The sequence below is a fragment of the Schistocerca nitens genome, chromosome 1 (assembly GCF_023898315.1).
Source record: "Schistocerca nitens isolate TAMUIC-IGC-003100 chromosome 1, iqSchNite1.1, whole genome shotgun sequence".
Classification (NCBI taxonomy): Eukaryota; Metazoa; Arthropoda; class Insecta; order Orthoptera; family Acrididae; genus Schistocerca; species Schistocerca nitens.
This window is the reverse complement of record NC_064614.1, coordinates 233,088,052-233,209,947: the sequence shown is the minus strand read 5'-3', so window position 1 is coordinate 233,209,947 and position 121,896 is coordinate 233,088,052. Positions and strand designations below refer to the sequence as shown.

The following is a 121,896-nucleotide window of genomic DNA, read 5'->3' as shown; positions in this document are numbered from 1 at the left end:
TGTCCCACCTGTGTGTAGCCATAGGGTTCACTGTACATGGCACCCTGATACACGGTTGTATCCATACTATAACACAGTTACTGTCCATTGTTTTGTTCACATATTGGTCCACCATTAGCGCTATGTCTCATGAAATTTATAGTCACTGCCTCATTTCCTCTATGATTTTGTCTTCTTGTGTTAATTAAATAGTAATGATGTGAAGTTCACTGTTTGATTCTTCCTTCTGAAGAAGGAACCCACCCTCTTACTGATTATGTAAATGTGCCATTATGAGCAAATGTTTCAAGTTGAACCAAAAGTTACAGCTCGAAGTTATGAAGAATCCACAAAGTTGAGGTCACCACTGAAGTTAACTGGCATAGGTGGTTGGAACCAAGTGCAATGAACACCATTTAAACACACAATAACTACTTTATTATTCATAAATCCAAACAAGCACATTAACACAAGTTCCACACATCAGCCCATTTATGTGGGGAAGTCTTGAATGTCCAAAAATCGATCCTGCTCAACTTCGTTATTTCCAAAATTCAATGGTACTGCTGTTGCAGGTGCCACAATGTTTTTGGATGTGTGTTTGTTGTTTAGGAGTGGTAGTACAAGGGCACTTGTACTGTTATTGTTAAATTTTATGTGACCTTTAAAACATGTCATGATGTTCCTACCAGTTTGCCCAATGTATACTTTATCATAATCATCACATCCAATTACGTAGATCCCTGACTTATTAAGTGGTCTGTTGCACTGTTGGTATGTCTTATAATATTACTAACATTGTTTTCAATATGGAATCCAGTTTTGATATTTTTATTTTTTTAAAGTTTTCGCCCTTTTATTAGAAATGATTTCATAATGTTCAGAGCCATAAATTTAGTTCTTTCTACATCTACATCTACATCTACATGATTACTCTGTTACTCACAATAAAGTGCCTGGCAGAGGGTTCAATGAACCACCTTCAAGCTGTCTCACTACCGTTCGACTCTCGAATTGCATGCAGGAAAAACATGCACTTAAATTTTTCTGTGAGTGTTCTGATTTCTCTTATGTTATCATGATGATCATTTCTCCCTATGTAGGTGGGTGCCAACAGAATGTTTTCACGATCGGAGGAGAAAACTGGTGATTGAAATTTCATGAGAAGATCCCATCGCAATTAAAAACACCTTTGTTGTAATGATTGCCACTCCAATTCACATATCATGTCTGTAACACTATCTCCCCTATTTCGTGATAATACAAAATGAGCTGCCCTTCTTTGTACTTTCTCAATATCATCTGTCAGTCCCACCTGATGTGGATCCCACACCGCACAGCAATATTCCAGAATAGGGAGGACAAGTGTGGTTAAGCAGTCTCTTTAGTACACCTGTTGCACCTCGTAAGTGTTCTGCCAATGAATCATAGTCTTTGGTTTGCTCTACCCGCAACATTATCTATGTGATCATTCCAATTTAGGTTATTTGTAATTGTAATCCCTAAGTATTTAGTTGAAATTTACAGCCTTCAGATTTGTGCAACTTATCGCATAATCGAAATTTAGCATATTTCTTTTAGTACACATGTGAATAACTTCACACGTTTCTTTATTCAGAGTCAATTGCCACTTTTCGCACCATCCAGATATCTTATCTAAATCATTTTGCAATTCGTTTTGGTCGTCTGATGACTTTACAAGATGATAAATGACAGCATCATCTGCAAACAATCTAAGACAGCTATTCAGATTGTCTCCTATGTCATTGATATAGACCAGGAACAATAGAGGGCCTATAACACTTCCTTGGGGAATGCCGGATATTACTTCTGTTTTACTCGATGACTATTACTATGAACTATGTCCTTTCTGACAGGAAATCATGAATCCAGTCGCATGACTGAGACGATATTCCATAGGCATGCAGTTTGGTTAGAAGACGCTTGTGAGGAATGGTGTCGAAAGCCTTCTGGAAATCTAAAAATATGGAATCAATTTGACATCCCCTGTCAATAGCACTCAATTCTTTATGAGTATAGAGGGCTAGTTGTGTTTCACAGGAACGATATTTTCTGAATCCGTGCTGATATATGTGTCAATAAATTGTTTTCTTTGAGGTACTTCATAATGTTCGAAAACAGTAAATGTTCCAAAACCCTACTGCAAATTGACATTAGTGATATGGGCCTGTAATTCAGTGGATTACTCCCTATTTCCCTTTCTGGGTATTGGCGTGTCTTGAGCAGTTTTCCAGCCTTCAGGTACGGATCTTTCTGAGAGCAAGCGTTGTATATAATTGCTAAATATGGAGCTATTGTATCAGCATACTCTGAGAGGAACCTGACTGGTATACAATCTGGACTGGAAGCCTTGTCTGAATTATTCAGCACAACCTTTTGCTTCATTCTGTTTGTGAAGTGTGATTCAAACAAGTTTTGTGTAAATCCATCAATTCCATAAAACTGAAGTTTTTCTTCGGGTGTAACATGATCTAGATCTTGGAAAGATCACAAAAAATGCCAACTGGTGATATTTTATTGTTTAATTCTTGCATTATTTGGTGGGGTGGCTTCTCTGGTGCAAAAGTAGTTATTGTGGCAGAAGAAGGCAGCTGGTGCAGCAGGTGTTTTACAAAACAATGTACCTTGTAGGAAACTTCTCAAGAAACTGAATGTAATGATAGATCCATCATTATATATACGCAGTTGGTACTGTAGACAAAAGAAAACCACAATAGCTACAAAGTAAGGCTGTCATTTCATTACCATATTGCATGTCACTAAGAAATTATTGGAAAGCCATTTACCAGACACAGTAAGACTCACAATAGCTATAAATACCTGTGAGTGAAACGATTCAGTAAACTGCCATCAGAAGCACACACTACCTTATTACAAACCTTAAGGAATGTTAAGCAAAACTGTATTTAAAAAAAGGCTTTGTGTACCGTAGAGGAATACACTGATTATCCAAGAGATGATATTTAATTTTACTGATACTGTTATCTGTATTACTGTATTATATTATTACAACATGTATCATACTGTGTTATTTACATTGTGCTATAACAGCTTCAATAGCATGTTGAGTGCTCAAGGAAGGAAAAATAAATTTCAAATTAATTTTACAATAAAATGTATTTTTTAAAAGAGTAAGAAATTAAGATGATGAAACCTGAGTAAATTGAAAGAGCCATGGTTGTTTAGAGTTGAGGGAGTATCAGACAATGATTGACTGAAACTGGGGAAAGAAATACTATAGAAGATGAAGAGGTGAAATAGTGAAGGCAGCAGAGGATCAAATAAATAAAATGACAGGATGTATTGGAAGTCATTTGATGATGCAGAAGGTAATGAATTTGATTGATATAATGAGAAAATATAAAAATGCAGCAAATGACGCAGGCAGGAGAGCATACAGACTTCTAAAAATTGAGATTGACAGGAAGTGTAAAATGCCTAAGCAGAAATTGCTAGAGGACAAATCCAAGGCTGTAGATGCGTACATAATTAGGGGAAAGGTAGATGCTACCTATAGACAAATCAGAGAGACATATTAAGAGTGCAGGTGGCAAGCTCACATTAAGGAAAGAAGGCCAGGCCGAAAGCTGGAAGGAATATACAGAGTTATATAAGGGAAATGAAAGGCAGTTTTATAGATAGTTGGGAAATAAAATGATCTATTTTCCAGAAGTCTTTTCACACCACACCTCACAAGATAATTCTAATCAAATTGCATGCCTATGGAGTATTGCTTCAGTTGTGTGACTTGATTTGTGATTTACTATAAGAAGGGTCACAGTATATAGTAATCAATGGAAAATTGTTGAGTGAAACAGAAGTGATATCCCGCATTTCCAAAGGAGACAATCTGATCAGCCCTCTTAGATTGTTTCCATACGAGCTGTCACTTACCCTCTAGTAAAGTCATCAGAAAGTCAAAATCATTTGCAAAATAACTTAGAAACGATATCTAAATGGTGTGAAAAGTGGAAATTGTCTCTGAATAAGAGAAGTATGAGATCATCCACGGGAGTATGAAAAGAAATCTATTAAATTTCAGTTACATAATAAATCACACAAATTTGAAGATGTCAGTTCAGTTAAATACCTAGGAATTACAATTATGAACAACTTAATTGGAACAATCACATTATTGCCAGAACATTGAGAAGATGCAATAGATCTATTGGAGAGACCATCTACTCTACAGCTGTAAGTCCTCTGAGTATTTCTTTGCAGTAAGGGATCCTTATCAGATAAGACTGATGGAGGACACCAAAAAAGTCCAAAGAAGAGCAGCAGTTTTTGTATTATTATGAAATAGGCAAGAGAGTGTCACAGATGTGAAAAGTGAGTTGGAGTGCTAATAATTAAAGCAAAGGCATTTTTTGCTGTGGCAAGATCTTTAGCAAATCTTCAGACAACTTAGGTGTGATGCAGCTGCACCAGCCACTGCAGAAGTCACCCAACAATTACTCTCTGCTCACATACATGTGTGTCTGGGAGTATCCAATGTGATATACATCTTTGGTGTATGATAATACGAATATCTGTGACATGATCAAAGATGATACTGTATTCTTATCCTCAAGAGCCAAAGAAACTGGTGCACCTGCCCAATATTGTGTAGAGCCCCCATGAACAAGTATAAGTGCTGCAGCATGATGTGGGCATGGACTCGATTGATGTCTGAAGCAGTGCTGGAGGGAACTGACACCATGAATCCTGCAGGGCTGTACATAAATCCGTAAGAGTACAAGGGGGGGAACATCTCTTCTGAACAGCACGTTGCAAGGCATCTCAGACATGCTCAATAACATTCATGTCTGGGGAGTTTGGTGGCCAGCAGAAGTGTTTAAACTCAGAAGAGTGTGCCTGGAGCCACTCTGTAGCAGTTCTGGATGTTGGGGTGCCACATTGTCCTGCTGTAATTGCCCAAGTCCGTCGGAATGCACAATGGACACGAATGGTTGCAGACTATCAGACAGTATACTTATGTACGTGTCACCTTTCAGAGTCATATCTAGACATATCAGGGGTCCCATATCACTCCAACTGCACATGCCCCACACCATTACAGAGCTTCCACCAGCTTGAACAGTCCCCTGTTGACATGCAGAGTCCATGGATCCATGAGTTTGTCTCCATACCTGTACATGACCACCTGGTCGATACAATTTGAAACAAGACTTGTCCGACCAGTCAACATCTTTCCAGTCATCAGCAGTCCAATGTCGGTGTTGACAGGCCCAGGTGAGGCATAAATCTTCGTGTCATGCAGCCATCAAGGGTACATGTGTGGCCTTCGGCTCCAAAAGCCCACATCGATGATGTTTCGTTGAACGGTTCACACGTTGACACTTGTTGATGGCCCAGCAATGAAATCTGCAGCAATTTGTGGAAGCATCGCACTTCTATCATGTTGAATGCTTCTCCTCAGTCGTTGTTAGTACCATTCTTGCAGGATTCTTTTTCTGGCCACAGTGATGTTGGAAATTTGATGTTTTACCGGATTCCTGATATTGACAGTACACTCATGAAATGGTCATACGGGAAAATCCCCATTTCATCGCTAGGTCAGAGATGCTGTGTCCCATTGTTCGTGTGCCAACTATAACACCACATTCAAACTCACTTAAATCTTGATAACCTACCACTGTAGCAGCAGTAACTGAACTTATATAGGCATTGCTGACTGTAGCATCGTATTCTGCCTGTTTGCATATCTCTGTATTTTATGCATGCCTATACTAGTTTCTTTGGCACTTCAGTATAGCTTCTAAGCAGAACAGACATGCATATTTTACTGTGTATGTAATTGTATGATAAAGCATCATTATCAATTTGTACCATGTCGTACATCAGTTATATCATACCCACACCATACATCTTCCACAGTGGTGGACCCAACAATTCGTGACAGCCACATACGAGGTAATTTTGCACTGATACTGTTACTAAACTATGACAATGCGATCCGCATGTAACTGTCATGTGCTGACATGAGCATGCCACGCCGAGCCAATGCTTTCCATTCTCGACAGTGCTGTGCTGATCAACTGGCTTTTTGATTGCCAGTAGTGGTCAGCTGTACAAGTGATGCACTTCAGTACTGTGGTTCAACTTAAGAAATTTGTGCCGAACAGTTTCAAACAACAAATGATTTACTGCCAGACATCATCACTGTTCCCGTCTTGCAAAAATGCCAAGCAACAGCTGATCAACAACATTCTGGCTGCTCAGATGTTGACAATACATTTATGGTCAGGCCACATGGTGCAGATGCTTTAGAACAATTCACGGAACACACGAATAGCATACATCTGAACATCCAGTTCACAGTCGAGATGGAGAAGAAAGGAAGGTTGCCTTTCTTAGACGTTTTAGCCAATGACAGGCAGATGGGTGTCTCGGCCGCTCTGTGTACCATAAGCTGACGTATACTGATTTATACCTCAATGCACAGAGTTTCAATCACCCTGTTCAAAAGAGAGCCATTTTGAACATGTTGGTATATAGAGCAAAAACTGTTTCTGACGAGGACCACTTGAAGTCCAAAATTAACCATCTGAAGTACGTGTTCCAAAAGAATGGATATGGTGCAAGTGATATAAAGTCAGCATTCTCCAAGAAAGGAAATGTGAAAATGCTGCCCACTCACAAGATAAAACACCAATTGTCGTTCTTTCTTTTTGTAGCTCTGTATCCAGCAAAATAGGAAGAGTTCTGGATAGATGGCGTATAAGACCAATTTTCCATCATCCTAAGAAAATTAAGGAGATGATGCGCCCTCTTAAGGACAGTCCTGGCTCAGGGTCCCTCCAATTTATAATATCCCCTGTTAGTGTGGAAGCAATTATATAGGTCAGACCATTCTTACCATTTCCGACCACTGTGCCGAACACCAATGGCATATTAAAAATAGAGAACTGGAGAAATAGGCATTTGCGGAGACAGCCTCATGAACAAACATAAAATACTGTCTGATGAAACAAAAATTTTGTCCCATGCCTCCACATACTGGGATTCTGTTATTAAGGAGGCTGTTGAAATAAGAATGAGTGACAAGAACTTTAACCATGATAGCAAATACTATCTGAGCGGTGCAAGAAAATGAGTGCTCGATGCAGAGAAGCAACAGAGACATTCCTTCCAAGGTTTACATTCCAATGGAAGTGGTGGCACCACCAGTGCACACACTGACGCCGTCTGCAACAGCAGTATGTAATCGCTGACCAGTCACAAGCCGACCAATCAGAAGCCGTCCATGGGCTTTATAAGGCCACCACAGCAGCAGTGAAGACAGCTTGTGACGATGACGATGGAGGCTGTCGTTGAAAGCTTGAGATTTTATCCCAAATTGATGCGACAAGAAAACCGAGAATGTTTTGCATATTTCAGAGTACTGCTAAACTGTTAAAGCCTTGGGAAAGACTGGATTTTGAGAAACAAATCCACAGTATGTTAGATTCCAAACCACTAAGCCTTGGTGAAATCATGCATGTAACCAAGAAGCTCAAGGACAATAAAGCACCAGATAAAGATGGTACTGAGGCAGAAACGTGGAAGAATGGAGAGCAGATCACTGCAGAGGGAACACATCACCTTGTGGGAGAAACATGGGAAACTAAAAACATACTGAAAGACTGGAAACGTGCACTCATGTACCCACTTCATAAGAAAGGCAACTAAATGGATCTGAACAACTATGGAGATATCTACTTACTTTGAGTTGTTTATAAGGTACTCTCCAAAGTCCTGCTGAGAAGAGTTGAAGAACAGTCTGACCACCTCATTGGAGAATACCAAACTGGTTTCTAAAAGTCAGGTCATGAATAAAAAGAAATTCAAGCTCAAGAGCAGTCTGAGAACTAGCACAAATGGACGAAAACTGACTGAGCAAAATGATCTTCAATTACACCGTATCACAAAAGTCCATCTTTCAGTGGGTAGAAGAGGTCAAAAGAGATGCATAAGAAACTGGTGTAACACTCAAGATGATCCAAAACAGAGAAGAATTCAGAAGCAAAGTCAACAGCATAAAATCATTTGAAGTGTACACTATAAAGGAGAGCCATACTTTAAATTTCCAGAGGAGAGAAAGAAAAGAAGTGAAAGAATGAAGTGCTCTGGGCAGAAAGGAAATGAACTGCCAACACATCTTTAGTGGTCCATAGTTGGCCAAATTCAGAAGAAAGAAGAAATGTCATAAATTTAGAATAGGTATAATGTTAACTTTCTAGACAGGTATTTTATACCAATGAAACAGTGTGTCATTTTCATTAATCAGTGTATGTTAAAGAAAATACTTTATCAAGGAGCCTCTTAAAAGAAAGGAGGTCATCTCATATTCATGGTCATCTTATAGTTGGGTAAATATGGTAACTTCTTTGCTTTCTGTTTTAACATTATTCAGTAACTGCTAAAAGTGGTATCTGAGCTGTCATGCAAGTCAACAGATACCGTTAATAACTCTTCTCTTAAATGACTGTACATTTATTTCAACCAACATGTGGATATAATATGTAGCCTCATGACATGCTGGAATTATGTATAGAATCAATGTATTTCCCTCTTAAGAGATGTGCTGGTGGTTTGGGTGATGGTGAAAAAGGGGTTGTGGATTGGAGGGAGGGGATTACAGTCATAGCAATGAGGTAGTATATGGTACTGATACATGTAGCTTATCATCTTCATCTTTTTCCCACTAGGAAGCATAAGTTGTACTTATGAGTTCCGGCCACCTGCAAGTTCCATTAATGGAATAAAGATATACATTTCATATGTGCTTTCACTTCCAGCCTGTAATTTATGCAAAAGACTACATTTTTCCATGATAAAAATGAATAAAATTAACAGCCTATTTTATACATGAGAAACAAGATAATTATTTCCATACAAAAAGCAGTTACAAGTAAATCAAAAAATTAGAAGACATTTGAGAACCATAAAAATCATGTACAGTTTCAATATTACAGCACAACACTTCATTGAAAAAGTATTTGATTTTACATCACTGCCAACCATCTCATTGTCCAATGGTTTACACTTATTATTTTATACTGGTGTCACTGAAATAACGTTCTATATTTTCACTGTATGATAAAATTTATCCATTCTTTTATTTACCACAGCATTCATTTACCACTAGGGCATTATTTCAAAACCACTGATTGGAACAAGAGACTTTGAAACCCAGTCATCTCTTTCTAGTGCTGCCCCATATCTATTTTTTAGAGTCTTCCAGTACAGTAGTGACAATAATGTCAGGAGTACGGCCATCAGCAAGACTTTCAGGAAGGGCTTCCCAAGCCACTCCCACCTCTATCTGTGGAGCAGTCTCAGAGGAATTTTGACCACTGGCTGAAGGTATCATAGTTATTTCCACCTCTATGACAGGTCCACGAGATGGAGAATGCTCTCTTTGTTCTTGTGTGAATTCAGTTTCATTTTCAATTTCATTTTCAGTTTCATTTTCCTTGCTCATTTCTCTGCTTAAATCTTCAGTCTCTAACACATCAATGACTTTGAAGGAGCCAGAATCAGTGCGTTGCAATGGTTCATCAACTTGTACAGATTCCAAAAGCAGAGCATCCTCCTCAGATATAGGTGCAAACACAGATGATTCAAATGGAGTAGTGCTGTCTGGTACCCATGTGAATTCTTCACCATTCTGTGGCAGAACTGTGCTGGACGCAATCTCCTCTTCTGTACTGTATTCAGGGAAACCCCACACAGATTCTCCAAGAGTAATTGCAAAATTAAATTTGTTCTCTTGTCTCTCTGCTGTAGGTGCTAGGGACACTGTTGATAATATATCATCTTCCTGAGGAATAAGAAATGGTTGAGGTGCTACTGCTGTTTCACTTAGGAGTGCCCATGGTACATCAGGTTCACCTTTTTGCACTGTTTCATCACCTCCAGAGACTTCTATTTCACTTTCTATTGGTGCACTTTCCTCTGGTATATCTAATGCCCCTGAATCATCAACCAATGGTTGGTCTTCAGATTCATTTAATACATCTGGTGTACTTGTTAACTCACCTTGTAGATCTGCAGCATCAGGCACTGATGATATTGACTCTGACTGAAGTAATTCTCCCAGGCCAACATCAGTCTGAACTTCAGTTGATGTCACCTCATCATCAGCAAGTTCCTCATTCTCACTCCCTCTGGCTTCCAATGCCTCATCTGTTGCAATTTCTAAATCTGCTTCTTCTATCACACACCTATCACCTATAAGCTTATATGGTTTTTTCATTTCACCTGTATTCAAATAATCTGGATACCAAGTCTCATCACTTTCATCCCCAATATCAGCAATCTCTTCTGAAACATGCTTTGCATCAGTGTAGCATCTTCTCTTCTCTTCATATTCTTCATCTGGCTCTCTCAACAAATCTTCTGGCTGAATTATAATATCGGGATCAAAATGCAAGTCTGTCTGTATAAATTTTGTGTTAGGGGTTTCTTCAATGTGAAAGAATTTCTCACGAGTTACACCCACAAAGTTCAAATAAGATGGCACCCAATAAATCTCTTCAGGAGCTTTTTGGATAGGTGCAGAAAGATCATAATCCCACATTGGATGACACTTTAAGGATGAAACCTCAAACCGCAATTCCTTCTCTTCAAAATATACCTGAGCTTCTGCCATTTCAGGTGGCACAGATAACTGATAATCCCACATGGGTTCACATTTTAATGAAGATAATTGTAATTTTAATTCATATGTTTCATCAACCTGGGATTCAAGCATAGATGGTGAAGCAAGGAGATCATAGTCCCACATTGGTTCACACAATTTTGTGAAGATGGGCAGTACAAGGTCCTCATAAGTTTCCACAATCTGGTCTTGTACCATTGAAATTGGAGCATATAAGGAATAATCCCACATTGCCCTACTTTCTTTTGGTTTTTTCCCTTTTCTCTCCTTTATCCAATCATCAATTTCTGTCTCTTCCTGCTGTTCAGAACCTGCTTGCTCTGCTTCTGTATCAGCAGCTTCTTCAGTGACTTCTGTGTCAGCTCCCCCTTCTTGTTCTTCTCCCTCTGTTGCTTCTTTGTCAGCATCCTCTTCTACTTCTTTTTCCTGGTCCAAATCTTGTGTCTCAGTCGGTTCTTCTGCAGCACCTTCTGCCTCCAATGTTTCTAAGAGTTGACGAGCTATATCTGTATTTGATGCAGTAGGACTAAATGTAAAGTCAGTCTGTGCTTCATTTTCAGTGTATTCTACAGGAGATGACTCAGCACCTCCTGCAGGCTCTTGTTCTGGGACTTCCTGCATATTAGCATCTAATGTCTCATCACCAGTAGTTGTCTCAGTTTCATTTTCATCTTCATCTGCTCCTACTTCACCTTCTGCTTCTTCAACTTCTGCTGCTTCACTTTCTCCTGCTTCACCTTCTCCTGCTTCACCTTCTCCTGCTTCACCTTCTCCTGCTTCACCTTCTCCTGGAGGGTCTTGTGTTTCCTGCTGCTCTTCAGACATGTTTCTGCAGAAAAAGAAATACTATTACCTTCACATTGTTTTCTATAAAATATTAGGGCTCTTTGTTATTATTTATGTACCACCAAACGGGGTGATTTCGGACGGTTTTGTCGTTATTTTGATTGTAACTTTCGTATATATTGTTAGATTAAATTTAATGTTATGGAAGGGGTAGGGTGTATGAGTAACGAATAAAATATCCCAGAACCAGAAAGTGTATGTGTAGGTATATTTATCTGAGGCAATTAAATAAAGTGTCTGAAGTCACGCCATGGATTGGGGTGATTTTGGACACGTGTTTTTTAAATCTCTGTCCGAAGTTACAGTATATAGAGGGTGAATTTGTACAGTTACTGCCTTTTTTTTTTTAAATTCTACATGCTTTTTATTTGATTTTGGTGACCTTTTATACATTTTAAGGTAGCCCTTTGTTACGAATAAGTGGTATGGAATGATATAATGAATGTTATATATTACAGATAAGTTTTTATTTCGCAAGAATTTTAATAAAAATTGTTTACAGTTCTTAACTGAAATATTAGAAACAGACAGAAACAAACAAAGTAATTTAACTAAAAGGTCAAAATATTTTTTCTTACCCATCATTCTAAATTAAGTTGTAAACACTTTAAATAAATGATTGTCTTCAAGTCTAAAGCACATCTTCTCGAAAAATGAACATTCCCCTCTTCTCAACTGGTGTGGGAAGTATTCTCAAAATTTGCAATTTTTGTATTGTGTCTTCATCAGGGACATTAGGAAACACAAATATGTTTTTACTGTTCTCGTGTGGGCGCAAGAATTTCACACTTACTTCCGTAGCACCAACATTTGTGGCCACTCCAAGATACTGCCTTGTTTGCTCCTTGTTTCCACGTTTCTATTTGTACTGTGCAACAAGAAAAGCCTCTTCTTTCAGCAGTAAAACTTCATTGGATGATGTGTTGTTTTCACTTTCACTACTGCTAGAAGCACTGTCACTTGTTTCAGCACTGTTTTCGTTTCCTTGAAAATCTTAGACAGTGATTGATTTTCCAGGTTGAACATCTAGTTTGCAGTGGCAGCAGAAGCTACCAAGCTTATTTGGAGGACAACGAATTTCTTTGAGCATTTCTTCAAAAGTGGAAGACCATACGTCTGCGTTGCTTTGCTGGCTCTCCTCATTATCAGGCAATATTCATAAGACATGATCTGGATCAAAAGGGATTAGGCCCGTGACGTGAAATCCACCCTTTATGTTTTCCTTGGAGTTTGCTGAAATCTTAATCAGTGTCTGCTTCAGAAGAGATGGGAAGGCATCCTTGGAAATGGTCCCACAAGTGCGGGACAGCTCGCCATGCTGCTTTCACTGGCCTGAAGAAGCTTACATCGAGCGGTTGGAGGAGGTGCGTGCTATTGGGGGGAAGGAGAATGAATGAAATATTGTTCCGCTCACACTCTTCAATAACACGTAAAGAGTCGTGACTGGATAAGTTGTCTCCAATAATGACTGTTGGCCCATTTTGCCTCTTCAAATAGGGCAAAGCAGTTGTAAAGAACCAGTCTTCAAATACTGGCAGGTCAAACCATCCACTTTTGTTCCTATGGAAACGGGTTCCTTGTGGTCCATCTTCTTGCCACGTGTCCCACAAATGCTCTGATTTGTAGAGGACATACGGAGGAAGCAGTTTACCATCAGCACTAGCTGCCATCATTATTGAGACACTAGATTTTGATGAGTCCATCACTTTTTCAGCATGCTTACTCCCTCATTTCGTAATTATCTGCTGCTTGCCTGGATCATCTGACATGTTGGTTTCATCATAGTTTATCATGTTGCTAGATGGGAGATTTTCCAGCTTTGCCTTGATATTGGAGAAAAACATCTTAACAGTCTCTTTGTTCACTTCTACCCGAGCTCGTTTAATATTTTCGCATAAGCGAATGGAAAGATCTTCTGATTGTTGTTTGAGGAATAAATGCAGCCATTCTTCTCCTGGCAAATTATTATGAAATTTCTTCTCTTTTTGGCCAGATTTATCAAGATAGCCTTTAACTAAATATCTAATATCCAATTTACTGAAGGGAAATCCCCAATGTGCAGCCCTCTAGATACCTTGCTTCAACATTTCTTCTTCTTCTTCTTTATTTAGCACTGGCTGTCCTCCCATTTTTTTCAGATGTGCTTCCTGCACTTTATTTTGTAGGGTTGATTTAGGTATACCATACAAGTCACATGCTTTTCTGTACGATAATGTACCACTCTGAATATCACAAACAGCCTTATCTAAAAGTTCCGGGTCATAATTACACCGTACTGTAGCACCTCTCCTGCTCTTATATGGCATTGTCCGAAATCACCCCACACAGTACACAGTTTTACAAAAACCGTCATTATTTTATAACCTTGCACGAGAAACTCGGCAAACTTATGCAGAAATTGTCTCAATGCTGTTAGCTACTGAGCGCGTCAACAATTACAGTTACAATAACTTCCCACTCAGCACAACAATATAAAGTTTCCACTTTACGATAATGCATGGATTTTTAACACTGAGACTGTTCATCAGTTATTCACCTAGGGAAACAATTGACACAAAATAAAAGTTGTGGAAAGCGATAAATGCAATCTTGTGCTTAAAATAACTGATGCATTGACGTTAAAATAAGTAACTCTTTGTTTCTATGCAGTGGCAAAGAGCAAATAAGCCATACTGTCCGAATTCGCCCCGGTGTCCGAAATCACCCCGTTTGATGGTATGTCTAAATAAATTATATATAGTGAGCATTTTTGCAAGTAAGTGATGAAGGAAAATTTGTAATAATGGTTTTCATTAATAGATACCAACATACAGTATTACATCAGCAATAGTTGTTAGCATCACTAGCATAAAGGTCTTATTGGGGTTTTAGGTCTATTACATGGATTTACAAAAATTCATATTTTGAAGTGAGTATAAAAGATTCAATAACCAGAGCACCTGGAAACTGACTTAGCTCCATTACTTTCTTTATTGTCAAGCCACATATGTAGCATAAGTTAAGATTTTTATTGTTTTAAGTTATTGTACGCCATCAAATTTTGTGCTTGGTGCCTCAATATTTCTCACATTGCAGAGCAATAGGTGATGTTTTGCTGAAAACATTTCTACATAAGAAATGGAAATTTAGACAGCAAAAGATAGACACAAATGTCCAAAACTACTTATGGCAATGAAACAAAAGCCTTCTGAAAACATTTTTGGCTGATTGTAGTACCCTTCAACATTTCTTATTTTATATTCAAAATCGGATAGATGCCAAATCTATTGTACAACTTTGATCTAAATGAAAGACAGAAAGACAAAGTAATGCAAACTCATTTGCATATAGGACTTTTTATTTGATGGAACTGTACTAGTGATTAAAATCTGTTCATTGTTCATTAACACCAGATTTTCAGTACACGCTGTGCATGAGTGCCAGCCATGACTGAAGAAGTGCTGGATGGATTTGATAACAAACAGATGACTAAGAAATAACATTAAGAGTTCAAGAGACAGGTTGTGTTGCCTGGTGTTTAAATTTATACAGAGTGAATCACCTAAAATTTGCAGCACAAATATTGCAAAAATGAAAAGTGCTACTGATGTGTACTTTTCACTGAAAAAATGTCATGTGGTTAGGGCCTTTTGTCAGGTAGACCTGCTTGGTAGGCAGGGACTCATATTGTCAGCCAATAAACAAATTGTAATAATTCTTAGAAAGTGTATTTTTTGTGCAAACATACAGATTTTCAATGGAAAAATGTTGATCGATATTAACAGACTAAAAGTACGGTAAATTAGAATGTCAGTGGTGTTTGTTGCAGGATTATAGTGCAAGCCATTTACGAGATATCATATTTTAAAACGTTTCCATACCTACACTTGTTTTTGCCTTTCAACCTGCATAATTGCTGGGTAATATGTTGTTACATTTGCTTACAGTATGCTTGTGTGATCCTTGAGTGTGTTGCGACATGCTGATCAGTTAGTGTGGAACAGTCCAAGCAGTAGGTGATGAGTGGACGATGGGATTTACCAGTGCAGAAGAAGCCAAAATGCTCATGGTGTATTGAGAGTGTAGGAACAATGCAGTTTGTTTTAGTACAGTGTACGCAGCAAGATATTCCAATTAATTGGGAAAATTATAGTTTTGGTAGTGGTGGGCGTGATAAGGCATCCTGTGAAATATTTTACATGTCTTCTCTGAAAACTACCTAGAAAAAATAGTAAGGAACCCTACTCATGAAGGAAATATAATGCAACGAATAGACCTTTCCTCTTTGAGGATATCCACATTGAAACTGGTGTCAGTGACCATGTGGTTGTGGCAACAATGAGTACCAAAGTACAAAGGACAACTAAAACGAGCAAAATGGTATATATGTTCAGTAAACTAGATAAAAAATCAGTAATGTCATCTTTAAATGAGGAACGTGGAACTTTCTGCACAGATCAGGAGCATGTATAGGGAATCTGCCTCAAGTGTGAAAGAATAGTTGACCACATACTGGACAGATACGTACACAGTAGATTAGTTCACAATGGGAGGGACCCCCCGTGGTATCCAATCACTGTAAAGAAACTTGTAAAGAAACAGATATTACTGCATAATAGGAGTAAAATAAAGCATAGGGCTATAGGTAGAGAAATGCTGAATGAAATACGTTTGGCTGTCCACAGAGCAATGTGTGATGCCTTCAATGACAACTACAGCAGAATATTGTCAAATGACATTCCAAAGAAATCCAAATAAATTCTGGTCATATATAAAGGCCGTTAGTGGCACCTAGTCCAGTCCCTAGCGAATGAGACAGGGACTGAAATTGAGGGTAGCAAAGCAAAAGCTGAAATGCTTAACTCCATTTTCAAATGTTCCTCTACAAAGGAAAACCCAGGAGAATCGCCCAAATTTAATCCTCTTACCACTGCTAAGATGAATGAAATAAGTATTAGTGTCAGTGGTGTTGAGAAACAGCTGAAATTGTTAAAATTGAACAAAGCTCCAGGCCACGATGGAATCCCAGTCAAATTCTGTAGTGAATTTTCAGCTGAGTTAGCCCCTCTTCTCACTAACATCTATCATAGATCCCTTGAGTAAAAAAACCATGCCCAGCTCTTGGAAAAAGGCACAGGTCACACCCATCTACAAGAAGGGTAGTAGAAATGAGCCACAAAACTACCATCCAATATCCATGACACTGATTTGTTGTAGATTCTTAGAAGATATTCTAAACTAAAACATAATGAGGTATCTTCAATGCCAACCAGCATGGTTTTTGAAAAAAATGTTTATGTGAAAACCAATTCACACTTTTCTCACATGACGTTCTGAAAGCTTTTGATCAAGGCAGCAAGGGAGATGCAGTGCTCCTTGATTTCAGAAAAGCGTTTGACTCAGTACTGAACCTGCGTTTATTGTCTAAAGTATGATCATATAGGGTATCAAGTGAAATTTGTGACTGGACTGAGAACCTTTTGGTAGGGAGGATACAGCATTCAGAATGAGATTTTTACTCTGCAGCAGAGTGTGCGCTGATATGAAACTTCCTGGCAGATTAAAACTGTGTGCTGGACCGAGACTCGAACTCGGGACCTTTGCCTTTCACAGGCAAGTGCTCTACCAACTGAGCTACCCAAGCATGACTCTCACCCCGTCCTGACAGCTTTACTTCTGCAAGTACCTCGTCTCCTACCTTCCAAACTTTACAGAAGCTCTCCTGCGAACCTTGTAGAACTAGCACACCTGAAAGAAAGGATATTGCAGACACGTGGCTTAGCCACAGCCTAGGGGATGTTTCCAGAATGAGATTTTCACTCTGCAGTGGAGTGTGCACTGATATGAAACTTCCTAGCAGATTAAAACTGTGTGCTGGACTGAGACTCGAACTCGGGACCTTTGCCTTTCACGGGCAAGTGCTCTACCAACTGAGAGAGCACTTGCCCACGAAAGGCAAAGGTCCCGAGTTCGAGTCTCGGTCCAGCACACAGTTTTAATCTGCCAGGAAGTTTCAGGATACAGCATGTTATCTTAGATGGAGAGTCATCATCAGATGTAGAACCAACTTCGGATGTGCCCCAGGGAAGCGAATTGGGACCCTTGCTGTTGTATATTAATGACCTTGCAGGCAATATTAATAGTAAAAATCAGGCTTTTTGCAGATGATGTAGTTATCTACAATGAAGCACTATCTTAGAGAAATATATAAAAACAAAGATGATGTGACTTACCAAATGAAAGTGCTGGCAGGTCGACAGACACACAAACAAACACAAACATACACACAAAATTCAAGCTTTCGCAACAAACTGTTGCCTCATCAGGAAAGAGGGAAGGAGAGGGAAAGACGAAAGGATGTGGGTTTTAAGGGAGAGGGTAAGGAGTCATTCCAATCCCGGGAGCGGAAAGACTTACCTTAGGGGGAAAAAAGGACGGGTATACACTCGCACACACACACATATCCATCCACACATACACAGACACAAGCAGACATGCCTTTACAAATGTCTGCTTGTGTCTGTGTATGTGCGGATGAATATGTGTGTGTGTGCGAGTGTATACCTCAATAAAAAAAATGTTCTGAAAACCATACAGCACATTTTAGGCCAAAAATATCCACCTTCTGGTATTCAATTTCACATATCACCCACTCTCTACTATGGAAATTATGCTCTTGGAGACAGGTATGTTATGCCCAAAATTTGTAATGTGTTTTGAATATTTTGTGTCTGAAAAAAATATTTATATTGAATATTAACATATCTGCCAACAGCCTTGCTGCAGTGACAATGCTGGTTTCTGTCAGATTACCAAAGTTAACCACTGTTAGGTTGAGCTAGCATCTGGATGGGTGACCATCCGGTCTGCCAGGTGCTGTCGGCAAGTAGGGTGCACTCATCCCTTGTGAGGCAAACTGAGGAGCTACTTGATCAAGAAGTAGTGCCTCCAGTCTTGTAAACAGACATACAGCTGGGAGAGCGGTGTGCTGGCCACATGCCCTTACATATACGCATCCAGTGACACCTGTGGGCTGAGGATGGCACAGTGACCAGTCAGTACAGTTGGGCCTTCACGGCCTGTTCAGATGGAGTTTAGTTTAGTTTTATTAGCATATCCAGTCACCTCAAACAAATCCACTGTCACTGGTAATAAATAAAGCTAAATAGAATGGACAACTTTCGTAGGAAGCTCACTTGGTTCATAATCAAGTGAGGTGTGTGTGTATGTTGACATACTAGTAAATTACTCACCCTATCTTCAGTCCTACACAACCTGAACGTTTTGTCTCACATCTGCTTCACGTGGTCCTCCTCAACCCAATATGCCACCTTCCTAGACATTGACCTCCTCCTCTCTGATATTTCAACAGCTGTCAGCCCTTCCACACTAAAAATATCCCTCCCATACAGCCTGGTCACTCAGGGATGGTGTATCTGCAGTGACAAGAATTTCCTTGCTCAGTATGCTGAGGATCTTACAAAGGCCTTAACAGGCAGGCACTATCCCCAAGACCTAGTCCACAAACAGATCTCCCATGCCTTTACCCTTCACATCTCCAATCCTCCCACCACTCCCAAGAACCTGCCACAAGGGAGTGCCCCTTAAAACACCCAGTACCATCACGGACTGGAACAACTGAAACACATCCTTCCCCAGGGATTTGATTACCTATCATTGTGCCCTGCAATGAGGGACATCCTACCCAAGATCCTTTGCATCCCACCTAAAGTGGTGCTCCAATGCCCATCCAACCTCCATGACATCCTTGTCCATCCCTAAGCCACCCCCAATCCCCACTCATTGCCACAGGGATCATATCCCTGTGGAAGATCCAGGTGCATGACCTGCCCAATCCATCCACCTAGCACTTCCTATTCCAGTCGTCACAGGCTTATCCTATCCCATCAGAGGCAGGGCCACCTGTCAAAGTAGCCATGTCATTTACCAGCTCTGCTGCAATCTTTGCCCAGCTTTTTATATTGTTATGACTACCAACCATCTGTCCACCAGGATGAACAGCCACCACCAAACAGTGGCCAAGGGCAAAGTTGACCACCCTGTGGCACAACATGCACCTGAACATAACAAGCTGGATTTCAATGGCTGCTTCATTACCCAAGCCATTCTGGATCCTCCCATCCACAACCAGCTTTTCTGAACTGTGCAGATGGGAGTTATCCTTACAACACATACTATGCTCTCATAATTATCCTGGCCTCAACCTGCAGTAACATACTGTCCCCACACCACCCACCCAGCAGTTTCCACCCCCTCCATCCCATCATCTCCTCCCCATTCTCATCTCCCAGTCTTTTTGTTTGTTGCCCCTTGCCAACACCCACCCATCTTTCCTCACTCCTCTTCTTTTCCCCCCACAACCCTGCCCTAAAACCTCCTGACGCTGTGCCTGTTGGCATTCTAGTCCCTGCACAGTGGTAGTCATATGTACATGGGTGTATGTGTGTGTGTGTGTGTGTGTGTGTGTGTGTGTGTTGGTATAATCTAACTTCTGCACCATTTCAGTGCAGTAATGTGTTCATTGTAAATAAGTATTACAGTAGTTGTATTACCTTATAAATAAATAAAAAACTTTTTTATTTTAAATTAAGTGCATTAGTATGTGTAAAATGACTCTTAGTGTTCATTAAAAAATGACGATCATTCCACTTGGGACCTGTGCAATGGTACATTAGCTTATTTGTTTTAGTTGTAAATATTTGTCATGTATTGTTGTTTTTCTGACATGTTCCACATCCTGGAGGACCTCCTCACAACGGATCAATTGGAATGAAAGTAAATCTAATCTAATCTAATCTAAGACAGATTCTCAAGGTCATGCAGATATTGACTGCATGGCAGTTATAAGAGTCAAGGGGCATGAAACGGAAGCAGTGGTTGGGAACAGAGGGAGACAGGGTTGTAGCCTATCCCTGATGTTATTCAATCTATATATTGAGCAAGCAGTAAATGAAACAAAAGACAAATTTGGAGTAGAAATTAAAATCCTTGGAGAAGAAAGAAAAACTTTGAGGTTTGCCAATGACATTGTAATTCTGTCGGAGACAGCAAAGGACCTGGAAGAGCAGTTGAACAAAATGCACCATGTCTTGAAAGGACGATACAAGATTAACATCAACAAAATCAAAATGAGAATAATGGAATGTAGTCAAATTAAATAGGGTGATGCTGAGACACTTAGAGTAGTAAATGAGTGTTGCTATTTGGGAAGAAAAATAACTGATGACTGTCGCAGTACGGAAGATATAAAATGTAGACTGGCAATGACAAGGAAAGTGTTTCTGAAAATGAGAAGTTTGTTAACATCGGGTATAGATTTAAGTGTCAGGAAGTCTTTTCTGAAAGTATTTGTATGGAGTGTAGCCATGTATGGAAGTGAAACATGGATGATAAACAGTTTAGATAAGAAGAGAATAGAAGCATTTGAAATGTGGTACTACAGAAGAATGCTGAAGATTAGATTGGTAGTTCATGTAACTAATGAGGAGGTACTGAATAGAATTGGGGAGAAGAGGAATTTGTGGCACAAATTTACGAGAAGAAGGGATCAGTTAGTAGTACATGTTCTGAGGCATCAAGGGATCGCCAATTTAGTATTGGAGGGCAGCGTAGAGGGTAAAAATCTTAGAGGAAGACCAAGAGATGAATACACTAATCAGATTCAGAAGGATGTAGATTGCAGTAGGTACTTGAAGATGAATCTTGCATAGGATAGAGTAGCATGGAGAGCTGCATCAAACCAGTCTCTGGACTGAAGACCACCACAACAACAACAACAGCAGAATCTGCATTTATGCATCTGCTTTTTTTGGTGATAGTGTCATGACTGGAACAATCCAGCATTCCTCTCAACCATACCAGCCAGCCTGTTGGGTGATACCCCAAAAGCGTCATCTTCCCTCATGTCAAGCAGTCCATATGTCATAGGATTTTCTCAACTCCATCATAGAAATTTTGTTTGACAACCTATCAACTTTATGCCACATATCTTTATTGGAGACTATACTGTTTATTTTGCAATTGATCCCTGTCCTGTCTAAATCGTATGTGGGGCATTGCAAAACTACATATTTCATGGTACCCTGTGCACCAAAGTCAAATGTGCTTGTGATGTACCTCATAATCCTATGCATGTATACTGGATAGGGGCCATATCCCTTAAGAAAAGGAATCAATCCCCAACTGGGGTTAATCTAATCCATCGTCATTCTTTCCCTGATGATCAGGAAAATTTCACGTGCTCTATGATCCATATCTGAAGTGTCCCAGTGATATTGCCATTTTTTTAATCTTCACTGCTTGAATTGTATGTTAGTGTCAATGTTAGGCCTTATTATTCACTGAATCTTAGTTTGGTTTCCTGCAGTAGCATCCTGCCTCATATCTAACCGTGATATCCACAGGAAAGATCCCTAATATTTCAAATAAGTGCCATGGTGGGAGAGGTACTGAAGACCCTGGTCAACTGCAGGAGCACACCCTCAGAGCCCACCACAGGAGGGTCCTGTACCGATCGTTACACAGCCAGTGCGCCCATACACTTGTGGCAAAGCCAACTATTGGGAGGAAATTGGCAGTGTGGCATTGTCTCCCGAAGTTTACAGTTCACTTTACTGCCATGTGCTATCTTCCACATAATGTTCTGCACTTTCTGCATAGCTTCAACTATATGGTCCATGAAAGTTCTTCTTTGAGCCAACAATACACATAAGTAACATACTGGAGAACAATCCAAGTTTATCGGAGGATTTCTTGGGAAGATAGGTCCCTTATAACAAAATATAAGCAGTCTTTCATACAGCTGTAAGTCCGGCAGATGCAAACAATCAATTAGGCTCTAACAGTCACTCTAGGATGCACTGTTTCTGCTTATACTAATAGTCAAGTAGTAACAAATAGTCAATCTAGACATGAGCTGCATGTGGAGGATAAGATTGAAACATCATCAAGCAAACATTAAAACAATTACAAGATGCCCAGAATCATCAGCCTGTGAACTTCATTGAATCTAAGAGACATAAAGGGTCAACATCTCTATCTTCTTCAAATGAATATTATGATAACCACAAGCTGTCTAACAACATTAAGCCTGTGGAGCTCATGTAGTAGTAGTAGTAGTAGTAGTAGTAGTAGTAGTAGTAGCAGTAGTAGCACCTTTATTCATCTGTAGATCTCTTTTTACAAGGATATAGGACATGTCAAAGTATTTACAAACTTATAAATTAATAGAGGGAAACATTCCACGTGGGAAAAATATATCTAAAAACAAAGATGATGTGACTTACCAAACGAAAGCGCTGGAATGTCGATAGACACACAAACAAACACAAACATACACACAAAATTCAAGCTTTCGCAACAAACTGTTGCCTCATCAGGAAAGAGGGAAGGAGCTTTCGTCTTTCCCTCTCCTTCCCTCTTTCCTGATGAGGCAACAGTTTGTTGCGAAAGCTTGAATTTTGTGTGTATGTTTGTGTTTGTTGTGTGTCTATCGACATTCCAGCGCTTTCGTTTGGTAAGTCACATCATCTTTGTTTTTAGATATATTTACAAACTTAGATCAATTTAAAATAAGCTAATTCGTACACACATATATTTACGGACTTCTTGTTAGAGACAATCATTAGATTTACTCCTAGTATACAATACTTTTTTTTTTACAAATAACTTATTAAATAATGTAATTCCACATTGTTCACTCATATCTCACTATCAGTCACTGCACACACTATACACACATTGTTTCATAATACTTCACTCACTACACACACACACACACACACACACACACACACACACACACACACTCACTGTTGATCTCTGGGCCATATTCTGTACCGCAACTTCCAATTTGCTATCCTGAAAAACTGAGTCAGCATCCCTCCATAATGAGTGAGATGTTGAGCTCAGAAAGAGGAAGAGGTGTTAGTATTGTGCCATGCATAGCTTGGGGGTAAGTATTTCTAGAAAAGAAAAAAAAGATGGAAAAAAACATAAAGTGAAGGTGTTATGTGGAATGTTGGATATTTTATAATCATTATTATTATTATTTATTTGTATAACATTTTTTATGAAACCCCTACTCTGTTTTAGCTAAGTAATCCTTCAATGTATAAAACGTATTACATAATAGGTACTTTTTAGCTGCCTTTTTAAATAAGTGTATTTTTGCAATTTCTTTAATCTCTTTTGGTAATTTATTGTACAGTATTATTCATTGGTAGAAAATGCTGTTTTGAGTTTTATGTTTATCTTTTCTTGGTAGACATAAGTTGAGTCTATCTCTTGTTGCATGGTCATGTACAGAGCTGTTTGTGCAGTAATTACCAATGTTATTTTTGATGTGTACAACTGACTGGTAAATATATTCACATGAAGCAGTTAAAATCCCCAGTGTTCTGAAGAGATCTTTACAATGAGCTCGAATAGTATTTTTGGTTATTACTCTTATGGCTCTTTTCTGGAGTTTGAAAATTGTGTTCATATTTTGTGCATTTGTTCCCCAAAAAAGAATTCCATAGCTAAGAATTGAGTGTACATATGAATAATATGTAACTAAAAGACGTTACACACTGATGATAGGATTCTAAGGGCTTAACATGCTGATGACATTCTGTTTGCAAGTACCTTTGTGTGTTCACACCAATTCAACTGAGAATCGATATTCATTCCTAGAAATTTTGCATTTGTTACACAGTCTATAGAGGTGCTATCTACATTTAATTTAACAATGTCATTTTTCCTCTTCAAACTGAAATTCATGGCATTAGTTTTCTTTATGTTCAATGTCACTTTATTGCTTATTGACCAGTCGTAAACTTCCTTGAGAGTTTCATTTGCTTTCTCGGCAAGGAGTTCTCTTGTTTTCTCACTGACTATAATATTGCTGTCATCAGCGAAGAGGATTTTTTCACCATGAGTAACACTACTGGGAAAGTCATTGATGTATATCAGGAACAGTATTGGTCCTAATATGCTACCTTGCGGAACCCTTATATTAATGTATTTTGGTTCTGATAAGTGTTTTACTAGATGTTTAGATCTATTTGAAGTATGTGTTATCTCTACTCTTTGTACCGTATCTGTCAGGTATGATCGAAAGCAGTCATTGGCTACCGCTGTTATTCCTAACGCTTGTAATTTATTTAATAGAATCTTGTGGTCGACTGTACCAAATGCCTTAGAAAGATCCAAAAATATGCCTCTGTCTTTCATAATTGCTTCTATTATTTTTGAGAATGCTGGTAGCAGGAAAATGGGGTGGTAATTTTCTATGTCTTCTGTATTAGCTTTCTTAAGCGAAGGTACAACTCATGCCTGTTTTAACTGCTCTGTAAATGTCCCTGATGTGGAGGATTCATATATTATATTTGTTAAGTGCCTTGTATAATCCCTATACATTGTTTCAGTACACACATTGGTACTTCATCTAAGCCTACTAACTTTTTATTTTTTAGTTTTTGAATTGTTTTACTGACTTCATTCTCTGTGGTTGGAAGTAACATCATTCTATTTACTGCAACATTATTTACAGGTGTTATATTTGTTTGGGGGAACTTTTGCTGTAACTTCTCTGCAATACTTGAAAAATGCTTGTTTGCATAGTTAGCTAAGTGCTGTGGATCATTTATTACTTTATCCCCTTCCCTTAGCAGTACGTTATTCTGCATTTGTTTGCCTCTCCCCGTTTCCTTTTTTATAACATCCCAGGGTGCTTTGCTTTTATTCTCTGCATTATATATTATTTAGTCATTAAATGACTTTTTTGCAGCAATCAGCACCTTCCTATAGATCTTTCTGCATCTGTGATAGAAATTTAAGAATTATGGATCAGTGCGAATCTTTTTCATGGAACTGGGGTTTTAAATGTTTGGGAGGACTTCTTAATACCTGCTGTTATCAATCTGTTTCTCTCGGATGTTGATACAGACACGTATACTTTTGGAAATACCTTTTCAAAGTTCAATTTAAACAATGTGGAGAATTTAGGGAATTTCATATTCACATTGGTTTCCTTATACACTTCATCCCAGCTTTGTTTTTCTAGTTCTTTTGAAAAATCTTTTATTTTGATTTCTGATAGGTGTCGTTTGTAGGCTTGTAGTTTAAGGCATGAATCGATGCCTGACTTAACTGTTGTTATTTGACAGAGATCGTCTGATAGTCCGAGATCTTTTACAGCTACATCACATTTTTCCCTGTCCATATTTGTAGCCACATGGTCAATTACTGATGAAGTCGTTGTGGTAACCCTTGTTGTACTGTTGACCAATAGGGACATGCCAAAATTTTGAAGGATGTTTATGAAGGTGCTGCTGGATTCATTTATGATGTCAGTGTTGATGTTAATGTCCCCACACAGAATTACGTTGACCTTTGTACTTGAGACTTTATCTAGAATATCTGTTAACTTACTGAAAAAAGGTGTCAACACTACCACTGGGAGATCTATACACACACAAAATGATTAATTTCTTGGTGATATCAAGCCCTGTGAATTCAATAGCTGATATTCCAAAGTGTTTGTCTTCACTTACAGTACTGAGGTCATGTCTTTATTTGAACTGTGTTCCTTTTCTGATACAAATGCATGATCCTCCACCCCTTGAAGTAGTTCTGCAGTAAGAGTTTGCCTTTTCATACAATGATACTACTACATGTTGGATTTCTGTGTATCTACACCAGTGCTCAGTAATACAAACTACTGTGCAGTTCAAAGATTGGAGCTCAACTTCTAATAGGTGTATTTAATTTTTGTTGATTGCATGTTTTGATGGAGGATTGTTAAGTCTGTGAAATGCCCCCATGTTATTCTTTCCAATGGTTTGTTTTTATTTGTGACATCTGGTATATGTGATATTTGAGGTGTTAAAATCTGTCTTGCGAGTGATTGTTTTTTTAAAGTGCTGTAGATACTCTTTAAGCAGGTGAACCTGTTGTCTGGATTTATCCTAAAAAAGACCTACTTTTCCTACCTATGACAACAGGTATTTGACCATGTGTGGCCCGAGGTTCACCCGCTATACTTTCATGTATCAGCTGTACCAATCTTCCCTTCCCAGTTCTGTTTAGGTTTAGGCCATGCCTAGTGAAACCCCATCTGTTGATAGTCCCAACGGGCACCAGAGAAACATGAGCAAAGTTGGCTGTCCTCAGAGCCATCTCTAACCCCACATTGATTCGCCTCACAGCTCCATCAAGGTGTGGTCGATCATGATACCGCAATAGCTCAACAAAGTGTACATTGGTTCCATGAATCAGGGGAGCTATCTTGTCCAGGTCACCACCTATGTCATATGCCCCATCCCTGTCCAAACTGTTTCCCGCCCCACCCATTATCACCACATGGTCCTCTTTTGTAAAGTCCTTACATAAAGACCCTAGGTCCTCAATCACATGACATAGCCCTGCATTTGGCTTGAAGATAATGGTGGCCTGGTACGCTGCCCCTAAACTTTCCTGTAGCTGAGGGCCTACACCTCGCCCATCAGATCAAAAATGATATAGGTTGGAAATCTCCATCTTTCAGCACCGTCATCGCCAAGAAAAATCAGAATTTTAATAACTTTGCTATGAATGCAACTGATATAACTAATTGTACAGAGCAACACTCAGATTATTGTTCCAGTCTAATAAATATCCACAGTGACATAGACCGACTGGAAAAGCACACCATGAAGCAATCCCTACAGAAGGTAATGGGATCAATTGGAAGCAAACTGTAAAGAGATGCCTACAGAAGGTAAAGGGGCTATTAGTACTTAAAGTAGCAATTGTGGTCACAAGTATAGGAAAGCAGAAACAGGGAAGCATAATGAGGAATCTCTTAATCCAAACTTTGCATACAACAAAAATGAATAATGTATGAAGTTAAATAAAATGAAGGATGTCAATATCCTTTGCGTTGCTCTGTGATACATCACTACGACTGTTCTCCCAAGGGCACAGTTAAGCTACATGCCAAGTGACAGAAGGCAACAGCAGAATTACTTGAGGTGTAAGTAACCTTCCAACAGATGTCAAGGAACTTGAGGGATCTAATGCAGCAGGTATACAATAGGAGACAAGATGATCCAGATTTATCAGGTGTACCAGTATGGAATGAATGTTTTTTTGTGAAAATGAAACACTAATTTTGAATTGAAAAGTAAAAACATTTTATTCAAAGTACTGACCATTGCTTTCTATACATCTTGACCACCTTTCGGGGAATTTGTGGACACCACGCCAATAGAAATGTTTATCTTTTGAAGCAAACCAATCAGACACCCAATTTTCAACTTTTTTGTAGGAATCAAAGTGTTCCTCAGCCAATGCAAGTCCCATTGATGAAAACAAATGGTAGTCGGAAGGGGACAAGTCTGGTGAATACGGCGGGTGCGGTAGCAGGTCCCAGCCAAGTGTTTTGATTGTATCCTTAACCAGTTTTGCTTTGTGTGCAGGTGCATTGTCGTGTAAAAAAATTACTTTGCCATGTCTTCTGGCCCATTCCGGTCTTTTTTCGATCAAAGCATAGTTCAAATTGATCATTTGTTGTCTGTAGCGATTAGTATTCACAGTTTCACTGGATTTTAGAGTCTCATGATACACCACACCTTTCTGATCCCACCAAACACAGAGCATTGTCTTCTTGCCGAATCGATCTGGTTTTGCAGTCGATGTTGATGGTTGTCCCGGATTAACCCATTATTTTTCCCATGTAGGATTCTTAAAATAAATACATTTTTCATTGCCAGTAACAATTCAATGCAAAACTGATTTTCTTTCATGTCTTTAAAGCAAAATTTGACAAATGGTGTTTCAGCTTTCCATCTGTCTTTCATTCAATTCATGTGGAACCCGTTTTTCCACACTTTTGGATCTTCCCCATAGCTTTCAAATGGTCAGAAATTGTTTGTTGTGCAACATTTAGCATTGCTGCCATTTGCTTCTGACTCAAAGTATCATCTTCATCCAATATTGCTTGCAATTTCTTCGAATGTTTTTGGTGGCGTTCCACTTTCTTCATTTCTTACATCAAAATCATTATTTCTGAACCATTGAAACCATCTTTTGCATGTTGCTTCTGATAGAGCATGATCACCATATGCCACAACAAGCATTTGATGTGACTCTGCAGCACTTTTTTTTTTTTCAAATGAAAACAAAAAATTAAGCTTTCCGCAAATCATCACTTCCTGGTACAAAATTCGACATTGTTAACTCGATGAAAACATATGATGTCGTTTGTTGCATGACTTGATGTATACTAAATACAGATGTCATACCAACCAAACAAAAAAAATTAAGGCCTGTTCACAACAAATGTTCTCTATCGACACATTTGTATCTTTAAGCTCATTTCATACTGGTACAACTGGTACAACAATTGTACCAGGAGCAGATTTAAGTCTGTTGGCACATTTACTTCAGTGCTATCTTGAAGGCTTCAAAGTTTTCTTTATCCATACTGCACATTGAAGAAGATACTGCAAATTAACACCATGAGATGTGCACTAGATATGACATTACTATGCAAAGCATCAGAGGAAATGAAGAGTGACATACACTACTGGCCATTAAACTTGCTACGCCAAGAAGAAATGCAGATGATAAACGGATATTCATTGGACAAATATATTATACTAGAACTGACATGTGATTACATTTTCACGCAGTTTGGGTGCATAGATCCTGAGAAATCAGTACCCAGAACAACCACCTCTGGCTGTGATGACGGCCTTGATAAGCTTGGGCATTGAGTCAAACAGAGCTTGGATGGTGTGTACAGGTACAGCTGCCCATGCAGCTTCAACACGATACCACAGTTCATCAAGAGTAGAGACTGGTGTATTGTGACGAACCAGTTGCTTGGCCACCATTGACCAGACGTTTCCAGTTGGTGAGAGATTTGGAGAATGTGCTGGCCAGGGCAGCAGTCGAAAAATTTCTGTATCCAGAAAGGCCCGTACAGGACCTACAACATGTGGTTGTGCATTATCCTGCTGAAATGTAGGGTTTCGCAGGGATCAAATGAAGGGTAGAACCAAGGGTTGTAACACATCTGAAATGTAACATCCACTGTTCAAAGTGCTGTCAATGTGAACAAGAGGTGACCGAGACGTGTAACCAATGGCACCCCATACTATCACGCCGGGTGATACACCAGTACGGTGATGACGAATACACGCTTCCAATGTGTGTTCACCACGATGTCACCAATCATGGATGCGACCATCATGATGCTGTAAACAAAACCTGGATTCATCCGAAAAAGTGACGTTTTGGCATTCGTGCACCCAGGTTCATCGTTGAGTACACCATCGCAGGCGCTCCTGTCTGTGATGCAGTGTCAAGGGTAACCACAGCCATGGTCTCCAAGCTGATAGTTCATGCTGCTGCAAACATCGTCGAACTGTTCGTGCAGATGGTTGTTGTCTTGCAAACGTCCGCATATGTTGACTCAGGGATCGAGATGTGGCTGCATGATCCGTTACAGCCATGCAGATAAGACACCTGTCATCTCGACTGCTAGTGATACGAGGCCATTGGGATCCAGCACGGCATTCCATATTACCCTCCTGAACCCACTGATTCCATATTCTGCTAACAGTCATTGGATCTCGACCAACGAGAGCAGAAATGTCACGATATGATAAACCGCAATCACGATAGGCTACAATCTGACCTTTATCAAAGTTAGAAACGTGATGGTACGCATTTCTCCTCCTTCCATGAGGCATCACAACAATGTTTCACCAGGCAACACCGGTCAACTGCTGTTTGTGTATGAGAAATCGGTTGGAAACTTTCCTCATGTCAGCACGTTGTAGGTGTCGCCACCGGTGCCAACCTTGTGTGAATGCTCTGAAAAGCTAATCATTTGCATATCACAGCATCTTCTTCCTGTCGTTTAAATTTCACGTCTGTAGCAATTTTAATGGCCATTAGTGTAATATGTGTTCAAGAGCCATTTCCCAACAATGGGAAAGTACCTGCCTTTCCACTCTCTGCCACTCTGGTTTTGGGGGCCAATAATGCTTTACCTCTACTAAATCAGAAACTGGTGGTAATTAAAACCAGCCAGCTGTGCAATAGCCACTGCACAGTAGTTCAGGTTTTCTTTTAGTTGCTCAAATTGATTGTCACCAACATGTACATGCATTTTTGACTTGCTGCTGAAGAATATTTAGATAAAACAAGGGCTGCCACATTATTTGGAAGAAGTATCAATTTCTTATTAACAACTGACGCAAATGTAAAGTCCACCATATGGCATAATCATGAGCGTGACTATTGTGGTCACAAATTACTATTAATAATTGATGACCTAGACCTGATAGTGGTAAATAACAGTGGAAAGCCGCCAAATTTTGAGAACAGAGCAAGTGCATCATCAAATATTGATGTTTTGTAGCTAACAGATCAGCTGTAAGAAAAATAAGCAATTGGGCGGGTCAGCAGTAATGTACTACGAGTGATCATGATGCAATCATTATAGAAATGCCACGAGGGGGTATTGCTGATTTACTGAGTGATCTAGGTTCCACACAAAGATGCGATTTGAAACATGTGGACTGGAAAAAGATATCTGAAATACTAATGACATCCAAGCTGGACACTTTCAATGGCAGTATTAGTGCATACATCTTAATAGCTATATTACAAAGGGCAGAGAAGAAAGCAATTCCAGTCCAAGTACTGAGGCCTAAAACACTGACATTTTGGATACCAGAAAATCAAAACCTTAGAAGAGCTATGAGGTAGTCGTGCACCCGGTGAGATGCATGAGCTTTGTGCTGCCGTACAGATAAGTGATTTAGAGTGTAATAAAACTCTTGTTTAGTTCAGGAAACTAGTTTAATAAATGTATTAGAGTGTTTTGCAAGCTTACTATTAAAGGTTTCACTTCTCTTTGTGTATTATTCTAGAAAATGCAAAAGGAACATAAAGTAGGGTTACGATCATATTCTTGCATATATTTTAGCGCAGTAAAACTTATAGAATCTCATTTAATTGTTTTCCAGCAAGTTAAGAAAAGCGTATCCCTTTTTGCGAAACACATTGTAAATTTTAAATTCCGGTATCTGGAAACTTTGTACATACAGTAGTAGCTTTGTTTACATACAGTTGCAACTAGGCCTAATTTTTGTAAACGTGTTTTTCTTCTTATTTTCGGTAATCTAACTTATTGTCACTTATGTAAGTTTGTTTACATATGATTGAGACTAGAGCTAATCTTTCATAAATGTGTTTTCTTGTTTTTCTGTCATTTAATTTGACTTATTCTTGCTAAAGTAAGATTTTTACCATGAGTGAAAAGTGCCTGACGTGCCATAGAATTGTTAGCTCCAGGGTTTGATGTGATGGGTGCAGTAGTTTTTTCCATTGGGGTGACTGCTGCGGCGTGGGAAATGGGGAAGTGGATCAGACTCATCAGTGGTTCTGTAGGAAATGCAGCAGAGATAGGAAAATAGTGGAACAGGAGGAGGAAATTGCTACCCTTCAGGCACAGTTAGAGCAGTCTAGGGAAGACCTGAACGGGTTAAGGAGGGAGAAGGGTAAAGAGAGGTGGGAAGTGGTAACAGGTAACAGGAGTAACAGACCTAGAACTTTGTCAGACAGCTTCGTGGTGAATGTGAAGAAAAAGTTTGACCTGTTGCTTCAGTTAGAAGCTGATGAGCCCCAGACAGAGGTAGGTGTAGAGAGAGCACAACAAACTTTCAGTAGAAAATTGAATAAGAATGCAGGGAAGTCAGCAAAGAGAAAGAAAGTTTTGTTGTTAGGTAGTTCACATGCCAGAGGTGTAGGCCAACTTTTGCAGGACCAGTTAGGATCAGTATACCAGCTCACAAATATTTTTAGACCAAGTGCTGGTCTGGGTCAGGTGACAGAGGATTTAGGTTCACTCTGTAAAGATTTTACCAAGGAAGACACCGTAGTTATTCTGGGTGGGCCGAGCAATAGTATTGATAGAGATCCTGGGTACAATATAGAGTGTGACCTGCCAAAGATTGCATCAGTAATGAGATATACAAGTGTTGAGTTTGTGTCTATTCTGAGATGCCATGACCGACCTCATTTAAACTCTTCTGTCGGGAGAGTTAATTTGGAGTTGGAATGGCTACTTGGGTAGTTTGGATTATACTAGACATGTCCTACACCTCAACAGGAAAGGGAAGGGTAAACTGGCTGGGCTTATAGCAGGAAATGTAAGGGGGGGGGGGGGGGGGGAGGCACTGCCATGAGTGGTAATATACCAGTGGTCATAGGTGTTGGAGCAGCACCTTTTTTAGGATACAACGAAGTCATGTTCTAAGAGAGCTAAAGATTGAATTAAACCTTCAGCTTGATAAAGAAATCAAACAGCATAATCCTGGCACATTGGATCAGTGAACACAGCTTTTGGTTAAAAATTTACAGCAATCAGCAGAAATTTTATTTTCACCCGATTTCATCTCGGTAAATGTGAAATGCCAACTATCTTTAATGCATCAAAATATTCGAGGGCTTAGAAGTAAAATTAATGAACTACTTATGTGCATTGATGAATTAGAGTCATTGAACCCAGTTGATATAATCTACCTCTCTAAACATCATGTGACCACTGGTATAGATATGTTAAACCTTACAGAATTTAAGTTAGCCTCTTACTTCTGTAGAAAAAATATGGAGAAAGGAGGAGTCGCCACATTTGTTAAAAACAGTTTTAAATTTAAGAATATTGACATTAATAAATTTTTCTTAGAGCAGCACTTAGAAGCATGTGCAACAGAGATAGAATTTCATAATAGGTCCGTTATAATAGTAGCCATATACAGAGCACCTTCATGAAATTTCAACCTGTTTATAAACCGTCTTGAAGATTTATTATCTCATCGAAAATTAAAAAACAAAGAACTAGTGGTTGCTGGTGGTTTTAATATAGATGTCCTGAAAAACACTGTCAGTGAACAGTTACTGAAATCAGTTACATTGTCATTCAGTTTAATTTCTACTGTAAATTTCCCAACTAGGGTATACAAATGTTCTAAGACCTGGCATTGATAATATAAAGCCAAGTGATAAGAGTGTTTACATAAAAAAACTGTTGCATCCTTGAGCCTCCGGTTCTAGATGTACCCTTGTCCAGTTAGTGGCTGATGCTACAGATCTTTATTTATGGAAATATACAGTACAATCACCAACAAATTTTACATATTCATATACACCTTTACCTTTTATCCAAATAAATACAGATTCATTAGGATGGCATTATCTTTTGCTACGTGTATACAATACAAGTGGAGATAATAGAGTCATAAGCAGATTTACCAAAGTCTTTATTAGCAATTTCAAACATATGATAAGTGCGAAACGAAATTACTTCTCTATCATTAAAACTTTCGAGTCAAGGTACACTTGGAACTCCGCTACCTCCTCTTACTATGGCAACTGTCAACCATCCATTACCATGAGAGAAGGTATCATTTATGTCCAAACTAAAATTAAGAGTACATCCAAGAAACACACATGGTCCAACAACGAGCGCGTTGTCGTTTACTGCTAATAAGGACTTTGGTAAATCTGCTTATGACTCTACGTCTCCACTTGTATTGTATACACGTAACAAAAGAAAACTCAATCCTAATCAATCTGTATTTATTTGGATAAAAGGTAAAGGTGTATGTGAATATGTACAATTTGTTGGTGATTGTACTGTATATTTCCATAAATAGAGATCTGTAGCATCAGCCACTAACTGGACAAGGGTACATCTAGAACCGGAGGCTCAAGGATGCAACAGTTTCATTATGTAAACACTCTTATCGCTTGGCCTTGGCGGTGCGCCAGCGGGGACACACACATCTAAAACAACTAGTGAGCACGTCCGGGATAACGTTCCGCTGGCCACTGCGAAAACTCTAAGTCCCTTATCTAAGGTAAAAGTTTTCGCATGGTATATAAGCGAGCGCGCTACACTCAGTCTGTGTCTTGCTGCTGCACAGGCAACTGCATTGAACGCCGCCAACATGCCGTACAGGAGATATCGACATCGTCGTCGCACAACAGTTTACAAAAATATAGAAAACATCGAACTAACAACAACAACAGGCGACAAGAAGAATCGCATCCCAGTGATGGTCAGTCTGTGTCTTGCTGCTGCACAGGCAACTGCATTGAAAGCCAACACGCTCGTTGATGGATCATGTGTGTTTCTTGGATGTACTCTTAATTTTAGTTTGGACATAAACGATACCTTCTCTCATGGTAATGGATGGTTGACAGTTGCCATAGTAAGAGGAGGTAGCGGAGTACCAAGTGTACCTGGACTCGAAAGTTTTAATGATAGAGATGTAATTTCGTTTCACACTTATCATATGTTTGAAATTGCTAATAAAGACTTTGGTAAATCTGCTTATGACTCTACATCTCCACTTGTATTGTATACACGTAGCAAAAGAAAACACAACAGCAACCTCCTCTTACTACGGCAACTGTCAACCATCCATTACCATGAGAGAAGGTATCGTTTACGTCCAAACTAAAATTCTAAAATTAAGAGTACATCCAAGAAACACACATGGTCCATCAACGAGTGCGTTGGCGGTGACACTCGTCACTGGGTTGCGATTCTTCTTGTCGCCTGTTGTTGTTGTTAGTTCACTGTTTTCTATATTTTTGTAAACTGTTGTGCGACGATGAGGTTGATATCTCCTGTACGGCATGTTGGCGGCGTTCAATGCAGTTGCCTGTGCAGCAGCAAGACACAGACTGAGCGTAGCGGAGAGTGCGCTCGCTTATATACCATGCGAAAACTTTTACCTTAGATAAGGGACTTAGAGTTTTCGCAGTGGCCAGCGGAACGTTATCCCGGACATGCTCACTAGTTGTTTTAGATGTGTGCGTCCCCGCTGGCGTGCCGCCAAGGCCAAGCGATAAGAGTGTTTACATAACAAAACTGTTGCATCCTTGAGCCTCCGGTTCTAGATGTACCCTTGTCCGGTTAGTGACTGACGCTACAGATCTTTACTTATGGAAATGTACAGTACAATCACCAACAAATTGTACATATTCACATACACCTTTACCTTTTATCCAAATAAATACAGATTCATTAGGATTGCTTAAATATGCTGAAGTTATACCTCTCCACAAGAAAGGGGACAAAGAAATGCCGTAAAATTACCGACCGATCTCACTTTTGCCAGCTTTTTTAAAAATTTTTGAAAAGGTTATGTTCAAACCTCTACTTAAGCACGTTAGTGAAAATAACGTACTGTCAGTGTCACAGTTTGGGTTTCTTAAGGGTTCTGATATTGAGAAAGCTATTTACACTTACAGCGAAAATGTCCTTAATGCATTGGACAACAAATTAGAGGCAACTGGCATATTCTGTGACCTGTCAAAGGCATTTTACTGTGTGAATCACAGCATTCTTTTAAGTAAATTAAAATATTATGGTGTCACTGGTAGTGCTGCAAAGTGGTTTCAGTCATATCTTACTAATAGAAAACAAAGGGTGTCATTACATAACACTTCAGCAGTAGGCAATCAGACATCATCTGACTGCGAAGAAATTACATGTGGTGTTCCCCAAAGTTCCATACTAGGTCCACTACTGTTTCTTGTGTATATTAATGACCTGTCATCTGTTACATTACCAGATGCCAAGTTTGTCTTATTTGCAGATGATACAAACATTTCAATAAATAGTAAATCAAATATAAATTTATAAAGGGCAGATAATCACATTTTTACTGACATTAATAAGTGGTTCATAGCCAATTCACTGTCATTAAACTTAGAAAATACCCACTATATGCAGTTCAGAACTTCCAAGATATTTCCTTCTGGTGTGTGTATAAAATATGATGACATGTAAATAGGAGAAGTTGAGAGTGTAAAATTCTTGGGATTACAACTTGATAATAAATTCAGTTGGGAGCAACATACTAACGAACTGCTAAAGTGCCTAAACAAGTCTGTGTTTGCAATGCGAAGATGTCAGCTACAGGAGATATAAATATAAAAAAACTGGTATATTTTGCTTATTTTCACTCCATTATGCCATATGGTATAATATTTTGAGGTAACTCCACAAACAGAGAAAAAATTTTTGGAGTACAGGAGCGTATAATAAAAGTAATGAGTAGTGTAAATCCAAGAACATCATGTCGAAACCTATTCAAAGAATTGGGCATATTAACCACAGCTTCTCAGTATAATTATTCCTTAATGATGTTTGTTGTAAATAATACATCTCTTTTTCCAGCTAACTGCTTAGTACACAGTATCAATACTAGGAATAAGAACAATATACATAGAGATTTAAAATCATTTAATTTGCCCAGAAGTGAGTCCAGTATTCAGCAACGCCTATTTTCAATAAGTTACCATCAACTGATAAGAGTTTAGTTTCAGATAAGGCACAAGTTAAACATAATTTAAAAGAATTTTTGGTGGCCAACTCCTTGTATTCCATCCATGAGTTTCTCAAAAAGTGCAGGAGACCATTTTAATGAAAATTTATTATACTTTTTTTTAAATTTTAAATCTTTACATAATCTGACTGTTCTTAACTGAGGATCACTGAAATGAATATTTTACTTTAATTTTTGACAATACTTGGTTGTAATGGGCAAGAAACTAGCAAATGTCTGAATGATGGATTTAATTAAAGCAGATGTAAGTATTAAACCTGTAAATATCAGAAGTTTAAATTTAATTCATGTACATACATTTACTGTTTATTGACTGAGGATTAATGGAACTCAAGGTTTTCTAATTACTTTTTGTAATGTGTTTATCTGACATGTTCCACACCCAGGAGGATTCCCTCTTTTATGGGTCTGTGGAATGAATAATTAATCTAATCTAATCTAATCTAATCTAATCTAATCTGACATGGTCCTACCAGAGATCTTCTGGTGCAGAAGAAAGAGAACACAGACTGCTCCTACATAGACATAGGACAGGTCAAGTGAGATTAAGCATCATAACTGGGAAAACCGCTTATGGGTCTACATTGAATTGAACACACGGGGGCAACTGTATAAGTCATTAACTGAGAAAGTAAAGTCAGCTTTTTCACTGTCAACAATACGAATGGAGGATGGAAGTATGGCTAAAGGATGCAGAGACTCAGCAGAGTATCTGTTGAAGACCTTTTATTGTACGGAAGACCAGACAGGGACAGTGAATCCCACGCACAACTGAGGAATGCTCTGAACACAGAGTATGAAAATAATACACCTTTCTCCCTTTCACTCAAGAGGAGGTAGTAAGCACTATACACAGACTAAAGAAGGACGAGGCACACAGTTCCAATGCAGTGCATCCTAAAGTTTTACACATGACATTGCCTACATAAGACCTTTCTTAAGTCATTGTTGAACAATTTCCTTCTTAGGGTAGAATCCTACAACAATGGAAAACAGCCAGTGCTGTAATTATTGATCAAAGGGAAGATAAGAATCCGATAGAACAATGCGCTACAGACCTACCTTTTTGATCAACACAATGGCTAGATGCCTCCTATGTGACAGGCATCTGTCTCACAGGGAGCTCACAAGCCTTATCCAGTGCTAGCCCAGCTTCTGTAAGGGGAAGTTATAACACCATTCTTTTCCTTTCGGGGTGGTACACTAATGAAAGAATTATCATGTTGCAAATGGTTTGATATTAATTTGGGATAAGGCATTGAATCTGAAGTGAATGTATTACACAGAAGAAGTCAGGTGCTCTCATAACTTGGTTGTTATTGTGTGATTTTCTTCGGGCGATCATAATTGGCCAAAATAAAAAATGTAGAAAATATGGAAACTAGCTAGTGAAATTTTGGTCCAATATCATGAATCAGTTTTGACTCTGTTTCAAAATTACTTTAATTGAACGGTTGATAGCTCACTCAGTGCAAGCCAAATCATTAAAATTCTTGATTTTGAATTTAAATTATGTTACTATTGTAGCATGTTGGCAGGGGTGGACAGTCGCAAAGGCACTGACTCGTACACATTATCAGAACAAAATGATAACCCAGACAGGGTTTATATGTGGACAAGGAAAAAAAATTCCAGGATTTTTCCCGGATTTCCCCGTTGAAAATACACTTTCTCCCGGGTGAAAATACACTTTGTCCGTGTTAAATGACAGTATACTTTTCCTCGGCACTGTAAAACTTATCAATCCTTAGAATGTTTATGGTTTTCTACAGAGACGTAGAATTTTCCGACACTTTAGGAAATGAAACCCAGGGGAAAAAGAACAAAAAAGAAAAAAGAACACGTTTTGGAAAGATCTTTGATGTGCAGCAACATGTACGCTGCATTTCTTCGTTTTACAGAGGTATAAATTCGAATTCCGCCAAACACTGCATGTTACTTTCCAAAGCAATGAAATCGAGATTGCGACGCGCTTTTGTAAGCCAGTCATAGCTCATGTCACGTGACCTTGGCAGCTGATGACAGCACAGGACACGTAGGGTAGTCAACCAATAGCAAACCATTGCTGACTTTTTTACATACAGCATTAATGTGGCTAATCCACTGGAGGTTTGAGTCCAGATGGACCCCTAGAAATTTACACTCATTTGCTTCCTCTGCCCCTATGCCACATATGTCATTTACGCATGAGTGGTGTGAGCTGCCTGTTGTAAATATTATCATCTGGGATTTATTTACATTGACCTTTAATCCTTGTGCATGAAAATATGAACTTAATTCTAGTGTCTCATTACTTGCTGAGAAATTCAGTTCCTCACAATTCTTACCATGAAATAAAACTGAGGAGTCATCAGCATAATTTACAATGTGCAAGTTAATGGGGTGTACAATGCCATTAATATAAGCTAAAAATAGGAAAGGTCCAAGAATTGAGCCTTGAGGGACTCGCTGTGTGTCTGTTTCGGTTGTGGATTTAAAGGTTAAGATCTTATTGTCAATCTGATGTGTAAGTTTGGTACACTGTTTCTGATTCACCAGATGGGTGGCTAGAAGTTTCGTTGTTGCATCACTGATGCATCACCATCCCTAAACCAACCAACTTCTAGTACCATGGAATTAAAATTTAATTAATGATTTGCCACCATCCAAAATATGCTACTAATTACTCATTTGAAATCTGTTCGCTAATACTATATAGCTCATCAAAAAATAATTTTTTACAAAAACAATTATGTAACAAAAACATTCAATCATATAGGAAATTTTTTTGTCTAACAAACTGCTGCAAAGCAAGCAATAAAAAATGAAGACATTTGTTCACTAATCTATCAACAATTGACATCAATTAAACAAAATGAACACACAGTAATTAAAATTGATAAAAAAATTTCACACACCATTTATAACATCTGTGTACACAGAAGATTTATAACTCTCATAAACTAAACATCACAAGTATTCATTACTCAAAAGTGAGCCAAAAATTATTTTTCATGCAGCATTTACATTCCAGAATGAGATTTTCACTCTGCAGTGGGGTGTGTGCTGATATGCAACTTCCTGGCAGATTAAAACTGTGTGCCGGACCAAGCCTCGAATTTGGGACCTTTGCCTTTCACTGGCAAGTGTTCTACCAACTGAGCTACCCAAGCATGACTCACGCCCCGTCCTCACAGCTTTACTTCTGCCAGTATCTCATCTCCTACCTTCCAAACTTTACAGAAGCTCTCCTGCGAACCTTGCAGAACTAGCACTCCTGAAAGAAGGTTCGCAGGAGAGCTTCTGTAAAGTTTGGAGGTAGGAGACAAGATACTGTGTGGTGACCCGGTGCAATGTTAAGCTCTCTCTATACAGCTTAAGTGTCTTCATGGACTTACTTGTTGAAGAATGCTGGTTCTGCTTTCTTGCAGCACCGATGTCTTTGCTAGCACCGGACGCTTCTTCGAAGATTTCACTGCTAGGAAGGGGAAATTTTCACTCTCTCGTTCTCTCCCTCTCTTCTTATTTAAAAAATACGCTACTCTTGGAATATCCTTCAATGCACCAGAACATATTTATTTCCACTTTGTACAAAAAAACAACTAAACTTTATGACATAAGCCCACACATTACCGGGCACCCAGAATCAGTTAATTACACATTTTTGAACACAATTAATACATAAGCTTTTATCGTAGCTGACTATCCATTTCCAGTCCATGTACTCTCAACAGCAGTTCAACGTCTACTAAACAATCACTATCTCAAGTCACTCCATTTGTTTTTTCAACAATACAAAGCTACATTACTCTTTGCAGCCGGCCAAGGAGCTTCCGGGCCGTATTTGATTATTCTTGGCAGGTCGCGCTGAACACTTGCCAGCACCGACGAATCATCTCCCTTCCAGTTTTGCCTGCACAAACAATAAATGGGTGCAGTATCCCGTGCCCATCCTTACGCCCTGCTTTAAAATAATGCTTGTTCGAAACGGCTGGAACACAAGTGTCCCCAGACTGTCATAAAATTCTGGGGGCACCACATATCCTTCCCCTTAGCTCGAACACTCGTTCTTTTGCACACAACATATATTTTAATAATTTTTTTTCTTAACACTTATCTTGGTACTTTGTACTACATAAAAACGTTAGGTACAAAAACTTTCTTCTATCTCCAGTCTTTCATTAAGCTGTTGGTAATATCTTTCATAGACATAGTAGTATGATAGACTAATAGTACAACAAGTAGTAGCTATTTCCAATAGATTTATCTACTCTTGCTTCCAGGATTGAGCCAAAATAAATCCCTCCCCTTAGACAGTTTCAAAGTTCAGGCGTTATTCTGAGTAGAGTCTTTACTTTTTATTTTTTTTAATAAGCTATTGCAATGATAACCACCAGTTTTCCAGATCAGGAAAAAAATTAGTTGTACTGGGGATTTTCTCTTTTTTCTGTCTCCTTGCACAGGACTCGTATTTTCTATTTAAAAAAATTTAGAATTCAAATTTACCAGGAGAAACTTTCCACTACAATCTCAGGTCACTATACCACCTTTTCCCTTTGGGTTCCAATCTATATAAGGGTTGATACTATGAAAACATCTTCTTCCTCATCCTTGGGTAGGTACGTCCCTTCCATTTATACTAAACTATGATACAGGTCAATCCCCTTTTTGGTGCCCCTGCCCGCAGTGCCCCTGCCTGCACAGTATAGGTCAGCCTCCTCTGGGTCTGCCTACCTGCCTCTCTTTCCCTCATTTCATCTATATCGGATGTGCCCTCCCTATCTTCTCTAACAATGATTCATAGTCTTGCCTCTTTCGTACTCCTCTGCACACTATTTTATTTAAAATTTCATGGTAAAATTTCTGTTTACCTCTCCTTTCCTCCTCCTGAGTCCTTCAGCCTACCTGCTTAAATTCTTCGCTTGTTCATTGCTTACAGCTCACTTATATAGCCTTAATAACTAAATATGTTTCGTCCATGACTGTAACTTTATTTCTTTTCATCGGGCTATTCGATGTGCACAATCCTATTATTCATCAGAAACTTATTTGACTTGATACCTCTGGCTTAATATCTATTTCTTTTTATCTCCATTCATCTTACTTTGTACTATTATTGCTATGAACACAGGTGGATATACACTTCGTACCCCCTTGTTCCTTTAGCTTATTTGACTCGATACCTCTGGCTTAATATCTATTACTTTGTACTACTATAGCTATGAACACAGGTGGATATACACTTTGTCCCCCCTCGTTCCTTTAGTTTAAGCTTACTATACCATTTCACTTGAGATGTGCGACCGTCATTACTTAGCACATGTGCTCGAGCCCTTCCTGAACACTACCTCTCCCCTTATCTGTGATGGTTGTTACATCTCCCTGTGTATTACTTGTCAGCATCTTTGTATTTAATTGTTTGAGTGTGGAAGTGTGATCGTGCATCCTGATTCTTCGGCCCACTAAGGTTCTTAGTTGAAGATTTCTAGAAATCACGGAAAAGAGAAGGACTTCAGCGATAAAAGTATATGAATGTGGACAGAGGGAAAGATAGATTGGTACTCTTAAGAGAAGTAAGAAAGGAAATAAAAGAATCGGTTGCTAAGATCGAAGAAAGAAAGAAAGAAGACAGCCCCAAAGACAGGAAACCCTTCCCACCCCCCTTCCCCAGTATCCCCACTTCGCCGGTACTTAAGTGAGAAGCCGGAGGAGGTATGATGTTCGGCGTCTCCTGCAGAACGGACGTCTCACCATCACCTTTGAAGTCCCCGAAGGAAAGATCTTAGCAACTCCTATGGAACGGCAAATGATGAAGAACCAGTCACACTTGTTTGCAAGGGTTGTATGCAGGGTGTGGTGTGTAGGTCGTGTTTGTGCCTATGCTGCCCACCCCTTTCAAAATTAGATATAAACCCTCCCCAATCACATCACACTTTACAAAAAATATAAAACAATCTATAAAAATAGAAATTATGTACACTACAATCAAATAGTTATTCAGTTAGTCACGTCACTTTATATTTCATACACATGTTCAGTTTATGTCATCTAGGTATCATTCTTCCTAAACAGTACCATCAAATTATATCTCCTGTTAGAATGTTACCCTGTTAGTTTTATCTCATGCTTAGAGGTACTGTTTATTGTGACGCCTTAAATTAGTCATAATTGTGTAGTCATAATTGGTCTCTTTTAATACTGATATGATAGGATAGCTTAAGGGCTATAAATAGATTACAGGATAGTCAAAGATTTGAAGGGAGTTCGGTGTAGGAAAATTAATATGGAAATAAAACTGAACCAACTCAGGAACCAGCGGACGTCACTCCGCTGTTGACACAGAACCCTGGGGGTTTTGTACATATCGTTTTATATCCTTAACATTATACATTCCCTTTTCTACCATTGGTCGATCTAAATATTTTGCCCTTGTCAAATGCCAGTCAAAATACTTGCGCATTGTACCCCAGGGGCATTACTATAGTATTTAGGATCCCACAAATCTGAGATTAACTTCTCTTGTACACTTGAAGACCAATACTTTTCCTTAAACTTTCTCTGAAAATCTTCCCAGGATGTGAAGTTTTCAATATTTACTGTGCCCTATTTTGAAGCTTCACCCTCCAAATAACCTACCGCAAACTCTATTTTCTTAGCATCCTCCCATCTTGGTATGGCTTGATTAAACCGTTTTAAGAAATGGGTGGGGTGTACCTCCCATCTGGTTTGAATTTAGGAAACTGTCTCGACAAGCCTGAATTTGATCCCCATTGCAAATCAGTTATCATGTCCTTATTTAATATAATATTTTGGGAAACCGTGCCTTTCTCTAGTTTCTCCTGCATAAGCTTGAATTCTTTCCTCAATGTTTCTAAGTCTTTCTTGGTGTTATCTAAATCAGAAGTTACTATAGGCGAAGAGATATCAACACTTAGTTTCTCTTCAACCTTTCATCCTATTAATTCTTCTACTTGTTCTTCTAAGCCATTCAAATTTATAAGCTCTGCAGTCATTAACTTTTCTTTGAAGTTCTGTTCTACTGTTTCCACCCGTGATTTGACCCCTGAAATTTGCGCCTGTACTAGGTGAAGCAACCTATCTTGTTTCTGGACATTGGTTTTTAGCGTAGTTAATTCTCGTTCGACCACATCAAATGGAACATTACATACATTTTTCAAAGAGTCATATTTTTCGTTAAATTGTGTTTCCAAATTACTACATTTACAGTCTCCATCATATTGTAACTTTTGAACTAAACCTTTTAGATTAGCTTCATTTCTTTGTTCTAAATCCTTAAATAAAATATTTGTCTGTTCACTCAGGGAATCGGACAATTCTTTTTTCCATTCTTGCATCTGATTACTTAGGATATTAATTTGAGCCTCTAGTTTTGTGTTTTGCAAATCTAACATAGAGTTTAATTCTGCCCTCAGTTCGTCCCGTTTTGTGTTTTGTGATTCGAACTGTGCTTTGATAAACCTCATTAATTTGCCTAAATCTGGCACCTGTTTTTCGATTCCCATAGCCCCTACAGACTCTACAGATTGATGTTCCTTTTCCATTGTGTTTTGTTTTGCCTTTAATTTAGTTATCATTAAAAGTACGCTCGCTTGAAACACAAACAGCTGCTAGCATGAGTTTCTTAGAAGTAGATACCTTAGGGGTTGCGAAGCAACTCAAATCGCTTGATACGGGCAAGTCTTAGGTCCAGATTGTATACCGATTAGGTTCCTTTCAGATTACGCTGATACAATAGCTCCCTACTTAGTAATCATATACAACCACTCGCTCACCGATAGATCTGTACCTGCAGATTGGAAAATTGCGCAGGTCGCACCAGTGTTTAAGAAGGGTAGTAGGAGTAATCCATCGAACTACAGACCTATATCATTGACGTCGGTTTGCAGTAGGGTTTTGGAGCATATACTGTATTCAAACATTATGAATCACCTCGAAGGGAACGATCTATTGATACGTAATCAGCATGGTTTCAGAAAAAATCGTTCTTGTGCAACGCAGCTAGCTCTTTATTCGCACGAAGTAATGGCCGCTATCGACAGGGGATCTCAAGTTGATTCCGTATTTCTAGATTTCCGGAAAGCTTTTGACACCGTTCCTCACAAGCGACTTCTAATCAAGCTGCGGGCCTATGGGGTTTCGTCTCAGTTGTGCAACTGGATTCGTGATTTCCTGTCAGGAAGGTCGCAGTTCATAGTAATAGATGGCAAATCATCGAGTAAAACTGAAGTGATATCAGGTGTTCCCCAGGGAAGCGTCCTGGGACCTCTGCTGTTCCTGATCTATATAAATGACCTGGGTGACAATCTGAGCAGTTCTCTTAGGTTGTTCACAGATGATGCTGTAATTTACCGTCTAGTAAGGTCATCCGAAGACCAGTATCAGTTGCAAAGCGATTTAGAAAAGATTGCTGTATGGTGTGGCAGGTGGCAGTTGATGCTAAATAACGAAAAGTGTGAGGTGATCCACATGAGTTCCAAAAGAAATCCGTTGAAATTCGATTATTCGATAAATAGTACAATTCTCAAGGCTGTCAATTCAACTAAGTACCTGGGTGTTAAAATTACGAACAACTTCAGTTGGAAAGACCACATAGATAATATTGTGGGGAAGGCGAGCCAAAGGTTGCATTTCATTGGCAGGACACTTAGAAGATGCAACAAGTCCACTAAAGAGACAGCTTACACTCACTCATTCGTCCTCTGTTAGAATATTGCTGCGCGGTGTGGGATCCTTACCAGGTGGGATTGACGGAGGACATCAAAAGGGTGCAAAAAAGGGCAGCTCATTTTGTATTATCACGTAATAGGGGAGAGAGTGTGGCAGATATGATACGTGAGTTGGGATGGAAGTCATTAAAGCAAAGACGTTTTTCGTCGCGGCGAGATCTATTTACGAAATTTCAGTCACCAACTTTCTCTTCAGAATGCGAAAATATTTTGTTGAGCCCAACCTACATAGGTAGGAATGATCATCAAAATAAAATAAGAGAAATCAGAGCTCGAACAGAAAGGTTTAGGTGTTCATTTTCCCCGCGCACTGTTCGGGAGTGGAATGGTATGGAGATAGTATGATTGTGGTTCGATGAACCCTCTGCCAAGCACTTAAATGTGAATTACAGAGTAATCATGTAGATGTAGATGTAGAATTAAATAGATTACAATTATGAATAACTTGAATTGGAATGATCAGGCAGATATTGTTGTGCAGAAAGCAAACCACAGACTGCTATTTATTGGCAGAACACTTAGAAAATGCAACAGATCTACTAAAGATACTGCTTACAGAATGCTTGTCTACTCTCTTCTGGAGTCCTGTTGTGTGGTGTGGGACCCAAATCAGATAGGACTGGTGGAGGATATTAATAAAAGTTCAAAGAAACGCAGCTTGTTTCATAATATCATGAAATAGGGGAGAGGGTGTCATGGATATAATGCATGAATAGGGTTGGCAATCATTAAAGCAAAGGTGACTTTTGTTGTGGCAGGATCTTCTAAAGAAATTTCAATCGCCAACCTTGTCCTGAAAGTGTTAAAATATTTTGTTAGCGCCCACCTAGATAGGGAGGAATGGTCACCATAATAAAATAAGAGAAATCAGAGTGCGCACAGAAAGATTTAAGTGTTTGTTTTTCCCATGTAGTTTGACAGTGGAAAAATACAGAAATAGCTTGAAGGTGGTTCGATGAATGCACAGTAGTGAATTGCACAGTAGTCATGTAGATGTAGATGTAAATGGGGAAAAAATATAGGGGCTGTTGGATACCATCCACTGTTCATTGTAAAATGTGCTGATGGCAGTATTGCTAGAATCAGCAGTGATAGACAGATGGGCCATAGGTAAGGTGTGAGCCATGTTCATGGCATTCTATGGGTAGCATTTTAACAGTTCAAAAGCTCATAACATTTCCTCTGACCATGGTACAGGTCATTTGCACATAGTATTCTTTCTGGTTAGGCGCTGGTTAGATGTACCCGTATTTCCATGAACTGTGTAATAAGTTGCCAATAGCAGTTAAACATGCCTAAAAATCTCCTTGGTTCCTTGTACGTTGTGGGCCTTGACATTAGCTGAATTAATTCTGTCCTTTTTTCTGTCAATATGATCCCGTCTGGTGATATGGAATGACCCAAAAATGTTACATTCTGTTGTCATAAATGAAATGTCTTGCTATTCGCTGCCATGCCTAATCAATCCAGGGTATGGAAAATCTGTTAGAGATAGTCTTTGTGTCTTCCGGCACAGAAGAAAAAAATGAGTAAGTCATTCAGGTATAGGAAACAAAATGGGAGTTTGCACAGAGTGGAATTGATCAATCTCTGCTACACTTGCGCTGCATTTTTCGACCAGAAAGGCTTGTATAAAAATAACTGAAGGGGGTAATAACAGCAGTTTTAGGAACTTCCTCCATTGCCATCAGTATTTGCAAGTCTATAATGCTGAAGACTGAAGCACCTGATAATGAATGTGAAAAGTCTTGGATATCTGGCACTGGATACTGATTGCGAATGGTCCAAGCATTGAGGGCCTGCACACATTCAAAACATTCTGTCTTTTTTCAGAACCAAATGAACCAGTGAATGATGAAAGCTGTTTGAAGAGTGTAGAATGCTCTTAGTTAACAATTGATTTACATTGGCTTTCATGATCTGTAACTTGTCAGTGGAAAGGCGTTGTGCATTGTAAAAGACATGTGGCCCCCCGTAGTTTTAGTTTAGTTTAGTTTAGATTGATTTAGTTTAGTTTTTTAAGTAAAGTCTGTTTGAACATAAGTACACAATGAAAGATTATTTCAAAAATGTAAATTAATTTTCTGAAAGTACATACTTCACTCTATTTTTTGACATAATTGCCAAGTTTGTTGAAACACATATCATACCTCTCAACCAATTTTAAAATACCCTCTTCATAAAAACTTGCGGGCTGCTCTGATAACCAAGAGTTCATTGCCGTTTTCACATTATCGTCATCATTGTAACAGTTGCTACTGAGCTGTTGTTTGAGCGGAGGAACAGATGGTAATCGCTCGGCGCAAGATCAGGACTGTAGGGTGGGTGGTCTAAAACTTCCAGCCAAAACTGTCCAATAAATTGCGGGTCTGACCTGCAGTGTGAGGTCTTGGAGAAGGACAATTCCTTTTGTCAGCAGCATGCTGCATCTTTTGTTTTGAGTCGCTGTGCTTAATTTTCTCAGGGTTTGGCAGTATGCTTCTATATTGATAGTGGTTCCTCGTTGCATGAAGTCGACCAACAAAACACCACGCCTATCCCAAAACACTGACACCATGATTTTGCACTGAGACAGAGTCTGTTTGGCCATCACCTTTACAGGCGAGTGTGTGTGTCCCCATTCCATGCTCTGTTGCTTCAATTCGGGCGTGATATGCGAACTGAGCAAGGTGGCGCAGTGGTTAGCACACTGGACTCGCATTCGGGACGACGACGGTTCAATCCCGTCTCCAGCCATCCTGATTTAGGTTTTCTGTGATTTCCCTAAATCGTTTCAGGCAACTGCCGGGATGGTTCCTTTGAAAGGGCATGGCCGATTTCCTTCCCCATCCTTCCCTAACCCGAGCTTGCGCTCCGTCTCTAATGACCTCGTTGTCGACGAGACGTTAAAAACAACACTAACCTAACCATGATATGCGAAACCCATGTTTCGTCTCCAGTTATGATCTGACTCAAGAAGCCATCACCTTCTTTGTGATAACGAGTCAAGAACTTCATCGCACACTCAAATCTTTGGTTTTTGCGGTCCTCTGTTAGGAGTTTCGGGACCCAACAGGAACACAGTTTCCTAAACTTTAGGTGTTCAGAAACAATGTTGTAAAGCACTGATCTCGACATGTCAGGAAATTCATGTGAGAGACCTGTTATTGTGAAGCGCCTGTTCTCACGAATCCTCACTTCAACTGAAGCCACCAAATCGTCTGTAATCAAAGAAGATCAACCGGAGCAGTCCTCATCATGGATGTTGGCATGGCCATGGCCATGGTATCCATTTACGCACTTTGATTTCACTCATAAAAGTATCACCGTACACTTCACAAATCTGTCGATGAATTTCTGCAGCAGACAGGTTCTTTGCTGACAAAAACTATATTCACCAACAATTATCATCCAGGATAGTACAGAACCGCAATTCGTTACCATTCACCAGCAGTTCACTCTTACTGGTCATGGCACCACACCAAATACAGCTACCTTTGTGGTGAATTTAACAGCAGTTTATGCATGGGACTATAGTGCCCTAGTCCAGCTGATGCCAGTCTCCAACCAATGGTGGGGGATGACACAGGATGTTGCAGGAGCTCTTACTGTTTTTCAGATGGCAGGTGCAGATGTGGAGGGATTATGATGTTCTTGGTGCACAGTATGGCATTTCTCCCTTGTGGTGGTCAGATGTAGTCAATCAGAACCTCATGACACACCTCTATTGGTTTATTCTCCAGCGTTAGTAACAAATAACTTATTGGTATAGCAGCACGGACTTAGCTGTCGTAAAGTAAAAAATTTGGCTTCCAGCTACGACACTGTTCATCCCAGCTGACACTCACATTATGAGATATTTAACTCTCTGTATATTAATTAAAACTTAAGTTTGATGAGCATTTCTTCATATCTATGTCCAAGAGATCAAATGTCACATTAAAAAATATGTGAAACAGTTTACTTAACTTTGATGTGGCGTCAGTATTTAGTATGGAGAAACACTGTTGCACAATATCCAGATCCAGGTTCTTCAATGATTGAGGCTGTAGTTAATAGTTTGGGAGTAATAAATCGTCATTTATTTATCCTTTCACATAATATTTCACACGCAGTTTTGAAATGTCACAAGTAAAAATCACCCATAAAACTCCAAACTCTTGTCTATGTCTATAGTATCTTCCAAAGAACCTTCCTAGATGTTACCTCAAATTAAGTCGAAAACATAATGATGCAATTGGCGCCAACCTGGTATAATATAAGACGTGTAAGTGTTCTAGAACAATCCGGATCAAATTGTAGATCAAAATATAGTTCAGATGACTTCTGTTTTTTAGATTATCTAACAAATTTAAGTTACATAATGCTTTCTGAAAATTTATACTTATTTACAGACTTTTAGTAGTAACATTAAATGACAAAGGCTGCAAAATTTGTAAATATAAAATTTAGAAACTTCCTGTTATGTTGCAATATTGATTGCATATTGGTAGTAAAATAAACAAAAACATAAATAGGAACATATGTTTTATGAACATTTAAAACTGAATGATAAAAATGGAAAAATTGTTTTCAGAGTATTTGCTAACTAATTTTCGTAGTGTAAGATTGAAGTTTGAAAACATATCAGTTGATGACAGAAACATTATATTTGTGGAAAAATTGCACCTGATGACAGGAAAATTCTACAAACATCCACAAACATGAAGTATATAATATACGTAGGAAACATAGTTCACATTTGACCAGAGTTGAGGTGGTATCATATAGTTCATTAACTGAATAGAAGTTCAGGTAGGACTAGATTAATTATAACCTCGATGATGAGAATGCCTGCCCAAACATTCCCATGCAGTCCAACTTTGGGCTGTTGTCACATCCAAATGCCTCACAAATATGGATATTGCACAGGTCGACCGCCGGCCAAATGGAGACCTACAACGAAGCTCCTTTCAAACCCTGTCAGGTGATGACAACACTATCTCACGTGACTAGACAGCATCTCCATATCCTTTACAGTGATCACCCAACATCTGATGCTGTTCCCACTACTTATTCACCCTACCAGGGTAACACCACGAAACATGGACACCACTAATGCAGTCTGGTGGCCATCTGTCTAACCTGCAGATGGTGAGAATGTGTAAAGGCACTTTCATGTCTGACCATGTCTTCTTGATTCACCACTTTTTTTGTCAGACAGTGTGTGTATAAGACAGTCAGTCAGTATCAGCATTATCGAACAGAAAACTGTGCCACACTGTTGTATGACAGGAAATAGTAACCATCCTAGTGGTACAGTGTAATAGGACTTTCATGCTGTGTTTCTGTGGTCTTAAGATCAAAGATAGATTTGATGGAGCTGTTCATGCTAGTCAGTCTCAATACTGAGCATATTTCTTCATCTCTCCATAACTATTGCCATCTGCATCCAGTTGAACCTGCTTGTTCTAGTCAAGCCGTGGTCTTCCTTTACAATGCCCCAACCACCCTGCCACTTCTTTTCTTACCTAATAAACCATTGTTAAGAATCAGGTCATGAACTGAATAATAAAACAAAAGATCTTCTGGATAACACAAGAAATTCTTGATTCTACAGTTGATAAAGTGATACTCAATTGAAAAAAATGCAGTATGTCTAGTTTCTTACACACAGTTTTGTTACTGCTGACATTTAATTCACTTACAACAGTAATACAATTGGTGAATCAGAGAGACACTAGATTTCTAGTGCTGAGAGCAGATGGGAAGTTTTTATGGAAAGTGCTCATTCACAACCTTCTGTAGAATCTTAATCTAGCTATCTTTACAATACTGGAGACTCATTTCACTCCTTTAAGTTTTTTTTAAAAAAAATAGATAGTGGCTCACAAAAGAATAATGACTCATTTTTACATCTCAGCTAGTTAAATACCACTCAGATTGGCTTTTGCAAGGGATTCTCCAGAGAAGTGTCCATATATGACGTCACAAATGAAGTATTAATAACAGTGATCTTTTGATAGATTTGATTGTGTTGACCTTAAGATTCTATCTGGGAATCTAAAATCTTGTGGTATTAATGACATAGGCCTACTTCTTACTTGGATGTAATCTTCACTTCAAAGCAGAAAGCTGACAGTCAAATTGACAAACTGTTCCACTGGAATGGAACCAGTCTATGAGTGGGGTAATATTGAGAATCCTAGGAGGCTTGGTATTTGATCCACTTCAGTGATTCATTTTTGTAAATGTTCTTCCAATTATTTTAAAGGACTATTCAAAAACTGTCATGTTTACTGTTGACAGAAGAATACTAACAAGCAATGGCACTAAATGGACCACACCATACACTGCCCAGATGATAGCTGAACACTACTGGCTTTACCTTGACTCTCACAAAGAGTCATGTTTTGCAATTGCAAAGTAATAAAAATGACCTGCTACATCAAAAATAGACATTAGCGGGCATAAACAAAATAAATACTGTATGCAAAAATCCTTGGACTTCAGGTGGATAATAAGCTAAAATGAAGTCAATAGATAGATACACTAATCAAGAAGAGCTGTGTGGCATCTATGGTTTCACGAAAACCACATACTTTCATTCTCTGTTGGCATCCAAAATTACACTCTGAGGCTGTGCAGCTACAACAAATAAAATAATAATAAGCAATAAGAATACTCTATAAAGGAAATAATCATATATTTAACAGTGGACTCTTCAAAGACCTAGAAATTCTTACACACAGTTCCATATAAATTTGCCTCTTAAAGTCTTTTTATTCCCATTAAACACAGATGTTGAACTGAAAGATGTAGATGTTGCTAGCATGCTTGTGCATGCAGCATTGGCTCAACATGCTCATAGAGGCCACCACAAGGCGTACTGTTTGTATGCAGTCTTCATCTCATGCCACAGACAGTCTAATTGTAATGATTCTGCTTCTGGTCTTGGTATTTACATGATTTCTATTGGGATAGTTGCTCTCTAGCATTCAGCTTTGATTTCTGCCACTGGCTGTGATATGACTTGTAAACTGTGCAGTGAATTGACTAGCTCAAAAACAAATCGGGACAAATAATCCTTAATGCTGACTGCACCATCGTTATGTCTAATGGATTCATTCAGCAAAAACTCAGTGTTTTTGTCCACAGGATACAGATCTTGAGACTTTAATGTATTTTTATACTGTGTGATAGTAAAATGGTGATAAGGATGCTCCCTTGAAGTTGTGTGCTAGTAGTTCTGGAATGGTGAAACTGAGTGGAGCAATGAAATTAAAAAAGATCCAGAATGGAAAAAGTAATGTCAACAATAACTACTGCTGCAGAGGCAGCAAAGTCATAAGCAACAAATTCAGCAGCAGTAACACTATGATTAATGGTTAGAATAGTAATTAGCACTTCAACAACAGCAGCTCAGGGAGTTGCTAGTTGCTGTAATACCTGAGAGAGCAGAATGTAACACTTAGTGCTGCCCCCTCCTCCTACTGGTTGTGGTGATCCTTAGGAGAGTTGGGAAATTTACATCTGTCATCTTCTGCTGTTTTTCAGGCAAGTAAGCATGTAGACATTATTTTTAAAAGGACGATGTTGCCTTCTATAAATTTCTATTTGTATGAAGTGGCTGAAAAACTGAGACCACTCTCAAAACCAAGTAACTTATTGTTTGATGATATTTTATTTCCAACTCAGTGACTGAACACTTTGGGCACCAAACACTTGTGAGAGCCATCAGTTGAAATTTAATCAATATCAAAAGAAAGAGAGTCAGTCCCATATGGCTTGCGTCGCTGACCTCAAGGACCTTAGCTACCAATGTAATGTCATTAAAACGTGCACTGCATCTTACGATGAATCTTTAATCCATGATATGATGATTTGCCCAATACCTGATCACCATGTTCAGGCTACAGCTTTAGCACACCTGACTGTAATCTCAATGATCTTGTCAAAAAACTCAATATTTTGATGTAACATGGGCAGTGCAAAGAACATTCAGCAATAATTTGAAAGAATTTCAGCATCTGATAATTAACTTTATACTCAGCACTCATCTGATGACAATAGTTCATCAGTAAGGCAATATCATGTAACAGATAAGATTGTGAAAAATCCCCTTCAATATCAGTAAGTACTGATGACAAAGATTCTTTGAGGGCATCAACTCTGGTAGACCTCATTCCACTTACAAAACATGAAAGACCCATATCTTTGGAGGCAGGTTCTACTGTAGAGTGATACATAATAGACCTACTGGACACTATGCCTCCCACACTGCTCCTGGCATCACCCTTCCAGAAATAGTATTCTTAGTGCTAAAGTCCTTGTTGGGGATGGGAGGTGGTCAAAACTATGTCCTGTGTATTGCTGTCATGATTTGCAAGTTACAGATGGGAGGAACTTTGTATTTCTAACGAACTGTGTTACTAAAATGTATGGCATAGATGCCACTGGCATACAGATGTGCAAGGGAGTGGCCCAGTCAAACTTGAGAGGCCACAAAAAGTCCAGAAGCTGGGCGGAGCCTGTTATCTGTCCAATCAAATAGCTTTGGTGGCTTTATGAACAGCAGGCAGTTTCTTTATTACATGAAGCCATCAACTAAAAAACTTGCAGTATTGGTAGTTATGTAATTTATGTAATTTCTATTTGAATAATTATTCTCTGGAACATGGTTGTTCCTTATCTCAGAAACTGCTCAGTGAATCAACAACCATGGATGAGACATACTTTGTGTTTAGCTGCATGAAATGGATGTATACCTCATAGACTCAATGTTTGTGTTCACAATACATGAGACTTGTGATTTTAAGAAATTAGTATAGTATATGATATTAAAAGCTGTGTTTAAAGTTAACAGTAAAAATTAGTACCAGGTGAACTGTAGTTTGCACAACCAATATGTCCATATAGAATTTGCATTATTGTCAAGACTTCAGACAGGGATTCTGGATTATGTCACTTCGACAATCAACAAAAAGTGAAAATCTCTCCTAATTCAAACAAAAATTAAAAACCTTGCTTATTACACAATGAAATGCATGTTATCTGACATCTATATTCAAAGGTTGAAAATGTCCAGTGATGGAATGATAATTGAAAATGTTCATTGTAAACTGATCTTTAGACTCAGTGAGTCAGTAGGTAAATGTCAGACTACCAATCCAAAGATCCTGGGTTCAATTCCCAATTAGTCATAGCATTTTTTCTGTCTCTCATCTCTTATTTCACCTCTGGCAGTGATTTGTAAATGTGAAAAACGCTAAGGTGCACTATGATCTGTAGTCAACATTAAACTGTGGGTCCTCTGTAACTGTCTGGGTAAATCATTTCAAAGGTCCAAGAAAGGGAATGGCATCTTCCCGAAACAAATGTAACACCCAAAATGACTTAAACGGCAAGCGCGCCGATGCTGTTTCCCACAACAAGACTTGGAAAAAAAGGAAGGGATAGATAAGGTTTCAGTCTCTGTTCTGAGGACATACAAGCTCTATTATAATAAATGAATCCTTCAGTTCAGGCATTTTTCCAGGGTACCTAACGTACATAATAGTTGTGCCCTTGCTAAAAAAATAAAATAAAAAATAAAAAAATAAAAAATAAAAAAAATAAAAAAAGGTAATGTGGACAGTACTGAAAACAACAGGCCAGTATCACCATTGTCTGAATTCTTGAAAATAATTGAATCAATCATGAAAGATAGACTAATGAGTTACATGAATAAATGAAACCTTTTTAACAAAGCACAGTTTGGTTTCTGAAGTGGGAAAAGTACAATATCAGTCATTCAGGGTCCACAAAACTGATACTTAAAGCTTTTGAAGAGGATGACTGTGTTAGGCTTATGGCACTGTTTACCATAAAATACTAATAAACAAGATATAAGCACTAGATGTAAGAGGGGTAGCAAATGAGTGGTTTCAATCTTAGCTGGAAAACAAGGTGCAAATGTAGGGATGTTTACACATCTGCTGATGAAAATTGTCATTCTCCTGAGTTGAACATCTCACACATCATGGGGGGATACTGACTAAATTTTTCAGGTGGATTGAGGGTAGGACATGGAGACATGGATGGTATATACTGGCATGTTTATGATCTTAGAGTCAGTTTTACAAACAAACTTGAGTTAGTGCAAGGGACATAGCACCAAGATAATGGTTCAGGTGTCACTACTTGGTGTCCTTGATATGTGCAGTGATGAAGAGCAGAACTACATTTATATTATATGTTATGTGGTGTAAATTGTATGTGTATCAAATAACACTCTACAAAAGGGACCAATCAAATGAGGCAATGCAGTTGTTAAAACACTGACCCCCTCTCCAGCAGGATAGATGTTGCTCTGTCTGGACATCCTGATTTAAGTTTCCCATGATTTTTCTAAATCATTTCAGGCAAATGCTCTGACAGTTCCTTCATTAAGGGCAGGGCTGACCACCTATCCCATTCTCATAAAAGCATTACTACATATACTGTGAGTATGTATACTTTTGAGCTATTTATTGTCAATGTATTATAATGATAAATCCTATATCATTGCAAGATGACTGCTGGACGATTAAACAAATAAATAAGCAAAAATAATTCCCAAGTTGATTGTGCACCCATACCTAGGACTGATAAAATGAGCTCTTCATCCAGGCTATGAAGCCCCAGCAGATATCTGCAAGCCTATGTGTCATCCACTGCCTTGCGGATTTATGCAGATGCAATATGGAGTGGTATCTGGTCAGCACACCGCTCCCCCACCCATTTTGCAGACTTTCCAGACTGTGGAGCTGCAATTACTCTATCAAGCAGATCTTCAGTTGACATGACAAGGTGAGTGCACCCCATATTGGTCCCCCACCAATGAAAAATCCTTGGTAGTACTGGGTCCTCCACTTGGCAGCCATTTCCTCTGACCCCTCGGCTATGGGACAAACATCTAGGATTCATTATATATTCTGGTGCAAAAGTCTTATAACAGGTTGCTGACAGACGTCGGGCAGGAAATTAAAAATCCCCAGAAATTCAAAACAAAGTAAAATAGTATGCCATTAGCCACAAATTCTGCAATTTATCAGAACTCTAATACTTCTATTAAGGAGATCTTGATTTTGCCAATATAGACAGAGCTGCTAGTGATCTATAGTAAATTACATAAATGTTTTATTTGCTTTATTAAACAAAAGTAGAACACAATGAGGAGCAGTGGCTGTTTTCAAAGTAGCTGTTTTTCTACTGATTTGCATAAATATATAGAATTGGTTTATATCACAAGTCTCTCAGATAATGAACAAAGAGTTGTAATCACCTTGAAAAATAAAGGAAATGTGAAGTCAAAAGAGCAAGTTGTAAGACAAGGCATTCCTCAAGATTCAGGCATGTTTATTATATTTATCATGACCTTCCCAGAGCATTCAGAAAGGTCTACTAGCATTTTTGCTGTTGATGCCAATATACTGCATTCAAATCCTGCGCTAATTAATTCCATAACTTGATTTCTGATACAAATTCCAAGATAGTAAATTGGTTAAACACAAAAAGCTGTTATTGGACAAAGACAAAACTGTGTCAACACAAGGAAACACCGCCAATGCCAGCAGTTCACAGAGGAGCAGAGTAGTAGAGGCAGATCCAACAACTGAAGTACGAGGCATGTTTTTTAAGTAAGTATCATTTTAAAACAAATAAAGACACTCAAAGACAGGGCTTCCCAACCTTTTTAGCTGGTGGAGACCTTCTTCAGTCGAAAATTCAATGCGGACCCCTAGTCTGTTCCCAATGACCCCCCCCCCCTCCCCCCGCCCCCGAAGTATCAATAGTCTTTGGTTTAGAGATGAATGAAAACAACTTGAAGGTCAAAAATCGACTTATGAAATAGGTAGTGCACTGACAAAGCAAGTTTAAATTATGCCTGGGGCCACATACGTGCCAGCAAGTGCTGTGATTGGTCGACAAAGGTCGCTCCGCGCATGCGTAAAAGGTTTCAGCACATCTACCGCCATGAGCCGGCACACAAACGATCCCCATATTGTTGCGAAACAGTCGATCAGAGAAGCCGCAGTCCCCGGCACTAAACTGTGTATGCGTTCTCACTTAGGAACCGCAAAGGCTGCTTGGGAATACGACCTGAAGTAAAAGTACGCTTGTTTTTTTCACACGAAAAAAAAGTGATGAATTTGATTTTCATATTTTTATTCAATAATTTTACTCATTATTTTACATGATTTGGTGAAGGGTGGCTGCGGACCCCCTAGAAAGAACCAGTGGACCCCTAAGGGGTCCGCGAACCACATGTTGAGAAGCCCTGCTCTAAGATATCTCAAATTTTATTTTTACCTTAAAGCCTGTACCTTAATCTACTTTTCTCCATATTTCCATCAATATTGAGGCACTTGTCATAACGTTGTACCAGTTTTTGAATACCCCTCTCATAGAAGTCTGCCACCTGACTTGTTAACCACTGCATCACCACTGTTTTGACTTAGTCATTGTCCTGAAGAAGCTGACCACCCAGGTGTTTCTTCAAGTGCAGGAACAGATGGTAGTCACTGGGTGCAAGATCGGGGCCGTACGGAGGACGATCTAAAATTTCCCATCGAAAAGATGTGATGAGATCTTTAGTCTGATTCTCCACATGCAGATGGGCATTGTCTTGCAGCAAAACGATGCCCTTGCTCAACTTCCATGGACTGTTGGTTTGATTCTGGTGTGACGTAGGCCACCCATGTTTCATCGCCCGTAACAATTTGGCTTAAGAAATCACCACCGTCCTTGTGGTATCGCTCAAGGAAAGTCAACATTTTTGGTACTCAACGTGCGCACAATTTTTGGTAATTTGAGTGCTCGATCACAATGCCATACAATACACTACGAGAAACATTAGGAAAGTCATCCCGCAAGGAGGAAACCATAAAGCGTCTGTTTTCTCTCACCTTATTGTCCACATCCTGCACCAAACTTTCATTAACGACTGAAGGATGCCCACTCCGTTGTTCATCATGCACATTTGTGCGGCCATCTTTAAATGCTCTCACCCACTTTCTTACCATTCCATCAATCATAATGTTTTCTCCGTAAACTGCACAGATCTCACGATGAACATCGATTGCTTTTAGGCCTTTAGCACTAAGAAATCTTATAACAATCCTTACTTCACAGTCGGCGGGACTCATGATTATCGGAGGCAACTCAAACACTCAGTACAACATGGAAACAAGGAATAATCAGACTGTAATGGCGTCAGTGCATAGATTAAGGTACAGGCTTTCATGTAAAAATAAAATTATTGAGATATCTTAGCATGTATTTTTTTTAATTTCAAAACGGTACTTATTTAAAAAACACGCCTCGTATCTGAAACAGCAGCACAATCATGAACAACAACAGAAACGTCAGGATCAGTAACATTAGGAGCACCAATAAAGCAACAGAACCAGCAACAGACAACTTACTGCAGCACAGTGAGGCACAGAAATCCTAATCTTCTCAGTGAGTTTTGGTACTGTGCCAAGGCACATGATGAAACGTCACATCATATAACACAAATTCAACTTTAACCAGTTCTCACCCTAGTCTCCCAAAGATTTTAAGCATGAACATTAAACATCAGCAGTTGGACCACGGGGTCTGGAGATAGTAGCCAGGCATGTGTGAATTGTACTGGTGTGAATGTGTGTGTTTTCCACTTCAGAAGAAGGATTTTGTCCAAAAGCTTAAATGTTTTTTTCATTGTGCCTGTCTGCAGCTCAGTGTCTCCTCTATGTGGTGGGAGGTTATCTATACCTTTCATATTATTGTAAATATGTCTTAGGAATAAATCATTAGACCTTGAGGTAGCAATGATTGGTGCAAATATTGACCACTAAGTAACAATATTGACACTAAATAGCATTGACATTTATCCATATAAATTGGCAAATAAATATTGTAGAAAAAAATGTCAAAAACTGGGTGGTACGTATCTTTAGCAAATCAAGTATAAGGGGAGGTGTGAAGCCGTATCACTGAAAGAGGAAAAACATTTTGAAGCAGTAACTGTACAGTTGTATGAAATACAACCTGGAAAAGTCATAGGCATAGCAATATACAGACTACCTACTGGGGCACAGAAATATTCATTAATCAATTAGAAACATTGCTCAAGATTTTATTTACTGGAAGTACCACTGAAAAAAGTGTGAGGACTTCAGTAAAAATTACACGAATAAAAGCAGGCTGGAAGATCAATTCAAGTCTTTTACATAACTTTAACCTATAGAGACTCCAGTGGGAAATGCTCACAGAATGAAACAGAACACTTGTAATAGTTAATCCATATTTTATTGGTGAAAATGGATGTACAACAGAAATGCATGCCCACAGTACACTTGTTCATAGTGAACTGAGCTGGCTAAAGGGCCAAAGATATTCGTTCCTATCAGAGTGTTAAACTCAAATTGCTCAAAGAGCCTTATTTATGTAACATTTTACTTCATTAATGGTGAGCCCTCTGCAGGAGGTTGATGGAGATCACAGCTGCTGACATGTTCTTCACACAGTTGCGTATAACTAGCATGACACGGCAGGCTGCAAGGCAGGACATGACTGGACCATGACCATCTGCCCCCCTCCCCCAATTTCTTTTGTACAGGTGATAATGGCTAAGGCATGGGGAAGGTTGTCATGTACAACCACAGTGGGGTGGCTGGACGGTGTCGAAGTTTTTGGGTTGTGATGGAAGAATGGTTGGTTGTGGTGGTGATGAGAGAAATTGTGTGGTGTTGTCCTTCTAATCATGTGTGCTTGCTGGAGGCAGTTGTTTCATAGGAGATGTGATGGTTAGCAAATGTAGACTGATAGCTGTGACCTTATTGCCTCTGGTTCAGTGACATTGGGTAGCCTGTTGTGCGAGTCAACTGTCTTCTCAACCTTCAAAAATGACAAACTTATCCATAAGTTTTACATTTATTTCATTTGGGTGGAACTGTTGCACATCAAGGTTCACCATGAAATTGTTTTTAGTATTCTGAATGTTTGATCTCCCATCATGCCCTGTGGCAACATGGATGTTCTCTTCTGTCTGAGTAGCCATTGCGTCATCTGTTCAGGCTGTATCTCACAAAATTCAGGTGGGTTTAAGGTGATGCGTGGAGATGGTGACCACCTTTCTATGTAGTAGTGTGTCAAACATATTGTCTCACTGTTTCAGTACCTGATGCAGTGTAGAATATGGTGGCTGCAGTACTGGTCTGTATGTATCATCCTGTAACATGACATACTCTTGTGCATACAAATTTTTGTTGAGCCATGGTACTGGGGCAGTGATATTCTTATTCACATGGTATGTTATTTCACTCTTTGAGCTAGGGCTGGTAGCTCCTTAGTTGCGGTCGTTGTACTAGTGAGATGAAATTAGTCAACAGGTTAAGTGGCACACAGTACAAAATCTCTGCCAAAGAGACTCAGAGGTCTTCTTTGAAAAGGGTAAGGACTCTGCCCACTGACCCCATGACACATAGGTACTACTTTGAGGATTCGATGCCATTATTCCACCAGTCCATTGCTCTGTAGGTAGTAGGCTGTGGTACAGTAGGGCTGAATGCTGCAAAGGTTGCATAGCTTGAAGAACAGTACAGACTCAAGCTGACAGCCCTGGTTGGTAGTGATGAATTCTGGGCAACCGAAATGTGATATTCACAACTGTAGAAATACTCCCACCATAATTTCTGCCGTTATGTCTAGCAAGGATGTCGCCTCAACCCAGCGAACAACACAATTCATCGTCAGAGGAATACACCTATATCATTAACCTTCCGACTCTGGAAGGGGGCTGATCAGACTGACTTGGACATATTGTCACTGGCCTTTAAGTATTTTGTATCACCTGTGCTTTGGATGTGCAGGTTGGCCAGTCTTGCAGTGTTAGTAGGCCGTGTAGGTTTGAGTCCATACTTTGCAGTCTCACTTCACATCAGGCCAGATAAATCAATCCATAACAAGCTTTGTAGTAGGGTGCACCCCTCTGGGTATGACATCCAGTGCAATCTATAGCCAGTGGGTGAGGTCAGAGTTGTGATACATCACACCAGACTTGTATAGAGGAACCAGGGATGTGTCCAGAATGAGATTTTCACTCTGCAGCAGAGGGTGCGCTGATATGAAACTTCCTGGCAGATTAAAACTGTGTGCTCGACCGAGACTCGAACTCGGGACCTTTTGCCTTTCGCGGGCAAGTGCTCTACCAACTGAGCTACCGAAGCTCGGTCCCGAGTTCGAGTCTCGGTCGGGCACACAGTTTTAATCTGCCAGGAAGTTTCATATCAGCGCACACTCCGCTGCAGAGTGAAAATCTCATTCTGGAAACATCCCCCAGGCTGTGGCTAAGCCATGTCTCCGCTATATCCTTTCTTTCAGGAGTGCTAGTTCTGCAAGGTTCGCAGGAGAGCTTCTGTAAAGTTTGGAAGGTAGGAGACGAGGTACTGGCAGGGATGTGTGCCTTTCTAATTTCAAACTGGACATACTATCTTGCAGAAGACTGTAGACTTGTGGATCTGGTTGTTGAGCCTTGGTGAGGTCATTGTAGTTGAAGTGAACTGACAGTGCATTAACTTGTAGGTAATTCCTCATGACACGGTCTGCATTCTTGAGGTGCTGAACATCAGTTCTACATTGTGTGACATAACTGAGGTGGCAGAAATGATGTGCAGAGTAGTCTTTCAGCAGATTGCTTATGTAATCCACTAGCAGTCAGTGGTCCATGTCATCCTTGAAGTGTTGCACTGCCTTGTACACAGCTAGAAGTTCTCTGTCATAAGCTGACCACCTACCCTGAGACTTGGTTAGTCTCTCCAGTTCTCCAGTGAGAAGTGAGAAGAAATGTTATGGTTGCTGCTCTCCCGCAACTGTCTGCTGAAGAATGTGTCAATTGCAGTTTCATTCATCTCAGAGTTAATTGACAAGAGAGCTGCTATTACCAGATGGGCTAATGTTGTAGCTTTAGGCAAGGTGAGCTTAATTCCATTGAAGGCTTGTTGTATTTTGGGAGTACAAGTGATAGCGTGTTTGTCATGTGTGTTTTTCCCAGTCGATGTATCTGTCAACAGTACCTCTATGGCTGCTGCTTATGGCATGTGATGTCTTTGGAAATCCATCACACTGAGAAACTGCTCCAACTCCTGATAGTTCCTGGGCCATGAGAGTTGACTGATAAGCTCTCGGGTCTTGGGTTAAACCCCAGCTTGACTGACTCAGTGTCCTAGAAATGTTACTTCAGAATGTCAAAATTGGCACCTGTTGTCGTTCACCACTACCCCGAAATGTTCCAGTGTTTCAAAAATAAGTGTAAGATGTTACTCATGCTCTTACAGGGATCCCAGAAAAAGTAAAATATTATTCAAGTATGAGAAACAGGACGCAAATTTGAGGAGAATTTTATCGATGAAGTGTTGCCATGTTTGGGTTGCATTTTCAAACCATAAGGTATGAACAATTATCACCGTTTTGGGTATGTCCTCAGTAGCCATGGGAATTTTCGGGTAAGATTCTTTATAGTCTAGAATGCTGAATATGTGAGTAAAGCCTGGATTTGGTATTGATTAACGCTCAGGTATTGTGCGGGCATTCAGTGCCCGATAATGACAATACAATCTGTATGTTCCGTCTTTCTTTGGAACTAAGTGTACAGGCAAAGCCCATAGGTTTTCTGATGACCTGGCTATGCCTGCTTGCAGTAATTTATTGTTAACAGAGTTAGCTGCTTGTAGTCTGTCTGGTGGCAGTCTGCATGCTTTGTGGTAGATCAGCAGACCTGGTCTGATGTTAATTTTGTGCATAGTGTTGTGACTGATGCTGCTCTGTTACATGTCACACACTATGTGGGAAACTTTGTGGGTATATGTAGATGATACACGCACATTGTTAGAAAAATTCACCATACTGACTTGTATCCATCATGTGTCGTGCAGTGGAGTATGCCCAAACTGTTTGTGTGTGTCATCCACTGAAACTGCAGCAGGTGCTGTCTCATTCATGCTGGGTATCGCAGATGGTGGTGCTGTTCCTGCTGTAGCTGCTGTAGATAAGATTGTATGGCATCCAGTTCCCTTCCTAATGAAAGTACTCAAATTTTCAATTCTAAGTTCTCATTGTGTAGTCTGAGCTTTTCCTTTTTTACTTCTCTGCAACTCTTCATCACTGTATTTGATTCAGACTGCAAAACATGACAGTCATTGTGTAGTTGCAGGTAGATATCATATGTAGAGACTGAAGGGGGTTGCACTGGTAGAGTCCCCTCAGAAACTGCGTGTAAATGTGCTGATGGTCTGCCTATGATACCAAGTACTGACTCTCCACTGCTAGTTTCCAGAAGGATATCTTGTGTTAAGTCAAGGAACAAGTGAAATTGCTAGAAAAAATCTGTGCCAAAGATCAGTTCACAATCATCTGATACCTCAAACTATGATAGAAATTTCTTGTGCAACGTGAGGTTCACAGAGCATGTGACAGTCCCAAATAGCCTAATATGAGTGACATTTGTGGGGCACAGTTGGGTGGGAGACATCATAAGTTCAATTTGTGGTTGTTCTCTGGGACAAACCTGATAACTGGTGGTAGGAACACACTAGCTATGATATTTGTCCACCTGCAAACCCTGCCACAGTGATCCTATTCCAGAAATCCAGCAGGATCTCCAGTGTCTACTCAAATCCTTAAGCCCAACCCAGAAACTCTCCTCTCTCTCTCTCTCTCTCTCTCTCTCTCTCTCTCTCTCTCTCTCTCTCTCTCCCCCCCCTCACCTCTACCTCTTCCCACACTTCTACTATTTACATTCTTCCTAAAGTCCATATACCCAACCACCCATGAAGCCATACTGTGGCAGGCTACTGTGGACCCCACTGAGGGAATCTCTGCTCTGATGGACCAGCACCTTTAGCCTGTTACCTGTGACCTACCATTCTACATAAAAGATGCCAAACATTTTATTAAATGACTTTTATCTTAATAATATGAATATTTATATATGCGTTTGGAGAGAGAGATTGATTTTTGATTGAGATTTTTACTTTAAGTTGTAACTGGTACCTGAATTTTGGTTGCTGCCTCCTTGAATGACCAGCTTTTGCACCAGTTGGTGACGTATTATAATTTGGAGGAAGATATTGTTCTTTAAGGTTTAAAATACAACTCTGTTAGTTACTTGGCCGCATTGTGGATAGCTTTGAGCTAAAGTTTTCGTAGCTTTTCATATCCAAAGGACCACTGTTGTAAGTAAATAAGATCAAACAGCAATCTGCTTTTCATGAGAAATGGAGACTTCTTGGCACACAAACTTCCTTCAAACTACACATCCTGCTACACCAAAATTGGTCAGTGGAGTTCAGCACCATACTATTGTACAAGAACATAATCCAATTACTGTAATTAATAAATTATGAGAGATTGTTACTTATTGAATGAAAACTATAGAGAATGCATTTCTTTTCCTGTATTTTAGTGAACTTTGTACACTTACAATTCTGTCGATTGATAGACGGCGACGACAATGAAGTTCATCTCCTTTTCCAAAAACAAGATATTTCTATTCTTCACTTCCAGAAAATTTGTATACATAACTGTTTGGCAACTTTTGCACATACTTTACTCAGTTTTATCACTAAAATATCAAGTTTCATTAAATGTAACAATATGTTCTGAGCAACGGCCTAGAAACACATCCTCTTTCCACAAGATACAGATTAACAGTCCTCTTTTTTTTTTAATAAATCAATTGTCTTTTTTCTATTAGAGTCCACACTCAAAGATTCACAACTAGTATCGTTGCGGGGATTGGGTGCTAAAGAGTTTCTTGCTGTCCAGCTGCACTTCACTTCACTTCACTTCACGTACTTTTTGAATCACATTTACATTTACAGTATTTACACACATTACTGAGCTTCTCAGAATAAAATCAGGCACAAATTAGTTAAAAAAGAAAAGCAGTGAGGCACACATAAAATTACAATTTGCTTTATCGACTCTCCACAGTTGCTGTTGCTTTACCACATCTTGTTCGTCACTAATGATGAACCTGCCTCTACACTTTCATCCCTAATGCCTTGCCACTACTGAACACTACCTTTTCGCACTTGACCCCAAATCTACAACCCCCTTCCTAGTTACTGTGACCAATTATATCCTCAACCACAATTACTTCACCTTTGAACACATCACTTACAAATAAATCTATGGTGCAGCAATGGGCACCCAAATGGCACCATCCTGTGCCATCCTATTCAGGGGCCACCTGGAGGAATCCTTCCTAGCCACCCAGAATCCCAACCCCTCACCTAGTTCAGATTCACTGATGACATCTTTGTGATCTGGAGTGAGGCTGAGGACACCCCGTCCACATTCCTCCAGAACCTCAGCACCTGCTCCCCCATTTGCTTCACTTGTTTGTTCTCAACCCAGCAAGCCATCTTCCTTGATGTTGTTCCCTACCTCAAAGATGGCTACATTTCTGCATAATTATACTTTAATGAGACAGTCTAATGAGCAAGTAAACAACTGTATAGTGAATTGTGAATACTGAAACTGGAAAGAGAGGTTAAGAACATTATAATTCTCAGCAATCCAGAAAACATCAATATTAAAAAATAAGATTTGCCAAATTATATAAACAATTACTTCATACATAAATGAATTTCATTAAGCTCAAAATTCAAAAATCAAGAAAAACCACAATGTTCAGGAGCTGCAGGAGGTAGAGCCAATAAATGAACACAAAATGTTAAAATGTTAAAAAGTTTGAGAGGTGCCGACATCTGCCATAAACAAGACTGCTCCACAGATTGCAAGGCTCTTGGCATAGATTTCCCACTTATCATTTAGGGAAGTAGTGTTTCATGAAAGACTGAAAATCTGAAAATTGAAGCTGTAACAGCAACAAGTAGAGGGTAGAAAATTATCAGATAATATTATGCCCTTTGGTATTCTTCAAAATATTGGAAAACTGATGAAGCACAAAATCAGAAAATATCTAAATGACAATAAGTTCCTGAATAGTTATCAGCATGCCTCCCAGGCAGGTAAAAACACAGAAACAGTAGTAACATGTTACACAACAAATAATGAGGAATCTAGAAAAAACAACAGCCTTGTAGGCATTAATTTAGATCTCTCCAAAACATTTGATACTATCAACTATGGCAGCTTTTTAGAAAAACAGGAACCATTAGCTATTCAAGAGTTGGGCAAACAGTGGTTTTAATCATACCTACAAATCTGAACACCACAAACTAAATTTTGTATCACATAAAAAAAAGTGTAAATAGGAGTACCACAAGATAGTATTCCACATCCTATATTATTATTTGTTTGCATATATGACACTCACATATCAGCTAGTACATATAAAAGAGCGTGAATAGGAGTACCCCAAGATAGTATTCCACATCCTATATTATTATTTGTTTGCATAAATGACACTCACATATCAGCTAGTGCAGCAAATGTCATGCTATTTGCAGATGATACTTCTGTGATAATAAGTGTGCAAAAGCAATAATTACTGCATACAAGTAATGATAAAGTCCTCAAGAATGTCTACTCTTGGTTCAATGAAAACAGGTTGACATTAAAGTTAAATAAAACAAATTACATGCAACTTGAGGAAATAATTCAAAATGTAAATCTAGATTTGGTGTTGGGTAACAAAGCCACAGATTCCTAGTGATTCAGTCTGTCTTGCTCTTAGAGTTATTGGAAATTTTTGTACCTCAGAAGATGCCAGGATGATACACTTCGATTATTTTCAGTCTCTTGTAATATATGGAGTAATGAAACTTCCTGGCAGATTAAAACTGTGTGTTGGACCGAGACTTGAACTCAGGACCTTTGTCTTTTGCAGGCAAGTGCTCTACTGACTGAGCTACCCAAGCACGACTCACGCCCTGTCCTCACAGCTTTAATTCTGCCAGTACCTCACCTCTCCTGCAAAACTTACAAAACTAGCACTCCTGGAAGAAAGGATATTGCGGAGACATGGCTTTGCTACAGCCTGGGGGACGTTTCCAGAATGAAATTTTCACTCTACAGAGGAGTGTGTGCTGATATGAAACTTCCTGGCAGATTTAAACTGTGTGCCGAACTGAGATTCGAACTCGGGACCTTTGCCTTTCGCAGGCAACTGCTCTACTGACTGAGCTACCCAAGCATGACTCAAACCCCATCCTTTGTGTAGCTCAGTTGGTAGAGCACTTACCCACGAAAGGCAAAGGTCCCAAGTTTGAGTCTCGGTCCGGCACACAGTTTTAATCTGCCAGGAAGTTTCATATCAGTGCCCACTCCCCTGCAGAGTGAAAATTTCATTCAATATGGAATAATATTTTGGGGTTCCATAGCTTGCTGTCCAAAACAAATTGTTTTCACTACAGAAGAGGCCTATTCAATAATAACATACAGTCGTCCATAGACAGAGTGCAAACCAATATTCAGAAAGCTTAAAGTACTGCAATACCTTCACTACATATACATATAGCAATATGTTTCATGTAACAGGGCCTGGCTTGCAGATTTTCAGACACATGCAGACTTTAATAGTTATGGTATTCAAAATAGCAGAGCATTCCACACTCGACAAACAAAGAGAACACACACATAAAGGCATGTGAGCAATTTTTGTATTAAACTTTACAACAGACAGTCAATCTACTACAGAAAGTTAGAAGACAAAAATAAATTTAAAGCACAATTTTAAAAACATTTCTGCTTGACTAATGTTTTTACTCAGTAAATAACAACATTGGTCAATAGTTTTTTTAATAATGTTACAACAAAACATTTAACTTTTTCATTATATTTATATATGCAATGGAAGGCTGTTGTCTGATGATGTGAAACCTTTAGTGATGATGTGAAACCTTTAGTGCCCCCTGCCAAAGATGTGCTCTCCAGAGTGTGGAAACTGAAACAGTGAACATGTGCCAAGCCACTGTGGCTGTGATAAGATCAATGCTCTAATAGCAGTCCAGCATGGCTTGCCACACAAGTCAGATGAAAGTACAAGAAGGGAAGAAAAATAAAAGAGACTCATGAAAGCAAAGCAGAGTAGGACCAAACATGCAAACAGTGAAGAAATGGAACCAAAACATGTTGTGAGGATATCAATAGCAACATACGTTGCTGGTGATTCAGTGCATTCTGTATCATGATTGAATGTAGACATGTCATTGTATTGTGCTTTACAAACAAATCTTTTGTACAATTGGTCATTATGACTTTGTTGTTAGCGCATTTCCTCCACATAATAGGGAACATTTCTTCAGTGGTGACCCTGAATCAACTGTGAAATGCATCTTGGGAGTTTTCAAAATTGTCTTAAGAGTGTAAAAACAATGCAGCAGTCTTTCCCTGCCAACATGGTTTTACCAGCTCCAAGGAATAAAATATCCGGAATCAACATGTCTGAAGTGTACTGCCAGTGTAATAATTGTGTTGAACACCACCCTAGGGTAAAACATGAGTATACCTCAGTTATGTATGAAAACAGTGCATATTACACCTTGACAATGACAGCCAACAAACAACTTATTACTGCACTTCAAACACGATTCTACAGTATATATACTAACAGTGCGCACAAAATCAACAAGCAGTACTCAGTTCACAAGGTCGAAATGCCTCATGAGTATTCTGCAAAACGTGTTGGGAATGGACATCACTCACTCTGCATATTACCACTCAAACACTTGAATATTACGATGTACCAAGTGTTCCATTTCCTTCACCAATCCCAAGTTATATGCCTACAGATCCAACCCATTACAGCCTCTGTTTGTCTCACATTCTCAACTCATAATTAAAACTACCACCGCTCAGACCTGAACAGCCTGCCCTATGGTTCACCACTGCAGTGTGGGTATTTACCTCATTTATGACACCTGATTCATCATCCTCATTTCTCATCTACCAGACTACGCAGAACTAATGAGTGATGTCACCTTGACACCCACTTCCCACAACAAATATGTCACTGCCATAACGGTGTTGCAACAATAGCTCTCAAGGACACCTGAGCAGCAGCTACAAGAGGCTATTTACAACAACTGGATAACAAAATGTCATCACAGTTTTGGCAACAACTACGATCTAGACTGGATACCACTCTTAAGCCTGAGGCCATCTTACAGACACTCTGGATTGTTGAACTCCTGTGACAACTACACTTGATAATGATATCATATGAAGCTGAATCTTTAAAGAGATGTTTGTTTCTAGTAGACAGGATTTTTATGTTACTACAGGCTCTGTATTAATTCTAAAGGCACAACACCAGTGTTGCACACTATCACCAGGCCGCATCCTTCCCACTCTGGCCCATCCCGAGTGGAGATGAGGACAGCCAACAGTGACACCATCGCATTACACTATCCCACGGCCAGTAGGCTGAGCATGGCACCAGTCCCCGAGTGGCCAATGCTACAGTGAATGCTGTGGCTGCCTCAAGGTCACATCACCACTTGTACCACAACCAATTCAGTGACACTGCACGCAACTGTCAACCCTCCTGCAGGTTCCCAAACTTCAAATGTGGGCTGTCAGAGGTGCAGTGGCCAGCACAGAGCTGCTAAGCTGCTGACAGCCACTACTCATAACGCAAACACTGGCCTGGCCTCCTCATCCACACATTTGGAGGCCAACTCTATATCCTTGACCTCAATTCGAGAAAGTGCTTTTTAGTGGACACTGGATCTGACATTAGCTCCATATTGCAGGAGGGCACATCAACAATTAACAAAACATGAGTGCTACAACTCCACACAGACAATAATACCCAGTTCACTGTTCATGGATCCGCCACATGCACCTTACAACTTAGAGATAGCTCAGCATGAAGTCACATGGATACCTGAACTCATACAACCGGTAATTGGAATTGACTTCCTCTGCCACTTCCACATCTCTTTGGACATTCAACATGTATTGTGTATTGCTCCTCCACCGAGATATGGGACATCATATCTCAGGGCTGTTTGCCCTTGCAGCATCTTCCATCCATGAAATGTCACACTGTTCATTTCACCCACTTTTCACTCCAATGAACATAACGAACCACACAAGACCTCACCATTTTCAATTAAGTACACCCACTGTCTGCGCCCTTGACTGCAGTATGACCAGTGACACCAAATACATATTGTATTGCTCCTCCACCGAGATATGGGACATCATATCTCAGGGCTGTTTGCCCTTGCAGCATCTTCCATCCATGAAATGTCACACTGTTCATTTCACCCACTTTTCACTCCAATGAACATAACGAACCACACAAGACCTCACCATTTTCAATTAAGTACACCCACTGTCTGCGCCCTTGACTGCAGTATGACCAGTGACACCAAATACATACAACAACATTAAGATTAGTAGTGCACACTTTGCCTCACCACATGGTGCCTCAACCGCGCCGAAAATTCAAAGCGTTTGACTTTGTCATCGGGTGTCGGGGCTAGTAGCAATTGTAAATGGTAAGGCTTCTGCTTTAGCCTTTTCCGTAAGATTTTCCAAACCGTCGGCTGTGGTACGTTTAGCTCCCTGCTTGGTTTATTCGTTGACTTCCGCGGGCTACGCGTGAAACTTGCCCGCGCGCGTTCAACCGTTTCTTCGCTCACTGCAGGCCGACCCGTTGATTTCCCCTTACAGAGGTATCCAGAAGCTTTAAACTGCGCATACCATCGCCGAATAGAGTTAGCAGTTGGTGGATCTTTGTTGAACTTCGTCCTGAAGTGTCGTTGCACTGTTATGACAGACTGATGTGAGTGCATTTCAAGCACGACATACGCTTTCTCGGCTCCTGTCGCCATTTTGTCTCACTACGCTCTCGAACGCTCTGGCGGCAGAAACCTGAAGTGCGGCTTCAGCCGAACAAAACTTTATGAGTTTTTCTACGTATCTGTAGTGTGTCGTGACCATATGTCAATGAATGTAGCTACAGTGAATTTATGAAATCGCTTCAATCATTTGTAATAGCCCTGTACAATTATTTCTCTTTCAATAATAAAATATATTCGCAACCCTGTGATCTAGCTATGGGCAGCCCGTTAGCTGGTATCATGTCAGATATCTTTATAAACTCAATGGAGCAGATGTTTTTTTCAGAATTATCCAGATTTGGCAAATAATATAATATTCTATGCGAGATATGTAGGTGACTTGCTGTTTGTGTTTGAAGGTTCCCATGAAGAGCTAGAACTGTTATTTACCACTTTCAATAACCTCCATGAAAAAATCAGTATCACACAAGAAAATCAGACAGCTGATAGGACCTTAGACTATCTCGATCTGACTCTATCCATTACTGGCAACAAAATAGATTTCAAAATTTCTCGGAAAGCAACCTATTCCGACACCATCATCCCAGCTGATTCCATCCATCCTCAGGCCCATAAAATGGCCTTTTTTCACTCGAGTATCCATCGAGCCCTTTCCATTCCGCTTTCGCCAATCAACTTACAGAACGAATTAAAAGTCCTCGAAAACATCGCTCAGAATAATGGATATAATCCCAGTAAAGTGAGACAGGTGTTCAACAAAAAACCACGAAAGAAGACTACCACCCTTTCCAGTTCAGGTACCCACAATCAACACCAGGCAACGAAATACATATCAGTTCCCTTTATAGGTAACATATCCTATAAGGTAGGTCGTTTATTAAAAAACCTAGGGTGTAAAGTTTCATACTCTACAACCAACAACCTCAAAAAGAATTTAGTACATTCTCTGGATAAAGGTACTGATAAATCATCGCTGTCAGGTGTGTATAAGATCACGTGTGCTGAATGTCCTTCTTATTACATTGGCCAGACAGGGAGGGCCCTGTCTGTTTGGTTTCAAGAGCATCTGCCGACAAAAAGCGGTGATGGAACACGAGGATCTACATTTGCTGAACATCTGGTCCAAAAGGCGCATGCTCCCGAGCCTCTAAAAGACGCAGAGCTTTTGCATAATGAAGTCAAGGGATGTAGGCTAGACACCCTCGAAGAACTGCAAATTTTTAAACATCTCATTATTGATAGAGACAACTTACTTAATGATCAGTTGCAACTAAAAAATAGAAGTTATTTCGAAGGATTTCAACCTTTACTCCAGTGGAGTTGACTCACAGTCCGTTTCGAATGGCCGATGCTGATTCCCTATCTGCTTTGTCCCTTTATTATAGTGCGATTGTACATGTGTGTCTTTGTATTTCGTAATATGCTTGGTAATGACACATAGTTGCTAAGGCGTTTTTATGTTGAAGACATTTTATGCTTAGCACGCATGGTTTCGACACTAATTTTTTAGTTACTGTAGCGGGGCTTCGCCCTCTTACTATAATATTTAAACGTAAAAAATTTTTTATACCTTGGCTTTGTAGTTTGTTCTCAGGTAAATTGTTTAATGTTGCCATACCAATAGATAGGTTTGTCCATTTGTAAGACGGCTTTCAGTCACATTTGTTTATATGTATATTTGCTCTAAATAATTTGGAGACAGTTTGTCTCTCGCGCCTGCGCTTGCGCTTGCGCATGCGCTTGTCCGCGCCCGAACCTCGCCGCGGAACTGCTCGCGACGCCGTTTCCGTGCCGCCCACATGTGGTCCTTATTTCTGGCCGTCGTAGCTTCGTTTACGTTCGCCTTAATGGTTTTAATTTTGACAGACATAATCTTATGATTATGCGTCTTTATTGTTTTAATTTTTAATCTGTGACATGGCCAGTGTCTGGCTCTCAAAATAATTTAATTTTTTGTAAGTATCACGATTTCTTTATTATTCAATCATTAGACTGATGATGCATTTCAGTGAGTAATATATGTCCGTATGTGGTTTAATTTATAGGTTCTGAAGAAGATTCCATTACTAGAATCGAAACCTAGGTAAACGAGTAAAAATTACCTTGCAACTGAAGGCTGAAAAAATTGTTTATTTTCTAAATCACAGTGGAGTCCACTGCACGTGCCTTCATAGACACTTGGATTGCACGATTTGATGATTTAGTATACCAAATATGATTACCACAGACCAAAGCCACCAGACTGAATCAACACTCTTCACCTCTCTGTGTAACCTCTGCAGTATCGACCACAACTGTGTCACAGAATGTCACCCTCAGAGCAGCAGGTTGTTCAGGTGGTGCCACAGGATCCTCAAGGCAGCCACTATGTGTCAAGGCACATCATGGACTGAAGCACTACCTTGGATTGGCATCATATAAGCCTTCAAAGAAGACCTTCAGGCGTCTCTTCCTGAGATACTGCATGGCAAATCACTTTTCCTCCAAGCTCATTTTGTTCTACTGACAAAAGACCATGAATAGACAGATCTGCCTTCTTTAGTTCAACGAGTGAAGGAGCACATTTGACTTATCCATGTACCACCACCCTCCCCCAATTGGCACCTAGAGTCTTCATACATAAAGCACTTGTAGATTGTGAGCATGTCATGCTACAGGATGACACGGTCTGGCTGGCACTACAGTCCCCATGTACAGGTCCATTCAAAGTCCTTAAAAGACCCACGCATGTGATCGACATTCTGTTTTATGACAAGCCAACAACTGCCTCGATTAACTGCTTGAATCCAGCCTGGGTTCTTAAGGAGGATATCAACTGTGGTAGCACATGTAATGACAACAACTATCAATGAATGCTTGATACGCGTATGGTAACTCTCAATACGCCACATCCTGTCACCATTCGGCTAGATCTCAGCAGTTTCAGTCCAAAGGGCATCACAGTCAAGCTTGCCCATAACAATCTCTGCATAATAGCTTGCAACGATGATATGCTTTCATGCTATGTTGCATGCATTCACTGCCTCGCTAACATGTACACCCTTCCAGTGACACTGACTACTCTTCCATATCATCTCACTTTTCTGCATATGGTGTCCTCACCGACACCTGCCAAAGAATCCTCTCGTGATCACCACATACTCCAGTCTCAAAATGAGAGGGATCCTACCGCAGAGACGATCCGTCCGTCGTCTCCCCCTCCGACACCCCCCCCCTCCCTACCCGACGCACTATCGGCATCCAGGTATGGGAGTATTATTAGGTGCCTCCCACGCCACTTGCTCCCTATCACCTCTATGGTGCCTACATCACTCACAAGACCCCGACAAACAGTCCAGCTGTGCCTTGTAGTGCAGCCAGCCACGACACATATGGTCACGCACACCTGTGCATGCTAGTCCGATGTAGCACATGACTCCCCTTCAACACTCTGCACTACGAATGGTAGGCTCTGTGGGCATACCGATAGCAACATCCATCGCTGGCGAGTGAAGGGAAGTTTATCACTGTGTGTTCTGTGTCATGATTGTATGTGGATGTGTCATTGTATAGTGTTTCACAAATAAATCTTTTGTTCGACTGACCGTTCCAACTACGTTATTAGAGCATTCCCCGTCACCTAACAGACAACGTTCCTTCAATGTCATTAAAAAAAAATTTCTGTAAGTTTTTAAAAGGAACTTAGTTGTGATACAGTTCAGTAATTGGATACATCTATGCAATCATTTTTCGGGAGTGGCAATAGTTTTTTTTTTTTTGAAAACACGTGGAAAGATGCAAATTTTTAAACTGAGATTGTATAGCTTTTCTGTTGGTTTTATTAACTGACGAGCGAACGCTTTTACTGTGAATTTCGTTATCTGACCTAAGCCATTTGAGATTTCAATACTTAATGCTTTATTTTAACTCATAACATCTCCAGGGTTTGCGTCATAAAAACAATGCAAGCTAGTGCTGCTACGGGCTTTCTGGAGGACCATGGTAAATTGATATAAACTTTTAGTGCTTACAGCTAGGTCTGCGAAATAAACCCCATCTTTGTGTTAAACAAAGCAAATGTACATAGTATATACCCCATCTTCGTGTTAAACAAAGCAAGTGTAGACAGTATATTATAGTTTATATACCTATGTGTATGTAAAATAACTGCAGACTGGTGTAGGCTTCCGTTCCGGTTATGAGTTTCGCGTACAGAAAAAATAATGAGAGGACCAGATAAAATGACGACCACAGGGTTTATGAGTAATGCAGGGTACTACAGACGATCTACCTTTGGTCGGGAAGTCGAACGGATCTTATAGGTTCAGATATGGTGACAAGTCATGAATAGGCTTGTCGTCCTTCACAATTTTTAATTGACCGTGGACCATTCTGTAAAATCGGACAGCTTGTCAGACGTGTTGTGACTTTCCGATTCCGAACGTTACAAGTTTAAACTGGTTTCGTTTCAATACACACTTTGCAGCCCAGATTTTTCTTTTCCTTGTATTAGATACATCAAACGGTGTTGTCATCGCAAAGTCGATTGTTTTCTGTTTGATATAACCCAGAGGCATGGCCCTTGCGCGCATTCCTCACAGAAACCAAAACCCGACTGCAAGAATCAGATACTACGTGTGGCAGTTTGGATATCGCGTCATTCGCCAGGCAGGCCAAATCGGATCGTCTGTGAAAAGGCGTGACGTCAACGTAGATTGCGCTACTGTCACGCCCTGTCGCTTTTGTCATTGTAACAGGATCTGCGTTGTGACTTGTTTTGCCATATAGCTGTTCTCGTTTCAGAGAAAATGCTTCGACTGCGCCTCTGTCAACTTTTCGCCTAAACATACTTCCAGTTTTATCTGCTATATGGGATGGGGTGTGTACCAGCTTTGAGACACAGGTGGAAGAAGATTTGCTGTTCTCTTACAACAGAAAATCTGATTATATGTGGCAATCTTTCTATTCTGAATACCTCATTCACAGGATTAGCAACTTTTATACATCACTTACTGCGTGAAAATATTGACCTTGCTGATCATAATACTAAGGTGGCCATCTGTCCCGTTTTTTTCCGGACAGTCCCGATTTTTGTGTGTCTGTCCCAAATTTTTTCAAAGGTAATTCGGGACACCTGTTTGTCCCGAAATTAACAATCATGACTCAATTTGTCCCTAATTAGACATTCATTTCACCTGTATCGGTATATTTTGTTATTAGTTTTAGTTATGGTGGGAAATTGTTTGACAAGAGGGTACAACAAATTGTCGAAACCGTTAACAAACTGTTTCTACTGTGCAAACACGTGTTGGCCGCAGCTCGAACAGCTAATGGGCAGTCAGAGGCCACGGCAACTGGGAAAAAGTCACACACGAACGCATTCGCGCGGTCGAACAGAAGAAGGAAGAAATCTGCATATTTTCTGATAGCCATGGAAGAGGCAGAGGAGGTTTTATGGCAAACATGCAGACGAAATACAAAGTAACTCGAACAGACGATCAGTAATATACGCTCTCGTAGACTTTGGCGTCGCCAACGCAGTGTATGCTGGTCTCTAGAATACTACCATTTGACTACATGAACAATATATGGACAAGTGGCAAAACACAGTTGGCTGTAGGAACAATAAAAGCAATGTTAGTAAGTAGAATAAATTATGATGAAACTTGTGTCGAGTTTTTTCATATGTTGTTGAAAAATACAGACTTGATAAAGAAAATTCACAGCACTGATAAATACTGTTGCCCTGATCACTCATTCATCTTAGAAGGTATTAATAAAATGTAAATGTGCTTTTCTTTGTAACAAATTTAATTGATATTTTGTATTTATTACATTTAATTGAAACCTGCTTCTCATATAATAAATAAATATAGCCTATTTTGCAAAATTTTTAATGTGTCCCGGATTTGGGCCTAGGAAATATGTTAATGTCCCAAATTTGAGTCTAGAAAATATGGTCACCTTAATAGTACACACAGTGGCTCTCGCAGTGAACACGCTAGAACATTTGTCAATGTTCCGTTTTCAATGCTACGCTAATGAATTTTATTTAAGTGCAGAGGTTAATCATTTTTATACAATACCTGAAAAACGAAGTATCATGTATATGTCGTTAATAACCTGAACAAGGATTAACCAGACGATACAAACATTTCGATGAAAGACGATATCTCTTTTCCATACTACCCTTTTTTTCGCCTTTCAAATTAGGAAACATTATTTCGCGCTGTACTGACTTCTTGGGCCTAGGAAAAGTGTACGGTACCACAAAATCCGTGAGCGAAAAATGTGAAACATTCTGTTGGTAAATACGGTATTAATACTAGTGTTCCACTAAGAAACCACTGTTGAATTAATTAGAATTCTGTAGGTAATGTTTATTATAATGATCGCTCTCCATAAATGACTTGCAGAAAAATTTTTTTCGCTTACTGTCTTGATATACCACAACTAATAAAAAGAGGTTTTCCGTAAGGATTAAGTTGTTTTGATGAACTACAGTGCTTGAGCTCAGTAATCCTGTGCTGACTTTTTTTTCCTTTTGAGGAGATGAGGATAACACGCCCTGTACCTGGTCTTCCATTGTGCATTGATCGTGCGTAGATTCATCTTAGGTGTGTCACATTAACAAGGAATAGAAACATAGAAAACTTCGATAGTTAAGATTAAAAAATGTTACATGTTGCACCATACTAATACAGTTATTTTGTCGGATTTAAGCGCTAGTGCACAATACAAAGCTGTTTTAAACATAATAACTTGCCCATTTGCCAGTCAGATCTCCCACCTACGTATCCTCTTGTAAAGTGTACGCCCACTTCGTGCGTTGTGCTGATTCTTTTAAGGATTGCTGATCTACCACAGTAAATTTTGAAATACCAAACCAAAATATATAGGTTATAAACAACAAATATCTGTCGTGTGTTTACATCGCTCTTCTTTTGTTGTTCACAGATTCTTTACTTATAAACTATGAAACAAGAAGTTCCTAGCATGAGTTATTTTTTGCCTCGAACTATGGTACTGCAGCTTGATTATTACTTCGGAAGTCGTACGCCTTTAGTTTGTTAAATACAAAAGTCATACTTCTGGGTATGATGGAAAAAAGGAAAATGACTTTCTTCCTGCACAGAGACGTTAAAACGTATCTGTTTAAATTAGTATTCCATCTTTTCACATACAGTATTCATATTGCCAAAGGTGTGTCAACCGTCGGGGTGGGTGGCAGTCGACGTCGTTGTCGTGCCCCCCCCCCCCCCAATTTCAAACTCTGGAAGGGCGATATACGGTTTCTGCCCCCCTCCCCCCCCCCCAACATTCACTTGGAGTTTTATTTGATCTATAGGCTGAGCTAGTGAATGAACTGTGATGCCGTCAAGATACACTCCTGGAAATTGAAATAAGAACACCGTGAATTCATTGTCCCAGGAAGGGGAAACTTTATTGACACATTCCTGGGGTCAGATACATCACATGATCACACTGACAGAACCACAGGCACATAGACACAGGCAACAGAGCATGCACAATGTCGGCACTAGTACAGTGTATATCCACCTTTCGCAGCAATGCAGGCTGCTATTCTCCCATGGAGACGATCGTAGAGATGCTGGATGTAGTCCTGTGGAACGGCTTGCCATGCCATTTCCACCTGGCGCCTCAGTTGGACCAGCGTTCGTGCTGGACGTGCAGACCGTGTGAGACGACGCTTCATCCAGTCCCAAACATCCTCAATGGGGGACAGATCCGGAGATCTTGCTGGCCAGGGTAGTTGACTTACACCTTCTAGAGCACGTTGGGTGGCACGGGATACATGCGGACGTGCATTGTCCTGTTGGAACAGCAAGTTCCCTTGCCGGTCTAGGAATGGTAGAACGATGGGTTCGATGACGGTTTGGATGTACCGTGCACTATTCAGTGTCCCCTCGACGATCACCAGTGGTGTACGGCCAGTGTAGGAGATCGCTCCCCACACCATGATGCCGGGTGTTGGCCCTGTGTGCCTCGGTCGTATGCAGTCCTGATTGTGGCGCTCACCTGCACGGCGCCAAACACGCATACGACCATCATTGGCACCAAGGCAGAAGCGACTCTCATCGCTGAAGACGACACGTCTCCATTCGTCCCTCCATTCACGCCTGTCGCGACACCAATGGAGGCGGGCTGCACGATGTTGGGGCGTGAGCGGAAGACGGCCTAACGGTGTGCGGGACCATAGCCCAGCTTCATGGAGACGGTTACGAATGGTCCTCGCCGATACCCCAGGAGCAACAGTGTCCCTAATTTGCTGGGAAGTGGCGGTGCGGTCCCCTACGGCACTGCGTAGGATCCTACGGTCTTGGCGTGCATCCGTGCGTCGCTGCGGTCCGGTCCCAGGTCGACGGGCACGTGCACCTTCCGCCGACCACTGGCGACAACATCGATGTACTGTGGAGACCTCACGCCCCACGTGTTGAGCAATTCGGCGGTACGTCCACCCGGCCTCCCGCATGCCCACTATACGCCCTCGCTCAAAGTCAGTCAACTGCACATACGGTTCACGTCCACGCTGTCGCGGCATGCTACCAGTGTTACAGACTGCGATGGAGCTCCGTATGCCACGGCAAACTGGCTGACACTGACGGCGGCGGTGCACAAATGCTGCGCAGCTAGCGCCATTCGACGGCCAACACCGCGGTTCCTGGTGTGTCCGCTGTGCCGTGCGTGTGATCATTGCTTGTACAGCCCTCTCGCAGTGTCCGGAGCAAGTATGGTGGGTCTGACACACCGGTGTCAATGTGTTCTTTTTTTCCATTTCCAGGAGTGTATATGGTACCGGTATTTTGTTGGCAGCGACTTTTGCTTGTGACTGAAGCATCTTATAACACTACATTCTGTCCTCTCCCTACGTCCCATTTTTCAGTCTGTGATTCCTAACGGGGGACAGCCTCTGCATGTAAATGTAAGAAATTCTGCATAGCACTTTCGAAAAGTAGTTGAGACTGATTGGGCCCTCAGGGCAATACGTCGTATAGGCGAACTACAGTTTCCAGTGCGCCGAATTTGGAGGAGGAGCGCCAGACTTAGGCAGAAATCTTGAATGTACAAATTTGGTTTTGCTGTCCCTTTACGTCGTTAACAGTTATCCTCTGCACCTGCGTAATAATATACCGTTTTACTGCTCAAAACAAATATTGCCACCACGCTCATTACTTACTGTTCGGTTCCCCTTGAATCTTAAGTCCATACACTTTCGTAGATCTGCAGGTGGGGCAACACTTTCTTTGATCAGTTTAGCCACGCTGGCACAAGCCACGTGCTGTCCTATCGAAAATGACGATCACTGGCCAACAATGACCTGGTTCTCCGCTACAATGTCCGCCGCACTCTACGAACAATCCAACATTTAAGAAAATAAAAGCAACGTGATAACCTGTGAGGACAGACAGTATTGTAATACTCCTCTCTTTTCCCTCCCTTCACCACGGCTTCATGTCGTAGCTACATCGCTATGCATTGTTGCTCTGTTAACAAACGTGAAACGTGTGCAGTATAACTAGTGATTTTTTTTTCAGTTTTCTATACAGAGATAAAAATACACACATTTGCTTTGCCATTTCGAACTGATTTGAGTGAATCTTTGTGTTGAAAGGCATGTAATTACTTTATGTCATTTATTTGTCATAAATCTCATAGCTCAAAATTGATTGTTTTCAAGAGTTCACTGAAGAACATAAATGTAATTCTGTAGAGCTTCTAAAAGTAACTCTTGTAAATCATACGATTATGGAAGCATTTGATTTGCTGTTTGAGAAATCCAAAGATTATTCTAAAAACCTAAATACACTACTGGCCATTAAAATTGCTACACCACGAAGATGACATGCTACAGACGCGAAATTTAACCGACAGGAACAAGATGCTGCGATATGCAAATGGTTAGCTTTGCAGAGCATTCACACAAGTTTGGCGCCGGTGGCGACACCTGCAACGTGCTGACATGAGGAAAGTTTCCAACCGATTTCTCATACACAAACAGCAGTTGACCGGCGTTGCCTGGTGAAACGTTGTTGTGATGCCTCGTGTAACGAGGAGAAATGCGTACCATCACGTTTCCGACTTTGATAAAGGTCGGATTGTAGCCTATCGCGATTGCGGTTTATCGTATCGCGACACTGCTGCTCGCGTTGGTCAAGATCCAATGACTGTTAGCAGAATATGGAATCGGTGGGATCAGGAGGGTAATACGGAACGGCGTGCTGGATCCCAACGGCCTCGTATCACTAACAGTCGGCGTGACAGGCATCTTATCCGTATGGCTGTAACGGATCGTGCAGTCACGGCTCGACCCTTGAGTCAACATATGGGGACGTTTGCAAGACAACAACCATCTGCACGAACAGTTCGACGACGTTTTCAGTAGAATGGACTATCAGCTCGGAGACCATGGCTGCGGTTACCCTTGACGCTGCATCACAGACAGGAGCGCCTGCGATGGTGTACTCGACGACGAACCTGGGTGCACGAATCACGAATGGCAAAACGTCATTTTTTCGGATGAATCTAGGTTCTGTCTACAGCATCATGATGGTCGCATCCGTGTTTGGCGACATCGCGGTGAACGCACATTGGAAGCGTGTATTCGTCATCGCCATACTGGCGTATCACCCGGCGTGATGGTATGGAGTGCCATTGATTACACGTCTCAGTCACCTCTTGTTCGCATTGACGGCACTTTGAACAGTGGACGTTACATTTCAGATGTGTTACGACGCGTGGATCTACCCTTCATTCGAGCCCTGCGAAACCCTACATTTCAGCAGGATAAAGCACGACCGCATGTTGCAGGTCCTGTACGGGCCTTTCTGGATACAGAAAATGATCGACTGCTGCCCTGGCCAGCACATACTCCAGATCTCTCACCAATTGAAAACGTCTGATCAATGGTGGCCGAGCAAGTGGCTCGTCACAATACGCCAGTCACTACTCTTGATGAACTGTGGTATCGTGTTGAAGCTGCATGGGCATCTGTACCTGTACACCCCATCCAAGTTCTGTTTGACTCAATGCCCAGGCGTATTAAGGCCGTTATTACGGCCAGAGGTGGTTGTTCTGGGTACTGATTTCTCAGGTTCTATGCACCCAAATTGCGTGAAAATTTAATCACATGTCAGTTGTAGTATAATACATTTGTCCAATGAATACCCGTTTATCATCTGCATTTCTTCTTGGTGTGGCAATTTTAATGGCCAGTAGTGTATGAAAGACCCAAATATATCACGGCCAAGAAAATTACCAGCGGAATTGCAACACGCAGAAACACCGTCTATTCCCAAAAAATTTAGGAAAAGTTTGTTGAAATTCTTGATCTCATTCTGAATGAGATTGATCGAAGGTTCAATCAAGAGGGTCTAAAGCGACTAACCCATCTTGAATAGATACTTATTACGTCCTCCCAAACACATCCTCCATCTACACGATGTTTGGAAGAATTGCTTGGAGTACATACAATAAATAGACTTTATCGTGCACAAGCTTCTCGCAAAGCTCGAAATGCTGGGAACCATTATGTCTAGTATACAACCATGTAATGCACCCTCTATTGGAAGAAAACTTATTGCTGAACTTGGTAGGGTTAATGAGCTCGTTCGAGAAGTTACTCGCCTCATCATTCTGATTCTGACAGTTCCAGTCTCGTCAGCATCCTCTGAGAGGTCATTCGCCTTGAGACGACTTAAAACTTGCCACAGATCAACAATGACTCAGTTGAGACTCACCCAGCTACTCCTACTCCATGTTCATTAAGACAGGGCTTGAAAAATTAGTTGTATGGATGTCATGAAAAAATTCGTTTCATAAACTATCGAAAGGAAAACTGTATTTGGAAATAGTTCCTAAAATTTTTTGGTCTAAATAAAAACAAAATAAATGCCTTCTTCTATTTCAAACAAATTATGGTTTTCTTTTTTCATTAAGATGTGATGCACAGTGTTTGTAAAATAGTAATAATAACAAAAGGTTTCTCTCTCATTTTCGTAAATTGTCTCAAAACAAAGTAGGACCAATGTATTCCCTGATAAATGATGTCTTTTCAAAAATTAAAGCAACGAAATTGTTTTCAAGAGCACGACCTATAAAATTGGGCCCATATTAGTATTAATGAGTTGTTCTCTTTGTAGAGCAATATAGCGCTAATTAACAAACACACCTTCCCGCATTATTGGTATGCATGTATTGTTAACGGTTTTGCTGAATGACGCTGAGCTACTGTGCCGACGGCCACTCAGCTACCGGGGGCGGACGCTATTCCAGTTTTCTACATTTACATGCATATTGTCCAAACAACTGTGCAGTGCATTACTTCCCACAAGGCCTTCCCTCTGCACCACGTCCTTAAGGTTTCTTCCCGTTCCTACGGCGTATAGAACGCGCAAGTAAATGCCCTTGCGGGCGCTGTAATTAGTGTAATCTTTTCTTCTCAGCCTTTACAGGAATGAATCACTAGTGTATTGGAATGCCGGAGAAATGGGGACACGGAGATACGCGGACAGCCAGATTTGCTGGAGATTCGCGGACACCACTTTTGTCAAGTAGTGGTTATATTCAACATTGGCGTGCATTTTTAAAAGAAGTCATTGTTTCTGCTACACCCTGCATAAAAAAGTAGAATGAAATTCGTAAACATATAAGGTGACAATATTTCTAGGTGTTGCAACTGGGAACAATTTTATAATTGCTCACGGCTCAGGATGTAACAGTCCTCTCTAATTGTTTTACATTATTAAAGGATACAACGAAATGAATGGTATGCACCAAATGATAATATATCAAACATAAACCAAAACATAGGTATATTCATAGTTACTGTATAATAATAATGCGCTTAAATCTTAGAAGTGTCCTCTATCGGTAGCTGAGTGGTCAGCGAGACAAAATGTCAATCCGGGTTCGATTCCCGACTGGGTCGGAGATTTTCTCCGCTCAGGGACTGGAGTTGTGTTGTCCTAATTATCGTCATTTCATCACAATCAACGCCAAGTCGCCGAAGTGGCGTCAAATCGAAAGACTTGCACCCGGCGAACTGTCTATCCGACGGGAGGCCATAGTCACACGACATTTACATTTATCTCAAAAGCTATTGAAAAGGTGTGGACACTTTACACAGCTTTTAACACTCATTTGTTCATGCCCACATACTTTTTGTGATAAATGAAATTGATTCAGCAGATGTTTGCTTCCCTTTAAGTTTAGGAAGTCATAATTTCAAATTAACTTTCACCATCAATATTGCTTTGAAAGTGTCTACTTTCACTTGGGTTTTCTCAGACGACCATTCTTATTCATCAAAGACATGCATGACTGCTGAATTTGTATAGTTCTAGAAATATAAAAAGTTACATGTTGAAAGCTCACATGGCCGAGAATTTGATTTGATTTCTAAAAACCAGAACATTTAGGCAACGCGGCAGATCTGGATGAGGACTAGGGGACTGGACTCCAACAATCGGAGCTGTCCCGGGCGTATTGGGACGTCTGGTCACGTCAAAATACATACAGAGTTAGAGTTTGAACAACACATAACTAAGTATTGCTACGGGTGAATCTTCAGATTCCTTAATCATTTATGATAATCTCGAAGTGGAAGCAGTTTTCAAAAATGGTTCAAATGGCTCTGAGCACTATGGGACTTAACATCTGAGGTCACCAGTGCCCTAGAACTTAGAACTACTTAAACCTAACTAACATAAGGACATCACACACATCCATGCCCGAGGCAGGATTCGAACCTGCGACCGTAGCGGTCTCGCGGTTCCAGACTGAAGCGCCTAGAACCGCACGGCCACACCGGCCGTCAGCAGTTTTCCACAGCTGCAGTGTGAAATATTGCTCTTCTTTAATTCGACAATCTAAAACAGTGTGGTGTCCCAGAGAATCATTAATTTATTAATCACATTCCAGATTGTTAAATATAATTAAAGAGTTAAATATCATTATTGTTAAATAAACTTGTGCTATCCAAAAATTTGTATTAAAATACCACTCAAAAAATTCAATCTGAGAAACTAGGTTTTTCATAGAATGAAGGCTTTCACTACCGGATCACATAGCTGCTGGTAAACCTTTCGGGATGTGAGGTCGTGGTCCAAGAAACTCTTCTGTTCTCGACGTTTCGTCCAGGACTGACTGCGCTGGACATCTTCAGAGGCGCTCTGCTGAGTCGGCAACACTCACATCCCGAAAGGTTTACCAACAACTAGATTTTTGTTTCGTTTTAAATGTGTAGTACTAATAGAATGTATGGACGCATGTACTGCTATTTCAAGCTTTCCGTTTGTTTATAAAACAATTTGTCTTTTTCGTGTCAAACACAACGATGCAATTTTTCATAGCAATTTCTTTCACATATTTTTTACATAAGTTTCATCATTTTTATGCTAGAACTGCTTTACGCTTTATTTGTTAATATAACTGCATATTAAAGTTGATAATGCTTACTTGATATACTCGCACAGATAGCCCTGCATGTTAAAGTGCCGCTTCTTAATTGTTATCTCCCGCAGATTAATAACGGAGATCGGTATGCCCCCCAGCTTGGAAGTGGGTTTTAGGTGGTTTTCCACATTCGACTAGATGAATACTGGGCTGGCTTCAAACTCCCTCCTCGGTTGCATGATTCACAGACATTTAGGAAATATTCACTCACTTTCACATACAAACCTTTGGGGTACCGTAAGATGGGGAAATATCGGACACAGAGTAATTTCGGACGGGAACAGCGTATTTCTGTTCTTACGTTGGTATCGCTGAATTCAAGCTTTTATTTCACGCACACGTTTTGCTGTTTACACCTTACATATTGTCAAGCATAATGAGCACGCATTGTTGCAGTTGGAAGTTGAAACAGTGGTGTGTAGCGGGTTACAGTTCAGTGTACAATTGTTGCTAGTTATCTTTAAGCGAAAACTTTCGTCATTGTACAAGCAGAGAAAAAATGTTAAGAAGGAAATGTGAATACAGTTTGTCTCCAAATCTCACTTTCGCTAACGTCTAGTGAACAATTTACAGATAACTACACACGTTGGGGTAATATCGGACAATGCCGCATACTTACAAAAGGAGGCTTGGTGCTCTTCTGAGGCGCAATTGGAATCCTAAAAAGGCCTTGCTTCTGTAAGATTAGGAAAACTATTGTACAAAAAGGCGTCAAGCAAATTTAATGTACCAGGTTCAACATTAGAGACTAGAGCGCTGCAGTCATGGACTGTGCGGCTGGTCCCGGCGGAGGTTCGAGTCCTCCCTCGAGCATGGGTGTGTGTGTTTGTCCTTAGGATAATTTAGGTTAAGTAGTATGTAAGCTTAGGGACTGATGACCTTAGCAGTTAAGTCCCATAAGATTTCACACACATTTGAACATTTTTGAACATTAGAGAATAAAGTTAATGATACAAACCCTCTAGTGTTTGGAAGGCTTTTGTCTTAAGTGCCATTGAAGAGAACATACTTGTCCGTGGTATTTTAAGGGCTGCACATTGGAGTTTTCCTTTTACCTCTGATGATGTTAGGTACATAGTGAAAGGCTATCTTGATGAATGTGGACGACGGGAAAACCCCTTTCCTTGTAAAATGTCAGGGACTGAGTGGTCGCGTTCATTCTTTCAGCGTCTCTGCCATATTAAGTGTCCGGCTATCAGAGACATTAAAAGCAACGTGCTGAAGTGAGTTATGAGACAGTGAAATATAGTTCCAGAATGTTGGTGAAAAAATTACCCACCAGAATAGTTCAGAGCGCTAACGCTCTGCTTCCTGGACTCGAATAGGCGCGCCGGCCCCGGATCGAATCCGCCCGGCGGATTAACGAGGAGGGCCGGTGTGCTGGCCGGCCTGGATGTGGTTTTTAGGCGGTTTTCCACACCCCGCTAGGTGAATAACGGGCTGGTTCCCACGTTCCACCTAAGTTACATGCGTCGCAGACATTTGAAACACGTCCGCACTATTTCACGATTTACACTAGACGCAGACAGTTGGGGTACACTGATTCCGTCATGGGGTGGCGGCAGGAAGGGCATCCGGCCATCCCTACAGCTAATATTGCCAAATCCGTTGTAACCACCCCGACCCTGCGATCGCTGTGGGACTATGGCGTAAGTGAAAGAAAGAAGGAAAGAATGTTGGTGAAAAAATTGAAATTATCGATCCTAAAAATGCAATCAGTTACGACGAGACCAATCTGTGTGAAGACTTTGGGAGGAAGCATGTGATAGAAAGGGAACAAAACATCCTGAAAGGATCTTAGATTCTTCTAAGAGTAGTATTTCAGTAATGATGGCTGCCACTGCGGACGGAAAAGTGTTACTTCCCGTTGTCTACAAATCGGAGCGTTTATGGGACATCTGGCAAAAAGGATGTCCCAAAGGAACCCGCTATAACCGCAATAAAAGTGGATGGTTTGATCGGTCTACATTTGGAGACTGGTGTACTACTATTGCGCTGCCTTCCTGATACCAATGGAGGGGGAGAAAGTTATGAAAGGAGACAACCTTTCAAGTCACATTTCGCTCCGAGTAATTGATGAACAAGAGAAGAATAAAATCTCTTTTATTTTGTTGCCGCCAAACAGTACTCATATTTTACAGCCTTTAGGCGTAGGTTTCTTCAGACCTTAAAAAGCTGCTTGGCGGGCAGTGCTTACACAATGGAAGGAAAGCTCCCGTGCGCCAATATCGAAAGATGTTTTCCCCACGGTCTTGAAGGAAACGCTTAGAAAAGTGTCAGCAACTGAAGAAGACAATATATAAAAGTGCATTCCGTGCAGTGGGCTTAATTCCATTTGACCCTGAAAGAATCTTGAAAAAATTTCCTGATGGAGATAATTCACAAAACAATTCTTCAGAAGCCTGGTCTTCGATCTTTGAAGATATGCTTCAGAATGTTTGCTATGGAGTGAAAAATAACGTAAGTGTCCAACGAAAGCGAAAATTAGGTGTTGCCTCAGGAAAATCCGTTTTAGGAATCGATATGAGGAAGAGAGATAATGCTGACTCAGTGTCTGAATTGCTTGTGAATAATCATGCGATACCCACTGGTGACGAAAGCAGCAGAGCAGAGGAAGCAGTTCTGGAAGTGGAGGCTTTTGTTCTTGAGGATTACGCTGATACAATAGCTCCCTACTTAGCAATCATATACAACCGCTCGCTCACCGATAGATCTGTACCTGCAGATTGGAAAATTGCGCAGGTCGCACCAGTGTTTAAGAAGGGTAGTAGGAGTAATCCATCGAACTACAGACCTATATCATTGACGTCGGTTTGCAGTAGGGTTTTGGAGCATATACTGTATTCAAACATTATGAATCACCTCGAAGGGAACGATCTATTGATACGTAATCAGCATGGTTTCAGAAAACATCGTTCTTGTGCAACGCAGCTAGCTCTTTATTCGCAAGAAATAATGGCCGCTATCGACAGGGGATCTAAAGTTGATTCCGTATTTCTAGATTTTCGGAAAGCTTTTGACACCGTTCCTCACAAGCGACTTCTAATCAAGCTGCGGTCCTATGGGGTATCGTCTCAGTTGTGCGACTGGATTCGTGATTTCCTGTCAGGAAGGTCGCAGTTCTTAGTAATAGACGGCAAATCATCGAGTAAAACTGGTGATATCAGGTGTTCCCCAGGGAAGCGTCCTGGGACCTCTGCTGTTCCTGATCTATATAAATGACCTGAGTGACACTCTGAGCAGTTCTCTTAGGTTGTTCGCAGATGATTCTGTAATTTACCGTCTAGCAAGGTCATGCAAAGACCAGTATCAGTTGCAAAGCGATTTAGAAAAGATTGCTGTATGGTGTGGCAGGTGGCAGTTGACGTTAAATAACGAAAAGTGTGAGGTGATCCACATGAGTTCCAAAAGAAATCTGTTGGAATTCGATTATTCGATAAATAGTACAATTCTCAAGGCTGTCAATTCAACTAAGTACCTGGGTGTAAAAATTACGAACAACTTCAGTTGGAAAGACCACATAGATAATATTGTGGGGAAGGCGAACCAAAGGTTGCGTTTCATTGGCAGGACACTTAGAAGATGCAACAAGTCTACTAAAGAGACAGCTTACACTACACTCGTTCGTCCTCTGTTAGAATACTGCTGCGCGGTGTGGGATCCTTACCAGGTGGGATTGACGGAGGACATCGAAAGGGTGCAAAAAAGGGCAGCTCGTTTTGTATTATCACGTAATAGGGGAGAGAGTGTGGCAGATATGATACGCGAGTTGGGATGGAAGTCATTAAAGCAAAGACGTTTTTCGTCGCGGCGAGATCTATTTACGAAATTTCAGTCACCAACTTTCTCTTCCGAATGCGAAAATATTTTGTTGAGCCCAACCTAAATAGGTAAGAATGATCATCAAAATAAAATAAGAGAAATCAGAGCTCGGGAGTGTAATGGTAGGGAGATAGTATGATTGTGGTTCGATGAACCCTCTGCCAAGCACTTAAATGTGAATTGCAGAGTAATCATGTAGATGTAGATGTATATGATTAGGGGGAAACAGCGAAATAGGCGGTTTATCGGAATCGCAACAGAGGTGAGCGAAAAAGAAGTGGAAGTAAGGTTTCTGCGTCCATATCAAGGCAGCAAATCTGTGTTTATTTTTCCTGCCATTCCAGACGATGACACTGTAGACAAAGGCCAAATTGTAAGAATGTTGCCGACTCCCAGAGCAGAAAAAGGGAAGTTTTCTTTCACTGAGAACATACTGTAGATTGTTATTGGTTTGTTGTATGAGTAGATTGTCTTTATTAATGAAATATTTTATAAATATGTCTGAAATATGTGTCAAATGTTTACTGAAGATGTGTAGAATGTTTCGTAACCATACATAAAAAATGTTTTCAAAACATGTTTCTAAGGATGTGAATTTTTTAAAAAGATAGTCACTGTTCGAAATTAGACCATTAGAGGGAAATACGGACCTCTACGTGGAAATTCAATGAATTTCCCAAACTACCCCATCAAAGGGGTAACATTGTACAGTTTTACTTGTTAGATTCTGAGTAATTAAAATTTTTTTTGACTAAAGTTCTTTGATCATATTATTCTCCAATATCATCCAAAATATCTCGCACTTTTTGTCGCTAGAATTTAATGTTCTTTACGAAGTTACCTTAAAGAATATGAAAATTCCGTCCAATATTACCCCACTTTACGGTACAGATATTTTGAGTCTGGGGTAACGGGGTGGCGACAGGAAGGGTACCATGCCACCCCTTATACAAACCATGTCACATCCGTTAATAACCATGCCGACTCTGCGCCGAAGCAGGAAAAAGTCGTAAGAAAAAGAAGAACGCTTCTTGAATAAAATTAACAATTTTAACCAGGTAATGTGTGAGGACTCAGTGACTTTCATAGCTTTTTAATGTGTTGCTTGTGGACGGATCTTAGTTCAGTTTATGGATGGAGGCAATGGCTTTAAAGCAGGACTCAGTTCATATATGATCCGACAGACAGGGTGATCAACAATCTGCAGCTATATGACGATGATGCTGTGATGTACGGGGAAGGTGTCGTTGAGTGACTGTAGGAGGATACAAAATGACTTAGACAGCCGGCCGCGGTGGTCTAGCGGTTCTGGCGCTGCAGTCCGGAACCGCGGGACTGCTACGGTTGCAGGTTCGAATCCTGCCTCGGGCATGGGTGTGTGTGATGTCCTTAGGTTAGTTAGGTTTAAGTAGTTCTAAGTTCTAGGGGACTTATGACCTAAGATGTTGAGTCCCATAGTGCTCAGAACCATTTGAACCATTTGACTTAGACAAAACTAGTTGATGTGATGAATGACAGCTTTCTCTTCAAGCAGAAAAATGTGAGTGACTGCAGATGAGTAGGAAAAACAATTGCATAACGTTCGAATACAGCATTTGTAGTACACTGCTCGACACAGTCAAGTCGACTAAAGATCTACGTGTAAATTTGTAAAACGATGTGGAGTGGAAAGAGCACGTAAGGACGGCATGAAGGAAGGTGAATGATCGATTTCAGTTTATTGAGAGAATTTTTGTAAGGTGTGCTTCATCTGTAAAGGAGTCCGCCAATAGCACACAAGTCTGATCTCATCATTCTGGAGTGTCGCACGAGTGTTTGGGACCCCCACCAGGTCGGCCTAAGGGAAGACATCGAAGCAAATCAGGGGCGGGCTGTTAGATTTGTCACTGATAGGTTCGATCAACACACGAGTATTACGCATATGCTTTGTGGACTTAAGTGGGAATCCATGGAGGGAAGACGACGTTCTTATTGAGAAAATTTAAGAACCGCCATTAGAAGATGACTGCAGAGTGATTCTGCTTCCGCGAACATACTTTTCGTGTATGGACTACGAAGATAAAATAAGAGAAATTAGGGCTTGTTCAGAGGCATACAGACAGCCGTTTTTCCCTCGCTTTATTTGCGGATTGAACAGGAGAGAGAACATGATACTGCACCGCATGTGTTGTTCAGAAGTACGATGCAGATTTCCTTGGGATATACTAGTATATCCAAAGGGTTAGGCATTGCGGCAACTACATCCATTATGAAATACATGAAACGTATTTGGTATTTGCATTTGCAAATATGGACAGTCATCAGCAGTTGACGACAGTAAAAATTTGTGTCAGACCGGGAATCGAACCCGGATTTCCCACTTATCGCGAGATGACTAGTAGCGAGAAAATAACTAGTAGTGGTACAAAGTACACTCCGCCACGCACCACACATTGGCCTGCAAAGCATATATATAGATGCAAATGAAGATGTAGGACCTAATGCTGCCAGTCTCTTCACAATGTTTTTACAGTTCTCTCTACCCTGTCGTACAGTTTCAGGTATTTCTTCGTCCTCTTCTTGCCTTCAAGATTCACCTCCAACTTCAGGTACATGCAGTTTGTCAGCTCCACTTCCCTCTTCAAGCATTCCACCAAACAGCTGATTCTAGGACCAGGGTTTCCAATAATATTATTCATTTTGTTGTGCCGCCCTTAAGAAGCATTCGTTGTCTGGTGTCTCTTTCCACGGCAATTCCACATTGCAATGGGGATATCATCATTCTGTAACCAGATATCCACAAAAGAGTAAAAAAACTGATAGTCTGCAATTATTAGGAGCTTGCTCAAGAGTCTCAACCCATTCATTACTTACATTCTAGAGTTTTACAAAAGCCAGCGCTGCACACATGCTAACATGAAGTCTTAAATCTTCAGTCTGAAGGTACTCGTCATTAGACCCAGATCTTGAACTTTTCTCCACAACTCTTCTTCATATGGAAATTACATCCACAGATTTCACTTCAGTGTAAAACTTGACAAAGGGACGATATCGCAGCTGCCTCACAATCAACATTCACTTTTCTTGGACACCATTGAGGAATTGCTTGTTTAATCAGATGAAACTGGTGAACTTAGATGTCTTCCTTCTTATCACGGAGCAGTTCAAACACAAGAGGAAGAATGTTCGTTTCGTCACTCGGGTCTCCTAAGTCTGATCGTATGGTATAGATTTGTTCAAACTTAAATGTTACATCCACAAAAAAAAAAAATAAAAAAAAATGGAAAAACTTTTTAAGCTTTCATCTCCTTTGCTTCCATTAAAATGATTATCCTCTGCTCTAATCAATCGTTTTGTAGAATAAAACTTCTGCCATTACCTATTTTTAAGGGATCTTCATGAAGAACAATTTCAGAACAAATGATAACTAACTGAAACCCTCAGCCGCCGACAGGTGTTGTTGATATACCTCGATGTGGACAGCTGAAAATGTGTGCCGCGACCGCGACTCGAACCCGGGATCTCCTGCTTACATGGCAGACGCTCTGTCCATCTGAGCCACCGAGGACACACATGAATAGCGCGACTGCAGGGACTTATCCCTTGCACGCTTCACGTGAGACTCACATTCCCAACTGTCCACAATTCTACATATGTAATGTACCTTATAGTCATTTGCCCATCCACTCATTACTCGCGCACGCTTTGGCGATTCACGTAAGAGTTTGGGCAACCTGTGCGCATTCGCACAGACGAAGGTCAATGGCTGGGTAGCCTTTAACTATATATATGAAGAGAGTAACTGTTCTCGGTGGCTCAGATGGATAGAGCGTCTGCCTGGTAAGCAGGAGATCCCGGGTTCAAGTCCCGGTCGCGGCACACATTTTCAGCCGTCCACATCGAGGTATATCAACAACACCTTTCGGCAGCTGAGGGTTTCAGTTAGTCAACATTTATTCCAGGGAAAAGCTGCACGGTCATCAACAGTAGCTATTCTTTCGAGAACAGTTACTGTCTTCATATATATAATTTCAGAACAGTCTTCCCTACCACAGTATTCACATGTTCGTTGCATTTCATATCGCTTTACAATGTTACCCACAGATATTTAAACGACTTCAATATGTGAAGCAGGACACTACTAATGCTGTATCTGGACTTCAAGGGTTTGTTTTTGCTTCCATGATTCGCATTAACTACCATTTTTCCACATTTAGAGATATGTCCTATTCATCATACCTACTATAAATTTTGTCTAAGTCATCTTGTATCTTCCTGCAGTCACTTAACTTCGACACGTTACTGTACACCACAGCAGTATCAGCAAAAACCTGCAGAGTGCCGCCCACTCTGCCTGCAGTATCATGTATGTATACAGGGTATTACAAAAAGGTACGGCCAAACTTTCAGGAAACATTCCTCGCACACAAAGAAAGAAAATATGTTATGTGGACATGTGTCCGGAAACGCTTACTTTCCATGTTAGAGCTCATTTTATTACTTCTCTTCAAATCACATTAATCATGGAATGGAAACACACAGCAACAGAACGTACCAGCGTGACTTCAAGCACTTTGTTACAGGAAATGTTCAAAATGTCCTCCGTTAGCGAGGATACATGCATCCACCCTCCGTCGCATGGAATCCCTGATGCGCTGATGCAGCCCTGGAGAATGGCGTATTGTATCACAGCCGTCCACAATACGAGCACGAAGAGACTCTACATTTGGTACCGGGGTTGCGTAGACAAGAGCTTTCAAATGCCCCCATAAATGAAAGTCAAGAGGGTTGAGGTCAGGAGAGCATGGAGGCCATGGAATTGGTCCGCCTCTACCAGTCCATCGGTCACCGAATCTGTTTTTGAGAAGCGTACGAACACTTCGACTGAAATGTGCAGGAGCTCCATCGTGCATGAACCACATGTTGTGTCGTACTTGTAAAGGCACAGGTAGAGTATCCCGTATGAAATCATGAAAACGTGCTCCATTGAGCGAAACTAATATGAGCTCTAACATGGAAATTAAGCGTTTCCGGACACATGTCCACATAATATATTTTCTTTCTTGGTGTGTGGGGAATGTTTCCTGAAAGTTTGGCCGTACCTTTTTGTAACACCCTGTATAGAGAACAAAAGCGGTCCTATCACACTTCCTCGGGCACTCCTGGGGATACCCTAGTCTTTGACGAGCACCCGCTTTCACTGGCCATCGAAGACAGTGTACTGGATTCTGTAACTTAAACAGTCTCCGAGATACATATCAGTGAACCTATTCTACACTACTGGCCATTAAAACTGCTACACAACGAAGGTGACGTGCTACAGACGCGATATTTAACCGACAGGAAGAAGATGCTGTGATATGCAAATGATTAGCTTTTCAGAGCATTCACACAAGGTTGGCGTCGGTGGCGACACCTACAACGTGCTGACATGAGGAAAGTTTCCAACCGATTTCTCATACACAAACAGCAGTTGACCGGCGTTGCCTGGTGAAACGTTGTTGTGATGCCTCGTGTAAGGAGGAGAAATGCGTACCATCACGTTTCCGACTTTGATAAAGGTCGGATTGTAGCCTATCGCGATTGCTGTTTATCGTATCGCGACGTTGTTCCTCGCGTTGGTCGAGATCCAATGACTGTTAGCAGAATATGGAATCGGTGGGTTCAGGAGGGTAATACGGAACGCCGTGCTGGATCCCAATGGCCTCGTATCACTAGCAGTCGAGATGACAGGCATCTTATCCGCATGGCTGTAACGGATTGTGCAGTCACGTCTCGATCCCAGAGTCAACAGATGGGGACGTTTGCAAGACAACAACCATCTGCACGAACAGTTCGACGACGTTTGCAGAAGCACGAACTATCAACATGGAGACCATGGCTGCGGTTAAAAAAATGAAATGGCTCTGACCACTATGGGACTTAACTTGTGAGGTCATCAGTCCCCTAGAACTTAGAACTACTTAAACCTAACAAACCTAAGGACATCACACACATCCATGCCAGAGGCACGATTCGAACCTGCGACCGCAGCGGTCGCCCGATTCCAGACTGTAGCGCCTAGAACCGCTCGGGCACCCCGGCCGGCAGGCTGCGGTTACCCTTGACGCTCCATGACAGACAGGAGCGCCTGCGATGGTGTACTCAACGACGAACCTGGGTGCACGAATGGCAAAACGTCATTTTTTCGGATGAATCCAGGTTCTGTTTACAGCATCATGATGGTCGCATCCGTGTATGGCGATATCGTGGTGAACGCACATTGGAAGCGTGTATTCATCATCGCCGTACTGGTGTATCACCCGGCGTGATGGTATGGGGTGCCATTTGTTTCACGTCTCGGTCACCTCTTGTTCGTATTGACGGCACTTTGAACAGTGGACGTTACATTTCAGATGCGTTACGACCCGCGGCTCTACCCTTCATTCGAGCCCTGCGAAACCCTACATTTCAGCAGGATAATGCACGACTGCATGTTGCAGGTCCTGTACGGGCCTTCTGGGTACAGAAAATGTTCTACAGCTGCCCTGGCCAGCACATTCTCCAGATCTCTCACCAATTGAAAACGTCTGGTCAATGGTGGCCGAGCAAGTGGCTCGTCACAATACGCCAGTCACTACTCTTGATGAACTGTGGTATCGTGTTGAAGCTGCATGGGCAGTTGTACCTGTACACGCCATTCAAGCTCTGTTTGATTCAGTGCCCAGGCGTATTAAGGCCGCTATTACGGCCAGAGGTGGTTGTTCTGAGTACTGATTTCTCAGGATCTATGCACCCAAATTGCGTGAAAATGTAATCACATGTCAGTCCTAGTATAATATATTTGCCCAATGAATACCCGTTTATCATCTGCATTTCTTCTTGGTGTAGCAATTTTAATGGCCAGTAGTGTATATGCTCAAACCTTCGTTAACAGCCTGCAGTGAAGCACCGTGTCAAATGATTTCCAGAAATCTAGAAATATTGAATCTGACTGTTATCCTTCAACCATGTTGTTGTGGTCTTCAGTCCTGAGACTGGTTTGATGCAGCTCTCCATGCTACTCTATGCTGTGCAAGCTTCTTCATCTCCCAGTACCTACTGCAGCCTACATCCTTCTGAATCTGCTTAGTGTGTTCATCGCTTGGTCTCCCTCTACGATTTTTACCCTCCACGCTACCCCCCAATACTAAATTGGTGATCCCTCGATCAACCATAGTTCGCAGTATATCACTTGAGAAAAGGGTAAGCTGTTTTGCACAAGCAATGCTTTCTAAAACCATGCTGATTCGTGGACATAAGCTTCTCGGACTCAAGAAAATTTATTGTATTCGAACTGACAATACGTTCAATGGTTTTGCACCAAACTGATATTAGGGATATTGGTCCGTAATTTTGTGGGTCCGTTCTTTTCCCCTTATTATATACAGGAGGCACGTGCGCTTTTTTCCAGTCGCTTGGGACTTAACGCAGGGCGAGATATTCGCGATAAGGTAAGGTAAGGGGCCAATGTCGTAGAGTACTATTTGTAAAACCGAACTTGGATTCATCTGGATACGGTGACTTAATTGCTTTCAGTTGTTTCTCGATGCCAGGGATGCTCATTACTATGTCGTCCTTGCAGTAGTCTGTACGATGGTCAAATGACGCTATGTCTGTACGATTCTCCTGCGTAACAGATTTCTTGAACGCGAAATTTAAAACTTTGGCTTTCGTTTTCCTATCTTCAACTGCCACACCTGACTAATTAAAAAGGAACGGGATGGAATCCTTAGACCCGCTTCGGTATTTTGCATAGGATTAGAATTTTCGCGGGTTCTCTGCCAGATCTTTTCCTTAGATATGACGCAGAACACTAATCTCTACTAACCTTTGCTTTTCGTCATTTGTGCATTCCCTTTTGAACCGATAGTGTAACAGCTTCTGCTTCCTCAGCATTTTCCGAATTTCGTTATTAAACCATGGTGGGTCTTTTCCATCTTTAATCCACTTACTAGGCACATAACTCTCTAGACCACGATCTAGAATCTGCTTAAACTTTGCCCATAATTCCTCTACTCCCATCTTACTGGAGCTATATAGCGTCAATTCACAGTCTAAATGAAATGCTAACAACTGTTTATCTGCTCTTTTTAGCAGGAAAACTCTTCTAGCCTTCTTGACTAAGTTGTTAAGGGGCTCCGGAAAGGCTCAAAATCATGAAAAGTTCAATTTTTACGTTTTTGCGTTTTCTGAATCTGCAGACTATTACCTTTTAATAGACATATAATTTATTCAATTCCGAAGACTACAACTATTTTTAAATTTTTTTAAAAATGTGTTCTACATGGGCGTGACCCACTGTGGCGCTGTTAAACTGCTGTCAAATGGTGTTATTATTAACGTCCGTGTTCATCAGGTACATTTTAGTGATGTGAGATAAAGTATGTGTTGTGGCTAACCTGTGATGGTTCAATATATATCGCTGGTGTGATTGTCGACTGTTTCATGTTTATTTACTCTGTCGTTATCTCGAAAATATTCGTAATTAATTCTGTTTCTTGAGTCTCTGTTTTGTTGAAGTATAATAATGAGTAAAAGTAATTAGAAATCCTCTGAAGGCTTTTAAGAAAAGGAGAAATGTTGGAAAGCCAAAGGTATGTGTTATTACTGTAAACAATAAAGACGATAACCAAGTGAGTGAACCTAACCTCTCAAGTACACCTGCTCATAGCAGTCAAAGTGGGAAAGAAAATACTTCACAGAAGAAGCTTGGTTCAATGAGTGAAAACTATGAATGTTTTATGGGCGAATCGGATGTGAATGAAATATTTGATATGTCGGTTCTCAAAGGAATTTTTTCAAACTGTGTAAGATGTATTCATTGTAGTGAAGTTGGTCTGGAACTCTCCATAATAAAGCACGTAGGACTTGCTAATGAAATACAACTGAAATGTGATAAGTGTTCATACATGACCACCTTTTGGAACAGTGTTGCAGTAACTGCAACTGAAGAAAATGGTAGCAAAATGTACGAACACAACATTAGATTTGTTTATTCCTTGTGTTCAGTTGGTAAGGGTGCTACTGCAGGTGCAATTTTCTGTGGCATCATGAATCTTCCAAATCCCCCAACCAAGTTTACGACCTATAATAAATTAATAGGGTCTAAAGTAGAAGATGTCTGTATAGAATCTATGAAGAACGCTGTGGAAGAGGCAGTAATGGAAAATAATGGTGACAGAGATTTGACTGCAGCGTTCGATGGTACCTGGCATAAACGGGGACACACATCTCTTCATGGTGTAGTATCTGCCACCAGTATGTATACAGGGAAAGTTTTATATGTAGCAGTAATATCAAAGTATTGTACATGTCCACAAAAATATAAAGGTACACATGAAAATAATTGCAAAGCTAACTATAGTGGCAGTAGTGGAGGAATGGAAGTGGCTGGTGTTGCCAGTATATTCCAGCGTTCTGAGGGGTGTGATAAAGTGCGATATGTTAATAACCATGGTGACGGTGATTCTAAAAGTTTCAAACATGTTCAAGGACTGAAGCCCTATGGTGATGATGTTGTAGTGCAGTAATTTGAGTGTATTGGACACGTACAGAAGCGAATGGGAACAAGACTTCGGCGACTGAAAGCTTCGTACAAAAAACAAAAACTCAGTGATGGTAAAGGGTTGGATGGGAAGGGAAGGTTAACTGACAGTGTAATTGACAAAATACAGAACTATTATGGAATGGCTATTAGGCAAAATACACAAAGTGTCGACGAAATGAAGAAGGCTGTGTGGGCTCTTTTTTTTTCATACTTCTTCAACCGATGAAAATCCCGAACATAGCTTGTGTCCCAAAGAAGAAGACAGTTGGTGTAAATATAACAAAGGATTGCTAACTGGTGAAGTGTACACTCATAAGCATAGTCTGCCTCATGCAATAATGGAGGTGATAAAACCTATTTTCAGAGACTTAGCAGCACCTGAACTGTTGAAAAAGTGTATTCACGGAAAAACTCAAAACCCCAGTGAAAGTGTAAATAGTGTTATATGGTCGAGAATCCCCAAGACTGTATTTGTTGGAATAGAAACACTTCACTTTGGTGTGTATGATGCTGTTGCGACTTTCAATGATGGCAACATTGTAAGGTGCAAGGTATTTAGAAATATGGGAATGAAGATAGGTTCTAACATGGTACGAGCGATGCTTGCTTTAGACAAGGAACGCCTTCGGGCTGCAGACAGGGCTGTAAAGACTCTAGAAATACAAGCAAGAGTAAACAGGAGGAGGAACAAGAGGAAGCTGGAGGAGGAGTTTGCAGAGGATGAAGATAATCCATCCTATGGACCTGGAATGCACTAAAAAGTTAATCCAATCTTTGTCGCTCCATTCCCAAAACTTTTATTTTCTCATTACATGTTTTCTAAGGATCTTCCAAACATATTTGTTTCAAACTTTCAGTAAATGTTACACAGTACCTTCTGCATAATTTAACACAGCCTTTTTCCAAAAAACTGTATATTTTTGAATATATAAATAAAAAATTGCAAAAAAATGTTGTGAATTTTCATTACAATTGAAAAAAAATCATCTTTAATAACTGAACTAAAATTTTGTAAAGTCCCTGTGTTAAGTTGTAGCCCATATTCCAATAAATAATCTGTAAAAAGTTCAACTTCGTACCTCAAATACTTTGTGAGGAAAGATGTAATTTATAAGCGTTATTTTAACATTGCAAGTATAGGGCGTTCCGGAGCCCCTTAACTTTCGTAACCATAGTTGCTGTAATGACATGATCGCTAGTCTCCGTTTCTACACTGACGTTGTCGATAAGGCCTATTTGTAGCTACAAGGTCTAAGATATTTCCATTGCGTTTGGGCTACTGAACTAGCTGCTCAAGACAGTTGTCAGAAAACGCATTCAAAAATATTTCGCACAACTGTCTGTCTTTTCCCCCCCATACTGAATCCATAGACATCCCACTGTATACTCAGAAAGTTCAAGTAGTCTCCAACTAATATTTCATGATCTGGGTATTTATGCGCTACTGACCACAGACTGTCTTTGAATGACTGTCGAAGTGTCTCAGTGGAATCGGGTGGCCGGTAAATACGTCAAACAATTAACTTGGTTTCAGCTACATCTGTTGTACGTGACCAGATAATTTCGCTGTCATAGCCAACTTCGATCTCAATAGAGACAATATTTTTGTCAGCTGCAATGAAAACTCCCTCTCCTGTGGCCTTTAATCTGTCTTTCCGATTTACATTCCACGACTCGCTAAATATTCCAGAGATTTCCACTTTGTGTTTCATCCAGCTCTTGGTTCCAAGAATAATTTGAGCTTGAGAACTTTCCTGGAGGGCGTTAAATTCGAGAACTTTGTTACGAATACTCTGACAATTTACTGACAAAATTTTGACAGTCAAAGTGCCTTTACTCTGAAAGCAGTCTGACTTCCGTTGCTGCATATCGACTAGCGACTCTTCATCAGAATACCTCAAATTATCGCCTAGCCTAAAAAATCCTCATGTGCTATCCATTAGTACTCTGCTACCCAGGTAGCTGCTTCCTTTGTGTAGTTCACCTCTGACCTACAAATCCCCTCCCGACAACGCAGGCCTAGAAATCTGCAGCCAAGACCGTCTCTGAGTCAACGAAGACTTTGGGTAAGACCGTCCACTTGGCTGCAAACCAAAACCAGTCTCAGAACTTGTTGGTGCCACCGTGAGGCACAAATTGCAGACGACAGCACCCTTCACGATGGTTGCCGGAAGCAGGGCCACCTCCACATCTCGGATAAGGCCCCCAGTCAGACATACCAGCTACTAGAATGAGATTTTCACTCTGCAGCGGAGTGTGCGCTGATATGAAACTTCCTGGCAGATTAAAACTGTGTGCCCGACCGAGACTCGAACTCGGGACCTTTGCCTTTCGCGGGCAAGTGCTCTACCAACTGAGCTACCGAAGCACGACTCACGCCCGGTACTCACAGCTTTACTTCTGCCAGTACCTCGTCTCCCACCTTCCAAACTTTACAGAAGCTCTCCTGCGAACCTTGCAGAACTAGCACTCCTGAAAGAAAGGATATTGCGGAGACATGGCTTAGCCACAGCCTGGGGGATGTTTCCAGAATGAGATTTTCACTCTGCAGCGGAGTGTGCGCTGATATGAAACTTCCTGGCAGATTAAAACTGTGTGCCCGACCGAGACTCGAACTCGGGACCTTTGCCTTTCGCGGGCAAGTGCTCTACCAACTGAGCTACCGAAGCACGACTCACGCCCGGTACTCACAGCTTTACTTCTGCCAGTACCTCGTCTCCCACCTTCCAAACTTTACAGAAGCTCTCCTGCGAACCTTGCAGAACTAGCACTCCTGAAAGAAAGGATATTGCGGAGACATGGCTTAGCCACAGCCCGCGAAAGGCAAAGGTCCCGAGTTCGAGTCTCGGTCGGGCACACAGTTTTAATCTGCCAGGAAGTTTCATATCAGCGCACACTCCGCTGCAGAGTGAAAATCTCATTCTGGAAACATCCTCCAGGCTGTGGCTAAGCCATGTCTCCGCTATATCCTTTCTTTCAGAAGTGCTAGTTCTGGAAGGTTCGCAAGAGAGCTTCTGTAAAGTTTGGAAGGTAGGAGACGAGGTACTGGCAGAAGTAAAGCTGTGAGTACCGGGCGTGAGTCGTGCTTCGGTAGCTCAGTTGGTAGAGCACTTGCCCGCGAAAGGCAAAGGTCCCGAGTTCGAGTCTCGGTCGGGCACACAGTTTTAATCTGCCAGGAAGTTTCATACCAGCTACTGATTGGCTTTCTTTCCAACCCTGAACCCTATTTGTGTAAGTAGCTGCATAACGTGCCCAACGTTGGAGTTCCTGATGATTAGTAAGCCCCTCCTCCCATGTGCCTGCTCGTACCTCTTGAAGCAGTGGCCATATGCCCAATCACAGCACGAATGAGTGAGGCCAGACAGCCAGTCTCCACACTCAAGTGATGTGAAAGGTTACCACCTGCCACTCACCCTATTGTGAGAGCAGATCCACCATGTTGGATACACTGGAAAGTACCTCAGTAGCAGAGCCGTTGGGCGAAATTATTATCTTATTTTATTATGATGATCATTTCTCCCTACGTAGGTGGGTGTTAACAAAATATTTTCGCATTCTGAAGAGAAAGTTGCCGATTGAAATTTTGTAAATAGATCTCGCCGCAAAGAAAACCGCCTTTGTTTCAGTGACTGCCACCCTAACTCGCATATCATATCAGTGACCTCTCACGCCTATTGCGCGATAACACGAAACGGGCTGCCCTTCTTTGCACGTTTTCGATGTCCTCCGTTAATCCTAATTGCTAAGGATCCCACACCGTGCAGCAATATTCCAGCAGAGGACGGACAAGTGTAATGTAGGATGTCTCTTTAGTGGGTTTGTCGCATCTTCTAAGTGTTCTGCCAACAAAGCGCAGTCTTTGTTTCGCCTTCCCCACAATATCATCTATGTGGTCTTTCCAATTTAAGTTGCTCTCAATTGTAATTCCTAGGTATTTAGTCGAATTGACTGCCCTTAGATTTGTGCGATTTATCGTATACCCAAAATTTATCGAATTTCTTTTAGTACCCATGTAGATGACCTCGCACTTTTCTTTGTGTAGTGCCAGTTGCCACTTTTCGCACCATACAGAAATTCTCTCTAGATCATTTTGTAATTGGAATTGATCGTCTGATGATTTTACTAGACGGTAAAGTACAGCATCGTCTGCAAACAATCTAAGGGGGCTGCTCAGATTATCACCTAGTTCATTTATGTAAATCAGGAACAACAGAGGGCCTATGACACTACCTTGCGGAACGCCAGATATCATTTCTGTTCTACTCGATGATATACCGTCTATCACTAAGAACTGTGACCTCCCTGAGGGGAAATCACGAATCCAGTCATACAACTGAGACGATACTCCATATGCACGCAATTTGATTAACAGTCGCTTGTGAGAAACGGTATCAAAAGCCTTCTGGAAATCTAGGAATATGGAATCGATCTGACATCCCTTGTCGACAGCACTCATTACTTCATGGGAATAAAGAGCTAGCTGTGTTGCACAAGAACGATATTTTCTGAATCCGTGTTGCTTATGTATCAATAAGTCATTTTCTTCAAGGTGATTCATAATGTTCGAGTACAGTATATGCTCCAAAATGCTACTGCAAATTGAGGTCAGTGATATGGGTGTGTAACTCAAAGGGTTACTCCTATTTCCTTTCTTGAATATTGATGCGACCTGTGCTACTTTCCGGTCTTAATGAACAGACCTTTCGTCAAGTGAGCGGTTGTATATGATTGTTAAGAAAGGCGCTATTGTGTCTGCATACTCTGAAAGGAACCTGATTGGTATACCAACTGGACCGGAAGACTTGCCTTTCTTAAGTGATTTGAGTTGTTTCGCAACACCTAAGATATCTACTTTTATGTCACTCATGCTAACAGCTGCTCTGGTCTCGAATTCTGGAATAATTATTTCATCTTCTTTCGTGAAGGAATTACGGAAAACTGTGTTTAGTAACTCTGCTTTAGTGGCACCATCCTCGGTAACATTTCCATCGCTATCGCGCAGTGAGGTATTGATTGTTTTTTGCCACTGATGTACTTTACATACGACCAGAATCTCTTTGGTTTTTCTACCATATTTTGAGACAATGTTTCATTGTGAAAACTATTAAAAGCATCTCGCATTGACGACCGCACTAAACATCGAGCTTCCGTGAAACTTAGCCAGTCTTGAGGATTTTGCGTTCTTCTGAATCTGGCATGCTTTTTTCGTTGCTTCTGCAACAGTGTTCTGACGTGTTTTGTGTACCATGGTGGATCACTCCCGCCTCTTATTAACTTATGTGGTATGAATCTATCCATTGCTGTCGATACTGTCTCTCTGAATTTGAGCCATATCTGGTCTACACTTACATAATTAGCTTGGAAGGAATGGAGACTCTCTCTTAGGAAGGCATCAAGCGAATTTTTATCTGCTGTTTTAAATAGATATATTTTTCGTTTATTTTTTAGTGGTTTTGGTTGATATGGTTTTGAGCCTCGACCTTGTGTGTCCTTGTGTTTACTAATCCCTTTATCCGTCATGGCGCTCTCTATTAGATCAGAATTATTTATGGCTAAGAGGTAAAGTGTGTTTTCGCAACCATTTACAATTCGTGTGGACTCGTGAACTAATTGTTCAAAGTAATTCTCAGAGAAAGCATTTTGTACAATTTCGGAAGATGTTTTCTGTCTACCACTGGCTTTGAACATGTATTTTCGCCAACAAATCGATTGGAGTCTCCACCAATTATAACTGTATGAGTGGGGTACTTATTTGTAATGAGATTCAAGTTTTCTTTGAACCGTTCAGCTATTATATCATCTGAGTCGGAGGGTCGGTAGAAGGAGTCAATTATTATTTTGGTACGGCTGTTGAGTATAATCTCTACCCATAGTAATTCGCAGGAACTATCTATTTCAACTTCACTACAAGATAAACTACTACCAACAGTCACAAATACACCACCACCTACTTTATTTAATCTATCCTTTCTGAACACGGTTTGCGCCTCTGTAAAAATTTCGGCAGAATTTATCTCCGGCTTTAGCCAGCTTTCTGTTCCTATAATAATTTCAGATTCAGTGCTTTCTATCAGCGCTTGAAGCACTGGTGCTTTTCCAACACAGCTACGACAATTTACAACTACAATACCGACTGTTGCTTGGTCGATTCTTGCTGTTTCTTTGCTCTGTACCCTTTGAGACTGGAGCCCTTTTTGATCTTTCCCGAGACTGTCTAACCTAAAAAACCGCCCAGTCCACGCCACACAGCTCCTGCTACCCGTGTAGCCGCCTCCTCTGTGTAGTGGACACCTGACGTATTTAGCGGAACCCGAAACCACAACACCTTATGGCACAAGTCGAGGAATCTGCAGCCTACACGGTCGCAGAACCGTCTGAGCCTCTGATTCAGACCCTCCACTCGGCTCTGTACCGAAGGTCCGCAGTCGGTCCTGTCGACGATGCTGCAGATGGTGAAATCTGCCTTCATCTCGCTAGCAAGACTGGCAGTCTTCACCAACTCAGATAGCCGCCGGAAACCAGAGAGAATCTCTTCCGATCCATAGCGACACACGTCATTAGTGCCAACATGAGCCACCATCTGCCGTTGGCTGTACCCTGTACCCTTCATGGCATCCAGAAGGACCCTTTTCACATCTTGGATGACTCCCCCCCCCCCCCCCCCCCGTATGCACACAGGGTGCACATTGGCTTTCTTCCCGCCCTTACCTGCCATATCCCTAAGGGGCTCCATCACCCGCCTAACATTGGAGCTCCCAGTGACAAGCAATCCCAAACTCTGCGCTTGTCCGGACCTCTCAGGAAGACCGACCACTGCCGCAACAGGCGAGGCCGCCCTTGCTAGTTCAGAAGTACTTTCAGCAGTGGGCAGTACCTCAAACCTGTTACGGAGGCGTAAGGGTACAGCCTTCCGGCCAGCACCAACTTTTACCTTCCGCCCAGGGATTCGCGACCCCGCCACGGTTCGCCAATCACCGTCAGGCAAGTGTCGACCGGCAGGGACGTCCGAATCCGAGGGCGCAGTGGCATCAGAGATCCCAGGCGATGCTACAGGTTCCAGAGGCGCCAAAGCGCTCACCTCGGGTGTTCCAATGTCACCACGGCCCAGGGCAACAGCCTGGAGCCTGTCGACCACGGCCAACACAGCTTCCAGCTGTTTACGGACGGTGGCCAATTCCCCCTGAATCCGTACACAACAGGCGCAGTCCCTATCCATCCCTAACAATGTTATCCTCTCTTTTATCTCACAAGCCGTTCAAAACAAACAGATGAGTGACGACTACGCGAATTTACACTATACGGGTACTAAAACGCGATGCTATAACTCTCAAATACTATAATACGCCCGAAATTTGTGAATTAAACTATGCAAGTACCCAAAAACACGAAAAGAAATTAAGAATTAAACTATGAAACAAATAAGTGAGCTAAGAGTACGACTTGCTGCTGGCTGCTGCTTATCCAACGGCGGAAGGGAGCTCACTGGCTGTGACCAAACGACACTGGACTTTCAAAACAAGAACAGATGACTGACTTCTACGCGAATTTACACTATTCAGGTACTAAAACGCGATGCTACAACTCTCAAATACTGTAATACGCCCGCAATTTGTGAATTAAACTATGCAAATACCCAAAAACACGCAAAGAAATTAAGAATTAAACTATGAAACAAATAAGTGAGCTAAGCTGCTGGCTGCTGCTTATCCAACGGCGGCAGGGAGCTCACTGTGGTGTCAAAGCAGTAGCTGCTGAAGTTGAATCTCAGCTGAGTAATGAAATCCAGCGAAGTGATCATACAATCAACAGAAGGTTACTGGAATTGGGTAACATTGTCAAGGCAGCAGCTATGAAACGTGAATCTTACGTGCGACAGAATGCACTCAGATACTGACGAGACAAACTCAATTATCAGTGAGGTACTTACAGTGCCTGTAGACATCCAAAAAAGTTAGAAGAGATAAAAAAATCTAATCCTGTAAATATTGTGGAAAGAATAGTTCGGGAAGAAGGCAATGGAAGCCTTGTAAAGTTAGTCAGTGTACTAAGTGGAAAGGCTGACGAGCTTGAGAAAACCGTGTATGCTATGTTCTACCTCAACGGGTGATCAGTATGCGACTGCATACTGACATAGAGGCATGGAAAGCTATTTGTCACAAACTGCAACTTATAAAACTAGTGCAGCCGGAGCATGAATGGTCCCTCACTGAAATGTTTTAAACCTTAACAGTATGTGTCAAACAGCTTTCACACACGGCAGCAAATGGTGGTGGAATAAGAAGAGAAAGAAGAAGGATATACTATCAGTAATTTCATCATATGTCACACTACTAGCGAATTAGATATAACAAATGGGGTGAGTCAAGATCGACTGTGTATGCTGGGAAAGCTACCTGGACGTATAATGAAGGACACCATAAACGTCGGAGACAGGGAATTTGAGCAGATACCTGGTTCAGTGGAGCTAACATTCCTGAAAACTTTGAACCCCAAAAATTACGTACCAAAGCAGTCATATACTGAAATATTACGTATGGCTGACTTACATAGACGAGATAATGCTCTAAGAGGACGATTAAAAAGCACAAACAGTAGGAAATACATTATTAGACCAGCGTTAAACAGTATAACAAGCAAAGGCGAAGCCATTGACATTCCGTATAAAAAGCTGAACACTTTACCTCTGGAGTAATGGTCTGCGGACACCACAGGCCTGCTCGCAAAACATTCCCAAGAGGGCGACTCATAATATATAGTTTGGATGGTTTATCACAGACCAGTGTCTTGAATATCAGAGAATATTGATGATCAAATAAAGGTTTCGAATATATTTTAATAGTCATCGATATGTGTTCCAAATTTGCCATGGCCCTTCCCACAAAGAGAAAAACTGGGAGGAAAATTTCACAGGTGTATGAACAACTGCTGCAGTCTGTGACGAATCGGTGTCTTGACAACCTACACACTGACCAGAGAGCTGAATTTTACAATAAGTATTTTACGTCGATAGGGAAGCGATATGGAATAACATTCTCCCAGCACAGTGTGCTGACCATAAGCCACTCCATATCCACATCCAGTGACACCTGTCGGCAAAGGATGACACAGCAGCCAATCAGTACCGCTGGGCATTACTAGGCCTGTTCCAATGGAGAGAGTTTCAACATTCTCCCAAATGAAAGCGAGTATTATGGACCATCTAAACACAACCATAAAAACCCATATGTGGATGCAATTTAATCATTGTGGTTAATACACATGGCTAGACATTCTCCCACAAACTGTTTGGGAGTGTAATCGGTCTGAACATCAAATGATTAAAATAGCTCCATTGATGTACACGACAATGTGCTTCTAAATACAGCATAGAATTGTATTAAGATGGTGAATCCATGCAAGCAGAATTGAATTCAGGTGATTTGGTGCATATATCAAAATAAAAAACTGCGTTTGAGGAGTCTTACCTCCCAACTTGGTCAAAGGAGATACGAGGGTAATCCCAAAAGTAAGGTCTCCTATTTTTTATAAATACATAGACCTACAATGGTTTACATCAGTTTACAGTTTGAACATTTAGCTATTTTTCAACATAATCACCATTTCTGTCGTTGCATTTTTGTAGACGCTGTGGCAGTTTTTGTATGCCCATGTCATTCTAGCTCGCCGCCATGCTGTTCAGAAACTTATGAACCTCTTCTTTCATCTCGTCGTCGGAACTGAAACGCTTTCCGGCCAAATGTTCTTTTAACCAAGGGAACAGGTGATAGTCACTGGGCGCCAAGTCAGGACTATAGAGTGGGTGGGTGATTATGTTCCATTGAAACTGTTGCAGGAGAGCAACGATTTGCCAAGTGATCTGTAGGCGAGCGTTGTCTTGGAGAATGTGTACGCCCTTGCTCAACATTCCTCTTCTCCGGTTCTGAATTGCTCGTTTGAGTTTTTTCAGAGTCTCACAGTCCCTGTCAGCGTTAATTGTGGTCCCAGCGATTCAGCTCCGACGACGAGGTGAAAGAAGACGTTCATAACTTTCTGAACAGCATGGCGGCGAGATGGTATGACATGGGCATACAAAAACTGCCACAGCGTCTACAAAAAAGCATCGACAGAAATGGTGATTATGTCGAAAAATAGCTAAATGTTCAAGCTGTAAACTGATGTAAACCATTGTAGAAATAAACAGGTCTATGTACATATAAAAAAATAGGAGACCTTATTTTTGGGATTACCCTCGTATTTAGCGTCCAAAGAGCAGTCGACAAACTCGAGAACTTACATCTTAAAGGACAGTGAAGGCAAAGCAATTGTAGGGAGTTTTTACACAAAGGAATTACAGAAAAGTTCTGAACTGTTCCTTGTAAAGCACGTGGTAAGCCGGTGTGGATACAAGACTTTAGTGAAATGGCTCAGCTTTTCATCATTGCAAAACAGTTGGGTGAAGGGTCGCGATTTGGTATATAACTCGGTGGCCAAACCGCAGGAAGTTCAGTAGCGTACAGTGAGTGCTAGAGAACACATCAGAGGCGGCAGTGATATTCTCGAGAAACTGTCACTTTTCGACGGGCAGGGTTCGGTTTTCTTCATATTGTTATCACATTCACACAGTTCAATCTACCTCGACAGGCTTCTTGTCTGTGCGTTGCCCCTTCACACTGTCTTAGCAGGTAATATCTAAGTGTTGCAAATCACCTAATACCTACTAGACAAAGGCCGCGAAACTCTACTTCAAAATCAGTTCCTGAAAGTTCGTGATAAATATCGGACGTCCGGGTTCTACCTTCTTGTAGCAAGATGTTTAAAGTTCTGTTGCCTGTTTATTGTCACTAAGACTCGTGAAATGGCTATCAAGTCTGTATTTACATCTGTAGTAATATTATGTCTACAAGTTTACAGTTATAAAGATATGTTACTCGTAGTCCCACGAAAGCAGCCAGAATTTTGCAAGTTCGATCCGAATATTCTTCACGATCTAAACAGGCACTGACCTACAACTTCAAGTGAATTAAACATTCGGTCTATTCAGTGGTCTTCATTTACAGAAGTATTCACTATACTATTCCATCACGAATGTAAAACATGCCATGCAGGTTTTCTAAGTTCAACTAGAATATTTCCAAGCGGTTATCATTCACATGGAAGCACATAAAACTACGTTCACTAAAATGCTTCCCACTCAAGTCGCTTTCTGTTAGCGATAATCGAATCTAATTTACGTCTCTAATTCTTAATTTTAATACTGTTTGCGAAGAGTGATCCGACACGATGTGTTCGGTATAATGGTTCGGATGCGACTTTCCTAGGCAGTGAGTGACCTCTTATAGATAGCACCCCTCTCTCCGCGTGGGAAGCTCTCAATTCAGATTGGCTGTTGATCTGAATGACCAACCAGAATATGCTTTCTAGATGAATCTCGCGGCAAAATCCTCATCCTATCACAATTTAGAAAGTGATTTTACGTAAGCAAAACTTCAATGTATTACATTAGATTTAATTATAAACGAAATTAAGTATGAAATAATTCCTGAATTAAATAACAAACTTATTCCATTCCCAACTTTTTCTGGCTGCCTTTAACAAAAGCATGCTCACTCAGACATATGTCACATAATTTGTGGTTCTTCGGAGGAATTTTTCTCACGGTTTGAATTTCACAAAGATCTTCACAAAATAAAACACTTCGAATTTTCACATGTCCCTCATTCATTCTCTCAATCACTCACACGCACTCACATAACTAAATATTAAGTTTAAAAGTTTCCAATATTACGTCAAATAAAAATTAGAAATGTTATAGAATGAAAGATTCTGGTTAATTGATTTTTAGAAGCTGAACGTTTCATAATAGATCCATATGACGTTGTAGGTTAATCTTTTGCAGTTAATAGATCAGTTTCGAAGTACCATAACGGTTTTTTGTGATTTTTAGGTAAAATATTATATTTTCGAAACTATGATAAATAACGAAATGAAATTTGGACAGCATCAGTTTAGCAATAACAAAACGCAATGTGCAAAATATGGACTATGCAGTTTATATGGGTTCATAGGAAGTATACTTATTCATAGCGTCCCACAGGCGGGTTGAGTCACTGCCACAGGCGGCATCTGACATACGGATGCGTCAGCTGCAGCTGCGTTGTAACTAAAGATAAAAACGTATGAATCTCCTGCAACTACTGGACCGGAGACGCTCATGGCTCGATTCTTTAATGCAGCTATGATAACACGAAATAACTTACTATGTTACAACTTGAACTGCATTTTCCTAGATACAACTTCTGTGGACGTGGAACGAAACTAAAAAGCGTCTGGCTCATGGTGATAAAAAGATTAATCTACTTGATGAAACCTGTTACAAATAAAAGTTTGTCCGAACATCACACTGCATTTCTAATCTTAGCTGATAAAGCCAATCAAATAAGTCTAAGAGGGCCAAAGGGGACATAGGCATAGGAAAATGTATTGCAGTATTCACAGTCGATAGAGCAATACATACCAAACTTAAAATTAGATGCTAGAATAAATTTCAAACAAATTACGAATGCAGCTCACCTTAAACTAAAAAAAATTAAAAAAACTTACAAGGTGTGTAAAAGTGCTGCATCCACCCAGCTGTAGTAGCAGCAAAAAGTGTCTTGAAGAAAAAGAAGAAAGGAGTAAGAAGAAGCAGTATTAAAACGCCCAGGGTTCCGCCAACACTTACGACATCTGGAATTATCCTGTTTGTAATATTCTAGTTTTAGTACGGCTATTGGCAATTAGGTCATCAGTGAGAGGAGCTGCTACCATAGACCAAACAGTAAAGCGTGCTTCAGTCGCTTAGAAGCAATTACAGAAATGTAAAGAGCATAATAGGATGCTGGAGGCTGCCGTTATCAGTAAAGGACTATATTTCAAGCCATACATGAAGGGAAATGTTCATCTAAGAAAGGCCCCCTAACTATACTACTGGACAGACCAGCTACCAATACTGACCTGCTTAAACTCATCACGAAACTCAAAAACAAAAGATTTTGTCGTGTGTTTATGCAGAACACCTTTACGAAGATAGTTTGGAAATGCAAGGAATATGGGATTGTAAGTCTATGCGTTGCAGAAGGTTTCTGCAATGCACTGGGTCGCTTGTGTTAAAAGAAAATAAAGTACTCTACTTTGACTTATATTGGAATCTACGCCCACTGGAAGAATTTCGCTGCTACTTCACTATCACTCATGTGTTCTACAATTTTCATCACTACCAGGACTTCGATTCATACCTTTGCGGTAATCTTTGTTCTAATGTTTTTCACGACAAACACATAAAAAGAAGCTGCATGCACATCACCATCTCAATTGAACATTAGATAAGATGTGACGCACACTTGACTTTAAAAGATTGCTCATCTGTATTAAGCACAAATAATTTCCCTCCAATAGAACTAAGTAAGAAGGAATGTAGTATGACATTGACTGGTCATTGGTCTGGAAATGCATAACAGCTTTCCAAATATCACTGAGGGAAACAATAAACTTCATGTAGGAAATGGTAAAGTTGTAGAGATTCCTATTGGCTCTTACGATATTGACAATTTAAATGCAATTATAAAACGATATGTGAAAGGATTTGACACGTGCAAACGTTAAAACATTTAAAACAGAAATAAAAACGACAAACCATACAATAGACTAACCAGAAAGGCTCATTAGGTTCAACACACGGTTTCCCGACGATTCACGTTTTGATAAATAATGCTGAGAAAATTTACAAGTCCAATAAACTAGTGGATATTCTGTCTGTTAGTACAACCTGTGTTAAGTGTAGTATCACAACAAACTCAAACCTCAACGGAAGATTAATATATACTATTTACGGATATTTCCCTACAGTGGGACAAGGATACAAACTCGTGAGGTGCCGAACGTCTGAATCTATCTAGTTGACTTTTGGGGAGAGGAAATCGTGGTACATTTTCATTTGGAACAGCACTATAGGCGTAAAGTATAAAACCAGCACACATATCACTCATCCACTCGGGAATGAAAGGAGAATGTGGTAACACATCAGTATTACGAGTTCCTCAAGTTAGGAGGACTGAAACATGCCAATGACATCGCTTGATATAATAACTCCAGATCAATGTAATGAACGAATTTCTTGGCAGGAATATATCTCCCACAAACCATTTGCTTTGGAGATGTTCAAAAATAACAACACGATGAAGATGGTTTAACAATTCTGCGCACTGTTTTCCTATACTTGGAAGGCACATTTGAGGCAATCAGAAGATAAGTTACATTTTTGAAGAAAATGAGATAAGTGCACATATATTTTCTAGAACATTAATTCTGTTACGAGGAATACATGTACTACTGCGGCTCTGAGGTTTTGGCTCGAAGGAAAAGTAATACAAGTGCATTGTTTACGTTCGTTGTGTTGCTCCTTGTTCCTGTTCGTGCATTCATTTGCCACAATGAACCAAGGTGAGTTACTGTTGATTTAATTATACAAAGTTAGTGTCTCATAGAGTGAACTTATTTGGTAAATAGATTGTGAATATATAAGAAAATCGGTACAATGATGCAAGTTTGTTTTGTGTGTTAATGTCTGATGTTATGGTTCGATTTTGGACAATGTTTCGTGACGCACTGTGTACATCTGCATATCCAATGCAGGAAACGCGTACTTCTCATAAAGTAGAGTGGGGGGTTATACGTAAAAAGCATGCTTTTCCTAGGAAGTAGTGATAGTTTTATCAGCTTGTGATGTACGCTAAATTGTCATATTACGTGAGTTATTGTGTAGTTAAATACCAGATGAAAATGACGCAATGGTGTTTGTTTTATTGTAGATGAGTTCAGTTCCGAATTTTCACATCTATCTGCTTCAGGCCATCGGATTGTGATCGTAGTAATAGTGATTATGGATCACTAGTAAAATCAGCATTATCTCAATCTTCAGATATTGTGCATTCTAGAAGTATTTTGTTAGTAGAACCCTCTGTGTCAGAAGAAACCTCATCTTGTGCTAACGGTACTTCACCAACTGATGAGAATTCTAATAGAAGGGGAAGAAAACGCTTACGAAATCCAGTTAACCATAGGCGTGAGGTCGGAAAACGGCTGCGAAATAGTGGTAAATCCTATGTTGTACACAGAGGAATAGAACATCAAGCGAAATGTGTAAGACTATTCAATCACAAGTGTCGATATCAATGTAAAGCAATTTTTCAGAGAGAAAGCGTGAAGAGCTATTTACTGCATATTGGGCGCTTGGGTCATGGAATTTACAAAATGCTTTTCTTGGAAGCTGTGTTGAACTGAAAGAACCAAACCGAAGAAGGGGAAATGTCACAAAAAGGAAACTTTGTACTGTTATAAAACTTAATGGTGTACGCGTTTGTAAAGAGTTTCTTCTGAAGACATTTGATATACTAGATGTTTGCTTCAGTAGAGTTGTGTCCAATAAATCCATCAGCAGAGTGTCACCGAAGGACCAGAAGGGGCAAAGTGCACCATCAAACAAAATACCTGCTGCTAAACGACATGTTGTTGAAGAACATATTCAGTCATTTCCCAATTACATCTCACATTACAGCAGGATTCAGAACTCTAACAAAAAATACCTCCCTTAAAGCCTCAATATTTCTATAATGTACCAACTTTACAGAGATATATGTGTGGAAAGAAGTGAAGACCCTGTGAAGGAATGGAGATACCGACATGTTTTTAACACCCGTTTTAATTTGGGTTTTTAGCGTCCTAGTACTGATACATGCAATAAATGTGACAAGTATTGGAATTTTTTACGCAGCTATGACGCTGATAGTGATGAATCAAAAGAAGTGCAGTAAGAACAGATTCTCCATCACCGCAAGGCCGAACGTCCACTTCAAGAAAAGAAAACTGACAAGGAAAGAGTATTAAACCAGAATAATGTTGTGGCGATGTGTTTTGATTTTCAGAAAACTTTGCCATGACCACGCCTTTTTACCAACAAAGTGTACTATCTTTGTCAATTGTGGACTTCTAATCTTGGCATTCACAACATAGTGTCTGACAAGGCCAATATGTATATGTGGGATGAAAGCACTGCTCGTAGAGGTTCACAGGAAATCGGTTCTTGTTTGTTGAAATTTGTAAAAGCTCTGGATTGTGACGTGAAGCACATCATAGCTTATTCAGATTGTTGCAGTCAATAAAATTCTTCTGGGTTTGAGGACGCATTGTCATCAGTAAAATTCCGACGTTTCGGCGACTGTTGCTTGGCGCCTTCCTCAGGGTGTATTGCTAACTGCTGAATGAGCATTACTTTGGATACTTATATACTATGGAGGAGTGCTATCATTGGATATGAGGGTCAGGAGGAAGGGTATTAGGAGTTCATTTTATTGGTCTTCGTACTGCGTGTTGTCATTGGCGGAAATGGGCTTTTTCCATTGGAGTTTCCTTTACTGCTTTCCATTGGTGGAAATCGGCGAATAGGATACCGAGCGGCGACTACAGCGTAGCGTTGTTTACTAACTGCCTGGTATCGACTAGGCCGCGTCAGCCCTGTATGTACCCTCCACTGCTGTGGCCTACCGCGCGCCTGTTGCTCTGCGAGAGCTGTCCTTCCGCAAAGCTGTCACAGCTGGCAGCCAAGACGTTGGGAGTCGGTACCCGTCTTTTCTATTCATATTGTCGGCTCGCTTGGCTATTTCAATAGCCTTTCTAATCTTCCTCCTCAAATTAAACGGCTGTTTCGCCAATACGCGGGCCTTTCGAAATTCGGTTTTCATCCTGCAATGTTCCTGATGTTCTGCCACCGCTGATTTGTTACATTGTTTGAGGCGGATATATCTCTCGTGTTCAGTTAACCTTGTGCTTATTGGAGGCCCAGTCTCACCTACATACACCAGTCTACATTCTCACCCGATTTCATAAACTCCAACGGCATGGAACTTGTCAATTGTATATTTTGTCGAGCCCAGAATGTCTTTTATTTTGTTGTTGCTGCGAAAAATCGGCTTAATGCCTGCCAGACGGAGAATTTTGTCCCGACGTTCAGTAACCCCTCGTACATAAAGTAGCACGACGGTGTTCTGTGCTTCGTTCTGCATTTTCCTGTTGCCCTCCTTCTTCGGAGCCATGGTTTTTTGTGTCATCTTCATGTCGTAGCCATTAGCTCCAAAAATGGACCTGAGGTTCTGTAGTTCTGCTTGCAGGTTGTGTTCATCACTGATCCTGTAGGCTCTCTTAGTTAAAGTTTTCAGGGCCGAATTCTTTTGCGTAGGATGGTGGTGGGAGTATGCATGTAGGTACCTGTCCGTGTTGGTGGGTTTCCCATAAACTCTGTGTCCAACTTTCCCCTCAGGCTTACGATAAACTTCCACGTCGAGAAAAGGCAATACCCCGTTCTTTTCTATCTCCATCGTAAAGTGAATTTTGCTCTGCTGCTGGCTGATATGTTTTGAAGCGTAATGGTGTGCTGTTTCTTCGAACGCTTGCATAAAAATGTCTGCTGCGGCCGGCGAAAGAGGGGAACCCATAGCTACACCGTCCGTCTGCTCATAAAAATCCCCTTTCCACCCGAAATAGGAGGTCGTCAAACAGTGGCGCACTAGCTCGCAGATATGGGATGTTTACGAGTGTGGAAATCTCGGGTACAGACGAATGACACAAGTCACACCCAATCACCTGACCACTTTCGAAGTCCGTGAGTTCTGCGGAGCGCCCCATTCTGCTCTCTCACGATGTCTAATGACTACTGAGGTCGCTGATATGGAGTACCTGGCAGAAGGTGGCAGCACAATAACCTAATATGAAAAAGTGTGTTTTTGGGGATGTCTCGATACTTTTGATCACATACTGTAACTTGATTCTGCTCTCAGGCGAATTGTGATTTGTATCTAGGACTTGGCCTGCCAGTGCTCTGAATTTGTATGGACTACTGGAACTGTGTTCACAAGAAAATATTTAGAACTTCGTGCTTGTTCTTATTTGTCTGTGGAATTACAACAGGAGTAGCGATAAAGACAATTTCACGTGTGTTTCTAGCTGATTTGACGGTGATGACCAGTCCGTCTTTGGAGGTAGTGTTTCAAAGTTGGCTGCAGCAGCAGCTGGATTGGTATTGCAACAGCAGAAACACACAGCCATGATGGACAGGTTGTTGCCCGGAATACTGGCACAGCCACAGCAACTTCCAGCCCATCTGCCACCCTTCCCTATCTATGGTGAGTCTGTAGAGGACTGGGAGGCGTTCGAGGAGCGCTTATGATACCATTTCACCACGTCCAAGGTAAAGGACGCTGATACCATTAAAGCTCTTCTTCTCTCGTGGATTTCGCTCTCCATGTACCACTTGTTAGGAAAGTTGACACTGCTTCAGGAACCCTCTTCCTTTTCGCTTGATGAAATTTTTCACCTATCATCTTATCATCGCCGGCATATCTACATTATCTTCTCTAGAGTGGAGTTTTATTAGTGTAGGACACAACCTCATCAGTTGTATCGTGCTTGGTCTGTGGAAGCTCTTCTCGCTGTTACACCTGTTACTTGGGCCAAAGTGGGCAGACGATTCGATGCCAGATTCCGTGAACATGTAGCACTGGAAAGAAGAGACATGGCTAATTTTGTCGTCCCCCTGTCTGACAGTGGGGACCGGCGTCCGGATCTGCCCTGACCATTAAAAATTAATTCAAAGGGCGAATTCTGATGTTAGGATTTACTGGGCAAGATGATGATGATTTTTGTCACCAGAGAATCAACAAGTGGCAAAGAGAGATATCCATTTTTATGAGCTTTTTGAAAACCGCCTTCTGAGCAGGAGGCATAGTGAAAAACCAGGAGAGGAACATTCAACCTAGCGGTTTCATCCTATTTAGTAACGTTCTGGCAGTACACCAAACAATTACAAATGTTTTAACCAAAACTCTAAGCATTTATAGAATGTATATCTTGCAATATTTTTCTAACATTAATGTATGCCATTTATGTCGTTTGAAATTAGGTTTTAAATGTCTTATAAACACTTTACTCTATACCACATTCATTGTGCTGCTAAGACACCTCGAAGCGTGGTGCGTTATATCGCTCCTGTCTAGAGCCTGTGTATCGGGAGAATGACTCATGTGTGCACAGTGACAGATGGTCTGAAGCGGGTTCAGTCGAGTGTGCTGCTAGAGGACAGCAGTGCATAGAGACATTCAAGAAACAGGCCAGGAGAATGCTTTTGTGAATTGTTCTGTTTATTTCTTGAAGGATTTTTTGTTTATTTATGTTTGTACAGTTTTGTATATGCTTTTAGTAGTGTCAATGATGCACGAATGTAGATCATTGTTCTACTGATAAACGCTGTAGGAACTAGCGTGAGAAACTTTTAAGACAGTGTCAATGCAAACGACGGGGAATTTTGTATCATAATATGTTAAGTAAGTTTATGGTGAAAGGAAAGCTAATTCGAGTGCAAATTAAAGTAGTTTTTAACGTAAGGTATAAACAAAATATAAGAATGTTAAATATTATTTCGGGAAAGAGTACAGTTGGAAAGTGTGTTATTTGTTGATTGGTTAGTCATGAAAAATGCGGACCAACGCGGGAGAATAAAGTTTTTCTATTGGCCTTAAAGAAAATTGACCAATCAGAACGGAGTATTCTTTGCACGTCTTTTCTCTTGTAGAAATAGAATGCTTACAACAATCTAAGGTAGTCGGAGCCCAGCCTTTCAATGGTACAGTCGTGCGTAGTATGAGCTCCGAAGGAAGTTATAATTTGCCAGTTTTAGTTGTACTACGTGTTTCAAAAGCGTTTTAAAGTGAAGGCATACTTATTCCGATGTGTTTCTTAGAAAGTACGGATTTTTTAAGTAATTTTGTATATGAGAAAAGACTAATTCCGCGTGACATATTGAGCAGATCGGTGGCTAAGAACGTGAGTGCATTAGTCACTGAAAACTTAATACTATGACGAGCATATTCATTTAAGAACAATCCGTGCGTAGTAGCTGTTCAGATTTCGGGAAATATGTTACCACAAATTTGCTAACGCGAATGAAAGGGTTTGTGCATGACTGCGTTAGGATTAGCGCGGGCCTGGCAATAAACGTGTAATTCTAGACTTCAGAATACACCAACGTTTTGCCAGTGTTTCCACCTTTCATTCAAAATTAAGACCTTTTCCCGAATAGTTACGTTGTATGCGGCCTGGTGTGAGTTGTAGTACGATAGGTTTCTGCTCGGTTTTCTTACCGGCGACCTCCTGCAACGAGTTCACAGGTAGGTGCAGGTAAAAGGACGAAAGGAACCCTGCCACCGCAACCTGTATCAAAATTTCATCACATAGTGACTCCATATATTTACGGTTGGGATTGTGACTACATTTAGACTCCGTAATTAAGTTAAGAATGGTAAATTATAATTTTTACACCAACTTGTTAATCCTGGTTCCATATTTTATGGAAACAAAGTTTAATATTCTCCTGGTTCCATATTTTATGGAAACAAAATTTAATATTCCGATGTACCTCATGATAATTAATGATTTTGGATTAATAACCTTCAGAAAAACTGTGCTTCATTATAATTGCTATTTGAGTTCGCTGTACTTTTACGTATACATAAAAAATTTAGGTTAACCCATTCTTTTACACATGGGCCATAAAAATAGAAGGAACTGGCTGTCCAGTATGCTGTAACGCTTGATTTTTTTAAACTTTGTATGCCTCCGGACGAAACTGTATGTTATTATAATCACTAACCGAAGTCCTTGTATTTTTATTTTTATGCATATTTACATATGGGCAATAACAGTAAAGGACATTGGCTATTCAGTATGAAGTAATGTAACACTTAGGGCAACGATTTTTTGGATTGTGTTCCTCCAGACAAAACTGTGTTTTATTATAATGGATATTTGAATTCCCTTTATTTTCAAGTATAATTTTTTTAGCTTAACCTTTTCTTTTACATATGAGCAATAAATAGAGGGCATTGGGTATCTAGTATGATGTAAACCGACATTAGCTGTATGGATTTGTCTCAGTTGGACTAATGCTTGTACATGCCTGAGTTAGAGTGGAATGTGAGTAGTTATAATTACGTTCAGTCTACATGACTACATACAATGGTATATAATTGTAGAATTATATTTCTGTACTCTGTGACATGGCGTTTGGTCACTATCCTGTTTCTGTCTCTGGTTCGTGTATTATTTGTATTTAAAGTATTGATGATAGTTGCATTGTGGGTTGAAATCTAGATCTGTAGTTCAATCAAAAAGTCAGATGAATTACGACTGAGGCTGACCTTATTTCTGTTCTCGTTTCAGACTTTTTTCATAGCACGGCATCCACCAAATTCGGAGGCCCCGTTATACCTGCAGTCCAACTGGGAGGCCGAATGCCTCTTTCAGACCTTCAAGATGCAGATGAAAAAGTGCATTGGGGTGCTCTGGCAGAAGAGATATCCACAAGTTCTTAGAAGTCAACTCCTGTTTATGAGAAGATCATAGTGGAACTGTTGCATGAGCGCCAGCTGTGCACAGTGGTGCACCTTGTGCTGCTGGCCCGTCACCTACTACGTGCACCTCAATTGCCACACTACACAGCAGTGTTTCATGTCTGAGTTCTCGCCTTTGGCTGCTGTGAGCCGTGGGTTCTGGCAACTGTCCATGGTGAGCGAGGTTGGTACATCTCCATGTTGCAGACAAGTGACAAGTTGTTAGCCCATCATTACAACAAATTATGCTTGCAGATGACGGACCACTGTCCACTACCTGCATGCACATCTTCTGAGCCAACCCACCTGTCAGAATTTTATATTCCAGCCTCTCCACTGACTATTGGGGCAGTTCCTCTTTCCTTGGTCCAGCCTCCTCCACTGTGCTTCGCCTTTGTCCTCAGCTCGCTCATCTGCTGTCTCTTCCAGCGACCTGCTTGATTATCAGGGGCTGGTGGCAGATGAAATACTTCAGTGGGCAGAGCTGCTGGGTAGACATGGGAACTGCCCCAACGCTTCCCCACTCCCACCGCTGAGAACCCAGATATCCACATGCTTTCTGTTCTGGCTTCAGCACCGCCAGCGACTGGTGTCTCATTGCAGGATGTCTACCCACAGCAGAGACATCATCACAGGGGCCATTTTTGGCCCTACAGTTCAGTTACAGTAAACAGAGAACTTCTGTCTTGGCTGAGGGCGGCCCTCTCCAATGTCCAGGAGACCATGGACGTCACCTACTTGCATACCACTTGGCAGCACCCAGTACAGGGAAGGGCCACCGAAACAATCGATTCTCCCCCCCCCCCTCCGCCCTAAAGACAGAGGACCACGGTAACCCACCGTCTCACCGTTCTACCACTAGTCTGGTGCCGGGCCCACCGCCGTAGCTGCCACAATATTTCGTGAGGTGCCTACATAAGCAGTTGTTATTCAACTTGCCTGCGCCGGCGCCGGGCAAACATCAGAAGGCCACACGTTGCCTTCGGTCCCGCGTACGTCACTGACAGCCAGTATCACCTGAAACACCGATCGACAAACTTAACTTCATATAACCCTGGAGTTGTGCGACCTCTCTCATTTCGCCACTGTATTTGCTTTTAGTACCTTGACTCCATTCTTGGGACAAATTGTGATCTGTGTCTTGTACTTGTGTTGGCTTGCGCTCTGTACTTGTGCGGACTGTCGGAAATGTGTTCACTTTAAAACGTTTAGAGCGTTGTAAGTGTTCTTATTTGTGGGCAGAATTACAACAC

The 121,896-nt window shown here is 40.6% G+C and overlaps 1 protein-coding gene, 1 long non-coding RNA gene and 1 other non-coding gene across 3 annotated transcripts in view; 2 read left to right on the top strand and 1 right to left on the bottom strand.

The window, feature by feature from the left end:
• Positions 1–9,050: 9,050 nt before the first annotated feature.
• On the bottom strand, positions 9,051–110,467 carry LOC126246351 (uncharacterized). The gene is made up of 2 exons (XM_049948387.1): positions 110,426–110,467; positions 9,051–11,477 (listed from the first exon to the last, which is right to left on the bottom strand). Exon 2 carries the CDS (start codon positions 11,471–11,473, stop codon positions 9,209–9,211), a length of 2,265 nt encoding a protein of 754 aa, XP_049804344.1. The 5' UTR covers positions 11,474–11,477; positions 110,426–110,467; the 3' UTR covers positions 9,051–9,208.
• On the top strand, positions 93,425–93,502 carry Trnat-ggu (transfer RNA threonine (anticodon GGU)). Its single transcript has one exon. It is a non-coding gene; the product is annotated as a tRNA-Thr (tRNA).
• Positions 110,468–118,478: 8,011 nt separating the features above from the next.
• The window catches only part of LOC126246303 (uncharacterized), a 5,990-nt gene continuing 2,572 nt past the window's right edge, over positions 118,479–121,896 (top strand). Inside the window, exons 1-2 of the long non-coding RNA XR_007545382.1 lie at positions 118,479–118,579; positions 120,474–120,827. This is a non-coding gene — a long non-coding RNA (uncharacterized LOC126246303). The remainder of the gene's footprint in view (positions 118,580–120,473; positions 120,828–121,896) is intronic.

What these genes read in the sequence shown, in the direction of transcription:
- LOC126246351 (XM_049948387.1), bottom strand. Translation starts at nt 11,473, where the DNA reads ATGTCTGAAGAGCAGCAGGAAACACAAGACCCTCCAGGAGAAGGTGAA.